General features: G+C 39.4%; 2 protein-coding genes across 6 annotated transcripts; one reads left to right on the top strand and one right to left on the bottom strand.

The window, feature by feature from the left end:
• The first annotated feature begins 76,502 nt into the window (after positions 1 to 76,502).
• Positions 76,503 to 116,889, top strand: SYBU (syntabulin). Of its 3 annotated transcripts, XM_039706160.1 has the most exons (7): positions 76,503 to 76,695; positions 76,875 to 77,061; positions 90,121 to 90,318; positions 109,834 to 109,936; positions 112,394 to 112,597; positions 113,556 to 113,705; positions 114,840 to 116,889. In XM_039706160.1, the coding sequence occupies exons 1-7, from the start codon at positions 76,669 to 76,671 to the stop codon at positions 115,936 to 115,938; spliced, it is 1,968 nt and encodes a 655-aa protein (XP_039562094.1). In that variant the 5' UTR covers positions 76,503 to 76,668; the 3' UTR covers positions 115,939 to 116,889. The 3 variants fall into 3 exon arrangements, with proteins under 3 accessions (XP_039562094.1, XP_039562096.1, XP_039562095.1); XM_039706162.1 differs by lacking the exons at positions 76,503 to 76,695; positions 76,875 to 77,061; positions 90,121 to 90,318 and adding exons at positions 106,385 to 107,066; positions 107,938 to 108,049; XM_039706161.1 differs by lacking the exons at positions 76,503 to 76,695; positions 76,875 to 77,061; positions 90,121 to 90,318 and adding an exon at positions 106,385 to 107,066.
• Positions 116,890 to 121,752: 4,863 nt separating this feature from the next.
• EBAG9 (estrogen receptor binding site associated antigen 9) lies at positions 121,753 to 140,491 on the bottom strand. Of its 3 annotated transcripts, none has more exons than XM_039706166.1 (8): positions 140,323 to 140,463; positions 134,229 to 134,404; positions 133,219 to 133,316; positions 129,786 to 129,910; positions 129,232 to 129,390; positions 127,246 to 127,353; positions 126,141 to 126,232; positions 121,753 to 122,282 (listed from the first exon to the last, which is right to left on the bottom strand). In XM_039706166.1, exons 4-8 carry the CDS (start codon positions 129,903 to 129,905, stop codon positions 122,162 to 122,164), a joined length of 600 nt encoding a protein of 199 aa, XP_039562100.1. In that variant the 5' UTR covers positions 129,906 to 129,910; positions 133,219 to 133,316; positions 134,229 to 134,404; positions 140,323 to 140,463; the 3' UTR covers positions 121,753 to 122,161. The 3 variants fall into 3 exon arrangements, with proteins under 3 accessions (XP_039562100.1, XP_039562098.1, XP_039562097.1); XM_039706164.1 differs by having other exon boundaries at positions 129,786 to 129,864; positions 140,323 to 140,460; XM_039706163.1 differs by lacking the exon at positions 134,229 to 134,404 and having other exon boundaries at positions 129,786 to 129,864; positions 140,323 to 140,491.
• Positions 140,492 to 144,179: the final 3,688 nt, after the last annotated feature.

Genomic DNA, 144,179 nt, shown 5'->3' with positions numbered 1-144,179 from the left:
AATATTTATATTAAGATTTTTATAGGCTGGCAATGAACACCCAGCTTATGCATGTAGGAACTCTGCTGTCACTGCAGCATCTCTGTCTCAGGGTGCTTGAGCAAGTAATGAGCCAGTAACAAACTGCTCTGATTGCCTGGTGCCCTTTTCCATTCTCCTAAACTTTAGTTTGCTTTTAGCTTCAGTAGCTTCACATAGGCACCAGGCCAGTGTTGGATAAAATGTATTTTACTGAATATGGGAAACATTCCATGGTATGATTAGGACACTGATAACCATCCATTCTCCTGTACACCAGGAGTGTGAGAAGGACATGAGTTTAGGGCTCCCAGAAACAGGGAGCACAGAGCAGCCTGGTGAGGTCTGCGGGGACAAAGCAGAGCATGGCCAGGCAGAAGGTTCAGAGCCAGTGCAGGCAACACCAGGGATAAAGCAGTGGAGCCAGGCATGCCAGGCCTTGACAAGCTGAGGAAGAAGAGGCAGTGGTCAAGGGCACAGCTCAAGATAAAGACTGTCTCAGCAGCAGGGACAGAGCTGGGCTGTCTGCAGCTCCTGGGGCTCTTTGCAATGATGGATTTGTGCTGGCAGCAGCCCTTTCCTGTGCTTATACCAGGATGACCTGGCCCTAGCAAGGGCTCATTGCAGATGCCTCTGTGTGCTCTGAAAGCTGCTTTGACAAGGAGTCCTCCACATTCATGAAAATTTATGTAGCTACTGTTATTGTTAATAACAGAGCAGGGAAATTCCGGCAATGAAGAAAGTCCATTGACTTTAGCAGGTTTCCAGTCTGGCTGAAAGTGCTTTCAAACCAGTATGAATATGTAAAAGGAGTGTGTTCAGATCAATCCCAAGGGAATAGGGGACTTTGTGGATCCTCATATTAATAACTATAAGCAAAGAGTCTTTTTTATGATGGAACATGGCAGTGAACATGAGATCAGAGATGAGGTATCTTTATGAAAATATGGCTCCATTTTCAAAATTGCTGAAAACTTCAGCTTTACTAATGTTTGTTTGATTTCACATTATAGTTGCATATGAAAGATGCTTCAGTCCAATAGGCAAACCCTGTTTCCAATCTTCTTAGCAAATCTATAAAATATTAATATATTTTATCTGTGTATTAGGATGAAACTGGTTATTCATATTAATTTAATAGGGCATATGCATTTAACATCTTTATCATGCTTGGAGGGAATGACAGGGAGTCCACCGGATGGATCCAGTCAGTGATTCATGTGTCTTCCCATATAAACGATCTCACTTGCTCATTAAAACAATTTAAACAATTTTTCATACTTGGCTTACGTATAGATATATTTGGGTTTCAGTCTTAATGAAAGAAGTAAAATTCAGTATGAATATCTTTTTCAGCACACCACCTGGCTTTTATTTTCAGGCAGTTTTTACCAAAATGGAAACACAACTCTTTTTTTAGTGAAATCATATTTAAATATTTAGAAGCTAAAATCCTTTAACCATTCTTTCTTTTTTATCTTTTCTTCTCTCTGCTGACATTTTTTAACACTTTCTTGAAGCTAAATAAAAGACCTTTAATTAAAGATATTTTTTAAAAATTTTGAAGTATTCAGATACATAAAAAGCAAAACTGTGGTCAAAAAACCACTAAATATATGTCAGTCTTTGTTTAAGATCAACAGAGTCTTTCCAGGCTATAAATCACAGGAAAGAAACATCATCCTGAAACAGTGATTAGGGCTGAACTTCTGGTTTCAGATGTCCCCCCACTGTCAGCATTCCCAACCAGCTGCTCGCTGCTCATCACACAGGCTGCTCTAGGTCTCTCCTGTCCCCTGGCAGTCAGATCCCAACCAGGGAAGAAAAATCCCTCTTTTTCAGCCAGATCCCTCTGCCAGCCCTGGCAGCTGTGCTGACAGAAATCAGGCAGCAGCATGGGAAAAGGGAAGCAGATGTTAGGGTGAAGGTTAACAAAAATCTCTTGAAACTCCTGAAAATTTTGTGTATGTATAGCTGTACTTTTGTATAGATATCCATATTTTATAGATACCTAAACTTTAGTTTTCTGATAGAATCTTTACACCACTCTGGCCACATAAAAGTGTTGGAAAGAAAGTACACATAATTTTCATGGTATTTTTGTTTTCAATATAAGGACTTTGTTTATGAAAAAAATTTCATGCACATTACTATAATAAAAAGAATGCCAAAGGTTGCTGGAGAACGTTTCACTACAGCCCTCCTTCCATAGGTGTACATAGAACTGTAGTGCATCTTGAAGCTGCAAGAGAGTTTTGGGTACACTGGTAGGCAGGGGACAAAAAATCCGTAAGAAAAACTAAGAAAATATGGGAAATCAGAGAAATCTCTCCTTAAAATGCATTAAAATCTGATATATTTAAAGGAGAAATGTGGTGTTTCCAGGCAGTTCTTACACTAGAGTTATTAGAAACACTCAGATCAAAAGTAAACCTCAGAGCACCTAACTTGGGCAGACCAAGAGGAAACAATAAGCTTCACACAGCCCCTTGAGGGAAAAGCAACTGACACACTCAAAATTTATGTGCAAAATCAAGCTACTTTTTCAAAGTCATCAGGTTTTTATCTCAAGACCATGCTGCCTGGGTGAAATTACACGCATTTCAGGTTTAAAGCAATAAACTTTAAGTCAGGCTGTATTAAATATTTCAGAAGGTCACCTGGCAACATTCTTTACACCTCATTTTAATTTAATTCTGGGCCTTATGGTGGACCAATTTTGTAGCATGGCTGAGGATCTGAAATAACTGATGTATAATTTCTACCACCTAAAAGCCATATCAAAGCCTTTCAATTTTTAATAACCCTGATATAGTTAATAAATCATCAGCCAGTATAGGAACAGGGATATTATAAAATGTAGAGGTTCATGTAGACAGTGATTTGCTCCTTGTATTAGATTTAGGATTTCCTTGTACATATTAAAAGAACAGAAAGATGAGTTTTAGCCAAGTAGGATATTTTATTGGAGTTACCAAAAAACCTTGACTCTGCCCTGCCCTTAACACCTTGAAGGAATTAAGATGAACAAAACAAATTTCTTCTTGAAAATTAGTGTCAGAAGAATACCCTTTTTTCACAGCCTTGCCCCAGAGACTACTGATGCAATTTCTTGAAAAAGTCAGAGAACAAAAGAAAAAAGCATAGCAGAAAGTGGAATTCTAGACAGGCCCATTTCTATTCCAAAGGGAAAATATGTATCACCAGCTCCAGAGCTAGCCTTCCTCCCAACAGCTTCCAAAAGGCTAAATGCACACAATACCCTGCTCCCATCCCCCAATTTCTTCTTTGTCTGAATGATGAAGTTGTTACCTTGGACAGAAAGATCGCTTTGAAGCCAAGAGGAGTCCAACTTCCAAACTGTGTAAGGACACTCCTACTTTGTGAGAAAAAATAGACAACACCACAACAGTATTTGTCCTTTTTTTATTATTATTATTATTGGTTATTGATTTAGAGTTTGCAGGAGTGTTTGTCAGTTTTGTGTTTTGAGGGGCTGAGAAAGAGCCTAGGGGCTGAAAGGGAGATGTCCTGGAGCAAAGACAGAGCAGGGAAGGATGTGCTGTGGGCCCAGGTATTCCCCAGACACTCACTCATGTCTGTTCCTCTTCAGTGATTGTCATTACAGGTTAAACAGACAGTGTGCAACACAGCTCAGACAAGACACAGTCACCTGCTTATTCCCAAATGGTGACTTTGCTTTCTAGACCCCTCAGTCTAGAGAACAGCCTTGTCCCATGAGTTCCTCTACCTTCATCCACAGCAATGAGAACTGCAGAAGATGCCAATGTCCTCTCCCTCACAGGCTCTGGGAGCCATGCACTTCATTTGAGTTGTCCAATCCTCTGCATTCACTGAATCAAAGTGCCTAAACTGGGTTTCTGAATCACCATTCCCAAGCTGGCTTACCAAATTAATCATCAAAGTGAGAGAAGACTGAAGTTTGGGATGAGATTGATTCCTCTAAAGATGATCTAAAGTCTGGGGTTTTCATTCCCTTGAAAATTCTAGAAAAAGGTTATCCTGGCTTTGCATGAAAAGATACCCTGTAATTTATAAGCACTCATGAAGGAAAATCCCCTTCCAACCAGACTCAGATTTGCATCTCTCATCCTGAGGAGTATATAAAACAAAATATAGATCCAGTTGTGTTTTTTTGGTTTCTTGGGGTTTTTTTTCCCTAAAAATAATACATCGCTAGACTAGAGATAGATGCAAGACATGGCAGTTGTAACCCACTAATAATGACTCTTCATGATGATAGTAAAACAATTAAAAGATGTAGACAGTAAAGGCAGCAGGGAAAAGTTGCAGATTTTTTTTCTGTACCCTATTTGGCTTCCTTCCATTTTCCTTGTAATTTTGACTGAAGAAAATTGGGTAGCAAGGCTCTTCTCTTCTCTTCTCTTCTCTTCTCTTCTCTTCTCTTCTCTTCTCTTCTCTTCTCTTCTCTTCTCTTCTCTTCTCTTCTCCTGTCCAGAGAGCTTCCCAAACCACTAATTGCTTTCTTGTGGAAATAAAGTTACAGATTTGGCCTGAAACACCAATGTTAGTTGAGACTTGTGAGTGTATGCCCCATCAAAAGAAGTCTCCAGAATATAGATTTAAAGAGGACTTCTTTTTTAATATTTTTTTCCAGCAGAACTTTAAGAATTGTAAAGATTTTTAGGTTATTCTGTACATTCTGCATCCTACCTGTTTCTTTACATGGCTGCCTTAAAGGAAAACCAGCTGCTCTTTCTCATTAGATTACTCTGCTGAAGCTTAAAGCCAGGTTTACATGTTCAGAAGACATATAATCCATTTATTCCCCCATATTTCATCTCTCTGATATCAAAAAATAGATTATGTATTGGTGTGCCATATCATATCTTATAACTAAAAAGTAATCAATTATTAAAAGCAATCAATCAAATTCTTTCCAGGCTGTGACATACATTATCTCAAATGCAATGTTCTGAAACCTCCTGCTTCCAAAACTTCATGCTGCTGAAAATGGAAATTCAAGTCAGAAAAGTGCTGATTCGTGGTATTTTAGATTAGACTCCAAAAGGAGAATGTTGGGAAAGTGCTTCTTTCAGAACTGGTATTTCAGTTCAGAACTGGTGTGAGGTTTCACAACCTCATAGCAGAGCAGGTCACATCTAGCAATTCATTATTAAAGCATCCATACCTTTTACAAAATGCTTTCTATTTTATGCTGCTTTTGACTTTCAGCATTTTGCTAAAAGGGTAAGAGAAATGGTATTATCAGACCAATTTTCTGCAACAGAACCAGGCTCTTTATATCAAAGCAGGCTTTGGAGCTCTGATTAAAGGATTCTTTAGCTGATGACAGCTCTGAAGGATTTTATTTATAAAGTGCTGTACCAGCTATAGTCATAAAGCAATGGATGTCCCTAAATTATATTTGAATGGAAACAAGTGTTGATAAACACAAAAATAAGAAAAAAATCTCACCTCTTTTCAGTTTACTTTTTCCTTCAGAGATAAGGGAAAGAACTTGTACCCAATAATACCTAATTTGCTGTGGAAGAGACAAACCTAATATTGTGACTGAGGAGTCCAGAGAAGCACACAGGACCCATACAGGAGTAGTCTTGTAATAGGATTATACCCATCTATTTGTTTGTGTGATAGTAAGGGGACAGTCAATTTTTAAATCACAAGATTTTCTTGGTTGACTCAGTGCATGATGAAAGCCTCTATAATTTATATTAGAGATTACAAATTGCAATGAAGATTAGAGCTACTGTAATCCTAACTGCTTCACCACAGACAGACCTTTTCTTCAGGTTGATATTCCTAAACTTATTGGAAAATTGATTTGTAATTGGATTAACACTGCTTTCACAGTGACAGAATACCAGAGGGCTCTCTAAATATGGAAAGGCAATGAATGAACCTGCGAATCTATGATTAAGCAATGGGAATTCAGGTGGAATGTGAATATGTAGTTGACCACTAAAGCACACTGGCAGGGAAAGCAGCAAGCCTCTGAGTTAGCTCTGGAAGCCATTGTAGAGGTTACAGATAAGTAGAAGACAATGCTCAGGTGACTGCCCTGACTCACCTGCAGTTCTGTGCTGATCCAGCAGTCAGGCTCTGCAATCTGGGTATTTTCTTTTTGAGAAGCTGCTAGTTCCACCCCACAACAGCCTCTGGACAGAAGCAGCACCAGTGAAGGGTGCACACTGGAGAGTTGATGTGCAGAAATGGTCCCTGAGCACCTGCTTTAGGCAACATACCAAGAGCCTTCATGCCATATCCAAGAGGGCCATCCCCTTCTGAAACAGACTGAGCAGCCTGGCTTCTCTAGGCCATGCCATTTTGCAGCTGACTTAGGTCAGAGACAAGGGATCAACTAATCCCAAAGTTTCATCTCTCTCTGAAATGTCTGTGTCAATATGAATCAAAGCTCCTACTTATCATTTCATAAGCATGAAACTTCAACTGCAATTCAAATGTGTACATTTCACAAACTTTCACATCTTTACCTTGTAATCTTTAATGTTAAAAAAGGCTTAAAAATAACAGTTAACTTTAATCATAAACAGAAGTCCTTCCAGTTACAGCTGTTTCAATTATTTGTTGCAGTAATATTTATTAGTTAGTATGTACTCCTATGAATATTCATTTTGTTTCTTCATTAAGGAAATTTATTTTAAAAACCATATTTACAAACCTTATTCAGAAGGAAAAAATTATTTCTGTGCCTTCAAAATGTAAATTAATGTTTTAATTGCCCATTAAATTATGAGAATTATTAGCTATTGCAACAAAATCAGCTTTCAGTAACTTGCATCTCAAATTAACTTCCGAAGAAGCTCATAATTTAATAAATGTACATATCCTGCTGCTGAGAAGAATACATTATTTCTTCATCAAGCATTTATTAACATAGGGTTCATAGCATCATAAAACAGCTTGGGCTGGAAGGGGTCTTAAAGATCATCAAGTTCCAAATCCCCACCATCTTTTACTAGACCAGGTTGCTCAAAGTCCCATCCAGCCTGGCCTGGAAAGCTGCCAGGGAGGGGGCATCCACAGCTTCTCTGGTCTAGTAATTCTTTGCCAAAGGATTTTTTATTAACAACAAATTGCTATCTGAAAAAATCTAATCTGATATTTTGACTTGCATTCATACATATTATCTACCCTGTTGTGTGTATACATATGTGCACACGTGCATTTGTACACATACTGGACTATATTAAATTCTCCATCAGTGATAATAATTTCACCATTTATTTCATGTTACTGGATATTTATATATGAAGATATTTATAATAGCATAACTAAGTGAAGCACATAGAGACTTCATATCCATCTGTCTTGCTATCCATCTGTCTTGCAAAAAAACCTGATTTATACTCACTGAGAGATTACAAATGCAGAAGAAATTGCCTTATGTGATTCAGTTCTTTACCAACAACTGCCTGGTTATTTTTCCAAAGAACTAAGAGTGAAATTGTGACTCTTAAAAAGTATTTCCCTCAATTCTTTCTAGCCTCTGAAGCGATTTAAGATAACCTTGTGAATTTTTTAGCACACCAAGCTTCACAGTTTTCTTCTATGTCAAGTAGGGATGTTTAACATTGATTTGTTTGAGGGACTAGTATGGCCAGTGTGCCAGGTCTTGGATGATGCACTCCTGGACTCAAGCAGAACTACTTTTATGTATGCTGTATGCCTCTAGTCCCAAAATTTTAAGCTTGATGCCTGAGGCTAAGCATGGAGGCACTGGTACTCTGCAAGAGGTCTGATGTGAGATATGCTGAGGACCTGTCACTCTGTGTCACTTGTTTAATGAACCTGACTTTGAAAACAGAACCTTTATGGTGCAATTAGTGACAAGTATAGTTTCAGGCTGCAAACTTGCAGACCCAAATGCTCTCTTTAAGAACCTTCTATCAGTTTCATAGGCAATTGTCAAGAAAGATGAGACTAGAGTCCCACTTCTACGTGGCTGCTTGCAGAGGGCTACAGCTTTCATTGTATTCAAAGTGCAAAGGCCTCAGGGGTCTGGACCCTCGAACTGGAATTACAGGGGAGGAATTGTTTTCATATATACATATTAAAGTTTCCACAGAATGCACAGAACATTTAAGAGGATGCATTTTGGTTTGGATATCATCTATAAAGAAGTACAACATTTCTAGAACCTTGCCATATCAGCTCAGCATAAAAATCATTCTGCTACGTATGGTGAGACATCAACCCATCACCACTTGTGCAATTTTTGCAAAGATCTTGCAGTGATCCTATATTCACCAGAAAAAGGTTAATTTTTTAAGTTTTGTGAATGCTTTGTAATACATCTCTGGACAGTCTGTAGGCAGTGGCTTCATCACTTCATTTTTAGTACACTTGTCATAGAAGAGGCTGAAAGGGGATCTGATCTATTTATATTAAAAGTAAAGAAATTGGAGTAATGAAATGGATGATTCTGCCAATAGCACTGTGTATCCCTCTAGTTTTCGATGTTGCCATTAAGGGAAAAAAGGAAATGCAAGATGAAAAGCTACAAGCAGGGAATGTGCACATTTACACCGAGCTGCTCCGTGCCTCTAACATGATGCATCAAGCCATGTCTGCTTCTTTTTATTCTTTCTTTGTATGTTCAAATCTGTATTAACATCTCTGTTTGCTTCTGATTTGATGATGAATTATGACCCTTTTCAAGCACTTTAGATTTTATACTCCAGCTGGTTTTCCATGCCCTAGTTGTAGTTTTCCTATAAACAGATGTCAGTGGTTCAGCTGATTAACCTCACTGACGTCCAGTCACAGCAACATCTGCAGCAACTTTTCAGAAGTTAGACAGATATAATGTCCGTTGCAGGAGATGAACATTTCATTGCAGAAGATGTCCATTTTCAGAGGATGGACAGATATAATGTCCTTTATGCTAGTCTAAAATTGTGTCTACACTGTCCATCATTTAGCCACAAGAAGAATATTATCATCCAAATACAGTAATGTTCTTATCAAAGAGACTGAATTTTATCTCCTGTGCTGAACCAGTAACACTCATTTGAGAATACTCTTGCATTGATTTTTCCCAAAGACTTGAGCAGGCAGAACTCTAGAATACTATCACCTGAATGAAGATCTCAAACACAATCTAGAGACACTGTTCTGGTTTTTTCCAGACAACATCTGCAATCTCAAAAAAAGGCTGGTTGGATACTTTACAGTAGAAAGGTTTTCTGATAGGCAATTGTTGATTTTGTATGAAGCATAATGTTCTTTGGAAATACATTTATTTAAAAGAATGTATGCTGGAAACCTTCCTTCCTCCCCCGCACTGCAGACTCGATAGCTTGATGAGACAGCAGACCCGGGAGCAGGACAACTCCAGCTTAGCCAGCAATGAGTGGTTCCTAGGTCCACAGATCAATGTCAAAGAACTTTTGAGTCAAAACTAATTTATTTCAGCTGTTTCAAAAGTTATTTTTCTTGTTTCTTGTCTTATCGGGTTGTTTATAATTTGAGTTGTTTTAAATGTAAGGACTTTACCATAGTTTGAAAGCAAAATCTTTACCACAGATTGAAAGCAAAATCTCAGCATCTTCAAATCTTGGGTTTATCTTTGAAGCAAAGTTACTCAAAAATGAGCTCTATAGCCATTCTACTCCAGTGATTCTGGAAAGCATTTTACTGTCTTCAGGTGTCTGGAGTAAGGTTCTTAGTTTACAATAAGTCACCATCACTGACTGCAGACAAGAGAAAGTTGTATTTTTTACTGAGGCATCATTGGACATTTTCCTGATGAAATCTGAAATATAGTATCCTAAAATAAAGATAAAGTTACCTACTTGCTCCTCAAAGACCTTGTCAGTTGTCTTTCCATTACTGATTTGAGCTTTTAGACTTCTTTTTTGAGTCACTGGTTCAAAAGTGAAGTGCACTTCTACTGCACTAGGGGTACCAGCAATTGAGATAAATCAGCCTCAGGCATATACGTGGTTAATCAAGCAGAGGAATCTTAGAAGACCTGAGAGAAATTAGGAGCTGGGGATTCAGATAATCAAAGTATTGACCAGAAAACTCAAGAGAAATCAAAAAGTTGAAAAGTGAGGGCAAGAAGTCTAATTTGGTCACACAGAAATGAATGATGAGACTGTCCTAAACTGTGGCAAATGTGTGTTGTTTAGGTTGCACTCCATGTGTGGGGCTGTGGAAGGAAGTGTCATCAAACAGTGGCACATGTTCATATGAGTCTTTTAAGAATTTTTCTAACTCAGTAATACATGTACAGGTAGCTGGATTTTATTTCCCTTTAAAAATGTTTGTGTTTTGTTTAACTAATCACATGTATTGTGCCTCCTTAGCCAAAGTGCATAAAATGTGGGATGTTTTCCTCAGGCTGGCTATGCCTACAACCTTTACAACGGGATGACTAAGGGGTTTTTGACAAGGAATGTCTCTCCAATTGCCTGATGCTGGAATTTTAGTCTTTGTCCTAGTTTTGGCAGGATGGAGTTAATTTTATCACAGTTGCCTTCAGGAGCTGGAGCCTGGAGCTGTGTGGGCATGTGGGGGTTGTTTATTTTATGCCACCCTTTCATCACTGAGGACATGGCTTTGGGTGAAGGAAAAGTGGAACATGACCCTGAAAAGGAAGCCAACCCCATTTTCTTCCTTTTCTTCTGGGTAGCATGACACAAATGGTCCATCTTGGTGGGTTTGTACATTGTTGGTTTTCATTGCCTTGGCCTTGTGGGGAAAGCCACAGTGATGTCAGCCACCTTCTCCTTTGTCGCAGGAAGCCACGTGTCACTGGCTATGGTAACACCAGGTCCATCTTCTGTGAGCAGTTTTTGCATGTAACCACCCTCTTTTATAGACTGTTGTTATTAGTATTGTTGCTGTTACTGTTTGTTTTTTTCATTGCCGTTTTTCTAGCAAACTGTTATCTCAACCCATAATCTCTGCCTTTTTTTCCCTTTCTCACTGGAGGGGACAGGGGAAAAGTAAAGACCCTGCTTGGAGTTTAATTTCCAATGGTTTTTAAAATACAACATTCTCAAAAAATCAATTCAGTTCCTGCTAGTTCAGCTATTGGAATAGATTAAAGAATTCTAGCTGAACACTGTTGATTGCTTGTTTCTCTTATTAGTTAATCCCCAAGATGATTTTATAGCAAACATTAAAAAGCATTGGAATTTACAGGTTTTCCACTTACAATTCAAACTCATACATAGCCATTCAAGGCAAGAGAAACCATTATCTCCTTAATTATTTGTATAGTATTATCAAACAAATAAAACATAGAAGAACTTCTGCTTATGAATAAGATTTTTAGAGTTAATCTAATATTTGTAGAAATACCAGGAACTTTAATGTTCAAAATTAATAGCTTTCATCAGAATATTTCATTTAAAAAGTAATTTAGGAAGTAATTTTTCCCACTGCCCTGCCATTGAAAAAACTTTCTAATATGCTTAGCAAAACCAATCTAAACACAAGAGTCTGATTTTTGACACTTTAAGTCTCCCTAACCATCACTTGTCATAAACTGTGCTCAAAGAGATTGCAATTATCTACTGCTCATTTTCAAGTCTAGATACTAAACAATACACACAAAATGTGGTCAGTTTAAGCAGGATCTGAAAACTGGTTTTTGTATTAGATTTTTATCAGCTTTATTGTAACGTACAAGAGGGATTTAGTCCAAATGCAGTTTGTCAAGGAGGCCTAAGGAACATTTCTCAGATCATAGTGCAGCCTGAGGTGGTGGGGATGCACTGCTGCAATCCATCCCATGACTAAAGTCAGCTTCTCTGGGCCTCTACACACAGTGTTTTTGTTTAGATGTGTTATCAACAATACCTACCTCAGTCTTATGGCAGAAATGCCCACAAATAATTATTTGGGTTTGGTTTTTTTCATTCAGAATGTCCTAGAACAGCAATTCTCACATTGCTTCTCAGTCCTAAGTTGAAATGTGTATTTTTTATTACAGCAAGAGCATCAGCAGTGAAACTTTTTGCTTTGAAATTTATTTATGGACCTTGCTTAGTTTACTGAAAGCAGAATTGTCTGATTCATTTTTTTTCAAGAGGAACTTAGCATTATGAAACATGATTTATACTTTTTGACATACTGACACTTTTGATATACTAAGTTTATAGCTTGAAGTCAGTGCTTGGGAGTTTGCATAGCCATGCATTCTTACCATGGTGAAATACCACATGTTCAACATACACGAGAGCTCAAACTTGCAGCACGTGGTGAAGCACCTTGAAGTGACAAGATGCAAGTGCAGAGCTGCAGAGCCAGATGCACAAGCTCTGAGAGGTACTTGATGACTCCCACATATCTGCACCATGCCTCTGGAGCACAGTGGAATACACCTGCAGAGACAAAACTCAGAGAAAGATAGAGAGCTGCACCAGCAAAGACAGGGCCAGAGCCGTGGCTGAGGTGGAGATGTGATGGAGAAGCGTCCAGGACAGCATGGAGCTCTGCCAGCTTCTGCAGAAAGGTGGTCTGTGCTCATGGAACCATGGCTGAGCAGTGTCGGGGTCAGATGCCAGCCAGAAGGGAAATGGGCAGAACTAAAGGAGTAGCTTTGCTGTTTTGCACTGTGGAGAGGTTAAAACATAGATATCCTTTCATGTTTTTGTTTTCAAAGTTACCACCAAAGGTAGGGATGATTCCAGTGCTCAAATGATACTAATCTCTTCAACTTGCAGGTTTTTTAATGCTCAAAACTTTGTAGTAAGATACCCTAGTGAATACTTTACGTAAAGAGCTAAGAGAAAATATTTTTGTTTTTGCAAGAAAAAATAAAGATATCCCCATCTCTGTATTCTGTAACTATACAGTGTCTCAGGCTTTCAGAGCAGCACTACATTTTTATTTAAACCATAAAAAAGCAAATGTTTCTTTCTCATGGCAAAACTGTTATTTAATGCCATCATGGTTGGCAAAAGTAGCAATATTTTACCTCTGAAGCAGTACTAAGAGCAGGTGCATATGTCCCTGTTTTCTTGCTTCCATAAGTAGAGTTCTTTGTTATTTTGTTGCCATATGGCAAGGACAGCAGGATCTACTAAAAAATACCTCTATTAGTTTAATAAAACATGGTTACCCAGTTACCATTGGCCCACAACCGAACAAGAAATGTATGAAGTATGATTTCTGGACAGGTTTTTCTGAGTTAATAATTTTACATTCTGTCAGTTTTCTTCTGATAGATCTTTTCTCCTAAGGAAATACTATTTCTCCTTTGGTTTATATATTTAAAATAAGGTCTTAAATACTTCAAAAAATTTAGTCAAGACAACTTTTATAACACTGGTGACAACATTTATAGCAGAAAGCAAAGCCAACACAGTGGACTGGTGACAACAGGCAGAGTGATTTACATGGAAGCTACTCCATTGTCTTAAATAAATGAATAATAAATTAGCACTGCTGGCTATGCCAGCTACTGGCCAAAGATGTGAACCTGTCCCAGTTAAAATACTCAACATAGTAACTAGCAAAACAGTGAATTCCTGTATGTCCCATTATTGTATACGTATTCCAATAGCAAAACAACTCCCACAGACTGCTTATAGGGATGGAAGGGAATAGAATTTCATTTTGTGTGCTAGCCCATAACATAGATTAAGACCGTGCAGCCGTGCAGCACCAGCTTTTTAGAATTCCACATTATCTTTTAAGAAGAATACATATGTTCTCATTTATTAAAAAAAAAAATAGTAGAATTATAACTGCAATATGGCATTGAGATTTTGGAAACAGGCTGACCTTGCTCTGAATTATTTCTCCTTGCTGAACTGTACTTACAACAAAATCATAGAGGCATAAAATGGTTCTGGTTGGAAGGAACTTGAAAGTTCCTCCCAGCTCCATCCCCTGTGCCATGAGTCCCTCTGCCATGAACCTCTCTCCCATGGACACCTTCCACTAGACCAAGTTACTCAAAACCACATTCAACCTGGCTTTGGACACAACCAGGGATGGGGCATCCACAACCTCTCTGGAAAACCTAGTCTGGTACCTACCACCCCCACAGTAAAGAATATCTTACTAATATCTAATCCAATAGAATATAATTAACCTTCTTTCAGTTTAAAAACCCTTTGTGCTATCACTACTTGTCCTTGAAAAAAGTACCTCTCCAGCTTTCCTGTTGGTCTCCTTTACTGGAAAGCTGCTCTGAGGTCTCCCCAGATCCTTCACTTCTCAGGCTGAACAATCCCACCTTTTTCAGCCTCTCTTCATAGGAGAACTGTTCCAGCTCTCTGATCATCTTCATGGTCCTCCTCTGGATTGTGCTGACTAGTCCATATCATTCCTGTTATGGGGATCCCACAGGTGTTCACAGAACTCCAGGTAGGGTCTCATCAGAGCAGAGTATAAGAGAATCCCCTCCCTCACTCTGCTGGCCATGCTGCTCTTGAGGCAGCCCAGGATACATTCAGCTTTCTGGGCTCCTATCACACATTGACAGCTCATGTTAAGATTTTTGTCCATCAACACACCCATGTCCTTCTCAGACCTGTCTCAGACCCAGTCTGTATTTTTGCTTGGGACTGCCCCAGTCCAGTTGAAGGACTTTGCATTTGACCTTGCTGAAGTTCACATGGTCTCATCTCTCAAGCCTGTCCAGGTCCCTTTCTTTAGCATCCCTTCCTTCCAGCCTGTCAACTGCAGCATAGAGTTTGGTGTCATCAGCAAAACTTCTGAGGATGAATCTCATTGTCCATGTCACCAAAACAGATGTTAAACACTGCTTGTCCTAGTATTGACCCCTGAGAAACACCACTCATCACCAATCTCCACTTGAACATCGAGCTATTGACTGCAACTCTGCATTTGACCAACCAGCCAGTTCCTTATTCACTGAGTGGTCCATCCATCAAATCCATGTCTCTCCAATTTAGAGACAAGCATGTCAAGAGGGACAATGCCAAATGCTTTGCACAAGTTCAAGCTGATTATGTCAGTCGATCTTCCCTCATCCAGTAAGACCATAACCACATCATAGAAGTCAACCAAATTTGTCAGGCATGATTTGCTCTCAGTGAAGCCATGTTGACCATCACCATCTGTAAGGACTTAAAGAGCACAGTTTCTTGTCTCAAACCCTGTCAAGGCCACAGAAGGGACTTGTCATAAAATAAGCCACCACAGCAGGCTTGAGGTAAGCACAGAAGGGAGGAATTTGCAACAGGAAAGTGCTGATTCTATGCCTGGCAGAAGTGAGAGCTGATTAGCACATCCTGGTTAATACATCTGGACAAAACTTGTCACTGTGGCAAACTGTGGAAAAGGAAGAAACTCTTCACACACATATCATTAGTCAAAGATAACCTGAAGTTATAGGACAGACAGCATCTGCAACCACCAATGACCACTGAAATCCCCCAAAATTTTAGAGGAAGAATACGCAGAAGGAGGACATGCCCATTCTTGCTTTACATGCAAGGCACATCCATTCTAGCTTCACGTAGAAATTAGGAATATGCCTCCATGGATACCTAGAACTTGAACTGTACAAAGGTGGTACCCCCAGAATAATGACTCCAATCCCCACCATTGAGAAGCCCAGGGTGAAGAAGCACTAACAGATTGCCACCAGATTCATGGGTGAGAACTGTCTTCTTCTTGATCTTTCTCTCCCTACCCCCACCCTGCTCTTTTCTTTTCCTTCTATCTCTCTACCTCACATCTATTGTTAAATAAAATCTGTATTGTTGACTTCAGCATATGGTCTTGTTTACACCTTAGTTCAGTCAGAGGCATCTCTCACTTCTCTGATTGCAACACCAATGGCATCCTCATTTTCTACATACCTTAGTGTAATCTCCAGGAGGATCTGCTCCATGGTCTTACGAGGAACAGAGGTTCTCAAATATCACTAATAATGGTTTAGCAATTTTATCTGTTAGATTCCTCAGAACTTGCAGATGCATGTCAGCAGGTCTCATGGACTTATGAACCTTCAGGTTCCTTAGGTTCTCAAATTTGATCTCCTACAGTGTGTGGTTCTTCATTCTCCCAGTTTTCCAGTTCTTTGCCTTCTGCAATTTGGATGGTGAGATTGGAGCACTTGGTGAAAACTGAGGGAAACAAATAATTGATTGCCTCAGCCTTCTTCATATCCCAGGTAATCAGGCTTCCCATTTTCTTCCAGGGAGAATGTACATTTTCCATAGTCTTCTTTTTATCACCAAAGTTCCTCTAGAAGCTTCCCTTGCTGCCTTTGTTGTTCCTGGCCAGGTTTTATTCTATCAGGGTTTTATCTTTCTTGCTTCATCTAGTCCTCAACTTTCTCACAATAAATATATATTTGTTGATGCTCGAAATAAATTTTTTGGTATAAAATACCAGGCATCACTGTTATTCACAAATATCTATACCCATGAAAATCATTTGGCTTTGTAAATTATTAAAATTTAAGATACATTGCAATTCAAACTGACTAAAGTCACATGAGTAAGTCTAAGGAAAATAGAGATGCAAAACAACACCTAAGTCCTGCAATTCATTCACAGAAAATATGGGTTTTTTTCCCTAACTATTTGGATCAGTGTAATCAATAAGATCCAAGTGACAGGAACTGATAAGCAAGAGATGAAAACAGGGTTTGACCTTTTAGTTTCTCTTCAGTATACTTAATTATATTTTCAAGGTAAAATCCCCAAACACTTGCATACTTAATGAACTGCCCATGTGAAAAATGGTGGGTATAGTTAGGAAATTCCCAATAAAGCCACTCCAGTATGAAAAACTTGATAGGTCTTCTAAACACTTCTCCAAAATATTTTCTACAAACTCTTACCAAATACTCTTCCAACTCACCTGGAGGACTAAATGGCTTACAGAATACATTACACCAAGGAGACATGGCAATACCTGCTGCATCATGACATGGATCCTGGCTCCTTGTTGCAAAGGTGGGTGGAAAGCGTGATGTACATGAATGTCCACTTGGAGCTGGGCTCCGGGACTTGGAATATTCCTGCTTCGTCAGAGTACTTAACAGTTTGTCCCTACCCGAGGAAAACTGGAGAACTGGAGGAAGTTGACTTACCCTTCCATTATTGTCTGCATTAGAAGTCCAACAGATTTGTTCCAGGAAAACTATGAAAAAATTACTACCCTGCTACAGGAGTTTTACAAATTATAATCACTTTCTCCAAATGACAACAAAATCTTTCAGCGCATATTATAGAATGGAAATTGCCAGGATAGCCACCTCTAAAATGTATCATTGCTATTCAGAGCAGGACTAACATTGCTTGTAAGAGGATGTAACAGTAGAAGAGCTTGCCTTAGGTCTAGGCTCTCCCTCATAAGAAAGGACAGTGGGCAGTGTTTCATGTTGCTCTAAGTTAATGCTCCTTTGTTGTCAAGGTGACCACAAGAATCCCTAAGTCCCATCAGTTATCCAATGAGATTTTGCTCTTTCTCCTCCCACCATGACATTTTTGCTCCTAGTTTCAGTATCTTTAGGTAGGTTTGACTAGCCCAGAAAGTCCCTTTCCCTCTCCTACTCACCAAAGATCCCCCATTTTCCATAGGCACACTGGAACGGCAATTGCCCTAAAGGCTTTAAGCCTGGAAACATTGCTTTTGGTCTGCTTAATCTCCATCACTACCACTTCTGGCACATGAATAAAAACAGGTATCAAAAGACAGGAAAAGAACCCCCATCAGACTGATAGGAAGGGAAGGTGAGCTCAAGGAGGGTGTAGACCCTCTCCATGGCAATGTCCCTTCTCATTTCAGTATCTAGGCTCAGGTAGCTCCTCAGAGAGCATGTAAAACCTAACATAAAGGACAGAAACCCTGGTTTGTATTCAGTAGGATAAACAACACTTAAATTTACACTGCCCAGAGGTTAAATCATACAGCTATATTGCACAGGATATATTTGCCTGAGAGCTGTGAAATTAAACTATCATATAAAACAGGAAAGAGACATTTATAGATTCTTGAAATACATCATAGATTCTTGAAATACATCTAGTGTTACAAGCTCTAAATACTCATTTTGAGAGTAACACATAATACTATTTATTCAAAAGCTCTCAAATCAGAATGACATTTCTTTGATGCACATATATTGATTGTACTAAAACAAATGAACATACAGACCTCTAAATAATATATTTTGGCTTAAATAATTGAAATAGGGCAGGAATTCATGCATCTTTCTGAAATACATTTGATGTAGCTAACTCAATAAAATATGATTGTATAAATACTGTCTTGAAAGTTACTCTAGGAAGAAAAAAGAAAGTGAGTTTGAGCAGCAGAGCACAACAGACTTGCATGTGGGAGTACAATAGATGATGTCCTTGGCACCAGCCCATGTTTTACAGTACCATTGCCTTCCCTTCTTCTATCTATTGCTCTTATTTCTACTATTTTTCGATTTTTATCCTTTTCCTTTGCTAGTTACCTATTATCAAACAATGTTCATATCACCTGTAGATCTCTTACCTTTTTCAATAATTCTGTTACAGAAGGAAATCTATAATTTAATTACACCTAGGAGTAGCATTTATCAGGTTAGTGACAGCCAGAGCTTTCCATAAAGTTCTTTCATGTGTCTAGGGGTTAGTCATCAGGTTTTTATCTCTTTGCAGCATTTTAGAATAAAATTATGTTCAATAGTAAAAATACCAGTCACATTGCAGCAGCTGAACTCAGTGCCAGAGAACATCCCTGGTACTTTAAGTGTAGCAAGCAATTCTAATAAATCCTTGTGTTAGACTGAAATTTCAGCTATATTAATGCTTGACTAACACTGAACTACTTACTTAGGGCCCCAATGTAACTAAAGAACCCAAGATAATAATCTGCAAAAGCTAACTCACCCCATCTTTCCTACACAATCACCACAGGAAATGACAAATTTAAGGTTAGAAGTGCCTAATCTCCTTCTATTGATGACTGTGTAGATGATTAATTGCATATATCTAATGAACAAATCCTGCTCTTCAGTGGTACACGTAATAGCTACACTATGCCTTGCAAAATTGTCTTTCAGGCTTTATTTTTAAAATCCCAGATTTCCAGAGACTTTTAAAGTTTACTTTTTAATTTATTCATGAATTCATGCTAATCTATACATTAAGGAACATGTTCAGTTACAAAACTGAATCACCTAGATGCTTTGGCAAATGTCTAGCTTTGGGCACAGAATTACTTCCTTAGATTTCATAATGAAGGCTAACTCATCAAAATGCATATGAAAATGACTAAATTTAACCTGGGGTAGTTTAAAGTCGCCAAAGGAATTATTAAAAAATTTAAAGTTAAATGCCATAAGCTGGACCTGGACACTTCTGATTTAATGAAGCATCAAGCTCTCCACGGTGCACGTGAAAGCATTCTGCCAGACAAAAGGGTGTGCAAGAGAGAGCAATCACAGGTTTGGGTATCTGGGGTATGGTATAAATATTGTGGATATTGATCCACAATATGATCACATGCAGAGCAATCATTGCATAACACAGAAATAGAATGGATTTTAAACTGTTATGGCCCAATAACATCTTTATGATCTATTCATTCATAGTTTTTAGGCTTTTTTTCCTGAAATAGTAACAGTTAGATTTAAGGCAAGTAGAGCTTTTCAGATGCTTTCCTCTCTTCTGAAGCAGGTGTGCAAAGGGGAAACAAACCCCACCACACTGGATTTTTGACCAAGTGAAATAGCAGCACTGATGTCTAGAAAATGTATAATGCAGTTAGAGACATGTAATGGTAAAATGTATCGATTTTGCATTATTCAAAAGTACCCTAAATCTGTAAGGTAGATACATAAAAATAAATTTAGATACAATAATGGATCCCTCAAGTAAAGCTCATACTCATTCCAAGTATCATATGTGATATTTTGTTACTCTGCTTTATTTAGTCAGGCAATAAATCTTTGCATTCCCTGTGGCTGGAGCAATCTGAAGTTCTGTGCATTAATATTTTCTGTGTACCTGCAATTATTGTAACAGTACAAATTGAAACAATTCTAATTGCTAAGAATAATTCACCAGCTTCTTTTTATTTCTAAACATTAAATCTTGCCTTCCCTGTTTCCCAGGAATACAATGAAGTGATTTAAATCAATAAAGCAAGTAGGACACACACTGTGAGCCTCAAATAATTTAATCTGTATTTTGAAAACATATTGGAGTGAGAGTACAAAATATTCTCCTTTTTGCTAAGCAAGTGTAGCATTTTATTTGGCATTGTGAGAAATCTGGGGAAAAATGTGAAAAAAAATTCAGGTTGTAAAAATGTAATTCTTATTTTCAAATTTAGTCTGATAGAGGTTAGCTAATGTAGTTCCAAGAAAAAAAAATCGAAAGATTACCCTGAACATGTACTTAAAAGAGTACAAATAGTCCCACAATCACACTGTTTGTACAGTGCTGCCATCCACTGAATTACAAGAAATTCACATTTGTTAATTTTCAACAGTTATGAGTATTTTTCTCCTGATAAAGTTAAAAATCTAAAATTTCTTGAAGGGTCTTATCAATTTTATTTTCAGAACATAAAATTGCTGTCTCAAAGTGCTATATCAAAAAAACATTTGGTGGCATGAATGTTTGATTAGAAGCCTTTGGATGGTACCCTTGGAGATGCAGACTCTCAACAACAGTCATAAAATATACATTCAGTGACCTAAAAGGCTTGAAAGATACAAAATATGCTTTTAGAACTTGGGACTAAATGAAAAAAATCACAGTTTTGCATTCTATCGAGTCACCAATAAGTGGCACAGAGAGGCAGCCATGTATGTGTGAAGACAGAGTGGGGAAAGGAGGAGGACTAATATAAGGAGGAAAAGAGCAGAGAAGGGAATGTGGTGGGGAAATGGTAGCATCTTCCTTTGGGAAAATTTTCTTAAATCCTTTTTTGTCTCTCCACCCTTACAGACATTGTGTAAAGTGACTTTTCCCAGTACTTCTTTTGAGCTTACATTTCTGCCCTTTTTGTAAGCATCATTGAGGTCAGGTACTATTTATCTATAGTAGTTTTTGCTAGCCAGGTGCAACTGCTCTACACTGCCCAAGGAAACCACGCAAGGGCAATGCAGGGCACATCTCCAACAGACTCAAGTCACAGTGCTCACATGGGAAATGCAGCTGTGTAAATGGATAGTGCTTTACCTATGCCAAAAGTAAATGGAAAGAGATTCAAATTTTCAGAGACTCCATTCTATATCACTGATAAATCATCATATCCATTCCAGTGAGTCCAAATGAACTCTTCAGGAATGCTAATGATGAAATTTTTAAACAGCACAGCTAGCAGCCTAACCTCCCTGCATGTGGACTTAGAAGAATTATCAGCAGGAAAAACACAGAAAAAAACTATTAAATCCAGTTGACCAGATGTTCCAAGTTGGCCCCATGAGATTTGCTTTCTGAACTGTGTTTATGATCTTTTCTACGGAGTGTTATTTTTAATGTAATTGCTATGGATTTGTCTCTCTATTCATTAATTTTCATTATCTCTGATGTGTTTAAAATACAAAAAAGTAGTATTACAGAAAACAGTATAGAGTATGATGCTACTTGCCTGTCAGCAAATATACACCTATGAGTCCTGTAAATATTAAGGATCATGCCTGAGAAAACAAACACAATTTGCCCTTTTCAAACCCAAAGTGTGTGTCTGAGCTGTCAGAATCTTCAGGTGGAAGCAGATAGAATTCATCTCTTTTCAGCTATATGAGGGTTAAAAACAGTCTGAGGTAATTTCTTACATTCTTTCAATAACCAAAGAAAAGAGAGAAAATCTTAGGCCAGGATGAACAGTCCTCTGCAGTCTGAGAAGTACTTCCCTAAAAATTACATAGAAGGCCAAGGTAAAGAAAACTGATGGACAGCTGCATTAACTTCAGTAGGCATTTTTAAAATACCCACTTGTTAAAAATGAGTCTTGCAAAACTCTTGTCAAAGTTTAAACTTCTGAGTTCAGAATAAATACTTAAAGCCTCAAACCTTATAGTTACCTGTCTAAAGGAACTATAAGCAAATGGATTTAGGTTTTTCTGTACAAGTGAGTGTTTGCTCTTCATTCTGGATCACAAGACTAAGATTGTGGTAACAAGTAACTGAAATAAACAACAGCTTTTGTACTGATTAGAAGCCTCAGACTCATTGTGCATTATCTTCATACTTGAGAAGAGCTGAAATACTAACATTCCCTACTATTAACTTGATTTTAAAAAAAAAAAATAAATCAGTGTGCTACCTGAAGTGGCCTAAGTCAGGTAATTTGTTCCATGGAAACAGGTTTTTTTATTTTTATCTCTAGATCTGATCTGAAACAGAAATAACTACTTACCTTGAAAACAAAGGAAAAATGTTTTCACAATCCAGATTCCCACCTTAATCCCATCTTGGAATGCAAATTAAAAGGAACAAATTCTGAAAACAGATAATCAGCTGCCAGATGCTGTCACATTCACATTCTCTGGAAAAATCTCTTCACCCAGGATTTTTCTCCTGGGAAGCTGAGAAGCCTCAGAGACAAAGGAAAACAAATATTATCTCATTTGCTTCTCCTCTGTTTTGCTCCTTTGGAATGTGTTTGGAGATTGTTTACCAACAGGTGATTGTCTTATTGGTTTCTGCTTTGAGTTGTTTTCACTCATTGGCCAATTGGTGCCAAACTGTGTCAGGACTCTGGAAAGAGTCACAAGTTTCTGTTATTATCTTTGTAGCATTCTGTAAGTATCCTCTTTCTATTCTTTAGTATAGTTTAGTATAGTAGTCTTTAATATAATATAGTATCATACAGGTGGGCTGATTATTGAGGTACTTAACCATGGGCACTATACCCCAGGTCATCCATGATTGTGAAACGTGCTGCAATGAAGCAGGGCAAGGAGGTAAAGCCCCTGGGGTAGGGGGGGCAATGATTGAAATATAAATATGGGGGGGCCTGGCATATTGATTTAATTTCATCACACTCTCACAAACCTGTCAAGACAAGCACTATGTGCTTACAGTGGTGGAAACAACCATTACAGGGCTGAAGATGCTGCTGTGCCTCAAGCCACTGCCCAGAACACCATCTTGGGTCTTGAAAAGTAAGTCCTGTGACAACATGGCATGCCAGAAAGAACTGAGTTGGACAATGGGACTCATTTCAAAAACAGAATCATAGACACCTGGAACCAGAGAGCATGGCACTGAGAAGTGTGTTATATTGCCATGCACCAGCCTCTGGAAAAATTGAGGGGCCCCATGGACTTTTGAAAACTATATTGAAAACTGTGGGTAGTGGGATCTTCAAACATTGGATGTACAATTAGCAAAGGCCACCTGGTTAGTAAACACTAGAGGCTCTACCAATCAAGCTGACCCTGCTCAATCAAAACCTCCACAGTTTTACAGTAGAAGGGATAAAGTCCCCATGGTGCATATGAGGAATGTTTCAGGGAAGTTTGGATTAGTATTGCCTCAAGCAAGTGCAAACCCATCCATGGGCCTGTTTTTGCTCAAGGACCTCATGCACTTGGTGGACAACGCAGAGGGACGGGGAAGTACAATGTAACCTCAAAGAAGTTTGATTTTTGGGTGAGAACAGTCTGCAGTGCTGAATTGTATATTTAATATTGGTGTCTGAATGGCAATGCCACTGTATGTCGTACCATGGACAGTGAGTATGGACTACTCCAGATACACCAGTTGTGAGCTCCTAATGCAGCAGCTCATGGGTTTTCATTTTAATGTAAGCACTAAGTTAAAAAGCACCATTCCTAAGCCACAGCACTCATGAGCCAAAATATTTTCTGAAGCACCTTAGTGTTCATTGGCAGCAGCACATGATCTCCCAGTCACATGAACAGCTCAGTGTGCTAAGTTCACTTCCACCTCTGCTATCTCCCATAGTCTGTGGTCCATGGACTCAGAAATATCCATGTCTGTACTGTGAACAAAAATATTTTTGCTCATTTTCTTGTTTCTTATTATTTCTTCTGTTATGTAGTCAACTTCTAATTTACCTTTATGAAAATGAGTACATAAGCTTAAAAAATTTAGGAAAGATCTGTGAAAGGTCCCAGCACATGGTCAGTCAGCATCTTCAATTAGGTAAGGTCTTAATTTAGGTATGATCTCACATCATGTTTAGAGCAGAGAGCAAAATCAGTCAACAAATTAAGTCAGGAGGATAGCTGAGGATAATCTTACTCCCAAAACCTCTTCAAAGTTTGAGCATGTCTTTAGGAGACTATGACTCATAGCCCACATGCCCTCTAGAATAGGGGACGAATTCTTTGGCTGCCAATGATGGCTTGACAGTAGTGAAACTGTTGCCTACACTTCAAATAATAGCTATGTCTCAGAATTCTTCATTAGAAAATAAGACAAAATAATTCAGTTTGTACCCTGCCTACAAACCATCATCTTAAACCATTCCTCAATTGCTAAATTGATTTTCCATTTGCATTGGTAAGAACATTTTACCTGGTTACAGCTCTTTTTTTCACCATGAAGTTAATGGGAAAGAAATCCAATTTTTTTTATAGTTGCTGGAGACTTCAGAGAGTACATTAAAAAACACTCTACAAGCCTCTGAACAAAAAGACACCAGAACAGGTCAGACAGACAAAATAAACACTCCTGTTTCATCTTCAGAAATCAGATTTGGAAACAAGAAAATCAAATGTCCATATCAAAGTACCCTTGCTATAGGAAAGCAGAATAGGACAATAACCTGCAGGACCTACTACCTTACATCACAGTATTTATTTTCCCTCTCTATGAAAGATAATGAAATGGTATTAACAAAATGTAGCAAACGTGAATTTCTAAAATGTAGTATTTTCAATGACTCTTCATAGTGATTTAAATTTATTTCCTTTTAAGGGTTTCTCATAAGAAAGGACTTGTAATCAGAAAAGCATCAGTTTTCACTCTCAATTTTATTCCAGTGAAAGTACTTTGCAATGCCATGTATAGATAGCTTTTATAATAATTATTTTACAAGTTAGACTAAATGCAAGCGTATTGTACTTTTTTTTCTTATTTTAGAACACCTGCAACAGAGTTTTGGAGTGAAAAGTTTCGAGTCATTGCATGAAGATGTTCACAATACAGGCAGTGTGGATATTTTAATTTATACTCTGAGTTCTGTGTAGTCCAGGCAGAGGTACAGATATGTGGTGAAACAGGGAGGGTTGGTCTTGAGTCTCCAAAAGTCTAATTTTAAACACTACTATCTTGTTAAAATCCTAGATACCATATTTGCTAAATGTATGTTACTGTGCAAAAATGTGGATGAGTCATTGGGTCACAAGAATTGCAAAAGACTGGCTGCAATTCCCTCATCAGATGATACATTTGTGAGGGGGGTTCTCAATACTATTACCATTACTAATAAAATACATAGGTCTAAATCTACACAATGGTCATAAAGGGCATAAAACTGGTTTTCATAGTTGTCATCCCTTCCACATAATTCCTCTGGACCAAATGGATCTGGTATTTCTGCTTCTGTTCTGGCTCCCTCTGGAGAAGGGAAAAAAGGGGCTCAATTCTTAATAAAAATCTTGTTAGGAAATCAGTCGGAAATTGTCTTCCCATGTCCTAAATGTAAGCCTTAATCACCAGCCTAGATTATAGTTTGCAAGACAGATGTCTGGTTCCTGCTTTTCAAACTGCAGAAATCTACCTTCAGCAGAGATGTCCAGCTGAAACTGAAGAAGGGATCACATCTCTTCCACTCAATGAGGTACATGTGCACCAGAGGCAAACAGGACCTAGAATCATAGGATAGAACCATAGAAGAGAACCACAGAATTGTTTAGGTTAGAAAAAACCTCTAAGACCATCAAGTCCAATTGCAAACCCAGCACTGCCAAGTCCACACTAAACAGTGTCCCTAAGTGCCTCATTCACACATCTTTTATCCACCTCTCCTACCATTTCCTTAGGCAGCCTGTTCCAATCATTAACAATCCTTTCCATGAAGAAATTTTTCCTAATACCCAATCTAAATCTCCCCTCACACAACTTAAGGCCATTTCCTGTTGTCCTACTACTTGTTATTTGGACAAAGAGACTTCGGGATACACTGAACATTATCTATAGACTGGATTTCAGGCAGCTCCCTGATAAACATATGTCCTTTTAGACCACTGAGAGAGAATTATTTCTCCTCATTTGCTGTAAGCAGACCATAAGCAGACCACAACACATGAACCTCCAGTGTATGACAGCGGCATACCTGGGCAACCTTGCATACTTAGGTCCCAGAGTCCTCTGCAGTTCTTGCCTTTGGAAGAAGCAGAGTGCTAGTGCTCACCTTGGATCAAGAGCAGTATGCTCTCATGTTCCTTTATCTACAACTATCACCCAACAGAGAAAGAAAAGAAGAGAAGAGAAGAGAAGAGAAGAGAAGAGAAGAGAAGAGAAGAGAAGAGAAGAGAAGAGAAGAGAAGAGAAGAGAAGAGTTCAGTTGGAAGAAATGTAGGACAATGATCTAGTTCAACTGCCTGACCTCTCCTTCACAGCTGATCAAAGTTGGAAGCATGTCTACATGCCTCATAAATACTTACAGGCTTGGACCATCAACCATTTCTCCAGGAAGCCTGTTCCAACCTTTGACTACCCTTTTAATAAACAAACACTTCCTAACATCTCATCTGAACTTCCCCTGACATGGATTTGAACAATTCTCACATATTTTTCACCTCCCTCTCCATTTCCTTAGGAAGCTGTAGGGAGTGAGTCCTCAGCCACTTCACACAGGCTACACCTTCAAGCCCTTTGACCAGCTGTGTTGCCCTCCTCTGGACACATTCTGGGACCTTCGCATCCTTCTTAAATGGAAGGGCCCAGAACTATGCACAGTGCTCCAGATGAGGTCCCACCAATGCTGAACACATTGGGATAATCCTGTCTTTTACCCCACTGGTCATACTGTGTTTGATGCATTAGAAGTTGTTGAGTGCATGTCACTATTTGAGATATCCATGACAGTTTCCCTCTGACAAAGATTTTTCTGTTGTTCCAAACTTCCAGTGTAATTTACAGTTCCCTGATTAAGACTTTGATCTTAAAGAAGGGACAAGAACTATTCCCCTCACATTGGTTTCAGCAAACCAAAACATGAAATGAGACTGTTGATTTCAGCTTCCAATTTAAAAGCTAATTAGACAAAAGTTCTCTATCAATGGGGAATATCCCAAATTTATACAGGCAGCAGAAGCAGCAGTTACATTAATAATATTCCTCAAGTTGACAACGATGAAATAAAAGCATAGGACAAATACTCCACCCCTGGAGATGTTGAAAAGAACATCGTCTGACAAAGCATCAGAAACAAACTGAACATAAGTGATTTTAACACCTTCACCACTATAACCAAAGAAACAGTTTTACACTGCATGATTTTATTTTGATTTTACCTTTTCTTATTTAAGGAAATTAAAAGCTAGGAATTTCAGAACTGTGACAATAAGGCACTTAAAGAGCGTTGATCTCTAGTGTACTTCCTACTGTAATTGGCTGATTATGTCTATGGCAGGAGTACTAAAGCTATTTCAGGAAGAAAAAAGACCAGGCTATATTAAGGTATTGTTGAATTTATAATTGTTTATTTTTTTAAGTACAAAATGAGAAGAAAAGAAAATTATCATAGAACTATATCAGTTTGGTTTCTTAATGATATTTAATTAAAACAAAGCCAAGATTCTCTCCTAAATAACAAAAAAGGAGATTTTTGTTGAGAAAAATATGTTAAATTCAGAGCTTTCTGAATTTAGTTTCTTTTTACCAAGGGGAAATTAAACTCCTAATAGCTAATGTGAAAATATTTCTGAATGCACACCTGTAGAATTATGCACTTCTTTGTGCCTAGAAGACCTCAGCAATATGCTTAATGGGACATTTGCTCTTAGCAAAGGCTTGCAGATTTTAAATAGCAGTATTCAGTCAGTTGCAGCTAAATATGTTAAGGAAAAGACAGGAAACTAGAGTTTGCTCACAACAAGCAACTTCTCAGTGCAATAACTTGATTTTTTTCTGGGTTTGTTTTTTTTTTTTTTGCCTTTCTGATTCATTTCATAGCTAAATTAAATGGCACTAGTTCATTTTATTTGAGGAGATATGAGGAGATGCTATGTGCCCCATTGAAGGTTAACAGCACTGAGGGCTACCAGAAAAGTAGTTCGCTTACTTTCACTGAGATTTTTTGCATGCTCCTTAGAAACCAGCTTTTAGTTCCTCAAAAAGAGACACTTTCAGTAGATTATTTCTGAAGTCAGTCAAGTAACAATAATTGTTAATATCTGATGAGTAGTATTGCATGCCTATGCTTCTTCTGGTTTTAATTATCAATTTAAATGCTTTAAGATTGGTCTGCAACAAGTTTGCTCATGTGAGGAGTTACAGTCCAGATGTGAAAAAGGAGTATAGGATGAATTTTGCTAAACTTTAATAGTCTCCTTTAATTTCAGCTTGTCAGTTTTGGCAGGATACTCTTATCTGCTCCTTCAGAGAGCAGCTGCTGCATGCTGGAGTTTCCAATTCAGAGGGGATGTTCAGCACCTGGCTGTCCCAGAAGAAGATGAGCTGGCATTCTGCTTCCTACGGAACAGATCTCAGCAACATTACCCAGCAGATCTGGATGAAAATTAACACTGAGCTTCAAGCTAAGGTTTATGGAAAGAGTCCCAGAAAGTGCTGATGAGGCTGCACTGAGGCATAACATCACGGCACTCGCTGCAGAGCATTAAGGTTAATTATCTCCTAAGTGCATGCTAAACCCTATTTGCTTTCTTCAGAAGTTCAGCCATAAATTTATTTTAAATTCTAATGTAAAGATGTTTCTTGATCTCAACCTTGAGACAAATTGTCTTATTCATAAAATCTATTAAGGTCTCAACATCAAAGCAATACAAGCAATAATTTCATGAGATAGTAATGGGAATCATGTGAAGAAATATACTAGAAATGCCCAGCCTAAGACTTCACAAATCTCCATTGTACTATTCCTGAGAAAGAGTGAAAAGACCACAGGTAAAATGGAGTCAGAAGTACATGAGTTTTCCCCCATAAATATTTTTAGTGACTTTCACTACTTTCATATTCTAGCAGGCCTTCATTTCACACTACCCAGTACAGAGAGAAATATTTTGTAAGTGCCACCAGAAGCACTGTCAGTGTGTAGAAACATAGAACATTACAAGAAAGGAAGTTAATTTCTCTTGCATTGGTTCTAGGTTCAGAGGTCCCTTGATTATTCCTTCTCATGTGTATATCCCTACAGACATCATCCAATTAAAGCCAACAGAATGTTTCTTCTGCAAATAAAAGAAGCAACATTCTATCTCTGTGTCTTAGCTGGAAAAAATCACAAATGAGAGGCAATTCAAAGGGGGAAATAATTGTATTCATCAGACAGAATAATCTGTCTCTGGTTTAATACAAATTTGCCATTGGTGTGAGTGTTAGGTATAGAAAGGCTGTCCTGGAAAGAACTACAGACCCCAGCTAGCTTTCAAATATTTAAAGCTGGAAATATTCAGATATTCTTATCCTTTTTCAGTAGAAAAGTCCTGAAAAACCCTTGCATTGTGATGTCCATAATTTGCTTCTTCCCTACAGAAATATAAAGAGCAACAAACATGTGGGAATGCATAGTCTCACTAAGGAGGCTTTGTTTTGTTTTTTTTTGAACCCCAGGTGTTTAATTATCCAACAAAAATCTTACTAAAATTTTTCATGATAATACTTTTCTGATCCAACTTTGTCTGTTTCCTGAATCACACATTTTTGAAATCGTCTTTCAATAATTAATCTTTAAGATATTTTTAGGATCTAAAATATTTTTAGTAAGCAAATTAATTACACATTTACAATAGAAATGTTCTGGAGTTCTGACACGTGTAATTACAGATAGCTGTTGAGCAGTACTTATATCAGGATGTGGCTTTATCTTTGAATTCCTGCAAGGCTGGTTACTAAAAAAAATACTGTACATCTTATTAATGAGTCTCATATTGGGCTAAACTGAAACTTGTACAAAAAATGACATTAATATTTGGAACGTTACCTTCCTGAATCCTTCATGCTTGAAAAATATCTGCTGGCAGTAAATACACTCTATGTAGAGGAACTAGATTTGACCTTGCAGTATCCTGCCAATGTACCAGAGGTGCTTTCTTCTTCTTGCTCAATTAAATAAGGCTCCAAGCACTTGCTGTCACCTCTGTATTTGTTTGTTACCGGTTAAAGTGTTCTTGCTGCATAAAGATTCACATCTGTGACAGCAGCTGGGAAAATGTTTTATTTTTATCTCCCTGTGATCACAATTCCTTCAATTAATACTATGAATTAAACAGGCTCCTCAAACTACCTTTCCCATAACAGTTGTTTCCCCTCAGACCATTGCTGCCTCATCTCTTGCAGAGGGGATTTTTTCTGACTCCAGGGTTGCATCAAACATTTTGCAGTCTTTAAATAAACCTCTCTTTTGTTCTTTGTGTGAAACCTAGATAATGTTGATTTTACTCCTAAACATCAAAATATGAAAGTCTGTCTATCTTGTTTCATTTTCTGCTTATTTGTAATAACTGAAATACATAAAACCCGTTTCTTAGATTAGCCCCTATTTTTTGTGTCGGCATCTTGCAGCCATAGGCACTTTCTGTTCTGTACAAAGCCCAAATTGCCAAGACAAAATGGTGCTAGAAATCCCTCTCTTCAGCAAACTTTGCAGACATTTAATGACACACTTAAAGCTCATATTTAACATATATTCAACATATCCAACTTAATACAGGTCTATGAGATGACTGCATCCATTTCAGCTTTGTGATTATTAGGACATAATTCCACTTCACGTTCCTCTTGCAAATAGCTGGTCTAGGTGTTTCTCAGGACCAGAGAATAGAAGTTCATGCACTTTGCATGTCAGAAATGCCCTCTTCAATTTGCGATCCAGCAGCTGCACAGATGTGCTCATCATGTGACCAGTTGTACACTTGTCATGCAACAAAGACACATTTAAATGTCCTCTGGAAAAATGGTGGGTGTTGACTATAGCTAATACTGGTCTGTGTTTCAGGCTGAAGGTGGTTGATATATGTTGGGTATATGCCTAGCTGAAAGATAGCTTCTATGTGTTTACTATTAGACTTAATAATGTCAAAGTCTCACTAAAACAGTCAAATGTGACTGTATTCTCTAACCATTAAAACGTGCCCTGCATGATTTTGTTTTATCCCACCTGGCAACACTATCAGAAATGAATGTCTGTGCATGTTTCAGGGGATAGCTTGAAACACAAACCCTCATCACTAAGCTGTATAAACCAGGTGATCCTTTTATGAGGGGATATCATTTATATGGAGAGATATGGGCTATGAAATGCTGCTTGCCCTCACAAGCAAAAGATTAAATTTAACCTGCATGATCTGCTTGTATAGAAGAAGCCTGTGATAAATAAACACTCAAATGGGATTTTAATACAAGCAATTGTCCTGATTAATACTTATAAACCTTAATCTTACTCTAAACGAGAGCTGGGACAGTTGTGGCACCACTGCAAGAACATCTTAGCCAGACCTCCACTGACTGTGAACAGTTTCCAATGTCATAGCCTTTTAGTAATATTATATGGAGTTTCTGCTAACAATCCTTCCCATGTAGACTGGTGTTTGTCAGTTGTAAACTCTTTAATCCCCTAAATTTTACCTATATCTGACCCTTACCTTTTTATATCAGAAAAAATTAGCTACTGAAAGATAGTGTGATTGAAACAAGGACTCTTCCATTGTACATTATTAACGTCAGTATTTCAGTGTAATTGACTAAGGAACAACAGTCAAGGGAGTTTAGATTATGCTAAATGCTGTGAAAGGTGACAAAAGTTAGGAGTTTTTTAAAGCCACTGCTGTATGACTTGCCAGAAGCAGCTAACATACTGAACCTGCAAAAGAATGTGAAAATTGCACAAAGGATACTGGCACTTACAGTGGCTAACTACAGCAAGTGGTATGACAGTGTGTCTCATGTTTGGCCTCACAGCCTCCCTGAGTGCTCTCTAATGCTAAAGCTGCATCTCTGTCTAGCTTATGCTGCAAAGGGCACTCATAGGGCTGGTAAGTGATGAAGCAAATCTTTGAGTTAATCACATATAGAAAAAATGTTCCTGGATATTTGTAGTCATTGAAGCCTATCATCCAACAGATGATTTTTAAAATTTAAAAACTGAAAAATTATGTATATTTCCCCCACATCTGAACTCTCACAATTCTCCTTTTCCTCCTAATTCCCAGCTAATTCCAAGTATGCCCATGGTGACTGACTTGCCACATGAAAATGCTGAATGACTAACCTGCAAACCACAAAAGAAATATCAGTTGAGTTCAGACTTAAGCCTTTTTCTCATCAGAGGCACTAATTTTGTCTCTCATTTCCCCGCCATCATTTTTCATTAAAGTTTTGGGAGTAGAATAACTCATTAAATATGATTGAAATTAAACTTTAGATTTAAAATCTACTGCAATGAAGGGAAGTAACAGACAGAGAAATCCCATAATAATCTTTCTTTTAGAAAACAACCTAGAATATTCTTTTTCCTGCATGCCCAGGAGGAATAAATTCCATTTTCTTTTTTTGGCAGGAAATCTGAAGTGCTGGAACACATCGCTGTTGAAAAGCCATGAAATTGATTCTCAATCAGCTCTTCTGCTGGAACATTTTAGTTATAGTCGTGGTATTTAAAAAGTCATCAGGAGGATATGTTTTGGCACTAAGTCATGGTGACATGAAATGGCATTGCCTGGCTTTTTCAGGATTGATACAATTGCACAACTGTTCACACATGAAATGCCTCATTGGCCATCACATTTGTTTAAATTTCAGTAGAATGTAACTACTATCAGCACTAGTCTATTCAAATGGCTCCAAAAATCCTGTTTACAGTACAGTGCTTGGGATGATTACTAGGATTGACATTTTAATATTCAGTATCTGGTATGAAAGTTATGTGGGGTCTCAAAAATCAGGATTTCTGCCTCAGTACTGTGTCTCTCTCTCATAGATGGTCTGAAAGATAGAGATTAAGAGCAGTGTGCTTTCATTCTTGACATCAGTCTCTAGGCAACAAAGTCAAATTATGGCTACTGAATAACATATTATCATAAAAGGCTTAAATTTTAGGAACCACATAAGTACTGCATGTATACATACAGGTAGATCATCTGTACTCACTATATATATATATATATATATATATATATATATATATATATATATAGATATATATGTATATGAGTATGCACCCATGTGTAAAATGTGTGTGAATATATATGGCCAGTTATGTACATATAGGTATAATATATATAATATATGCATAACATGCATACACCAGAACAGATATTTCATGTGGCACATATGCGTACATATAGAGAGAGATTTGGGTGCATGTCTGTGTTCATATGTGTGTGCATATATATGTGTGTGTGTGTGTATACCTATGATTGCATGCAAATATACTTTTAGATGACTATTAAGTGCACCATACTTGGAGTACATAGATTCAGATATCAAAGAAGAAACATTATATAGTCCTGTGTTTTTTTGGCAAAGCCATTGCAGACTGATGTCTAATCTGTTTCAGTATCTTGCAATGTCCATATCATATGACTTCTAAATTACCAGAGAGTGTTTTGAGTCATATTTTCTCTGCTATATGCATGTATACATACAGGTAGATCATCTGTACTCACTATATATATATATATATATATATATATAGATATATATGTATATGAGTATGCACCCATGTGTAAAATGTGTGTGAATATATATGGCCAGTTATGTACATATAGGTATAATATATATAATATATGCATAACATGCATACACCAGAACAGATATTTCATGTGGCACATATGCGTACATATAGAGAGAGATTTGTGTGCATATGTGTGTGCATATATATGTGTGTGTGTGTGTATACCTATGATTGCATGCAAATATACTTTTAGATGACTATTAAGTGCACCATACTTGGAGTACATAGATTCAGATATCAAAGAAGAAACATTATATAGTCCTGTGTTTTTTTGGCAAAGCCATTGCAGACTGATGTCTAATCTGTTTCAGTATCTTGCAATGTCCATATCATATGACTTCTAAATTACCAGAGAGTGTTTTGAGTCATATTTTCTCTGCTATATATGAACACGGTTGTAAATAGGAGCAAAGGCAGGAATCTTGGCACTGGTAGGTGATCATATCCTGGCTTGAAGTCAGAGCATATCCAGCATGGCCTAAAGTTTGGGGTTTTTTGGGGGGTACAAGGGGATCAACTAGGAGATGCCAATCAGCTCATTCAAGATCTCTGAGGGTTCTTTGACTTCTTCTCCACTTGAAAAGGCAAACGTTTCTCCTCCTTGACTGTAATCACCCTATTTATCTAAAGTAAATTTTCCTTCACAAGAGGGTAAGTGGGAGAGTTGGTGGTTTGCATGGACTGAGTCACCGCTCTTGTGGAGAAATCCCACATGAAATATTCAGGGAAATAGGAAACACGAAAGAGAACAGTCAGAAAAGCATGCTCTTTATGGACATCTATAGATGGAAGAAAGCAACACTTTTTTCTACTCCCCAGTATTCAGTGAGGTTATACCTATCTTTAACAAACTGGTTTATTTCCAAATAAAACAGTAACAGTTTCATTCTCAGTTTCCATAAAATCATTTATCCTTCCATATTCTTGCCCTTTCACTATAGCACAGGAAGATAAGGCAGTAAAGCCTGTACTGAGGACCAAGAAATTACATCTGTTTCAAGCTAAATATTAAAATGGTTCCAAGACAGCCTAATAGACAAGAGGGATAATTCTGCTATCACTCTCCAACTCTTAATCTGAAGGGTATTCTGTCAAAACATCCTTAAAATATTTTTAACTTGCTTTACAGAAAGGTAGACCATCTTTCATTACTTCCATCAAAACTTTCATATTCCTTAAGAATGCATCCAGCTTTTGAGAAGCATCTCTGCATGGGCTCCTTAAATATGTTCAGATTTCAGATGAGAGGCCAAGCCCAGAGAACCAGTGCACTGTGCACCGGTTATTAAAATTATCAGAGCGATGACTCTGTCCAAATTAAGGTTCAAATGAAACCATATGCTGAAGTCAATAATGTGGATTTTTATTTTACCATAAATGTGACATAGACCGAAAGAGATAGAAAAAATAGGAAAAGAGAGTGGGAGGAGAAAATGAGAGCGACAGAGAGACAGATTAAATAGAAAAAATATCACCACCAGATAAATCCTGACAACATCCCATTGGTCCTCTTCTTCTGGTCATCTTGGTGATGAGGGTCTTGGTCGTGATCTGTTGGGAGAGCCAGAAGCCCATGAAACAGAGTCCACTGGATTTATATTTGCTTAGGTACAGGTGGGAATGCCCAGGTACTTCTCCTAGTCTCGGGATCTCCTCTGGTCAAGATGACCCCAAGGTGTGTTAAAAGTCTCTTTCCCCAACCCAGCTTTTGAAGAAGGAGTCAGAAGTCTTCGGCTCATGTTCTCAAGGTTGTTTATTATTTCTTATCTAAACCATTTTCTGTCTGGCCTGCCGAGGTCTGTTCAGTAGGTCAGTCCGAAGCACACTGCTGGCCCATGGGGCTGGTGTTGTCTTTTATACTATAAACTACATATTCTGTTCCAATACCTATCACCTATGTTAGACAGTGACTTTCTACTCTAAACCAATCCCAAAGTGCCACCATCACCAAGAAGATGGAGGCAAAGAAGAAGGGAGAAGAAGGGAGAAGAACAGGACAACACCCAAATCCCTCCATCTTGCCTCCTAGACCCCTATAGTAAAAACCCCCCAAATTTTTCTTTTTACCCTGAAACTACTACTATTATTCTATCTAAACTTTTGTGACTTGTAATTCTTCATATAATGTTGGTAATTTGCTCCATGGGTTGAGATTGAATTCCCAGGTGTCTTTGGCTCTCTGCCAGGGTCTCCAAGCTCCTGCCAGCCAGGATTTTGAGCCATCCAGGACACCAGAGGGATGTCTTGGGTTCTGACATTCTAGGACAGGAAGTTTTCTACTGGATACTGTAATACTTTGGATCATGGGACACTTTGGGAGTCTTTGACATCTTCTAAGACGCCTCTTACATCAGCGAAGTGCAGTCAGTTCTGGACCATTATGGCCCATCAGCAGAGATGAATACTGTCAGACTACATGTGAATGTGCCAATACTTTTCCAGAGGTGAGATTTCATGGCTGAGCCACTTGTATAAGGACCTTGTCATGATAAAAAGCACTATCCAACTTCATTGAATTTGCCTCTTATCAGCCTGTTCCCTTATCTTGCTCAACATTCAACTGTAGCCTCTGGTGATGGGCGATTAAGTGGTCGATTTTTGAGCAATTAACCAGTGACAGTCCAGTCTCTCACTCAGTGAAGATACAAAATGGGCAACAGGAAAGTGCTACAGAGCCAAGGGTAAAACAAGTATGTAATTATTTACAGAGAGCAGATCAGCCCAATTAGACAAGCCAAAGGGATCTCTCCAGCCTGGAGCTTTGATCATTCTGCTGGGAAATAAAAGACTACTCTAACTTACACTCTGCCTGGAAACAAGTGTGAAGCCTCCATATGTGAAGGTGGGATCCATTTTCCCAGCCAGACTACATGTGCCAATACAGTTCATCCCTCAAACTGTCATCAACTGACTATTTAGGGCTTACTAGTTAAAATCAAAAGCTTAAAGTGCTACCTGAAAGCCAGGAGGCAGCAATCCCAACCAAGAAACAATAGGACTAAAATAGCAATATGAATATCAAGTTTTGTTACAGTGGTAAGGACAAGAGGGCTGTCTTCAGGACTCAGGGCCAGCTCAGAGCTGGAGCAGCTGAGGCAGCCCCCATCCCATAGGGAATGCTTGGCCATAACCCAGCCTGGCCTATGGCAGCTGCTTTTCAGCTGGGGCTCTAATGGCTGATCTACAGCCCCCAGAGCACCACAGCCTTGCCCTGGCCAGCCACAGGGCCTACCTGCAAGCCTATGGCCTGCCTTCAGCCCATCCCAAATATGCCTCTTTAACTAAAAAACAAGCCATGACACCATTACACCCACTTCCCTCACTTCTACAGGGCAGGGGCATGGGGGACACAAAGACAGGCCCTCAGGCAGGGCTGCTTCAGATGGTGGGCAATGGCTAAAAGCTGCTCTATTTCATTTTCACTTGTAATTCAGTGGGCCTGTGCCCTGAAGAGCTGCCAGGCTGGTATAGCTCCTTGCTAAGGCACAGTGTATTTGTGTCATTTGTACACGACTTATGGTGCAAGGTGACAAATCTGCAGAGAACCACTACCCTCCCTCAAATAAACAATCAAAGAAGCAATGGTAAATCATGAGGCCAGATCCACTGGATGCAAAAGTGACTTGTTAATTGCTTCCAGGACTGTTAGCAAGAGTCACAGCCACTTAGCAGAGCTAAGCATCTCCCGGTGAGTGCTGCTTGTGGCAGTGTGTATGGCAGGGACAGCCACCCTCAGGGCGTGAGCTCTCAGGGTGCCCAGAGCTGCTCAGAGCAGCAAAGTCTCAGCTTTGTTGGGAGCATTATCTGCCCCAAACAGGGCAGAGCCCAGGAGCAGGAAAAGATTCCTCAAGTTTTTTGGCCACCTAAGGAGACATAGTTATTTGCATTAAATTAGGGAAAAGGGAATGGCCTGTGATAAACACACACTGCATCAGGACAGAGATTGCATCTGATAGGTACATTTTGTTGAGACAATAATGAAAAAAATGAAAAGCACAAAATTGGGGGGGGGAAGTTTTTTTATTATTATCATATTCTTACTTGATATTCTAAAATTCATACCTATGAAATATACTTCTTTTAAAGACCATCATTATAAAAGCAAGAATGTTCCTTGTCTCTTGACGTCTTTAGTCTCTATTATTATGCTGGTTTTTCAGTGTCAACTGTGTCCTGAGTGTCACCTGCTTCCCTTTAGCATCAATGAAGACATTTCCTTTGTTTGCTATGGAGATCCCATTGTGGCCCAGAAGGTAAATGAATCACTGTTCATAACTATTCTTTGGCTGAAAGGTGAGGAAAACCTAGAGCTGCGTAAATCTCCTCCCTGCAGTCTTGCCTTGTTCCCTTCTGCCATCTTGTGGCCCTAAATGTTTAATTCTACTCTAGTTAAAGCCATTGTCCAAGTCTGACATGAAGCGAAGCACCAAGTCATTCCCTATCCCACATTTATGAGCTTTTGTCACTGCCCTGGGAAGTGTGGAATCACCATCTGTGAAGGTATTTAAAAGACATGTAGATGTAGTACTTAGTGACATGGCTTAGTGGTGAACTTGGCAGTGTTAAGTTAATGGTTGAACTGGGGATCTTAAAAGGTTTTTTCTAACCTAAATGATTCTATAATTATATGTTAGAATACAGTAACAGGTGCTCCATCCATTTCCAGTATTTGGTGGTAAGTCTGAAATAAAATGTTCCTGTCAACAGGTTGGAAGATGTTCAGACTGACAACAGAAAACTAGATTGGATTAGAAATATCTTTTATGGGCAATGTACCAAACTAGAATTAAAACTTGTCTAGAATAACTGATTTTTTCTTTCTGTAATTTTTTTCTGAAGGGAATGATAAATGATATAGAGGTAGAAGAGATAATGTCTAGCAAGGAGAAACCAGGAGTACCCACAGGCAGACTTGGAAACACTGAATAAGGATCAGCAGTGACAGAAAAGAGCTGTGGTGCATGATAGGAACAGAGTCTACCCAAGGCTTCACAGCAAGTAGGAAAAAAATTGAATTTCTTATTTCCAATATGGGAACAGGACATAGCTGTCATGGAGAACAAAAAGGCAGATGGTGGAGCAGCAACAAGAGCTCTGTCCCACTTCCAGAGGAGAGACTTTCAAGTACACCAGACATCAGAGTGATGGCTGGGACTGTACAATAATGTACAACCATGCAGAGAGGCTGCCTCTCCTCAAACACACCACAGCTACGACTCCATGTGCTGGTTCCAGCTCAGCCACAAGAAGTATTTAACATCAGCAGAAGATATATCTCTACAAACAGTTTATTGCATCCAGCAGTGTGCAATCTCACACACCAGTCTGCTTTTTCCCAGCTAGAGACATTTCAGATCCCTGGAGATCTTTCGACATCAGATCCACACATCTTGCTTACCTGTTAGCAGTGGGAGCTTGCACCAGCCACACAGGCCAGTGTCAGCAAAAGTTATTGAAGAAATCCTTTTCCTTTAGAGGGCAGGCAAAGACTGAGTACAACTCATGTCTTCAGCGTCTAGATTCATGCACACAGTGCACTGAAACCAGCAATATATAAGTTGAATGCTTTTAAGATTACCATTCTGGTAAGAAAAAGGCAGGGAAGAGAAAATCCCTAAATTCTTTGCAGTGAATTTAATAACTCCAACATTTACACTCATCCTATGTGATAGCATGTCTATCAGAAGAAAATATTGCTAATATGATAAAATAAGGCACCTGGAAATTAGGAAAAGGCAACACTAAGTTATGAGTTGTGTGATGGCATATGTACTTCTGAGCAATGTCCAAGGCCCCCTATGACAATAGGAAGCTGTCCCTTAGATCAGTCTTCCCTTGTTTTTTTCTGTAAGGCAAGGACTGTTCAATATTTAGAAATATTTATACAGACCAACAAGCCCACAGCAGTTTTAGTTTATAAAAGCAATTGTCATTAGATATTTTATTTTTAGCCTTGTTTCTGTGGACAGATGCATTTTTTAATAAATTGTCTTAATGGATTATGACCTAATATTTTCTCATATTTTACAGCCTTCCAGACTGATTGAATTTCAGGCTAAAAGGCTAGCTTTGTAGATTACTCTTACCTCATACTACAGAATGAGGTAAAATGATGTGATGATGTAAGTCGATGGTCTTCCTTTATCTCTGTCCCGAAGTGACGCTAAGCTAATTAATTAAATGAAGTTTTCTGCAAGTAAATAGTCCCCAGTCCCACACTCTTCTTAACATGTAATGTTCTGTGAGTTCAGTCACAGAATCACAGAGCAATTCAGGCTGAAAGGCACTTCATGAAGTCTCTAGTCTGACCTCCTGCTCAAAGCTGGTTTATACAAGTATTAACCTGAACTACAGCTGTAAGTATGTGAAAAGGTTCCCCAGAAGCCATTCTTGAAGCTCCTTCTGATGTGCAGTGTTCACATTTGCATGAGCTACTGTGAAGTGTTACATTATCCTGCCTCTGGGTGTCAGCATTTGCCCTCATTTGGAGAGGCAAATCACTTGTCTCTAAAGAACCATGAAGCCAGACAGATTCCAGTTATCATTCTGAATTTGCCTGAAGTTTGATCTGGCTTATAAGAACTTTCAAGAAAGCTAGAATAATCAAGCTAAATCAGAAAATTACATTCTCTGTGCGATTGAGAAGGGTTGTTTTTTTTCAGGATTTCACTTCTAAGATGAAAGGGAGATTCAATTCTGAATTCACCTTTTCCCCTAGCATTAATATAGCAAGACTTGAGCAAGAAAAAAGAAAAGAGAAGAAATAGAACAGATTTGAGCAGCTGCTGTGCTAGCCACTTACAGATGATAAACAATCAGATAAGCAAAAGTTATACACAGCTTTTCATTTTAAGCTAAAGCTTACCTCTGGAGACAAGATTTGCATGAGGCTGCATTATTCCAGGTGTCATTATGGCCAGGCGGTGGAGACAAAGCTATAGAAAGACCATTTAGCTCTTCACCAGTGTAGTCAGAGTCAAGGCCATCATGGGGAAGAAGAGCAGCAGAGTAAAGAAGGAAGAGAACAGTGACTATTTAAATGGAAGGACCATAATTTCTATCTAATGCAGCAAACCTTCAGCCTCTCTCCTGGTGCACACAGTAAGGTCTCAAACCCTTCAGGGCCACAGTGTGGCTTCTGTAGGCTCAGTCACAGAGGGCTCCTCATGACATCCAAATCTCAGAGACACCCAAAAGATTTGAAGGAGCTCAACACCCCATGGGACCAGTTCTCTGCTTTCCTGGAGCTCCTGATATGTGAGCTTGGAGGCATTGTCAAAATTTCTCCAGATCCCAGGAACCGGGTATAAGCATATCCTGTGGAAATCTGTCTGCCTAGATTTTGCTTATTATTTAGACACATTCTGACACAGAATAATAAAATATTTTGGGTTGGAAGTCCTGCTCATTTCAGGACTAGGTAAAATTTAAAACTATGACTAAGAGCACCCTCCAGACAGTTCTTGAACTCCAGCCAGCTTGGTGCCAAGAGTAGGCTCTTCCAGTGATTGGCCACTTCCTTAGGGGAGAAACTTTTCCTAATATCCAATCTGAACCTGCCGGGACACAGCTTCCCTCCATTTCCTTGTGTCCTATTGCTGGTCACCAGAGAGAGATTGGCACCTCTCCCTCCACTGCGTTCCCTGAGGAAGTTGCAGGCTGTGATAAGATCACTCCTCAGCCTTCCTTTCTTCAAGCTGTGCCAACTAAGACACTTCAGCCACTGCTTGTAAGTCTTGCCCTTGGGGACTTTCACCACCTTGGTGGCCCTTCTCTGGACACTCTCTAAAACTTTGTACTGTGGAGCCCCAAACTGCAAACAGCACTCAAGGTGGGGACACACCAGAGGGACAATCACCTCCCTTGACCAGATGGCAGTACTGTACTTGAATCCAACAGTACAATGTATAATCCAATAATCTCCAATGTAAAAAACAAACAAACAAACAAACAGCTCACCAAAAAATCTCTGCAAGGAAATTATTTAGTTAAGATTGAATTTCCTTACAAAATAGAAGTGATAATTCATTCATGCAAACCAGAATGGTCCTGTCCCATGTGGATTTATATTCATACCACCATACATTAACAAGTTCAATCTGACAAACACAGTATGTGTTTAGAATGCTGCCTCCTGAAGCATGACATCCAGTTTTATGCTGGAATTAATGAAAATTTCTTCAATTTTTATTCATTGCATTCAGATGTGTGCTAAGAAAATAAATGCCTTAGAAAGAGTGAACATTCAAAAGCCCCTGTTATCTTATGTATTGAAAGACACTTCTTTTCAGATCAGATTTAATGCATGGCATTTACTGAGCAACTCTGTCAGGCATTGTTGTTTTGTCTACATAATTCTGCCAGAAAGATTCAAATTAAAAAAAAAAAAAACCAAAACAAACTAACAAACTAACAAAACAAAAAAAAAAAAAAACCAAAACAAAACAAAGTAACAAACTAACAAAACAAAAAAAAACAACAAAACAAACAAAAAAAAAAAAAAAGAAAACAAGCAAACAAAAAAACCCCAAAATGCCAAAACCCTGACATTTATGTAAGAGGAAATCCATACCAGACTAAATGTAGTCTGATTTAAATTAAAGATTGTGGAGCAGTATTATTATAGCCCAATTTACCTCCTTTCAATCCTTCATTAAGCTGGTTTGGATTTACAGGTGCTTTTATAACTTCCAAATATAATGAAAATGGCGTAAATGTTCCCATATTAAGATCAACTGCGAAGATACTTTCCCACTATGCAGCTGTCTCTGACTTTTTGAACAAAATTAGAGATCACTTAAGAAAAGTGGGTGTAAACAAGCCTATAGAACTGGATGAGAAGTGTTTCTGGGTACCAGATCTGCCATTTGCTGTTGTAAGGCCAGTCTAAGTCATCATTGTAAGGACACAGAAGTTAGGTGAAATCCCCTGTGATTGTAATAAAGGCAAATGTAGCACCCATCTTCAAAGGGCAAGAAAAGAAGCAGCCTGTTGGCTTAATATCTGTCCACAGGGAAATTGGGAGGAAAACTTTCCTGGAGGACATTTCCAGGCACAAAAATTTGACTGGGAGCAGCCAGCACAGATATATGAAGGGTACCTCACACTTGAAAAGCCTGATGACTCTCTATTATGAGATGAATGGGTCATCGGATAGCTGAAAACCTGTATAAGTGCCTTTAGCAAGGCATAAGTAATCTATAATAACCTCACAGCCAAATAAAAGAGATAGACTGGAAAGTCAACGTTGCTTTGAACAGCTCTCAGGATCTGCCTGTAGTCATGAATTTATTATAATTTTCTGCAGCAGCAAAGGAGCATTTAGCAAATGCTTAATTTCAGTGAGAAAATTAAAGTGAGGTACTGAGTTCTGATGTTCCTCAGTGCATCACAGTGCATGAAAGTACAGTCTCTACTGAAAAGCAGCCCCTACGAAAAGCTTGAGGAAAGCCAGACTGCCTGAACAAATGGAATGTGATTTAGTGATTGTGACCTTTTCTTACTATCAGCTACTTCTGTCTTCCATTAAGACTTTTTAGATTACAGGGTGAGGGTTGGGGTAGGAGTTTATAGATAAATTTATGGTCTGATAACTGCTACCCTACTTTTCTCATATTAACTGTGAATGTAAGAGCAGAAGAACTCAGCACTCAATTCAGAACAACCCTATATCAAGAATGGCCATCCCATTATAATTTAAAATAAATGCTGTCAAATATTTTTAAATACACTTTAGTCTAAAGGCAAAATATCTGGGATATATCATTATAATATCTATAATATATTATAGATATAATATAATATCATGCAATTAATAAAATTGCAGACAATATACAGAAGTGATATGCTTACAAGTAAAAACAGAAGTGCTGCTGAAACAAATTTGCTGCAGACAAAACCAGCTCAGAAGAGTCAGTAAGAAGATGCTCTGGGTGAAGTTATCTTCAGATCAGCTTACACAGCAGAACCCACATCAAGAGTTATCAGGTTCAGAGGTCTCTGTGTTACACAGCACCTGAACAAAAGGGTTTATTGAGAAGAAAGAGCGATACTATCCACACACCTAAGATTTTTTTATTTTTCAGTTATGAATACAATAGAGGTTGCATGAGGGTGGACCTAGAGATTTTCTTCACAGAACCTAGACACTTTGGAGGATGATGAGAAGATAAAAAGAAAACACTTGAAGGGTTCCTGTTTCCTGTCAGTAGAGAAGGGATGATGAAATCCTACGGAAACACTGGAAAAAACAGCAAGAAATTCTATGGCTTTGTTTTCACTGTGGTGTTAGAAATGGTTTTGATTACTGAGATGGACTACAGTTTTTGCACATAAATAACATCTTTGATCTAAAATGCAACTGCTGACAGGTAGAAAGTCTGATCAGTGTTCAACTTTTCTCACTTGCTTTTCTCTGTTTGCCTGGTTTCTTTGAAGTTTAGTAACATACTCCTAGCATGCCATCACCATCACTTCATATAAAAAGCACAGGAATCCAGACTAGTCATGATAAATTATAGATAAGCTAAGCAATATTTCTTTCAAACAGACTGTAACTTGGAGTAAGGTGTATCCATCCACCTGCCTGGCAAAAAGTACATTTATTCAGCTTTGTATTTTTCTAATCTACTTATAAAATATGAGGGGAAATTTATTTCTGGACAATACTCACCAAGTCTCACTAGGACTTCACAGCACTATTTGGCATCAGAGGAAAACATACACCACATTTCCCTTAATTCTAAAGGGACTGGGAAAGTAAAAAGTTAAGTAAACTCAATATTTCATTGAAGAAAGGAAGACCTTTTTTCTCATTACTTTGGTTCTTAACTTTACAGTAAATACCTACCATCTTTGTATGCATGCACCTTCATTACACTCTTAATATTTTCACATATTGTTTTACAGTTTGTTCTTTATGGGAATTTAGAACATTTTATCTCTCATTTATCTGATTTTAAGTGTTTGGTTACAGTAGCACCAAAGTTCACTTTGACTGATTCAAAGAAGTGCACAACTTCTAAATTTGGTTACAAGAAGATTCCCAGCTTTCTTAACAGCAAGTGATTGAAGTCTCCAGAAAATAGGGTTTTCTTTTTTTTCTTTAGTGTGTAAACAGTATCAATCTGCTCTGATGCTGAGACTGACAACTGGAAACTGATAGGAGCAGCTAAGGGAGCTGGGGGTATTTAGGCTGGAGAAAATGAGGCTCAGGGTGACGTTATCACTCTCTACAGCTCCCTGAAAGGAGCTTCCAGTAAGTTGGGATTTGGGACGTTATCACTCTCTACAACTCCCTGAAAGGAGCTTCCAGTAAGTTGGGATTTGGTCTCTTCTGCAAAATAACAAGTGATACGACAAGAGGAAATTACCTCAAATTGTGTCCAGGAAAGTTTGGGTTTGATATTAGGAAACATTTCTTCCCTGGAAGCATTGTAAAGCATTGGAACAGACTGCCCAAGGAAGTGGTTGAGTCACCATCCCTGGAGATAATTAACAGATGTGTGGCACATAGGATCATGGTTTAGTGGTGGACTTGGCAGTGCTGGGTAACTGGCTGGACTTGATGATCTTACAGGTATTTTACAAATTCAACAATTCTATTATTCCCTTTCAAATGAAATGAGCTCACGGAGCAGAAGGTCATATTGTAAAGATCTCATTTGTTGTCAGTAACATCATTTTGATCTGAGTCAAACTGCAACGTGAAAGCTCTTTATGGCTACTACTGTCAGGAGGTATGAGACATCGAAACACATATCAGACTGACAGCTGTGGAAACTGAAATCCTTGCTCTTCCACTGAAGTATAAGATAAGCCATTACTGGGGAAGCTTCTCACAAGTATGGTTCACTTATCCAAACAAGTGATCCGCTTTGGTGACAAAAGGCAGTTGTTTATGTCACCTCCACTGAGATTATCAGTAAGTGTGTGGGATGAATGGTGGTTTAGCCTCAGTGGCATATACAGGAGGCATCAACATGAGACCATGGAAAATGGGATACTGAAAGGGAGATATCTGGTCAGGTTATGGTGAGAAGAGTGTGATCATGGGAGTTAGTATGTTAATGGAGTTATTCTATAATAGGTCATGTTTCTGTTTCTTGCTCTCAGTTGGTTCAGGACCTGTCACATATAAGGTCCTGTCCAAAGTTCACGTTTCTGATTGGAGCCCTGCCCTCAGAATACCCCTATATATATGCTCCCTGATCTTTAGATATTGCCCCTCAGATCATGCGGTTTCTATGTTTGTTATTTTGCTATTAAAGTACTTTATTTTTAGGGCAAGTCCATCGTTCCCATCCCTCTATTTTTGCCACATTCCCACCGGCTGGACTGGACTCAGGGTTTCAGAAAGCCAGACTGCAACAAGTGCATCAGTATTTTTTATCCTTTTTCTCTCTGTCATAATACAAGCTCTTCTGGTAGTGTATTAACCATAGGTGATTCACTTGCTTCACTTGCTTGGTCCTTTATCTTCAGTCATTGTGCTCAACCTAGAAAATTAAATTGCTTTTTAGACTCTTTGAACCCAAGTGTTTTAGTAGTTTGAAAACAAGAGACAAATGTTTTAAACTTGGTGTGATTTTCTGTGGGAAGTCAGCACTCAGCTGAAACTTCTTGGATGAGTTTGTAAAGCCCATTGCCACTAATTCTGTGATGGTAGGTACCAGCTTGAGCTTCCCAGGCTTTGGGAGCTTCAGATCCATTGAGTGGATCATGGGACTACATCAGAGCTGCAGAGACAGCAGAAAAATGTGAAAAATAGAAGTAATCTGGAAATGGTTGACAATGTCAGTGAAGAATCCAGCAGTGATCTTCACTAGGGACCAAATTAGGCAGTCACAGGTATAATGCTTCTAACTAAAAATATTGCACCAAACTGTCCAGAATTGCTCAGTTTCTGCCTGTTCATTCACTGGCAGGATGTATGCTAATAATTACAATTTTTCTGACAGTTCTGTTGCCATATGTGGTAAAACTCAAATAACTCCATATCACCTGTTAAAATATATCATCCTAATCTGTCTGCAGGTAGGTGTTAAACTGGTTTATAAAGAAACAGCTAATTCTTGTATTATTCTGTAAGTCAAACTTCCAATCACTATCTGGTTTATTGTTGCCTCATGGGAGTATTCATACAAAATTATTAAATTATTCTGAATTACTACTAACTCCCTTAAACAAGGCTGCAATATCACGATACAGAGGAGTTAAGGAGGAAGAGAATGGATGTCTTTCCTCTGCCCTTCAAAATAAAACCATCCTCTTTTTGCACTACTGATGAAGTTTGAATTCCATGTTCTGGTCTGAAGCCAGCTCCTCAGCTTCCAGGGAATGGATACATGTTTATCATCGATCAGTTTTTCTGTGAACCTGTTGCAGAAGGAGAAGCCTTGGGCAACAGCTAAATGTATCATAGAATGGTTTTCCTTGGAAGGAACCTTGAAGATCATCTATTTCCAATTCCCCTGTCATCTCATTTCTGAGTTTCTGAGACAGGGCTAAAACTTGTGGTACACAGCTTGAGAATGTGAACCCCTTTTCAGTGGGGCATGAAAAGACCTGCAGATGATGAGAGCTAGACCAAAGGTATTCCAAAGAACAAAAAGCCTCTGCAACCTATGAATACCTGTTACTTTTTTAAAGCTCATTAAAAATGTTAACTCCCAAAAAGAGGTAAACGGAACTTTCTAGTGTGAAATGTGTTTGTTCAAATTGAAGCAATATCTGGCTGGTCACCAGATACCCAGCAAGTCATTCCATGACTCTCTCCTCAGCAGGATGCAGGGAGAAGAAACAATGAAAGCTCATAAACTGAGCTAAGGACAGGGAGACGATTCACAAACTAGCATCCTGGGCAAAAGAGACATGATTTCAGTAAAAATAATTTTATTTCTTGTCAGTTAATAACAGTAGGAAAGTGAGAAATATAAAAACAAAATTAAAAACACCTTCCCCTCCACCATCCTTTCTTCCCAGCCTTAGCTTCACTCCTGACTCTTTTACTTTCTCTGCCCCAAGTAGATCAGGTTGTTGGGGCATGCAGGTTGAAGACAGTTCACAGTTCATAACTTTGTCTCTGCTGCTCCTTCCTCTTCATCATTTGCACTGCTCCATCATGGGGCACATCCTACAGGAAACAGTCCTTCAGAAACTTCTCCAGTGTTGATCCTTCCCACAGAGAACAGTTCTTTGAGAACAAACTGCTCCTGGGTGGGCACTCCACACATCCTGCCAGTGCTGCCTTCTCCTGCATGGATCCTCTCCCACAGGCCACAGCCTCTGCCAGGAAACTGCTCCACTGTAGGGTTTCCATGGGCCAGGGCTGCCCTCAGGGCACATCCCCCTCCTCTCCTGAGCTGCAGGGGGACAACATGCAGCACCACAGTCTTTTCCATGGGCTGCAAGTGCCTGGGGCCCATCCTCCCCCTCCTTCTTCACTGACCTGTTTTTCTCACATTTTCTCACTCGTCTCTCACAACAGCTGTGCAGCACTTTTAACCTGTCTTAAACATGTTATCACAGAGGTGCTACCAACAAAGGTTAAAGGGCTCAGCTCTGGCCAGTGGCTGTTTTGGAGCTGTCTGGAACTGTGTCAGTCTGACATGGGGGAAGCTTCTGGTATCTTCTCACAGAAGCCACCCCTTCAGCCCCCCTGCTCCCAAAACCTTGGCACATAAACAAACATACCACTGCTAATAACATCTGGCTTAGAGATTTATTCTCAAATGCCTTATTCATTGAATTCTCAAGCAAAATTGCTGCCTATCTCTCCTGGTTATAATCCAGCACAGTGCTTTGAATAGTAGCAGATATTTTCTTACAAGAGAAAACTACCCTATTATTGTTAATATTATTGTTATTCCTTTAAAGTCATCACAAGATGTGTTTGCTTGAGTGAGCATTGTGAACATTTTGTATTTTATAAAAATAGGCTACTCTCTTTTCCCATTGCTGCATGGAGGCTTCCTGAAGATGAGACTGGCATAATAAGGTCAGCACTGCTGGGTAGTGTAACAAACTTGTCAGTAAATGTTAGTTTCAAAAACAGCATCTCAGAAACCTTTTCTTTATTCTCCTCACTTCTTAAGACATGCAGTTTCATGTGTCACCACTTGGTACGTTCATCAAAAAAAAAAATACACACAGTTTAAAAAAGAAATGTAATTAAAACATTTCATTTAAAGCCATGAAAATACTCAGAATCTAGTCATTAGAAGAAACAAGTACAGGCAGCTCTACGTACTTAATTTTCTGTGCATATTAGCAATAATGTCTTTGGGGGTGAATTTCTGGCATATTTATCACCATCATATCTAGGAACTATGGGTTAAATCCTTGACCATGTATAAATCCTCTTTTTGATGCTTCAGTGGAAGATTCACCATTACAGAAAAATACTATGCAAATCAGATTACATTTTCTTGCCTTAGGGATTCCAATCCTTCTGCCCATTGGCCATGCCAGCATTCTCTATACAGACATAGTAGAAAATCCCAGAAAAAGAAGCAATGAAAATAGTAAAATAATGAAAACCTTACAGTACACACAGAGAGAAAAGAGATTAATTTGCTGGGGGAAAGAAATGAGAAAGGTGCCAATAGAAGGACAAAATCTGGAAAAAATGTGGAAATGAATGAGTCACACTTCCTTATATTCTAAATATAATCATTATATTCAGAAACATAAGCAAAGATAAAGGTCATAGCTCGAGTTGTGGGGTTTTGCATTATGTTCAGCCCTTGGTGTGTGCAAACTTGAATCTCAAGCATGTGTTATGTGAAATGTGGTGCCTGCATACAAATTTACTGCACTAATCATGGAACGGAATGTATGAAACTCTTTGTGGTATATCAGCTCAACTGTCCATGGTAATGCTGATCTCGCATTGTCCGCACCCCAGAAGTCATGGTGAGCATGATGGTAAGTCTGTGCTATAAAACATTGAGAGGTACATCATAGTATACCTACACACTACTAGTTATCTGGGTACTGCTTGGCTTGGAGAAAAGTGGACAAATCTGGTGTGTGCACAGAGCAGGCTCAGTCTGCTGTCAAGGAGCTACACAGATGTACCCACCAATAACCGGGTTCCAAACCACTGGAGGCTTTTAAAATATTGTTTAGAAAATACCTTTTCCCCATTGATATTTTTAGGTAACTTAATTTGAACCCATTTCTGCTTTCCTCTCTGATGAAAAAACAACAGATTTTTCCAAATGATTCACAGAGGTAGCTGTGGGTAACATACTGTCTAATCCACGTCCTTTCACTGAGCAACAGGAAAATTTACAGCTGAGCTTCCTGAGTGGGGAGGGAACAGAAGGAATCTAAAAGTATGCAATGTCACCTAACTCTTTATTCAATAATAATAAATTCAGAATTCATTCCACAGTCTCTTCAACAGGTAGATTTATGGCTTTTACATTAGTGGTGACTTCGCATTCTGACATAAAATTTGCCTTTATTTATTCAGTCTTGTCTAGCAGTACAGGACTGCTCTGCAATCTCTGTATTTCCAGATGGTTGAGGGAAAAAGCAAGGTTCTGTTTGGAGACAGCAGAGAAGAATTCCTGAGGCAAGAGGCTGCATAGCAATAGGAAGAGTGCCTGCTCAATACCGAGCCCTCATCCCTGCCGCTCCGTTACCATGGAGATGGCACGGCTGCTGCACGGCCCACTCTGCTATCTCCACAGCTGCAACAGGAGTTCTGGTGGGGTGCATCTGCACTGCTCCTCGTACCTTCGCTGTCCGTCACAAACACTACAGGACAAACTGATTGTTGTTCAGTTTGTGCTCAGATCACGGTCTGTGAAAGATCACTGCTGTGATTAAGAATATCTGTGTCAGTGCATCCTAGGACTGTGTGAAGCTCAAGGGAAAAAAACTACAATCTTTAAACACATGAACCTCTAAAAATACTACTGTGAATTATCTCATTTCTGCCCAAAAGCCTACAGACAGGATATCTTATCCACCCGTTTTTGAGAACTTCATATATGCATTCAATTTAACATTGGGACATGAAAACCATTATAATTAATGTACAAGCAAATGTACATTTATTGAGTATTTTGTGTTCTAGGGCTACAGTGAGGAAGAAAGGGAGGAGACTCAAGAAGCTGATGACTCCAGGTATGAAAAAGGTGCATATGGCAAGGAGCCAAGGAGCCATCTCTCTTGTTGTGCTAAAAACATTTTAGCTAACACATTGAACAGAAAAGCAGGTCATAGGATGATTTCTTTTTATGCACAGAACTTGACAGGCTGCACTTGCTCAGAAGTATGTCTGCTTTTTTGAAAGCCATTTAGTATCTCAAGATTGGAGAAGCAGCTACAACCCTATCTATAAAAAACCAATTTAATGTGCATGTGAATACTTCAACAATAATATCAAGTACTGCTTTAAACAGAAATAATCAAGACCATTTATTCTTAACCAGGACTACTATGTATTCAGGTTTTTACACTGAAAAAAAATCACTTTTTCTTTCCACTGAACTATCTTGCCTGCATGGAATTTTAATATTTGCCTTTTTGTTTTAAGTTTTGCCTGAATAATACTTGAGTTCAGATGAAAGGGCTCAAATTACTCTGCATGCACTATATGACAGAAATGAGCTCTGATCTTTCATCAAGAGCCAAAATCTAGCAAGCAGGAAAATCAGGAGATTTTCTCATGGATGTGCTCCACAGCCAGAGGTTCATGTGCAAAAAAGGCAGAGCTTTTTGAGAAAACAGCAGTCCTTCTACCCATCTGCAAAGCAACAGAGCAGCACTGGAATCATCCAAGAAACTTTAGAAAGACTATCTGATCAGCTTACATGTTATTTTGTTGGCACTGTTGAATTGTGTTATTTGCCATCAGAGCTGCTGGCATTTGTTATATAGACTCAACCCTTTAAACAACATAAGATGTAAATAATATTTTGCTTATACCTTTTCATTTCTGCAATTCACATCATCTACCCTGGAGCACAAGTGTTTTGAAGCACATTCTCTGACTCATCTAAGTGAAATACTCAGGTTTTGCCACAGATAAAATTTATCTAATGTAACACTGAGTGGACCTCAGTGTATATACAAGACACTTTGCTACGTTATGTGTCTTCTGCTGTTCAAAGCCCTCTCGACGTTACATTCAGAGAGGTGCAAATCACTCAGCTCTTCTATTCAGGATGTCCGAGGGTGAGTCTATTTCCCATTATCATCAATCATGCTCCTTGCGTACGCTCGGTTCCCGTAAGACTGCAGTCTGGTTTGCATCCATTAAGGCTAATGGCCGTGGCAGGCATACCTCCTGCTCGCTCCCCAGCGCTTTGGCCCCGCGCTGCCCCGCGGAAGGGACGCCGGGCGCGCTCCGCCGGGCGCTGTCCGCGGTGCTGGAGACGGAGCGCGGCCGCGGCCGCTCTGCCCCGCGGCGTCATCAGGGAAACCTTTTTGGCAGTCTCTCCCGCACTGGTTAAAAAAAAAATAAAATATCCTGTCAGAATATTAATTCGTATATAAACATCTTGATATGATATTGCCTCACACGGGGTGGACTAGATGATCTTTCAAGGTCCTTTCCAAACCAAACCATTCTATGAATATTAAAGAGATTAAAACAGTGCTAATCCCTTTCCAAAACAGACCCCTTTTGATATCAATGTCACTAGAATAAACTAGCTTTCTCCAGCGTAAGTGCAGGCACCCACTGCCATGATTTTTCCCTGTGATTTTTCAAAATCTAATGTAGGTTTAAACTAAATAATCATATTTACGTTGTGGAAGGGTTCTTGTGATCAAGTGTCAGCAATTAGCTGGTTTTAACAGTGCACTTCAAGAGATTCCATGCTCCTTCTTGAAAACAGGACAACATCAAGGCTGAACTGAAGAAGAAACCTGGATTTCAGGTGATATTCTTTTCCCTCTGGAATTAATAAAGTATTTCAAAGAGATGTGAGAAAGACAAGATCAAACACCTGAGTCAATGAAGCACTTAAGACAGCAGCTACTTCCACGGGGGGATTGTGACTCATTTATATGGGGACCCTAGGAATTTCAAGAAGAGACTTATTAGGAAGATAAATGGATATGAGAAGCTGTTCTCTGGCTGGCAAGTGGCCAGAAAAGAAGGACATGAATGAGACTCATATAAAAAAAGGGCAATAAAGCAGTCACACACATAAGCAGTGTAGGAAAGCACTCCTGAGACAAAGAAAACAAGATGGAAATCCCTCAAAACAGAAAGGGCTACCTAGACTGTAGACATGGAAAATCCCCAAGCAACTGGGGGTAGATAAGTGTCTCTAGAGAGTAGGATAGCAATTAAATCCACTGCTATCCTATGATTTAACTGCTCCTTTTCATATCTTTTTACCCATTACTTACGAGTTTGTGAATATTTACTAATGAGTGAAAAAGCTGAATGTCAATGTAATCAACTTTCTTTCTACTTACAATCTTCAAAGCATGGGAGTAAATTCATTAAAAGTATGGATATTTTTTCCCAATCCCAGCTGTGACACTTGCCATGGGACAGATGGCACTGTCCAAACCAGAATTCACTGATTTATGCCTCATAGAATTAAATTACTCAAATACTAGCATGGACTTAATGAATAAAAGAAAAAGGGAAAAAATGTTCCTAATTTTACATTGTATTTGCCTTGATTCACATCATCTCCTTACACCTGTTTTTACCTCTTTCTCATTTTAAACAATCTGTGTTCTTCACAAAGGGGGTATAGTACTCCAGGAAAGGACTGACATGTCTGATTCACACTGTCTTTGAGACAGCCTCAATGGAGTTGATAGAAGCATGTTAAGAAATTGATAGAATTAGTCAACAATCAAATCTTATTTTCATTACTTGAATATGCTTGCACAAGAATTTCTTGGAAGGGCAACAAACACTACCATGCACTACCATGGCCAAGGCTTTTATATCCTTCAGCTTCACTTATTGATGCCCTGAACTGCTGCTGGTTTCTGCCCACGTTCACTCTGAAAGGGTGCAGCACAGCAGTTCTGATTTTATTAACAACATATTTTTTGCTAGAAGCTCTTTGTCAGATCAAATCATTGCTTTCCAAAGTAGCAGGAGCAGTGTAAGTAGCAGGCTTTCCATTAGCATTCTGCCTAGAACAAAGGTGCAGTTCAGCAAATAAGGACTTAGTGCATGTCTCTTTGTTTTCTGTTTGGAAAGGGTGCAACAGCCGCATGTTAAGTGTATTTAAACAGCTTTATTTTTTGGATCCAGATCAAAAAGGAAAATATATTTTACCAGTGTGTCCAAGACAGGGTTCTCTAAGAAGAACACAGCTGTTGCTGTGCTATCTCATCTCTTCTCAAAAGGCAAGTATTCTCTTGTTTAAATTGTGAAGGCAATTTATTGTTCCTATTGCACTGACACTGCTGGTTGCAGCTCTGCTTGCTTTCCTGAATCAAATCAGCAGGACTTGTTCCAGGCAGCAGCACTAAAACGATTAAGAAAATAATGCTTGTGGGAGGGAACTAATTTTGGAAATTCTTCATGTTCCTAGCTCAAAATAAATCAGTAATCAAGAAATCAGCATGTTTCATCTCAAAAAGTAACACATAAATCTTAATCTCTGTTACAATAATCCTTAAAATATTACTTTTGACACCTTTTACCCTTTAGAGATCATTTCATGCTAGCTGATTTTAGTAGTCTTTATCAACATAGGCAGCATTTTGAGATGGTGAAAAACAGCCCAGATATCTTGTACAATCCAGTATAACTATACAGTGTCTGACAGACAAACAACAGTTATTAATTTGATTGCAGATCCCACATACATATATTTATATATTTTAAGGATTTCTATTATTTTTCCAGAAGTGATAATTTTATTGGAAAGGTCTGACATAAAAAAATGGGTGAAAAATTTCCTTAGTTTTGAAGTGTATAAAGAAAATATTTCTTTGCCAAGAGGGTATTCAGACACTGAAACAGGGTTCCTAGAGATGTTGTGATACCTGCCAATGCTCAAGAGGCATTTGGACAAGACCTTTAATATCCTTTAGCATTTTGTCAGCTCTGAAGTTGTCAGGCAATTGGATAAATTACTGTTGTAGATGCCCTTCAACTGAACAACTTTAGTCTGGCCTAGTCTGGTCTAGTCTATATAACTATTTTATTTGATGTAAAATTTTTCTTATCCTTTTCTTTTTATAAAATCTTGATATTTAACATCAAAGAGTTAAATCCAAAGTATATCAGGACCTCAAAATGTGTAAGTGGGAACGTTAACTGTGCTCAACTCATGAGGCCCAACTTTGCCTAAGTGCCAAGGCAGCACATTCTCCTTTGGAGGCGTGGGCTCACAAGCAGAGCACATCATTCTGTGTTTGATTCTGAGCTCTTCGTGGTGCTCAGCATGCACTTCAGAAGAGCAGCACGTACATGGTGCTCTCTCTGACTTGATCTGTTGAGGGTGTACACTGAAGCTCATTACTGTTACTTTATTCCTTGATGTTAAGTAGTAAATGTGCTACAGGGTGGAAAGGAATAGCAACGAATTTTTACGGGAAGAGCCTATGATCTTGAATAAAATGTAGGCAGCGCCACCCCAGACAGGTGCCCTAGTTTTTGCTGTCATAAACTTGCACACAGGAATAGCCAGGCTTCCTTTTCTGTGCTATCTTCACAGGAAAATGAAAGCTGAATTTCCGATTTTTATTTTAAGTTCCCTATGTTAAGGATGCCCACAGCCATGTGCTTCTCAGAGCCACACTCACATTCTGCTGCACTCCAGTTAGCCCTGCTTAAGTCAGCATAAATCAAATACATGACATTGAATGCCAGCTTTTACTCCAATATAGATACACATGGTCTCATTTGAAATTTACTGGAATTAGCTGACTCATATAAAGAGTTCATATGGAGTTTCTCTATAATCAGGTTTTTGGTTCTGGATGCTGTAAGGAATGGATACCTAAATATAGCTGACATCTGTGAAATAAAATATTCTCTCAATTCTTTATTATTTTCAGTTTTGTCACAAAGCCACAAATAAACTTTGTATTCAGAAGAGCTAAGGAAAGGTTCTCTGTACATTATTTTTACCTACATTGAAATTACATAAAATGAGTTCATTCCATCTCCAGTTTAATTGATAAAACTTGTGATTCTCAGAATCAGTTCAGAAAAAATTGCTTCTAGCAATATCTAGGCTAGGAATTAAGAAGGAAAAGGTGCTCCATCTGATCTGCCATGCTTATTTGCTTTAAATTCTCCTAATAATTCACAGTAATTTTCACAGTCAACAGTCCACAGGGAAGGCTGTGATACTGTTTAACTCTACCATCAATTCCACGCTTGGAGTTTGAGTGCACAGAATAAGAAACCATACAGCATTTTTTCCACAGTAATTTTCCATGTGCCCTCTTATCTCCTAAGAAGTATGAAGTAATTTAAGAAAGCTTACTCTTTGTAGATTGAAAGGCTCTTCTTCATTCATTTGAGAGAAGCAACCAATTCCAAAGCCAATTGCTGGAAAGCTACAGATGTACAGTAGATGGTTGATGTGTTAGTTCACCTTCTGCATGGAAAGGCTCATGACAAATTCTATCATCTGGGATACACTGAATCACTGGTTATATTTATCAAATTTTATAAGTATCAAAATATTCTTAGACACTCAAGATTATTATTAGATTTTAAATCTCTAGAGACATGAAGTAAATAAAACAGCATGCGTGTTTAAGCATAAATTATCCTTACTCTTCAGAAAGGTTAAATTTAATGCAGAGATTCTAAAGTATCTGAATTTATTCAAGGAAAATGCAAGCAAAATATTCCATTAAAAAGGCAATTGAAACAAGTGTTCAAATGAATCAGCTGAATTACAGGTTGAACTGGCAGAAGGGTGATGTAATTCAAAGAATTTTGAATTTGCATCTATAATAAAAATAAGCATAGAGCTCATCACTATAGCTCAATTAATGAAATTTAGCTTGATACATTATAGAAGATTTGTGCCTGACTCCTTTCTTTTATTAGGATCATTCAAGGACCAATTTTAGTATATGGATTATTTGCTTCATCACCTGTGAAAAAGGAACATGACAGTAATTTTGCACAGCTGTGCACACACACACAGGTTTGACAGTAAGAAGACTCTATTCTCTGATTTTTCAGCCTGTGCTGACTGTAGAAGAGAATATGTCAGGCTATGAAATTATAGCTTAGAACTGAACATTGAAGTCAGTTTTTTTTTTGTTTGTTTGTTGGGTTTTTTTGTTTTTTTGTTTTTTTTTTTTTACTTTCCATTGCACCTGGAGCAACTTCAGAAAACATGCTTAGAACTGAACATTGAAGTCAGTCTTTTTTTTTTTTTTCTTTTACAAGTAAATACAGTGTTATGTTTGAGACTTATGGAGTTTTTGAGAAATTCACTAATTTTTGATCTCTCCATAACAAATGCATTAGCCTGTAATAAAAACTAATTATAAGGGTTGCAAAACAATGGTGAGAGACATTTTATTTTACACATTTGTCTTTATTAAAGGTTATATATTGTAAAAATAAATTAATTGCATTTTTCACATAAACTGTGCAAGAGAAGAGAGGTGGAATTTATTATGAACTTAATTAAATTGCTTTGTATAATGACAAAGAAGATCAAAAGCAGCATAATAGATCCTCCTGGACCAAAGGTGGTTAAAGAGATAATTCACCTGACGATAATGGGCTTTGAGATTACAAATGTTGGTTATTTGCTTCAGAGCTTGCTATTACTCATAGAATTACCATACTAAAGTTATCAATTTTATGAAAGAATTAATTATAATTGCTTTTCTCTAAGATGTGCTGAATACATGTAAAGCTGAACAATTAATAAATATCATGTCTCATTTGTGTATGCCGTAGATTCAGAAAATGGCAAAAGAAATTCTTTCATTTGTGTGTATGAAGATTTCGAGTATTCAGAAAAAAATGCTGAAAAAATGCATCAATAAACATTATCACAGAAGATGTAAATTGACTCAAATTCCACTAACAGCCCATTAGGAGACCATGAGCATCCCTGTGAAAAGTTGTCAGATAATGGGACAAATTTGTTCCGTTCTCTACTTACGGAAAGAATATGACCTTAATTTTTAATCTTCTTCAAGACAATAAATAGCTTGGAAACTAATTTTGGAAATTAATGTTGAGTTGTTCAGACAGGTAACTCTTTCTGGCTCTAATTAATTATAATTATTTAAAATATAATTATTAAACTATAATTATTTAAATATAACTAATTATTAAATTAATTTGCAACTGATTGAATGGCAATGGCAAATAGTCTTGGAGACCTCCACCTGAGAATAATCAAAGGCCTCAGGTGTTGTCCTTTTCTTGGCTGTGAGTCAAATTCTCAGCTGAGGTAAAGGAGGTACTACCACATCCAAGACAATGTTCTCCATCTCCAAATAGGCAATTACCCAAGAGGCTCTCCATAGTGGTGTCAGTAACACACTTGTGTGAGAAAATCTAAATTTGAAGCATAGACAAAGAAGCAGGAGACATCATATTTTTATATTCATGAGTTCATTTTCCATACTTCCACTGCCCCTTCCCCCATTCATACAGGCTAACCATTCTCTTACATTAGATACTGAAGAAGCATTCAATCAGACACATGGATATGAAACACTACGTCTCTTATCAAATCCTCTCTTTCTAAACTAAATAATTTAAAACATTTTGGATCCCAATTTCACTTTTATTTTTATATAAATACTACTAATAATTGATTAGCAATTGCAAATTATGTTCATATATAACCACTATCTAATTGTTAGCAGAGCACCACTCCTAGTACATATTCAGAAAAGCCTTGAGTCTATGCTTTCCTCAAAAAAGAAACAAATTCTTTTATGTGCATTTCAAAGGTTGCATGACTCATGTTGCCTAAAAGAAGAGCAGCAGAATGGTAAACTAGTTTAACATTCTTTAAAAGCATTTATACAATAAAAGAATTTAGCATTCTGATATGATAAATATAAATTGATATTTTACTACAGATCTGCAGAATACTAAGGTTTGGAAGATAACATCATTAAGTCTCATTAAAAACAGAATTAAAAATATTATTCATAAGACTGTTTCCAAGCCTAAATAGTAATAGTTAATTCAAATTATATCAGCTGCAGTGGTGCTATGCTGACTGGGTCACTCAAATAGTGCCACTTCAGTGAATTGGTATAAAAAGTGGGTCTGGAAACTTCTGTAATACCATAAAATTCTGTGAAGTTGAGTGTAGCACTGCATTTTTTCATGACCTAGTTCTCTGCAGTATTTCTAGAAGGTGTTAGTGCATTAGGATTGAATGCAGATGTAGGATTTAAAAGGGAAGCACAAATGATCTGATCCCTACGTTTTAAAAAACTCAAAATATAATCTGATAGTTACAATTATATTGATTCAATTATAGCACTACAATTTTTTACTTAAATTTCATTTGGGTTGAAACTAGATTCTCTATCTCAAAACTGAATGTTTTGGCAAATGGATATTAAATATTGCAGGAATTTTTGCAGCAGTCTAGACTATCAACATGACTGCCATTATCTATACTTTGTTCTTTGTGAAAAAGTAATTATTACATTCATTTTAATCAGCAAAAAATTCTAGCACAATTCATAGGATATTTCAGAGTCTATTAAAAGAATCAAAACTGCTTTTACCCACTAAAAACCACCAGTTCAAACAGGCCAGATGAAGCCCACGAAGGCAGAGATGTTGGGTGCCAAGGTTCTTATGCAGAGGTCACTGCTACTGGTTTTGTCCCTTGAGACCCCTCTGTGATTCACAGGTTGGACAGTTGCATTTGTCTGTCTAACACTGGAGAAAGTAAATCTTTTAGGGACTTTGTCTTCCCCTGCACAATTGCCAAAAATGTAGTTTCTCTAAAATCCTAAAAATAGCTGGCAAATGAGATGAATATTAATAAATGAGTTCCAACCAATTTTTGTTCTTATTCAGATAGTTTCTCTAGATAATTTCTCTAACAGTAGAAATAAATGCATTAGGGAAAAAGAAATCTTCTCTCCCATTGTTCATACAGCACAAGGGGTGTGATTTTATATCAAATTCATGTTGATGGAGACATTGGTGCATGACCATTTTTACTCTGAGAGGAAGATTGATTTAATAAATCTGAAAAAATGTTGTTAAAATGAGTTGGGTGTCAGTCTCTTCTCCTCAGTAACAAGTGGCAGGATGAGAGCAAATGGCCTCAAGTTGCACCAGGGGAGGTTTAGATCAAATATCAGGAAAATTTTCTTCATGAAAAGGGTTGCCAAGCATTGCAGCCAGCTGCCTAGGGAAGCGGTGGGGTCACCATCCCTGAAAATGTTCCAAAAGCATGTGGCTATGGCACTTGAGCACATGGTTTAATGGTGAAAATGGTGGCAGTGCAGGGCTGGTGACTGGACTTGGTGATCGATCTAAGATGTCTTTTACCACCCTTGGCGATTCCATGATTCTTTGGTTCTAATATCCTTGACTGGTAACTGGCACCAATCCTGTAACCTGTGAATTATCACTAGGGCGTCGCTGTGCTTACCCTGTTGTGAGTTAGTTCGTGTGTGAGTTTTGGCCTTTGGCCGTGGCTGAGTTTGTTATCAACGTGAAGTTGTTTTTGTGAACCTTCATGACATACTGCTGATTAAATATAGCAAATCTCTAATAAACTACCACCTTGCATTTGGCTTATTCTCACTTTTTTGAGAAAATGGCTATCAAAAGCCTTAAAAATCGCTCACATCTTCATAATAATTTAGAAATATATTTTCTTTTAGATGCAGTCTTTTCTACATGTATTTGTTTATATATATATATATTAAAATATTAATTTTCTCTTATGTACTGCATACATCTTTAAGTATAAACATCCTTACCAAAATCCCTTAAAGGCATGAAAAATGTTTAAGTTTCATTTATCTGAGACATTCTTACAATAGAGAATATTAACATTTTCATAAAACAGTCTGATACTAAAAACTCTGCCTTTAATTTCATAACATCTTACATTCATATGCATCAAGTGAAATTTAAGACTTATGCAATTCTGCATTTTAGGACTACATCTGCAACTGAAGTAAGTAGTGACCTGGTTAGAAAGTGTTCTTCCTCTCTCTGTTTTGCATGCTTGGAAGAAATTATTCATGTTAGGCATGAAACCAATTTTGACAGAACACGGATTTTGTTTTACTGCTCTCCTTCTTCCAGAACTACAGCTAAAAGCCCCGTGCTGTGTTCCCTGGGTTACATTGTGCTGTGACTGGAAGCAGTGGATGCACTGTTTGGGAAAGCAAGGGGAGGTGGGGGTGCTTGTACCCACTGGAGTGACCTTTCTGCAGCACCAGCACTGTGGCTTCACCACACATTGCAGGTGGCTGCTCTGGGTCTGTGTCCAAGCATGGGAGAATGCAAATGCATGATTTCATTTCCCGAATGAATACTACTTTATGACAAACACAACCCCTCTTCAATCCTGCAGATAGGCTCATGGTACCTACAGAAAATAGAAAACTAATTTTGTTTCTCTCATCCACTTAATTTCCACTTTAACTTTCCATTGAAAATGTAGGTGTAGTCTGTCATCTTCTGCTTCCCCAGAAGACCTGGCACTTTCCAGGGCTGTATTGCCACTCTTGAGCCAGCCAGGAGAGGGTGCCGGAGAACACAGTCTGCAAACAGCTCCCTGGGCAGTTTCGTTCCTCAAAATGCAAACCAAAGTCCATTACAGTTATTATGTTTTCTGTTATCTCACCTCTTTAATTCGTTCCCTTGCTAATTGAAGCTTCTTAGTATCCGCTCTGTCCCTTTCAAATGGCATATTACAAGTGCAGACAAATTATACCCAGATCTTTTCCAGTCTGGAATTTTGTTTAGATGGATTTGCCTGTTATTTGAAAAAGATTTAACATCCTCTAATGCTGAATCTGAATTCATGTCTCTCTTATGCACCACTTTAAAGTTTATAAAATCATAGAATGATAGAATCAATTTGTTTGTAAAATCGATTATCATTTGGATAGATGATCTTTAAAGATCATCTATCCGTCCTACCATGGGCAGGGACACTGTCCACTAGACTAGATTGCTCTCTAGATTGTGGATGCCCCATCCAGCCTGGCCTTGAGGGGATGGGGCATCCACAGCTTCACTGTGCAACCTGCTCCAGTGCCTCACCACCCTCACAGTAAAGAACTTCTTCCATATGTCCAATCTACCCGTACTCTCTTTTAGTTTAAAACTGTGGCCATCCAACAAGCAGTTTATCCATCAAATAGTTTGTCCACGTTGCCAAAAACAAACTTATTAATTTTCTTAACCTGCAGCCCAGAATTAGGAAACAGAAGTCTCCTGGAATGGGAAGCATCTAGATAAAATACTGCGCTATATCACCTTTTAAATTAGGAGGTTTCCGATACTTTTAGATGCATGTACACTAGTACATGGTGTTCCTACTTTTATAAATGTTGCTATGATCCCCTAACCTCATAAATTGACAAACAGCAGCAATAATTAAAGAATAAAAGCAAGAAAGATAGCATTACATTCAGGCAGACAAAAGATCCAGGTTAATAACTATTTATGACAAGCATAGAGAGCCTATGAGCTCCCCTCTCCCATGCTTTAATTATTTGCAGAAGCTCCCACATTTACAAGTTGCATGTGTCCTCCAATATTAATAGCAGAAACACCTCTGTGTGATATCCATGAAAACAAACAAGAGAATTCTTTGCCATATTGCTAATGCTAAATGCATAATGATTTTTTTCTGGAATTAATAATTTACTCTATCAATTATGGAAAACTGTTTTCCAAAGTTCACCTGACTTTTGTTTTGGTTTCATTTTGCTTTTGGAATTATCCTCGCTTATTTTTAAACATGTGTGAGTTTTCAAATGGAGGAACTTGGGCCACCTGGTCTGCATCAAGCTGGCAGAGCAAACTCCTAACTGGAGGAACGAGTATAAATCATTGGTTCAGACACAAAAGAGAAGAAAAATGACAGCAAGGCCACCTTATTAGTGTACAGCTCTGGGAAAGGAACAACCACCTTCCTAAGGCACCTTTTTCTACCCATCACGCCTGAGGCTACAGGACATGCAAATATCCTTCCCCAGAATGCCCTGCCTGGCAGTGCTGCAACTGGCTTGCAGGAGCATGCAGGGAATGTGCCAGCAACATCCTGAGACTGTCTCATTTTTCCTGTGCTAGAGGTACGGGATAATTAAGTAAATTAATTAAATTGATTTTTATTATTATTTCATTTTTAAAAGGCACACATATGACATTTATTCCCAGATAAATATATTTATTATGTTATATATAATGCATGTAAATATAGTTTATGTTATTTGTTCTCATGTTTGATGTGTTCACTTTCTGGGAAAAAAAACACAAGACAAAATTTTAAAATGTAGTGAAATTAATACAGCTATTAAGCTGTCACATTTTAATGAAAATAAGCACTTGAGCCAACACTTCAATAAAATTCACTCTAAAAGGGCTATCAGATAACAGATTTTAACTTCAAGACAAAATTATTACTCTCATACAAGGGAAAAAGAAAACTGATGCAATAGACATTTGGAGGACTTCAATCATAAGGGAAAAACTTCAACTGTTAGTCTACCATTCAGTGAGTATGAGCAAATCATGCTGCCAAGTTCCCTTTCACTAAAAAGATCACTTGCCAGTCAAATGCTTACCACTGAGAACTGTGATAGATTTCAGTTTTGAAAAGGGATGCAAGAGGTTAAGAAGAATGAAGTTGCATCCCAAGGAGTGCAATGAATGTGCCAGGAACCAGTCCCTGGCAAAAGGGCTGGCTGGCACAGACACAGCCTGTTACTAACTCCCAGGCAGCAAGGATCCTTGCTGCAGTCTGGAGGGCAACTAGGGTGAAGAGTCTGAAGAGGAAGGATTTATTCTGGTGCTATCCACTGACATTCAGCTGACAGCCACCCATCGCGATGGTCTCATGTCAATTCCTCCCTGCTGCCAGTCTGAACCAAAATGACCATTTTTCTACAAACTATCTGTAAGCACCTGGCAGAGAAAGAGATGACTAAGAATCAGTGTGGATTAGTTAAGAATAAATTATGTCAAGCCAATATAAATTTCTTTGTGACAGGGTCACAGGCATGTGGGAAAGAGACAAACAGCTGAAGTCATATATTTTGATTTTAGTACTTGTGACATGGTACTGATAGTGCATTCTCAAAGCAAACTAGGGACACGTGATAGAGGTGGAACTATATTTTACTAGATGTGAAACCAGTTACAAAATAATACCAGGAGTACAATTATCAATGGCTCACTGTAAAAATGGCCATGTATTTCAGTAGGGTCTTCAGGGATCCGTCCTGGGTCTGGCAAACAGTTCCATTAGTGGCCTGCATAATGAAATAAGGACTACATTGTTAATGTGCCGACAACTCCAAGCTGAATGGGACTGTCAGAGCTTTAAAGAATGGTTAGAATTTATAATAATCCTAACAAGTTATATCATCTGAGTATAATATGATGATTGTTTCAAACAGAATAAATGAAAATAAATGAAGGGATCATGCACTGAACAGAATAAGGAGGAACTGAGATAAGCAGGGGGCAATATTCATGTGCATAAAAAGTTGCTAAAAAACAGCACACTCTGTTCTTCATGGCTGTGGAGGACAGGACAAGTAATGACTTCAACACTTTAGCACAGAAAGTTCAAACACCAAGTAAAGATAACTAGGAGTGGAAGAGTAATGTAGCTGGGGAGATTATGGAAACCATTGCTGGAGACTTCTAAGAGCAAGTTAGACATGCATAGACATGCAAGTTAGACATGAATAGAATCAATATAGGTATAGCTGAAATTCTTACTCCTAGAATAATTTCTATTACCATCTAGAGAACATATGTATTATTTGATATAGTCAACAGGTGAGAGAACCAAACCACATCCAGACTGGATAGGAAGGAACCTGATTTGTTACATTCGGCAACAAAAAATCTGAGTGTCACCAGATAAGCACATGCCTGAGCCTCTACACAGCCTGGGGGAGGCACATGCACACCATGGCCTCTGCAGAATCAAGGCTTCCCTCATACTGCTCCAGCACTCCCATAAGAAGCAACAGAATAAGATGCCATTTTACCACTTAAAACACTTCAAATGCATTTATAATTATTACAAAGACAATTATATTTTCCAAGATCCAGCACCTGCCAGATGGATTAAAAAAATCTGTTATTTGAATCACTAAACCAACTTCCATGCAAGCTTCCTAATTACTCTAAGGAGTAAGGTTAACTTCTTCACTCCATAGGACAGAATTCAGGTTTATCTAGTATTTCCATTATTTTAAATATTGAATGAGGTTGCACTCTTAACCTAAAGCACTTTCTGAGTGGGAACAATTCCAAGTATGACTTCATACTGTTCATATTTTTTCTAGTCCTATTTGGAACTGAATAGTGGCTTCTAACAAGAAGCCACAATGTCCTCAATACCCACAATGTCCTCAATAAAAGCAAGGAAGTGATCATTTAAAAAAATTAGACAAAGCATCCCATCATATAAGAACTGTGAAAAAGCCAGGAGTATGAACAGCATTTGCGACAGATTACTATACAAAACCAGTAAGAGATGTAATTGCTCTCCCTATGTCTACAGAATATGAGATTCTAATTGAAAAAGAAAGAAGTAACACCACCTCCGCTGATGTTATTAGTTGCCTCTCATTGAAAGAGGGCCTGTCAGTGAATGTTTCCACCTTACAAAGCACAAAAAATCTAGTAACTTCTGAAATTCCCTAGATGTTCTTATCTTAGATTAAAACAAACTTCAGACTTCTAAACTATTATTTCTTACATATTGAAGTACACAGAAGATGGAAGGAAAAATTGTGCAGTACTTGGGAGAAGATTAATTAGGGAACCCTGAAAATGTACTGAATGATTTGCCAAATGATACAAAAAATATAGCTGAATACAGTAATTTTGGTGAGATTAGCCTGTGTAGGACTAGTGATATGTAGATAATTTTGATTCATGATAGACTGAAAAGGAAGTTTTGTGACGTCCAAGGGAAAGGTGCCTTCCAATACATATTTGGGGCAACAAATAAAGCAATAAACAAACTTTTGAAAAATATAGATATAAAACATTAAAGTACCTGTATTTCTGTTGAAACATTGCTAAACCTATTTGTGAAGATTCCTAGTTGGCAAAAACAACGGATTCTTTAAAAAAAAAAGTTGAACTCAGCTCTGAAATCAAAATTGTTAGCATGTTCTGGCAACCTCTAAAGATAAAGTGCCCTTTCATTACAAAGCCCTGTATTCTCCAGCCACATCCAGTTTCATCTGCTGCAGTGTTCTCGAGAAGGGAGTTCCTCAGGAGGTCAAGGTTGGGTCACAGATACAGAATGTTTGCAAAAGCATTGGAGGATCTGATGAGAAATTGTATCATGTCCCTGAGGCAGGAGCATGAGATCCCACACCAATCAACAGCATACAAATGTTTGTATCTTTGGACAGGAATACACCACAAGTTGTTGAATTTGACACAAGTCCTTCACCTGATGTTTTAAGTAGATATAATCTCACCACTTCAGTGGTGTCCACCAAAATCCGTTTATAAACTCAAAAGTGTTGTCATGTACCAGGCATGAACTGAACACTAATCCTCTACTTGCTGCTTTGTTGCAAAGAGCAGATATTACACAATAACTTCCCACAATGAAAAGTAAAAAATAGTCTGTATGTATACGGGACCAGAGGAGCCAACCCGTATTTAAACTGCAATGAAAACTAAATTCTTAAATAACAACAGTGTTTCTAATATTCCTGAATAGTATTAGAAGGAAGTTCTGATACTCAAATCCATTTCTTCCTTATTAAAAATCAAGTCTTTAAAACTCATTTCTGTCTTGGATATTTGTATAAACAGTTTATGGTTTAATGGCCTTTTCTGCCAGATGATTGCTAGCCTTATTCATGGGAGTACCACTTAAAAACAGTGGTGACATGAATATGTAAGCCCTCTCCTTCTATTTGGTATTAATTTTAATGTGAAACTAACATAATTGTTTGGCTCAGCCTGTGGTATTTGCTTACAGTAGGTTTCAGCAGGCTATATTTCATTTTGTCACAAGTTCTCTCTTGAGTCCAGGCTCAAAGTATGTTTCTTTTAACTCTACTCATACCATAAAAAGTAACACTGGGTGTTATTTAAATGTTGTTTATGAAGATTTTAAGTTATTTTACAGCCGTTGTACAATTTTAATAGTGACCTGAGGGCAAATCCTACAGACTTGCCATGAGCAGAACTTCAGTCCTTGCATCCAAGTCCCACATTTCTGGCATAGTGCATTGATGTGGGTTAAATCTGCCTTCCATGAAAACTCAAAATTAATGTTCTCAGTGTGTTGAGTGGGTGCTCTTGACTGCTTAAACTCAACTGAAACCCACAGTTGACAATCATGTTAGTCTTTCATAATGATTTATAAAATATCTATATTAAAATGAAAATTATAAGAAAAAATCAGAGGTGTATGGAATAATTAAAAGGAATCTACAATTTACCATACTTAAATACATTCTATACACTATTCAAAGGAAAAATTAACGCTTTTGGAAGTCTGAATCTGCATTGGTTACCCCTCAAATAGTTTAAAAGGCCCACTGACCACTTGACATCTAGATTAAGAGAGCAAAATTCAAGGAAAACAGGATAACTAATGTGTACAACAGGTAAATTTTAATAACATATGTTTTTACTAACAAGGATTTTGAATCTTCTGAAATTCCTATCACCAATGAGTGTGCAATAATTGTATTAATTCAAGTCCCTCTTAGTATCAACAGCAATTCCTCAGTAGGTGATTTCAAAGCTTAGGCCTTAACTTTTGGTAGGAACTACAGGGCAGAATATAACCTTTCAGCTGTGCTGGTAATTATGAGTATACAGGGACTGTGGGTTTGAATCACATTTCAGAAATATTTGAGCCCAATCCCTTATCTTTCCTGAACTAAAGCTTGCCCAACACCATTTTGTGCTGCAGCAGGACATGCTGAAATCCATTGGTGCCAGCTGGCACAGTACCCAGGGCAGCTCCCAGGGGGAATGGGATATGAAATCAGCTCTGGCGTGATCCCTTCCTGTCCCTACACTTACACAGATGCCCCTGCTCTCGAATTCTGGGAGGCATTTGTTGCAATTAGCAATTAAATGGGGCCGAGGGACTGGGTGTCAGACATGTGCAGCTGGGGATTACTGGCTGGGCGCCTCCAGCCAGTTTGGAACAACACAGAGAGAGCCAACACATATCTCACCAGGAGTTCTGCCATCTCACCCACTGCAGCCAAGGGCCTTCTAAAGAGAAGGGCACTGCCTGCAAAACACAGCTGAGTCTCAATAAATAGGTAAGGGGGGCTGATGTAGTCTTGCACTGTCACCCATAATTCATGGCTCAAACTGCATTCAGTTCTTTCAGCTCAATAACCACACTATAAATCAACAGTATATTTGACACGGTCAGCAATTCCTTATCAGTAGGAAATATTTTCATGTTTATCTTGTCTTCTTTTAGAGAAACATGAAACAAAATTACAAACTTAGAGTGTAAATAAAATTATCAAAACAGATGCAAAATTAAGATTAAAATTCTCATTTCCTTTTTTTGACATTTATAAACATTAAAAATCTTCAGCAGTCCCACAAACATACATGTTTTCTTTAAAGCAAGGCATACTTATTTATGCCCTTCATGTATTCAATGTTCTCAGAAACTTTACAAGGCTTTGAATCAAAGCAGTCTCACTGTTATTTATTGAAAATTGTGGGAAATGCGATACTGCCATTGTCTAAAGTAGATGTCTAGATTAAAAAAAAAAAAAAAGGCATGGCATTTGCTTTTCAAACATCCCAGATGGCAGGCTTATCTTATTGAAAGGGAGTGAGAGGATGGTAACAACACACCTTATTCACATGTTATGTGGGCAGATGTTATCAAGCAGAAATTACCTGTCATGAACCATACACAGGTTAAGTGTAATTTGTGAACTACAAACACACTGCTCTAAAACCCTTACACCAGTGATTTTGAATCCATTTAGTAATAATTCCATTGGACTATTTAAGAATTTGTATCCCAGCTAGCATCCCCATAATCTTTCTGATGTTGAAGTCATTAAGATTAGCCATTTACCCATATTAATATTACCATCTACAGTTTATATGAAGTAGCATTTCAGGGCCCTATTCAAGATCACATTGAAATAGATACTGAAAAATAGATAAAAAAGACCTGTTCAGAATTCAACCTCCAAACCTCAGAGGACAACACTGCTGGGTAGTTGTCTAGCCAAGAATGTCAGTGAAGACAGAAAGGAACAAGGGCAAGAGGAGGACAGCAACTGTGTTATGCTCCTTGGCTTATATACATCAATACTGTGAAGGTGATAGAAGAAAAACCAGGCTCTAAGAATAAGTTCAAAATAAAAATACTATAATATCAGTTGAGTAAATAAAAAAACATATTTCTGGCTCTTCTTCTGAGCTATTCAAGTTTTCATAAATTAGTTTACAGATGAATACACAGATAAGTTACTACTTGTTCAATACTGAATATCAGTACTGAAAAATTCACACATATCCCAAATCTTATTTTTAAACCAACCCCAGAAGGACTAATAGGGTGCTTAATAAGAAGATAAAAGACTTTGCAAGATTCTTAGCTTTCAGTCTACTTGGTGGTGGTGGAAGGGGGGAAGAATTGTTCATATCTTTGCCATTTAAAAGGACCAAGGTAAAAAGCTTCTGCTTTGACCATTCTCCTACTGTTACCTTTGAAATATGATTAAATTCAATTTAGTTATCCTGAGCTCAAATTACAGCGCTCTGCTAATACAGTTTCTGCTCTTCCCTGAAGCTGGACAGCTACTGACATTGGCAATTATATACAGTTTATGCTGGTTTTCTTACCTCAGCTGCAGTTGAAATGGATCCGTGCTTCATTTATGGAGCATGGGAAATCATATCATCATTTGACCAGCAGTGTCTCAGATCACACGTGCACCCTTGACATCATTTCCCCATTGCCTTGTGTTTGCCTCCCAAGGACTTAGAACTGATTTTCACCTCCTGTATCACATCTCACTTGGATACAGCACATGCAGCACTCTCTGGCTCATACAAGGAGCCTGTGGGGACATTCTAGATGCCATCTCCTTCTACACCATCATGGTATCTCATTTTCCCTTTCATTCCTGGGTGAGTGTTTTTATAAACTAATGAAATTCCTACTGGTTCCAATCATTGCATTTTGGCAGAAGCATGTGGTAATTGGCAAGGCATTACTTTGATTCAAAGGAGAGAGCTCTTAAGGAACATGTTAGACACCCAGTCAATGAGAGTTCATACTTTTAAACATACTAAATATCTTCAACTAATTTTGAGCTCACCTTAAGAGCTCTGCAAAAGTGTGCTTCAGTTCCTGGGAGACTTTCTGATATGCACATTTCACTGCATCCTTTGCCTTTCCCACAGCGAAGAGGATTCAAAATCAGACTCTTCTCTACCTGCATACTAAGAACAGAATAAAAGTAGATCAGAAACAAAATTTTTACTCATCAGAACATAGAAATCCAGTTAGGTCTGCAAGTTAAAAGCTGAAGTTAGAAGCACACACTTCTCAGACACTCATTTTTGGGTCATAAAAATCCTTTCACAAATGACACTTGTTTCCAAATAGAACTAAAAATATCCAAGTTGGACTTCAGATTCCCAATCAAATCCTTTTTCTCTCCACTCTGTGATGCAGGTGCTATATACTATAAGCATCTCTATTTCTCATAATTTCATACATAAGGTACTGAGGAAAATAAAGCAAGATACTAAAATAATTTCCTTGATAACCCTAAGAGATGCAGCACTCAGAAATAATTAACTGCTGAATACTACCACTACCTACTTCCTCACTTATTCTGTTAATACAAAAAATGTCTCTCAGATCCACCATGCCTGTATCCTCAGCTTAAATAATGCTTGGCTGATACCACTGAGCCAAGATAAAAGTGAACACTTGTCCCCAAGCAGAAAAGCTTTCAAAATGAGGTAAAAGCCATTGTGCATGTCTGTCTCTGACCAATCTGTTTCCTCTGAGTATTCAGGTTTCAGCAATATCACACCAAAACCTAAACCAATTAAGGTTGAAGATTACACCACGACTCATCTACCAGGAATAGCTGCACACCATCATCTTTTTCAGGACCTCACTACAGCTGCATCCCAAGCTCTATTGCAAATCTGTATAGAATTTACATTATATAAAAAAGCCATATGTTGCAGTGGGATACCATTATTGAGCTTAGATGGTTGGATTTTAGGAATCATAACAAGGCCACTCCTAATCTTTTACACTGGACCATGCAGTAATCTTCTCAGAGATTATCGAAATACGTGTCCTGCTATGTACAACCATTTTATGAATCAGAAAAAATTGGACCTATATAGCAATACCAGATTTTGTTCTGTTACAGCTCAGGTACAGCTGAAGTCTAAAACACAGAAAATTTATGTGCCACTTAGACCACACATCTGCAAACTGACTTTGGTGGGAGTGCCTGTCACGATAAGTAACGGTAATCCTTTCTAGATAGATTTTTTTAAAATTGGTTTATACTATTTCAAAAGCAGATCAAATCTTCACTTTAACCCAAATTTTACATATTTACCAAACTGTTTGGATGAAGATCTGAGTCATGAGTTTTGGCAGAGCTCTGGGACCACTGGGGAGAGAAGCTTAAATCCAGGGAGTTGCTGGCCACAGATCCTTCTTTGCACCTCCACCTCCATTGTGGGCACAGGCACACATGCCTGCTTGCCATGCCTCTGCCTCTCTATATCTCATAATTTCACACAGTAACTTCAGATGCCTGAAGTCAGACAAGTCAACCCAAGTCCTTTCTACATATATAGGCTGCTTCACAAACATCTGAGAGAGCACAGTGCTTTAGGTTGCCTTCTGGCTTGCATTTCACTGAGCAGTACTGACAGAGATCCGTCTAGTACAAAAAGATCACACAGCTCTTATCAGAAGTCAGATTAAATAAATGTCTTGCAGTAAGTAGTATTTCCCTTGAACTCTTTCCCAATAGCACTGAACACAGTGTTCCAGCAGACATCTTACACTGTGTACACAGGCAAGATCCCTCCCCTATTTCAGCTAAATATTCCACTTCTTCTGCATTAGCTCTCTTAACCACAGTCTAAGTCTAAGAACTCATATTGAGATTTTGGCTACTAAGGGCTCAAAGTAATTTTCTCAAATTTGCTTTCCAAAACAGTTTCCCCTCCTCTTGGCAGAGCTTTATTATTTGTCCCAGATGTTTCTTCTTTGAATTTGGCTGTAAGTTTTAAAATGTCACTCTTCTCTCCAATGAGCCTTTCTTACAATAAATGTTTCCTATAAAGATGTCCTCATATCTGTTACTTTAACATTTAATATTTAATAATTCAATATTTTAAATTATTTGTTTTGTCAGAGTCCCAAATTAATTATTCTATTATTTTGCCCAAGACCAATGTGAAGCAATCCTTCCCATTTTCTGTTTTCTCTGTCTTATAATGATACTCATAGCCTTCTCATCTTTCTCTTATTTTCTAGTATTTCTGAAAGAAGATGAAAGAATTTTTCCAGGTAATTCTCTGCTGAACTCCAATGTAAACTATTGCTATGAAAATGGTTAGCTCCAGCTGGTTTTCTTTTTAGCATTTGGGAAGCATTTGAGTGAGATCTGCTGGTATTATACAACCCATCTGAATAGAAAAACAGGATCGACACATTTGATAAGCAAACTACTCTCAGCTGGCAAAGTACAGATGTTAAGTCACCAACAGAAGCATTATCAGCTATGTGCCTGCATTAATGAAATCATATTGTCTTGGGATTACAGGGCCCAGCTCTGCCCTCTGCCTCATTCATCACTGACCTCAGAGGGTGATGTAATTCAAAACCAAAACATGGCCTATGGCCAGTACAGGTATTGCCTGCACTTTGTCAACCTGTGAAAGCCCAGTGCCAAAACATAAAAGAAAAACTCAGACTCATGAAATTGAATCTAGAGAGATTTAGGCACCAAAACTCTCCAATTCAAAACAACTTTGCGAGAAAGCCATCTAACCCTAATGAACATAAGATCACAAAATGTATCTTTGGTTTCCATCCCAAATGTCCACAAGTACTTTCAGTACTGTAAAAATTTGAAAGAGTCCTGATCTGAGCAATGAGCCAGCCTGGTTTTGGACCAGCATTCTTTGGGTAATAATCCTAGTGTGGAAGCATTCACTTCTCCACAGAGGCAAATTTTGCAAGTGTATGAAACTACCAAATGGTGACAACAAAAAAAATAGCAAAGGTGCGTGAGGTGACTGTTGAATAAGAATTCACATAACACAGGAATCCTTGTTCAGCCTCTTAATTATTTTAATTATTACACAGATACACACACCCACAAAAGAAAATTCCACTCCTTTTGCCATCTGGGATGACTGCTGTCTCTGACTTCCTACAAGTCCTGCTTGCTTCCATTCTGAAGCACGGGTCACAAGAAAAGTGAGGAGTTGAAGCCTTCTTGCTGAAGCTGAGTTTCTACACAGAAAAGGAAAATTCATGGAAACAGGAAGAAACATTAAAGGCTATACCACAGAGAAGGCTACAGTTGAGACTTGGTCTCTGTTGGCAGCATGAATAAACCACTTGTGTGGAATGGTGCAAAGGTACTCTTGTACATACTGCTGAGCTCTAGGCAATTCTCTCTTGAGTATCTTAAGGTTTCTGCTTATTCTTCTGAAGTGTCTAACTCTGAACTGAGGTATTTGGGCACTTAATTAGGATATTGAGACTTTTACTGTACTGCTTTCCTGCTGTTGTTCTGGCAGCTCATGAGCAAAACTACTACACTGCAAGAAAGCAAACTGGAAAACATTTGTGGATGTCTCAAAACAATGTGCCATCAGATGGAACAAATAAACTTAGAAAAACAAATTTCACAGAAAGCTCTGCAAAAACATCAGGTGAAGCTTTTTTCTCAGCAGTTCAGAAGTGGAAGTGTCAATGCAATGAGCTCCTTGTGACTGTGCTAATGGACACAGCTAACTGCTGGCCAGCAAAACTCTGCTGAATTAGAATCCCATTCCCCCTCCCACTCAGAAAATTCAGAGGCAGCAGCAGAACGTACTCTGTGATCCTCTGTATTTCACCACATCTCCTCTCCCCCACAACTTACCTCCGGAAGACCACTCTACCAGAATGAAGAACTTGGTAGAAAAGCCTGGAATAAAAACTGCTTCATGTACCTTGTTCCCCACTCAGGAACGCATAAGGTCTAACCCCAGGGCCTGGCACAGCGCCCAGCTTCCCCTGGCAGCTCCTGGAGTCCAGGAGCTTCTGCTGAATCTGCAGCCCTCTGCAGCTTCCTGGAGAGCTGTTATTTTTCAGGAGGGAGTAAAGCAAGAAAAGGCTAAGAAGACACTGTGTTCTGTAGGTTTTCTGAGGCCCTTTTGAATGCATAACATTTTTTCTTTCCAACAAACACAGATATATTCAGTTACACACTGGTTATAAAATTAGTTTTATAGGTCGTGCAGAGATCTTGACAGTTTGTAAAAGACATGAGAGGAATAAGAGTGATATCACATGTTCATATCAAATATGTGTTTCTCCCAGTACTGATGATTAACTAGTCCAAAGTAAAAATATTTTAATAAGTGACTTAAAAGTTAATTAATTCATCAATTACTGAAAACTGACTTAATTCCTCAATATTTATAAGATACACATGACTGTAAGGGATAAAAAATGTTTGCTTGAAGGTTAATGATTGTTTTATGATTTATGGTAAGGCCATAAATCTCTCTGCCAAGAGGAGAGAAGATCAAAAGGAATCACATCCCATTATGAATCCTGAGGCAGCCTGAAGACTTAATTTCTTATATCTTGTTTCTTAGCAAGGCAAAAATTTGAGCTTGAAATGGAAAAAGATAAAACAGGCTCTGACAATTGAATCAGCAGCACCAGCAGCTCTGGAGCTGAGTTACTATGGCAATGGCAGTGCTGCTGCACAGCTTCTTCTTACTCTTACTACTGGTACAGCAGCTTTGCAAATGTATGTGAGAAATGTCCACCCCAATGTGCCACGGGTGCCCACGGCCTCAGGAGAAGCCCATGGTCTCAGGTGCCCTGATCTCTACTGAACAGAAGAGCAAATTTGTGTGATTAAAATATTTGATTTGCGATTTTCCATGGAAACAGCCTTGGAGCAGTAGAGAATGGTCCAGAATTCTTCCTGATTTTTTGTGGCAGGAAGGTAGGTGCCAGTGCTTAGAAGATATTTTATAAGCACAGAATTTTAATTACAGGAATTTTAGGCTTTTTTTTCAGCTGCAACTACCTCACATCTCTGAATTATAGATGTCTTGTCACTGCCAGGGAAGGATGGTATCATCTTTTTGGCAAAGCACAGCTTGGAGCTCTACATAAGTAATGGATCTAATTCTGATGCCAGGTTAATAAATTAGTAATTGTGACTCTCTGGATATACAACAATCAGTGCGTCAGTACTTACCAGTGTCCTCTTTCCTCTTTGAGGTCTAGATGAATGCATCACCTTTCCTGTTACTGATGCTATGCTTTCTGCACTACACATTAAAGGCACATTTGCTCCAAATTATTTTTGAGACAGTATTTAATATTTATGGTCTAATAGCAAACAGAAGTTCCAATGAAAAACAGGGGCCCTGCATAGGTGTCACTGGAAAATTAACTATATCTCAGCTGAAACCAGAACAGCAGGAAGCATAAATGTAAAGGGAATCTTTGCCCAAAAATATGATTGCTGAAAGTACAACTTCTGCAAGCTCATTAAGTCCTATAAGCAGCCATATATGTGGAACCTCCAATGAGTTTCATATTGAGAATTTCATCATCCTTCTTGTGGGAAAGCAGTCCTTTTCACCATTGTGTGCATATGCTTATAGCCCAGAATATAGTCCTGCTAATGCTTGTTTTTTAAATAGATCCTCTCTAGAGAGCAGATGAACAAGGTTACCACATGTGCATTAATCAATACGAGGGTCAACGACAATTACCACAATGAACGGTAAGAGAGAAAATACAACAATTAAATACATTGCAATGTATCATCTGAGAATTAAGTATGTTTTTTATGCCAGAATCAAGTAAGTTTTTGTCTCTCTACATGTTCCATAAACAGGTTACTGAAAAATAATGGGAAGAAAATCTTTACTGTGAGGATGGTGAGACGCTGGAACAGGTTGCTCAGGGAAATTGTGGATGCCCCCGCAGTGGCAGTCTTCAAGATCTGCTTGATAAGGACTTGGGCAACCTGGTCTAGTGGGAAGTTCCCTGCCTATGGCCGGGGAGTTAGGACTAGATAGTTGTTAGGGCCCCTCCCAAATGCCTAACAGTCTATGATCCTACACTAAGAAGCAGAGAAGTCTGACGCTGCACTTGGCGAAGTGCGTGGCCACACATCCATCGTGTCTGCACCGCCATCACCTGCCTTACGCCCGCGTTCCTTTCCCCTTCCCGCGGCGGGGGCTGGCGGGCAGCGGTGCCCAGGGGCTGCAGCCCAGCCGCACCTGCCGGCCCGGGGCGGGCGCTGCGGCGGCACCACGTGCGCCGCCGGGGCGGGGAGCGCCCGCAACGCCAGCCCAGCGCCGCAGCGGCAGCGGCAGCGCAGCCCGCTCAGCGCATCCTCCCGCCCATGCCAGGTGCCTGCTCCGGGCTACGCCGTGACTGAGCAGCGATGGGACCTCTGCGGGAGAGCAGCAAGGTGAGCAGCCGGGGGTGGACGGCGCGGCGGGGAGCGGGGAGAAGCAGGGGCAGGCAAATCGCGTTCTGCCCCCGCCCTGGGGGGGGCGGAGGGGCCGGGATTTGCCTGCCCCTGCCTCGATGATGGAAGGAGGAGGGTACATCCGAGAGGTTCCTGACGGGGTGTCCCTTCCCGAGCAGGAGCAGAGGACGCAGCTGGAGAAGGAGGTGTCCCGCAGCCGCATCCCCCGCTTGGTCCTTCGGCCGCAGCAGAAGGTGTCTCCCGCTTCCGAATCGCCCTTTTCGGAAGAGGAAAGCCGGGAATTCAACCCGCCCAGTTCCTCCGCGGGCTCCGGCAGGACTATCAGCAGCAACAGCTTCTGCTCAGGTACCGCAGAGCGATCCCCCCAGCCTCGGGGTCTCTGGGGAGCACGGTGTGCCCCACACGGCCACCCCCGGGGCTTCGCTGTCATCCCAGCCGCAGCATCTGTGTGTGTCGGGCTCCCATCGAGCCCGCATCAACAAGCCGTTTTACCGATGAAGAAGGGCAACCATTGATTTTTCCAGGGAAATCCAGTATCTGTTCTTTTAATATGTGTCCGTAAGTGACACCAGATGTTTCCATTCCCAGTTCTGCTATCCACTGCTAAAAAAGTTGGCGGTTTTATTGCGGCAGAAGCATTGCTTTAAAGAGAAATATTTGCCTTAACAACTGCAGCGTGGTATTAAGGCATTTTGAAAAGCCCCTAAATCAAAAGTCGGTAAAACAGGGGAGGTGCTATCAGACTGCAATTCTTTTTGGTTTTTTGACAATGATCTCCATGAACTGGAGCAGAATATGTAGGTGAAGTCTTCACTGCCATATTGAAATAAGTTTTGTTTATTTCAGAATTCAGGCTTCTGCTGATGAGCATGTCACCAGATATGAGCTGGCCGTGATGGCTTCTCTACAGGGAGGGCAATGGATGCATGGTTGATCAGAAGTAAATTATTACTCTCCAACTGTAGACCAAAAAAAATGTCATTTGCTTTTCAAAATATCATATGAGGGGCAATTCGCAAACAGATTTTTTAATATTGAATATTTGCCCTGTGTAGAGTTTAGCGCAATTTAAAGGCCTCAACTGGCAGTGAAAGATGCCTACTAGTGGTGAGTAATTTTTTAATTCAGTGAAACTCTTCACTGTAAATGACATTAATGTACAACGCATAACAAAGGGGGTGTCAATTGAGGGTCACATCATGAACACCTCGGACTCTATATGCCTGTGTTAATTCAAAAGGTATTTTTGGTGTGGAGAAATTAGTTTTCAATCATCAGTTTTTTGGAAAGTGTAACATTTTCGGTGGTGGAATTGGAAGTGCTAGGTTAGTGGTTGGACTCAATGACTTTAGAGGTCTTTACAACCCATATGTTTCTATGCTTTTGTGATTCTCTATTTAAAAATCTGAATTTTAAGAAGTCTTTGCAATAGTTAGTATCAGAGCAACTTCTTAAGCCTCCTTTTTTTAGAAAAGTATTTCCAATTACCAGAGGTGTTCCTGGGAATAGACAGGAATGCTCTTATTTATCTTGTTCTTCACTACAGTGGATTAGATTACTGTTCTTGCTTTTTTAACTCCTTTCATGAAAAACAGTGTATTGAACACAGAGTACAAGTTTTCTTAGATGAGAAACACAATATCCATGTTTGAGTCTAGCTCTGCCAGATTTTGCAATTCAGGCTCAGTGGAATGATCTATTTGGTTATTGTTTAATGAACAATGCAGAGCGTTAAACAAACATCATAGGATTGTAAGAATGCTGGAGTCTTTTTCCCATGCCTTTTCAATCCCTCCACCTTACCTGCTTGAGTTTGCGTGTTCCAAAGAAATAAAATCTTTTGAAGCTTTCTAGAGATATGTTACTTTTATGATCTCTCCCAAATGGCTGATTTTCATCCTGATTTTTTTCCTTCTGTGTTGACGAGTCTTTCATCTTGATCACGGACAATTTTTTCATCTTTTGCATTTGTACCCTGCTCTTCAGATCTACTCAACAAGTAGCTGCCACTGTCATATACCTTTGCTGTCCCACTGCACTGCATAGGCTGTCTTGAGTCCCGGTAGTGCATTGTTTTTATTCTGGGTGTGTCTGATCTCATGGCTTGACAGTTGTATGGCACCTTTCACAGAGGGATTGCAGCATGCAATGCTGGTCTCTTAACCTGTATCTTAAGCATAACCACTCATCTATTTTATTTATTTTATTCATCTTTTATTATTTCATGCATACTGCAATAATTTAGTTTGATTTTTTTTCTCCATGTGAGAGTTTTGTGTTCCTAAAGCTGCCTGCCACACCCATACAGGTACACACTACATGGTTTGCTATTGCTGATCCTTCAGACCTTACACAGCCATGGACCAGCCAAGGCACTGTCCTCCATCCTAGGCCCCAGTTCAGTTGTTGCTAGGTTTGATGGATTTTTCACTGGGATGTAGGTGTGGCAACAGTCACAGACTTGATTTCCTCATTATCTCCCATCTCTTTCCTGTCTTCCACTTATGATCCTTCTTTATCAGCATTTGTCTGATTTAACTGAAATCCCCCAGGGGCATCAGGTGGCTGCTGATTCCTATTTCTGGGGAGGGGATGGTGAACAGATGTATGGAGAGGTGAGTGGAGGGGCCACAGCCCTAACCTGCCTCTCCTGGTGCCTCTTCTTAATTTAGAAGTAGCATGTGCAAAAAAGGGTATTTTAAATTAGCAAGTGGTACCTTTGGAAGACGAGAGCAGATGGGAACACTAATGTAGCAGTATGAGAAAGTTCATGAGCATTTGGATAAACAGGTTATTTTAAATCAGCAAGTGGTACCTTTGGAAGATGGGAACACTAATGTAGCAGTATGAGAAAGTTCATGAGCATTTGGATAAACGTCTCTTTTGTAATTTCTTTTGAGCATGAAGCTCCAAAATGTTTTTGATAAGCAGCAGGTAGTATGAATTGATCCCTGGAATAATTAATTTCCTCTTTTTCCTCCTCTTGTCCAATTGTTCTCTACTTTTCTTCCATTATTATTGAAACCAAGTAATGATCTCTAGATTTCTTTTTACCCCAAAAGAAATTACTATTTTCCCCTCATCCATTAAATATGTATTCTTTGCTTCACTCTGTAGAGCTTCTGATGTTGTCCATTTTCCTTGTGTGCTTACACTGGTCTCAGGCTTGGATTTCTTTCTTTTTAAACGAGGGTAAATCTTGTAGGTATTAATAATGTTGGTTTTGGGAGCCATGGCAGTGCTGCAAGCATGGTGGTAAGAGCAAAAAATATCTCTTGGCAACAGAAAAGAGACAGCTTTTGTAATGCTTAGTTTCTTTTGAAGAAGTTGTTAGTTCTGGCTGTGATAGGTTTAAATTTGCATGATCAGCTCCCTCTTTGTCTTGTTTGAGTGAATCAAAGCCTCACTTGATCATGTTGGTCAATTATTTGTAGTTGACTTTATGTCAGTTTTGCTTTGTAAGTCCATATGAAACACAGTGAGAGTGTTAGTCAGATCTGTGATATTCCTGACAAAATTTTGGTTTTGTATGTGTTTTTAATATTCTTTGTTTCTGCCAAGTGAATGTGGATACTGTCTGGATGTTGTGTAGGCGAGCTGACCTTCTGTGTCTGAATTCACCATGCACAACCCTTAAAACCTTAGAGCATCTGGGGTCCTCCTGGTTGTCATTTGATATGGGAGCACTTCTCTTCTTCAGCTCGGCTGTTAGCCACAGAACTCATACAATGTCAAAAGATGGGAAAACACTCTCCCAGCAGCTTTGTGTGGCTCACCTGCTACTGAGCATTTGCCTGTGTCATGCGTGTTTCTCTCCTGAGTTGTGCTTGGCTTTCAGGTGGCTGTGTGTGCTTACCTTGTCAGTTGTGCAGAGAATGTGATCCAGAGCATCTCAAACAAGGCTCCTACTGAGGGATCCATGGAGGAGCAGCTGCTGGGCCTTTGGTCATTCCAGTTAGTGGTTGCTTTGTAAGAAATATGATATTTTCGGCAGAGCACTGTCCTTGGTTTTGATGTGCATGTCCTTGGTTTGAAGTCAGCCTGTGCTAAGCTCAGTAAGTGTATTCAGCTTTTCTTTTAAAAAAAAAATTTAGTCTGGGATATACTTTCTTTTCTACTTTTGGTTTTTGAATAACTCAGCTTTTAAATTTCTCTGTATGAAGATGACTTGTTACACGGTACCTTTACAACAGTGCCCAAGTTCCTTTTAAAGCCTTTTCTAAGATGCCAGCTGCCAGAATATTGCCAGGGAATGCAGTGAAGCAGTGAAGCATTGGTAACCAAGATGTAGCTTTGTAGGAAGCTCTTGTATATTTAACAATTAGTTCAGCAAAGGAATTTTTAAGCCAGAGGACTTGGTTTACATCTGTAGCAAACAGTTCCTCTTTTCTTGTGCTTACCTGTAAATCACCTTTTTAATTAGTGTGAATAGTCCTGCAAGCTATTGAAAACCAGCATCTCTGTACATCAGTGACTGTGACTCACTCCAACGCAGTCTTCAAAAATAGGAGGTGAAGCTTCGTTCTTGCTTTTTCTTTAAAATTTCAAGATCTGGTTCAACACTTACTCAAATTCAATCCTTGTTTCATAACTTGTTCTTTTCTGGGGTGGAGATTTTATGTAAATCTTGTCCTTTGCTTGTGTGGCACAATAAATGTGCACGTGTATGTGGGTGCTGCAGTAGGAATCTCAGTGTTGCCATTCCTTGCTCACTTGCTCCTGTGCCCTTGATCTCAGAGATTATTTGCCAGTTGGCCCAGGTATTGGTGGATGCTGCGGCTGAATTCACAGTGTGTGCCCAAAAAAGCATGTAGGCTTTAGGCAGGCTTATTAAGTCCATGTGAATGCACAACCCATTTTGCTTGCCGTAGACAAGAAGAAGAGGTTGTACAACTGTTACTGAAGAAAAAAGCTGTACCTTCTTGCACTCCAGTAAATAATTTCTCTGTTAGAGCATTGAAGCAGATTGCATTATAAAGCAGCTAGCCTTGGAGACTATACAAAATAAGTATGTGTACTGAAATATATATTCCTGAATAGAAATAGATACAGAAAACTAATTTTTTTAGTATTTTAAAAAGTCAATAGATTGAGGCCAGACAGTTAGTTTAAATTACTAAAAGTAATCGCCCCTATTATTTGTTTGTATATATGTATATAATCCTATGGAAACAGTGAGCTCTCTCATTCTTCTTGTTTATTGTTATAAGAAAAAATATTTTGTCTAAATAGTTTCTTACTGGTTTATGTGTTTCATTTTTTTCTCTGAGTTACTGATTCAAAGAAACATGCTTAAAAGTTCTCAAGTATGTGATACTGAAAGTTAGATTCTCTTTCCTGCAATCCTTTATGCTATGCTTTCCCACAGTCATTTTGCTTTTTTTTCAGACCTGGAGCTCTTTTCTAGCACTTTCGTTTGCAGCACTTTGTAAGGCAGTTCAGTGATGACTGTGATATTAATTTACAAAAACATTGAAACAAAATCTGTTTTCAAAAATACACATATGGCCTTTTTTCATGAGAATGCCAGTGGTGACATGCTTCCTTTTCTCACTACTGCTTCCCTAGAGAATTTCCTGCTGGACCAGCTTACATGCAATAATTTATTACTGGTTCATATTATGAGCCACCAGTTCTGTCTCTGTGGCACAGAGATCTGTTCCAAACCTGGAAACAAGAACAGTGTCTAGGTACTAAAGAGCAAAGTCTGCTTGTTCCCCAGTTTCTGGCCTTTCCCTGCTTTCCTTTTAACTTCAGTATTTATCCCCCCTGACTAAGTAACAATCCTTTTGTTCTTTTTGCCACACAACAACATCTGGAAGCCAAAATATTTGACCTTTTGGATGTTTTTTGTCACCTTTTTATGTGTCTGTCAGTACTGTGAACCTTTAAAACCCAACCCAGAGCTCCTGGGGTCAGTAGGACAGTTCCTGTTCTCCCTGGAACATTTTGCATGGTGCCCTGAGAACAGTCACCCTTTCTACTACACCTCAGCCTTTCTACTGGCCTTTTAGTTGTAGCTCGTTGTGTACTATGGGCTGAATTCTAGACTCTATCTGCTATTTTCTTCACCAAAAATATATAATCCAATACTTTTTTTTGCAGTGCTTTTCATGCAACTTTCTCTTGAGTTGAATATTGTCATACACTCTGAAGAAAATCACAACTTGTAGCAGGAATGAAACTTGAATCAGAAGTCTTGTATTTACTTTGTGTTAAAAGAGAATCTTGATGTTTTAAGAGAAATTCAACATTACATATTTTAGCCCTACATTTACAGGATTAGTATATATCCATTACATTTTCAAACTGTATTTTGAAGTGTATGTGACTAGATTCTTTGGTGCTGCTGAGTGCCACTCTGGGCTTGAGGATAGTTAAAAGAGAAAAGAAAAATATGCATAAAATAACAATGGATACAATATATATTATATCCTTCCATGAGAAGGTAAGCAAAGCAACCTTATGAAGTGATGTTGAATCTGTGAGGATCACAGTTATATGCTGTTAGCCATGGAGGCAGAGCTATATGAGACCAAATGAGTATAACATATTGCACTATTTGAGGAATAGGTACAAAATTCTTAAATTCTTTGTGGTCTGTTGAAGATTTTTATTTCCCAAAATGGTGCCTTCAAAACTGGAAATAATATTTCTCATTTCTTTCTGTGCTGAAAAATGAAATTAACTACACAAAACCCCACAGAAACAAAGCTATATATGCACATATATTTTACTTAATGTTAATATTAAATGCATAGTATTTTTTACACTGGATATAGTCAATGCTTTCCCACCAGAAGTAGCAGCACTACTACAGTGGTTCCACTTCCAGCTGTTGTCCTCAGAAAAGATTAATGAGGTCTACAAAATTGCTTAAACCCATACCAAACAGAAAATACTCTTCTTCGTCTTTTTTTTTTTTTTTAGATTCTTTCCTGTCCTTACATTTAGTTTTAAAATTTCTATAAAATTTTCAAATAGATTTTTCAGTCCTTTATAATCTTAAACCCTTTATCCAGATGTTTTCTGTGATGTGATAATGAAATTCAGGAAGCTGTGCTATTCCTGACCACAGCTCTCCTAGTAACAGTACTATTTTTATTGATATTTTTACTAGTAAGCCCTCATGCTTCTCTTCTGTAATACACCATTAGTAGGGCTATAAATGTAATGACAAAGCCAGTAAACCACAATTATATAGTCCTCTTTCTTTTCATATGTTTTGACAGAGCTCATGTCAGTCCTGTTTGTTAGTGAAATGTTCAAGTAGAAGGAACATTAGTAGATTTGCTGCCAAAATCAGTTAAAATTAAAATTAGCTACTTCAGTATGACTTAGAAATTGCACAGTCAGACATCAAGAGCAGATTGCTTTAAAGATATGTTTATGTGAAATCCTGCGTTGCAAAAGATGCCCAAGCTTAGGAGCAGGTCAGCCCATCGTTTTTCACTTTCCTCTCTCCTCTTCTATATAATGTCAGCCTGTCAGCATTCCTGCCATGCTGTGACTGAACAGAGAGGGCCTCTTACTAAAGTCAGTGAGCAGCTCTCATACTAAATTTTCAGCAGTTGGTGGTCAGTCTGTGGGTGTGACAGAAGCCAGCTCAAAGGGGCTGGTGAGCAACAAGTATAAAAGCTGTCTGTACATTGATGATCCTCAGCAACCACTTGAAGATGTTCAGTTGTGATGTTGCTGGGTTAGATTTTATGACTAGAACATTACAGTCAAAAGATCTAGCTTGAAAGATGGACTGTGAATAGCAGGTTGTTTTCCAGATGTGCAATATCTGACAAAAAGAAAAACATGTAGGTTGTAGGGACCTGTGGACAGCATTTCATCCAGCCTTTTTTTTGAAGCTGGACTGTTCCCAGCACATCCCAGCAGCCATGTATTTTGTCTGTTGGAGTCTAGAAACCCTTCAAGGACAGGAATTTGCACAGCCTCTGTAGGTGACCTCAGGGAGTGGTGCAGCTTCTAGCCAGCCTTTGTTCACAAGCAAAATGGAGCATAGTTAATTCAAGTTTTGCCTGCAGAGACACTGAGATTAAATGTGGAAATTATTTGCATGGCAGGATTTTGCATAAGTAGGCCTCCTCTCTTTTCCTGACACTACTGTAGTTGTCCTTGTGCTTCAGCTCTACTTTACTTTGGTATTTGACTTTTGGTAAGAGACTTGCCTCACAAGTATGTCACATTCTGAGAAATCTTCTTAAATACCAAACCAAACAGGTCTTCAAAATAGCTAAGAAATTACTTCTAAATTGATCAGAAGGACCAAAACTAGTAGCATTTTTAAGACTCTACCTTTAGTGAAGTTAATAAATAACTTTTTTTTCTAAAGTCTGTGTGATTTTGTAAGTGACAAATTGTTATTAGCAAATTACTAAACTTACAGTGTACATACAATCACATACTGGAATGGCCACTACACCTCAGTAAAAAAGAAAGGTTTTAGTACAATCAGGAGCTGAGGAGAATATTCCCACTTTTTACCTTAGGCTGTGCTCCCTCAGTGCTTGCTGGAAGGTGAGGGTGCCTCCAGAGGTATGAGGTAGGATTTTTCCTGTTGAGACCCTCCTGGTGTGAATGTGAGTGTGCTCCTACCTCTGCCTTTCTATGTGTACTACTAATTTGTACTCTGATATTTCGTCTGCTGCTTTTACTGTGCTTCCCAGTTGTTGCAGAATGACGCTGTGCCTCTCCCATTTGCAGTTTTCTCTGCCTGGGCACTGAGCCCTTACATTCCTGGGTTAGCTGCCCAGGTCAGAGCAGTGGTTGTGTTGGTCCTTGGAGAGAGCTGTGACCCTGCAGGCAGTGACTCAGATACTGGGATGATTTAGCCTGAATGGGGCTGTCCTGACTCACCCTGCAGAGGAGCCTCTTTCTCTGTGTTTAATACAGAAAGAGACTCACAAGTGGAAGGTAGGTGATGTATTCCCTTTGGTATCTGCTAGCAACTTTCGTAATTGCATAAACACCTCTGTGCTACCCCCTGTAGCTACCCCTGTGCTTCATAAACACGTGCTACAGCCATGAAGAGAAGACCAAAATAGTTCAAAAAATTAGGGTCAAAAAAGGTGAGGCAGACAAGCAGACTGGGAGATTATCCTGAAAAATTACCCTTTGTGGTACCCTCACTGCCAATAGCCAGTTTGCAGTGTACCTGCCTGGCAGAACTGTGGCTACCCAGACGAACAGATCCTGAATGCAAACATAACCATCAGGTAAAAGCCAGGAAATGGTTTTTGTCTTGGTACACTGAATATTCAGAATTTTGTTAGAGCATATGTTTAATTCCAGAACCCACATTACTTGGTGGAAATTCAGACTATGTACAGCCTGAACACTGGCCAGGGGACCCTTAGGAGGAGACCAGTGTTGGACAGTGAAATAGGTATCAGGCAGGAACTGGATGATTCAGTATCACAGGAGTGCCTAACTCAAGCTGGCAGCTAGGAGTGAAAGTAAAAAGTCAGTGCTTCCTCAGCAAGAACATCATTAATTATTTACATGTGTTGTATAAGGAGGCTGTATATTCAAAGCTTCTTGAAGCCTTTTGGGAAAGGCAGTATTTTTTTTTAAGAAGGTTCTAAGGCATATTCTAGTGAACCTTCTAGGATATCTGTGCTGAAAAAAATCATCACATCTTAACATATAGCCTAAAAGTCTACAAGAACAGTATTTTTGTCAATTGTTCAGAGTATTGTTATCTTTAATTCTGTTGTTTATATTTTGACTTTACTGTTTAAAGGTTAGTCAGGGCATGCAAATGTCAGAGTGCTCTGAGCAACTTTCCTGATGGTTTGTTTGAGGAGACACTATCCCGTGCTTGGCTTTGAAATTTGGCAGTCATGTCTGATCTGGGAGAGGGCTTGGACATAGAATTTCAAGTGATGAAATCCAGCTGATGTTCAAAGGAAAAGTCTACTCCCAGAATGCTCCTAGGAGGCCCCTGTGGGAAAAAAAGACACTGTGAAAGAAAGCAATGGAAATCATGTGTTACAAATTCATGTGATTTCACCTCTTGTGCAAGTAAATTCGGGCAAGATAAGAAGTACAGGCTTTCACAGCACTATTTACCAGCTTTCTCTGTTTTGTCTTCCTGATGCTGATGTACCTGAGAAGGTAAATCAGGTCTGCCTCTGATCCTGAGGAGTCTAAGGTGTGATATCCTTACTGGGGCAAAACTCCTGTTGAGTTACAGGGTTGAATCCTTAACTGACCTTGCTGGAAACTATATGCACATCATGTCAGTCAATCCCATTGTGGACTCATGTGCTCCTTACCCACTTTTTTGAGAGAGATTCCTTATCTTGGCCCATTTCTGGGCAGGTGGAGGTCTTCACTTCCTTCCATCAGAGTTTCCAGTAGGATTTAGGAGGAGCCTGCAGGTCTGGGGGAAACACTGAACGCACCATGCTGCAATCACATTCTGCTTGCAGGTGAGGAGCAGTGAGCAGAGAGGGTGGTCAGGCTGTCTGGAGATGGAGGGGGAATCAGCTCCACATCAGGGTCCACAGGGAGGTCTGCTGCTCCTGTGGAGAGTTCACCTACACTATTAAATACAAATCAATAGCCTGTTAAGGTTTCAATAGCAGGAAAGATGAAGGTAAGCAAGCAACTGGCTAGCAATAAACAGCTGGAGAGCATCTCACTCTTCACCAGGACTTTTCCTTGTGCCAGGAGGGTGAGCTGTGGGTCAGGTGGCCAGGCTCATTTGTTGTTTTTTAAAATGCTCTGTTGCACTGAAAGCTCTAGTTCTTAACAGTAAAACAAGGATATGTAGATATGACATAATCTAATGGTGCAGTGTCACCAGTGTGATATCACAGGCAATGTTGGGGGGTGGTAAATAAAACATTTTTGTGCTATTTTAGTATGTATTCTTTAGCTACCTTTTTCCTAATTGTAGTTAGTTTTGCACATTTGAGGGTTTTAGTGCCCCAATTTTTAACACTGTAGTTTAGTTCTTTCATTGGGTGAAGTTTTATCAGCTCCTGTTGGTCTTCCAGGCTGCATCTCTATAGCTTTTGGAGTTACTTGTACATAAATTCTCCCATATAAAACAGATCTGTGAGGTTTGCAGAACCTGTGTGGGTATTGCAGTAGCTGTATTGGTGGAGAGATGAGGTAGATGGTTTCTTGTGGGTTTGGGTGGAAGGTTTTGGGAGGGGACTTTGCTTGGGTTTTGGTTTTTTGTTTTGAGGGGGTTTTTGTTTGTGTGGGGATTTTTTGTTGTTTTTGTTGTAACAGAAAGTTTGGAAACTAATGCCACATACAGAAACATCTGAGTAGAAGAGTCATAATTAAAACAAACTGTGCAAGCTGTCATTTATTTCTGAATATATTTGATTATAAATGTTTGTGTGCTTCTAAAGAGAGGCTGCTTTGGACACAGCTGAAGCAGCTGCTTAAATGCAATTCAGGAGCTCACTCAGTGGTGCTGATCCACCATCCTGCAGGTAATATTCACTCATCCTGCAGAAGAGACTCCAAATGGTGGAGAAAGGGAAACAGAGGCTGATCTGGGAGGAAATTGCCACCTTCTCTCTTCTTTGTGTTGAATTATATTCTGATGTTGATAGGAATGGAAAGGATAAAAAAGTAAACTAAAGTCATGTGGGCTGCAATCTTGTGTTAGTCAGGATGAATACAGGGACAGGCCGAAAAACTTATTAGCAGTTTTCTCTTTTCCATTATTTTGCTAGGAACGAATTCTGAGTTACAGAAGGCAGCAGCAAGATGGCAAAAAGAGATGCTTTTTGGCTTAATTGGGATTATGTGAGAGAATTAAATTTGATTAAGCTGGAGTGGGTGCTTTGCACTGTTACTGCCCTTTGTGCCCTGGGAAGTGTTTCTGGCAGTAGGCTGGATTGTCCCTTGGCTTGGCATCATGCCTGGCACTTGGCAGAGGTCTGGGATGCAACACCTCAGGCTGCTGGATGCTCCTGCAGCCTAATGCATGCAGCTTGCTCTGGACAGTCACAGCTGTGGGTACCTTGCTCAGACTGAAGGCAGGACGTGGAGAAATGAGAAGCAGAACCTTGGAACAGATGAGTGAGGGTAGAACAAGTGCCCCGGCATGAAGGGAAACTGGATCACATGGAAGAATGAAGTTTTTCTACTGTATTGAAGGAGAAATAGCTAAAAAAAGGCAAAAGCTGTTTTTCCTGCTGAGGGGAGGTAGGCAGAAAGATGTTAGATAGATGTGGGGTGTCCCTTCTGACTCATAAACATGCAGTTATGCACTGACTTTAAAATCAATATGCCCATGCAAAGCTCAGTACAAAATGACCCTTAACCTACATTATGAACAGGGTGGAAGCGGTAAGTGCAAAACAGTCATGCAAATTGTTTGGCTCAGTTGCAGGTACTTCTTCGGGTTTCATGTTGGCTAAAGATAATGCATCAGGAGAAGATTGCAATTGCATAATCCAAATGGCAGCTTTTGTTCTGTCCTGGGAAAAAACAGATTTCTCCAGGAGAGTCAACATAGCGTGTTTGGTTTTGTTGTGCATCAATTAAACCACCGTGACTTCTAGGGGAACTACAATTACTCCAGATTACATGGAACATGATTAGATTAAGTTGGGGCTTGATATGTGGATTTCTTTCAAAATCGGACTGCTTACTTTGCAGTCAGTTGTTAAGAGCTGGAGTGTTTGTATCCCTGGAGGTCAGGAACCTGGGTCTGTTCCCAGGGTGGCTGTTGATGCCCTGGAGTGCTGGTGTGCCCTCAGAGGAATTCAGCTTTAAACAAAAGCAATCTGTGTGTAACCCACTCCCTTCTAAACCAGCTACCTCACAGCCACTTGTCAAGAATGGAAGAGTTCTATGATCATGGTTTCTTTTAAAGGAAAGACAATTTTGAGGAATCTCAAAATTAATACCAGTTACATGAAATTCCTGACTTTGTGCATGTGGGCTGTAGGTTGTTGTCTTGTTGTTCAGATACAGGAACATTTCTTGAAGGAGAGCGTATGGCCCATGCTTGCTCTGCAGCCAGTGTGCACAACTACATAATGAAAATCCCTATAATAAATATCCTATGTAAGAAACATGAAGATATCTTCATGCTGCAATATTCCCTAACCTTGCTAAAGGAATTCGTCTTAGATAGGAATTTCCATTATGTAGCCTGTGATTTTGTATTTTGTCAGACCGAGTAAAGAAAGTACTTGCCCTTGTAGCTTGCCATAAGGTATTCAAGATTCTTCACAAAATGCATGAAACAAATAGCTTCTCACCAGGTTTCAGAGCCAAGGTTGTACATATCACTTACTGTAAAGAGTTGTAGTTCAAACACTCCTTCGTTTATTCTGCTAACACTCTTTCTTTTATTCTGCTAAATTTCATGTACTTATTAGTTAGAAATGTTGATGTTTTCCCTTTTCTCTTCAGATGACACTGGCTGTCCTAGTAGCCAGTCAGTATCTCCAGTTAAGACTCCTTCTGATGCTGGAAACAGTCCAATCAGTTTTTGCACTGGTAGTGATGGAGATTTTTCCAGGAAGAAATTCAGTCCAGGGTCAATGAGTGAAGGGAACACGCAGCTGGCTCGATACAAGAAGGAGACAAAGACAAGCCTTGTAAAGCCCGGTGAGTATAATTCCTTTCATTTCCTTAATTACACTTTCTAATTGACTGGTATATTTACAGGTGTCTACATACATAGACACCTGTGTTGTGCCACCTGTCATATCACTAATGCTGATAGTAAATAAAATAGGTGGCTTCTTTCTGTGGAGCCACCTGAAAGATATGAAAACACTATTGTTATTGTCCTTTTCATGGAAATATAACCAACTGACATCTTCACTTTTTTATGGTGAGGCTCGATGGTGATATCAAATAGCTGAAATGGATTTCATTCTGTTTCACAGTAATTGCACTCATATTTCAGTGCCCAAAGATAAATTACTCTTAAAATAAAAAAGTCTTGTAATGTCCTTAAATTTATTGTTGGATCCTGCCTAAACTTTGTGCTGCCAGGCTCTGACAGCTCTGGGGATATGAGATGTCTGACAGGCAGCCTGTGTGTGGGAGTTGGCCAGATTTGGACCTGTAGTGCAATGGCTGAATCAAGAGTGTATCTCCCAGAGCCTTGGGCTAATGGGCCACCTCAGACCACCAGCTAAATCAGCAGCTGCTTGTTGCACATCCAAGACTAAATACCCAGATGTGCCATTGGTTCCTGTAATTTTAGTCAGTTGATATAAAATACTTTATATAATTTGATTCATGTACAGGCAGCTATTGATTACAAATGGTCAGGATATTTCTGCTGCTATTTAATTAATCATGGAGACAGAGTTGGCCTTGTACATAGCCAGCTGCAGAACTGACATGGTTTATGAGCTCAGGTACCTCCTGACTATATTGTTTCCAGAGTCATTTTACCGCTGGAAGCAATTTAGATACTTCCATGAAAAAACAGCTCAGATTTGCCAGCATCATGTTTAATCCAGAAACAGTAGAAAATCTGTTGCAAAACCTCTTCACTGGCTTGGTCATTGGAAGGGTTGATTAAACCTGTTTTACCACTATCCCTGCAAGTTCTTTGGCTCATTTCATAGCACCATGTTACTTGAGTGTTCCCAGTCTCCCACTGCTGTGCATAATGGCTGATAGGTAATATTTTTTACAAGGTTTGCAGTGAATATGTAATATGACAGTCAAATCTGCAGCTGTGGCTACCACAATGATTTTGTTTGTGAATATGAATGTTGCTTAGCAAAATGTGAAGAATGAATGCAAAAGTTTTTTTCTAATGAAGAGTCCTATACTCATGGAGAAGAGTTATGCACCTTTTTCAATAAATTAATTCACTGTTTTCAGTTTTACACTTTAATTGCCTTATAGGATGAAGTTATTAGCCTTTTGCAATATTCAGCAACCGGATCTGTTTTACAGAATACTTCTAAGTTCCTCCTGCCAAATATCTCACAATTTTTTAGTGAAAAACTGTTCAAAATCATGTCACAGTGTGAGAGCTGACATAAGTGTGACATGTCAGACATGGATGACAGGGGACAGCTATGGTTCATTTTCCTCAGTGTTGGCCACAGGGGTTAAAGTGATTTTCTTCCACTGCTATCTCATTCCATAGCTTCAGATGGACCCAGTCTCTTCCTCATTACCTACTTGCACATGAATTTCTCATTACTCAGTTAAGAAGATGTAGCCATTGTGCAAAGAGGAGGCATCACCATGTAGCAAAACACTCAGAGAGTAACCAAGATCAATAGAAGGGAAGTGGGATATGGAGGAGAATAACAGCAACATGTCCTTGTCATATATAAAAGAAATTGTGTGTAATTTTCTCTTTACCAAAAGCCCTTCTTGATTTATAGAGATCATATCTACTTCATATTAATCTAAAATGGCTTGTGACAGTAACTACATAGCAGGAGTCATGTCCTGCACTACAGTTTTACACAGCTACATCCATCACTATGGACCTTCAAAATTCCTGTCATTTTGCTGAAATCTGTCTGTTTCCAGTATTGTTTTCTTGGAACATGCTGAATCTCAGAAGAAACACTTACACAAATATTTAGATAATTCAGGAAATGTCAGAAAGGGATAGCACTGAGAATGAACTCTGGGATGTTTTTGGGCTGTTCCCAAGCTCTTATACTTTTCTGCTTCTCTAGTAACATCACTTCATCTTTCTTTTCTGTACTTCAAAATGCAAAATACACATAGCCTTTTTTTCCTCTCAGACAGCCTAAGGCCTTGTTATATGAGTCTAAGCCATCTTCACCTCTTGAAGTATTAACAAAATAGATTAGGCTATCATTCATATTTTATGTAGTTTGCATAGAGAACCATACATAATCCTGAAGTGCTCTTGCTAAACCTATAAAGTATTTATAATAATGAAGAAATTATTCATTCAAGAGAGATGGAAGTGGTTTATATTGTGCATTAAATCTGAATCACAGCAGTGTAGAAGTGAATTTGGCTTAAAACCTGTGCCTCCTTTCCCAGGGAGGGATGGAGAGAACAGGAACATTAAGGAAAATAATAGAACATCCACTCTCAGATATAGCTACAAGCCTTTTAATTTCTGGATTTTAGAAGTTGGTTCTTCTTTTAGATGTGATTCATTTACATAATATTAAAAACAATACAAAATGTGTTGCAGAACATGTCCTCACAAAAAGGCACAAAAAGTCTTAACATTGGTCTTAGTTTTGTATCAAGATGCTGTATTGAATCCTACACTTCTTGTAATTGTATAAACAGAACCATAAGCACTTCTACATGCTCACATTCTTGTGTAGTCCTCCCAGAAAGATCCCTCCTGAATTCCTTTAGTCTATGTCCACATCCTGTTGAGAGCTGTGGGAATTGCTTTGCTTCTTTTCACAGTCTTTCTCATCTGGTTTTTCAACTTTCATTAGAACGCTTAGTTAAAGGATTCATAATCTGCCTCTTTCAAAGACATGGATAAAGAAAAGAATCTTTAGCAGAAATTGGGTCAATAACTTGTAAAAGTCTTGCATGTTTTAACTAACACAGACATATTTAAATCTCTGTGAGCATCAGAATTTGAGAAGGACATCTGATCAGCTGTTTTCAGCATTTCTGTAAAGTTTGAGTCTTCTTGCTTTTGGTATTACAGGCACACTTGGGACAGTTTACTGAATGTTTGCTGTTGGAGCTGTTTCTTAAATCCCATGGAATTGCTGAAGTTTCACATGAAATTATTAAGATCTAAGAAAAAAAAACATTAAGGCTGTCCCAGACCTTTTGGCACCATCAGAACCCTGCAGAATAGATGTGTAAATGCCATGGCACAAAAGGAGCCCTAGGTGAGACCAAATTAGGGCCAGCTCCCAAACCTTGTAAGGACTGTCATTCACATCTTGGTACAATAATAAACATTCCAGGTAGCAGAGGGCTATGCAAGAAGGGTTTGGTTTTTTTCACTGCTGATAAAACATCTAGCCATTAATTACTGAATCTGGCTAAAATAGCAATATTTTGGATTGCAGTGTCATTGAACTGCTATGGATTATATTTCAAGAAGGGTGGGAGTTTGGACATTAAAACTTTTTTCTGTGTAAATTAATGGGAAAATGTCAGAGGCTTCCACCACACAGAACACCTACATTTGCTGGACAATAGGCAATAAGCACAAACTGAAAAACAAGAAATTCTATCTGGACACCAGAAAACACTTTTTTGTTTGTGGTCAGACACTGGCACGTATTGCCTGGAGAAGCTGTGGAGTTCCATCCATGGATGTAGTCAAAACTCAACTGGATATGGTCCTGGACAGCCTGTTCCAGCTAGACTTGCTTGAGTGGAGAATTAGGCTGGGTGGCTTCAAAAGGTCCCTTTTACTTCCCAGCGATTCTCTAATGCTGTGTTGCTGGACTTTGTTTTGTCCTTTAAATATGCGTCAGCCAGATTTATAGTTAAGTAGTTGCAAGGCACAATTCATGTTTTTCCTGCCCTTGCTTGCCACTTAAGTTCATAAAAATGAAGGTATATTGGGAAAAAAATGATCTTTTAACAATCACTATTCAACTAAAAATGTTATTTAGCAAAGAGTAAGTGCAAGACAAAGTAATCTTGTACTCAACATGTGTTTCCTTCTTCTTCCTGGTGAATTTATTAAGCCACCGCAAATGAGCCTTGGGATAGGGTGTCCCAGTCTGAACAGATTAATCTTTGAAGGCTTTGGGACAATTAGGAGTTTCAGGAGAGACAGGTGGAGCAGAATGTGTTGCCCTTACTTGGTTGTGAGTATTCAGTAGGTGCAGGTACATCCAACATTTTTAGTCAGTGTTGGAGCTGATAGTGACCAAAAGGGAGGCAAGGAAAATTACCCTAGACAACTGAAAATATAAAGACTAGAATTTAAATAAGCCAAACAGATTAGAGAAGAAATGGAAGTGTTAGCTGCAAAGCATGTTTTATCTGTTAACAATGTCTGGCTGTTAAAATATAATGCTTTTCCTGAAGTTTGGGGTTTTTTCATTATTTTTTAATTGTCTAGTATGTGAGGATTAGATTCCCAGGACACTAAATTTCCAAGAACTTATTTCTGGGAGTCCCCTGTGAAAGCAAGGAGTAGGGACTAGTTAATCCATTAGTATAGAATTAGCAAATAAATTAATCCATATTGCTATTTTACTTCTGTATCTGTCTGTATTCTAAAGGTAGTTGCTTTGGTTATTTTAAAAACAAAATATAATTTTAATTTAGGTTATATTCCTGACATCTGGCTGTATTATTTTACAGGTATTTTGTCAACTCATTCCCTCATTTCAGTCTGACAGTGTGGGGAATAGCAGTGTCTGACTCTGATGTATGTGTGTGTATGTGCTTCACTTGAAAAACATGAGTTGGTGTGTAAGTTTTGTGAGAGTATTGTCTTACAGGTAATTATGGAAATTTATTTCACTGTCAAGAACTTCCTTGTGAGTGCATCATTTGCAATGATAGGACTTTGTTTTATCTTGGAAAGTTCCATAAAATATTAGAAAGACATGTTTTACCAGCACATTTATCCAAGAACATTGTATCTGGTATTTGCATGACTTTTCTTTATTCTCTGTACCAAATCTGCAAGCAGTTGGAAAATAATAGATCTGTTGTCCCTGTTATTCAGGAGCAGCAGAACAGAATACAAAAAACCAAGTTACAGAATGTGCTAACTTGTACAATTCCTATGGCATGCGAAAAAATTAATGAATCTTTTTAACTGCTTGCTAGGACGTCTACCTATTATGTTGAAACCCTTCTTAAAATGCTGCTAGTGTACTGTGTATTGTAACACAAAATCACACTGTTTGGTTGTTTGAAAAAAAAAACCCACCCCAAAACCAATGGAAAACCTCTGTTTGGAGATAGCAAAGTGCATTGACTGATAGTTAAAACAAATTGGCATTCTTCATTCCATCCCACAAAGGTATGAGCAATAAGAAGACTGGTGTCTGTCTTTTTGCTGTAATTTATTTAACAGGACCTCATAACCCACATTCCAAGACTTCCCCTTTTCTTGCAGGAGGGATAATTAGAGCAAGGGTATGGCAAAGAACATTTAACCTGGTTACAAATGCAGTATTTAATCAGTGAACACCATGTTCCCATTCTGCAACCAGTGATAACCATACTTGAGTGGTGAAATTGGGAAATTCATGCTTCCAATCCTAGAAATATTCAATTACTTAGATATGTGGCTGCTGTCACATGCATAAGAATGCTGAAATTAGGAAATGGGCTACTTCAGGTTCAGTGTACTATAAATAATTGGTCATAGAACAGAAAAGGTTCTGAAGATTGACCAAGTGAATTGAGTTGATAGCAAATAATGGAACGTTTTGCCTATTACTGACCATTAGTTCTTCCCTTAAATTACTTGAATTAACACCAAGAAATCTCCTGATCTGACAATGTTTATTGATAAGTGTAGAGCATAGATTCTCTGACAGGTACAGAGGAGTTGCAATTGAAAAGAGAAAGAGCAAAAATCCAGGTTCCCTGAGTAACTTAAACCAGATGTGGAGGGCTTTACCTTGGGCATTATATCTTTAAGCCACTTGATATTTGGCAAAGAGCAGATACACAGTGGTCAAGTACTTGTGCTTCTGGAAGGCTTTTGATCTGTTTTTTAAAACATCACCTTGGCATAAAAAGGGAGGAAGCATCTTTCTCAGATGTAAGCACATGCTTTGAATGCTTCACTTCTGTCCCTCACCTGATAGCAGCCATTATAACCATCCTGACATTCAAATCCAACCATATGCATCATTTGTTCCCTGTACAGTTTCAGCCACACTCTTCTCCCTTTCTATTATCTGTATTTCATAATTTCATTTGTGACACTAAAGTTTCTGAGACCTTTTCTAATACAGAATCGAGCAAATACAGTTGTGGAAGTTTTTGACGCTATTCATTTTCCTCAGTTACTTTTGCTTTTCTTCTTTCCCTTAGTTACTTTTGCTTTTCTTCTTTCCCTTCACCTTTCATTTTGCACCCACACAAAATAGCTACTGCTGATTTTCTAAATAAAAAAATGTTTCTGGATAATAATTCTGTATGTGCTGGGTCCTCCTGCATATTTTACTGCTTTAATTTCATGTCTGTTGCTATGGAGCAGTGCAGATTTGCTTGCCTCACTTGCCAGCACAGGGAGTTATTAAGGCCTCAGTTCTGTGGGTCCCAGAGGATCAGGGTGTGCTCTGGGGGGGATGCACATGCACATCTCACCCTCCAGAAGTGAGGACACCCTGTCTGGGTTCCAGCCCATGCCATCCTCAGAGCTTGTGCTGTGGAGTTGAGCCCAGAGGGACATCACCCTGCAGAAGTTTGGTGGTTGTAGCAGTCAGTAAGGGCTGGAAGGTGGCCAGCCTGCGAGGTTTGGGGGATGGTGGTGGGGGTGATACTGCTGAGGGTCTGGCATTTGCAAAGCCCAGCCTCCCCCACAAACACCTGGACATCCAGATTCTTATGGCCCCTTCAAATATTTCCTTCTAGTTCTAGACCCAGCACAGCAAGTAGATGCCGTTGGTTGGACCTTCTCTGTCTGGCATAAATCCCTCACCTTTTGTGATTCAGAGGAAGTGAAATTGGACTCTAATTGTCTCCTTAGACAGCCTTCAGTAGCACATGGTTTCTGACTGTCTCTGGTCCTTGTGATTGGTTCCACTGCTTAAAGGACACAAAACAGCTTTAACAGGTGAACCTGCCATTTCCCTTCTGGGGGTTACAGGAGCTGTTTTGGAGGTGAGGGACATGTGAATTCATGGTCTTCATCCAAGATGAATAGAGCAGAGATGGCCCCAATTTATCTGACCTCCCAATCTGCAGTGTAGGGATTAATTATCTTTGCCTGCATGAGTGCACTAAGGTCCTATTTTATTTTAAAGGTGATAGAATGAATGAATCCATTGTATCTAGTGTGTGACCTTTCTGACCAAATATTAAAGCATTTACTTGAGAAGTCACTTGTTAATGTTGACTGAGAATGGGACTGAGGTTGGCTCAGACATGGAAGACTTCCATGTTTAGTCAGATGAATCCTACCCGCCTCTCCTGTGTCCTCATCAGGTTTCTGACATCTCTGCTGTTGGCTCTTACTGAAGTCAACCACAGTCTCTGTGACTTTTCTTTCTCTTTTTTGGCTTCTTTCTTTTTTTAATGGAAAGGGAATTTCTTAGACATTCAATTGTGGAAGAAAGTTTGTGCTTGAAGAGCACACATGGATCTTCAAGTAGCTCTAATTAGATGCTTTTTCCTCTTCCATTCATCCCTGATAAGCTCAGGTACTCTCCATTTGTCCATTTGGTGAGGACTACTGCTCAAGCTGCCTAGCATTGCAAAGGGAGATTCTGAATCCCATTTTGTGCTATGGATTCACAGAAATCAAGTGTTTTTAGTTAACTAAAGTCTAAAAGTTAACTAAAGTCCTAAAGTTAACAAAATATACTGAAGTAAGTGCTAGAGTTAACTAAATACACTGAAGTGAAATAAGTGCTCTGTAGCTTCTGAAAAATAATACTGGAATATAACCAGAATGTAAATATTTTAAGCAAAAGATGCTTAGAAAGGTAGGTAAAAATTATTAGCATAGCAGTAGGTTTTTAATTTAGATTTATAGGTATTTTAGATTTAAACTTTTAATTTAAACAAATTTGTTTGAATTGCTGGGAAGAACATGTTCAAATACCCAAACATTTCTTACAAACATGAATAAGCAAAATATAAGCTACAAGTAGTGCTTCAGCTTCAAAGCATTTCATAGTATTTAACACAGGTCTACAAATTCCTGATAAAGTGGCATAGAAAAACCATCTTTTAATTCTGTGTCACGAATTTTATAGTACAGCCCTTTCTAAAACATTATTTTAGATGTTGCTTAGTAGAGGCATAGGCAATTAGTGGGTAGGCTGTGGCCTCTCAAAATATATTTCTTTGTTCAGAAGGCTCAGGCTGCAGCAAGTGCCCAGATGTCACAGCAAAAAAGGAGGATCTAAAAAAGAAACCAGCAAGATGTAAAGGAGCAATTGGCAAGTAGAAGCTGAAAGCCTGAGTCCCACCTGTTCTACACAGTGACCTGCCCAGCTCTGCGCTGGTGGCACAGGCCGCCTGCAATTCAGGGCATTGGGCAAAAATCTGCAGTTACATACCTCCTTCCTTACAATGAACAAATAAATAAATAAAAGGATGTCCTTGTTGCTTAGTTCAGGAAATGGAAAAGGAACTTCGATTTAGATGTCTGTGTGTGCCTTTTGGGGGATGGACACTATGGCACAAAGCAGAGGAGTGCCCTAATACAGAGCCGCTGGGCGGGCTGAGGGGATGCGGGGTGGCTGCTCCCAGGGAAGCTGCTCCACTTTCGTTCAGTTCCTCTTTTACTGGGCGTTCAGAGCTGAACTCCCAGCAGGCACACGGTAACTCCTTTGTCTCTCTCTCCCTGGCCCATTAATTGCACTGCTGTTGCTCCAGACACACAGAAAGTGGGACAGCCACTGTCACAGGCGGATCGTGGCCCCAGGATGCCCGCGGCCTCCAGCTTAACCTTGCTCCTGGTCCAGGAGAGAGCCACTGCTCTGACTGCAGGTCACAGGCAGGAGGGGACCTGGGTGTGGGGCTTCTGCAGGGACTGCCTGGGATGCTGCACAGGATGACATCCCTGCCACACAATACATCTTTTAGACCCAAATGCCTTTTGATAGAAATGAAGGTCTCCTGGGGCTTGCAGGGATGTGCTCCTGCATCAGGGAAAGGCAGCTGAGGGCCTGGCATAAGAAGGGCCCTGGGGTTTAGAGGTAGGTATTGAAGATGGCAATAGCTGTGATCTTTAGTAAAAACAATAAAATTCTTTTTGTATATTCAAGCAGGTTTGTTTGGGTTTTTTTCTCCTCTGCTAATCCAGAGCGGAATTTGAGCCAGAAAGGAGAAACCGATGTTATACACACTGCACACTCTTAAGTACTTGTTTTAAAATCTATGTGAGGTCAACATAGAACATGCCTTGAAATGTGTGTATTTACTGCAGTGAGTTTTCTGTGCCTTGTGTTTGTTTTCTGTGGGTTTCAGCCCACTTGTGCATGAGAAAGAGTCCATTATGAATCTTCCCTTAGGAATTTTTTTTTGTCCTCTGCTTTTAAATTACAATCTGTATTATTTATGCCAATGTTTAAAATAGCTTCCTAACTTTCCCCGGTTAAAGTACTCTGAACCTATTCCAGATACATTTTCCTATGCACAACTCCCACTCACCATGAGTTTTTATTTCAAGTAATTTTTCAAGAAATAACATGCATCACAGCCAGAACCCTGTGTTGCTGTTACATAGTTTTCTTTACACTTTTCCAGCTATATTCCCCCTCCCATGATAAACTGTGTTGTCAGTATGCATTTTTATCTTAGAATAAACAAATTGCTTTCCCTTAATCTCCCTTCATAAACAGTACCCTGTCATGCTGTTATCATTACTGTTGACCTTTTTTGGAATTTCTCCAGGTTATTAATGCATTTTTAATGAGATTCATGGGATTTAAAGTGTTTTCTGAGCAGTGTTTACTCGGGAATTGATAGATTATTTCCTTTTCTGGTTTCTTTTTCATCCCCTATTGCTTTTTTGTTTGACATCTTACTATGTTAAAAGCAGAGCTGTGCAAACAATTGATTTGGGGGTTGCTGCCAAATCAAAACATTAAAGAAAATCTTTGTTTCAAACTGAACAAAGGCCTTATTCAGTCTAAAATCTTTTGAATTTTTGGGGATTTATTTTTATGTTTTACCCCATTTTTAAAAGAAGAAAGGCATTTATTAGCTTTCATAATTAAAGCATAATTTCAAACAGAAAGTAGAAAAATCTGATTTTATATTTTTCTGGCCATGTTTGACTTAAATATCAAGACTTAAAAATTAGTTTGACTTAAAGATCAGTTTTCTCTGATCTTGTTTTTTTTTCTGGTGACCAAATTACTACCTAAAAGATTTGTTTCTGTCAGAGTTATTATTTCAAATACTTTTGAGCAGTATTGAGTGGATAAATCAATACATTCCTTGTGTTTATATATCTGTATTTATTTATAGGGATGGAAAGCTAAATTAATGAATTATTTTAGTCATGCCAGTCTCACTTACTTGATTTCACTGTCGTTTAAAGGCATTGGTGAGTGGGTGGTGCCTGGGCTCAGAAAGGGAAGGTCAAGCATAAACAACTTATCAGATCTTTGCAGATAGTGGTGCCATTTTAAACATCTGGCCTATTTAAGCAGTGGTATTTTACTTGCTTTTATGTATGTAGATATCTAAATCCCAATGACGCTGTGCTTTAGATGTCTTCACTCTGTTTTGGTTGCCCCTTGAAGTTAAAAATTCTGAGCTTGGGAAGAGCCTAGGAGAAAGGAAAAATGCATGTCCAGTCCCTGTTTCAGTAAAGAAACTGCAATAATCACAAAACAAAACCCAGCAGCCAGAACAACTAGATAGAAGTTTCTCAACTTTGCTAAAAGTCTAGATTGCAGAGAGCAGTTTTCTCGGCTGTGTTGTGTGCAGGGTGGAGTCTTCTGATGGAGGTGGGAGCAGTGGGAAATTCGGGCCTGTATGGATTTCACCCATGTAGCAGGAGCTAATGAAGACAGGCATTCCAAACTACTAGGTGGTTTTATGGAGGAGCTGGAGAAGGGCATGACAAGCTGCAAGGATGGGGCCTCATCTCTTTATCAAGTTCTTATTGCTGCATGCTGTGTTCCTGGGGGTGTAATGGGGACATCATGTGCAGCATCCTCCCAGTTCAAAGCTAAGCCTGGCTCTAAGAATCCAGGTGGAGCCTTTCTTTCCCAAGAAAAGCAGACAGCATAAAAGCTGTCATTGGGTTTGTTTTGTGTGGATCCTGATTTATGTGGTGTAGTGTGAAACACCCACCCAGGTCTTTCGAAAGAGCCATCAAACTGTTCACCACTTTTGAAGCTGACCTGCTTCTAGACATGCACAGAAATGAGTTTGGCAGAGCTGAGAAGTTTTGTTGAGTGTGACTGGTGGGAGGTGGTTCCCAGCTGAGATGGCAGTTAGGGAGAGCACCAGTTCCAAAACAGACATAACTCCCCCCAGGAGCTGGAGACCCAGCCTCGTTTTGTACATTCAGCCTCCAGCTACTGCAAAGTGGACATGGCTTTCCCAAGGACTCTGAAATGTACTGCCTTTAATATGGCATAAAAAAAAGCAAACCTGCTTTATAATAGTGTATTTTATATACACCATTACATAAAATGTATTTTAAAGAAATGAAAATTCTGCCAGGCTTGTTTCATATTTTATTAGTATTACCATGTCTTGCTTCCATGCTGAGGCACTTCATTACAGGTCTGTGTTCCACCTTTCTTAGATTCTGTAAATAATAGGAAGCTGTTGGCTTTTGAAGGCTCTGTCTGTTTGCTAGAGCTGGTGGAATACAGCTTGACCACAAACCTGCAAGGATGAATAAGCTGAAAAAGCACAGGCTTCTTGTCTGTCATTTTTGCTTCTAACAGTAAGAGTGGGAAAAAAAAAAGGAGCAAATGATGACAGTCGTAACTTGAAATGCATTGGCCTCAGACCCATCTTGGATTTGTTACTGTAAAAAATATAGCTTATGCAACCAATTGCGTAAGGTTTTGCTGTTCTTTTCAACAGATGGCACTTGAACTTCATTATTTTTTTGTAATAATTTCAACATGTGTGTTACAGTAAATATTTTATTAGCTTACAACAAATTTTGCTTTTCATCCTGGAATTGCAGGGTTGTTTCATCAGTTACCCCCCAGATATGTTTCTCCGTCCAGTGTTTTTCCCTTGCCTGTTGAAAACATGTCAAACTGATTTAAAATGTTTTATGCACATTAAAATGAAAACCATATGTCTTATATTAAGGGTGACTGTGCAGAAGCTTTCACTTGAATCAGGTTTTGCATGCAGTTTCACGCACTTGCAGATACACTGTGCCCTCCTCCTCCTTGCACACAGGGACCAGATTTGGGAGAATCTGTTGTTGAAGGGGCCTCTGAAAGCCCTTTGTTAAACCTCTGCCACCAATGTGACAGGAGGGCTGGGATCTTTTCCCAGTCTCTGATGAAGTTTGCTGCCTCTCTGTGTACTGCTAGGTTATCCCTGCCAAAGATGACATTTTCCAGTTCCTAAAAATACTTCTGACCAGCCTATCCATTTCCCTTCAAACAGACCAAATAGTACTGCCTGGTACATAAAAAAATCCCCTGAGGTGATACTGCATGCTTGCTTATAAAACATACTTGTCCATAGGTTATAAATAATAACAATTTATAATTTAAAATAATTTATAAAACTGTCAAATGCAAGTTTAGCATTGCTTATAAAACTCCCAGTGTCGTTTTTGAATCTCCAGTCTCAATGTTTGCATTGAGGTTGGTGTAGGAAAGCAGCATCCTTCTGTCTCTGATAACAAAGAGCCTTTTTGTTTGAACATGAAGATAAGTTCCCCCGACTGTTCCCTTCTGCTCCATGAGCATATGTTCCCCCTGACAAAGGTCACTTCAGGTTCAGAAGAGTGAAACTGTGGGAGTAGTTTTTAAGGTGTTAGAATGGCTCAAGCTCCATACAGAAGCACAAAAAAATAATTAGGTCAGGCTGACTTCTGTATGAAAAATAGCCTTAACAATACATATAACAGCAAAAAACTCCAACTTGTAATGCTCTTTGTCTGTTCCAACATCCACTTTTGGCTTCTCTACAAATCAGTGAATTAGAAACAATTAAGAAAAACACAAGCCCAGATCATAGTGATATGCAGAATATGCATGATGGCTCTCAGCCAATGTCAGTAATTATTTTGTAGTGACTGTGTTTTGAGAGAAGAGCTTGATTGATTGTGGCTTCACAGAATACATAAGTCACATTATGTATTCATGTTGAGATCTGCAATGCTTATAATTTGCATTAGTGTGGTTCAGATTACTACTAAAACTATAGTACTTAGATCAGAAAACTGCTTAATGAGATTAATTATTTGATAACAATCCTTCTTTCAAAGTAAAAAAATAAGCAAGAAAAATGAGCCAAAATCAAGATAAATAATAATTTGTAAAATTGCATTTTGATCCAAACACAGGGAAGCAAGATCTGTGTTGCAGTCCTTCCCAAAAGTCTGTCTGGTTTTGAGCTGCAAGTCTTCTTGCCCAACGCATTTGAACAATTTATGGAGACACACACCCAAAGTTTTTCTCTACATCCCCTCTGACTGCATCTCTGCCAGCTGCCCAAGATGCCAGCTGTCACTGGGCCAAGCGCTCAACTGAAGTGTGACCATGGACCTGTCTGCTGAGGGAGCACTGTTGAGCAGTTGGGTGGATGTCCACCAAAGAGTGGGAGTGATGGCTTCATCCATTGGCTAGTGCAGTGGGATAGGGAAGGGATGCCTGTTGCCTTAGGATTGAGGACGCCAGACATTGCTGTACCCAGTTTCTTGCCATTATTTGTGGAGCACAACTCACAAATGTGAGTTCAATGACTAAACCTCGTATAAAACCGGAGGGGTGATTCAGTACTAAAATCCAAGATTCACAGCAGAGAGAATGCCAGATGTGCCCACAGGAGATGCCAGGGAGAAGGGCCCGTCTCCCAGACTTAGTCACTTGCCTGTAGTCCTGGCTGTGCCCACATGCATGCCTTGGATTCACTGTGAACCTCCATCCCAGAGCCAGACCACCTTTGTGAGTGCAGGCACCCAGCAGGTTTCATTCCTCTAAAATATGGGCAGTGCTAGTGCTACCAGTCTGTGCTGTGTCACATCTGAGCAGTTAGAGTTTGAGGAAAAGATCTGAGTCCAGTGCCCTTTTTAGACCAAAGTAGCCCAATTCTACACTAATCCTAAGAGTTCCTGAACCAGTGCAATGTACTGGGCACCCTCAGCTTCCTCCCCTCTCATTGTAGTGGAGAGAGTGACACCAGCAGAGGCAGAGCATGTGAGAGCAGCTTTTGTCACCTAAAGATTACAGCAGTCCACATGGGGGAAAGCTGTGACCTGTTCCTTGCTCTCAAGGTTACATCTGCTTTTACCCAGTTGCTGTTCAGTGAGAAATGTAATAGTTAAGTCCAAAATAGGAGTCTCCCATACAATAATCCTAAGTCAAATAAATAATAAGTCAAAAGCCAGGGACTGGCACCAAAACCCACTGTCGTCTAAGGTCTTTACACTTTGAATTCAGCACATTTCCCACTAGGAGACTTTGCTTCAAAATGGGTTATTTTTAAGGGTGTTATCTGAAGAAAAGGCTGAAATATTAAAGCAAAATTTCATTGCTTCTTTGCATTTTTTTTTTTACATTTGTCCGTGCATGTAAACAGTGTGGTTTTCTTTCCTAGGTCGTTTGTGGTGTACAAAATCTTGCAGGAACAACCCCATATGAAATAGAAAAATAAAAGCAGCATTAGTGCTTCCTGGAAATATACTGCTTATGCTATTAAATATTGGAGCTAGAGATGTAGCTGGGAATTAAAGCTCTCAAGATAAATTGAGCCAAATCTCTTAAAAATACAGGTCCTTTCATTAGTGGACATTACAGCTGAATTCTCTCTACTTTTGTGGCTGCTTCTAGTGACCTTGCTGGATATTTTTCCACACAGTCAGGCCCAAGCTCTGGGCGTCTCAAAATCAAGCTATCTAGAGAGACAGCATGCCACTTATTCCTCAAGTAACTGCACCAAAGTGGTTAATATGTATGCATATTTTGGTCATTTTGCTGTATCACAAAGTGTTTTTGAAGGCAAGAAAGCTCAGCAAATTTAAACACTTCACAATTTGAGGACAAGCTGTTTCTGTCAGCACTGGGGGGTTTTGTTGTTGTTTTTTTTTTTTGTTTTTTTTTTTTGTTTTTTTTTTTTGTTTTTTTTTTTTGTTTTTTTTTTTTGTTTTTTTTTTACAGCTCTATTTTACTGGCTATATGCAAAACCTATTTCAAGACTGATATACATATAAAGATACGCCATTTTAAAGGGTGTTATTTGAAGAAAAGCCTGAAATGTTAAAGCAAGATTTCATTGCTTCTCTGCAGCTTTGTCGTTGTTGTTGTTGTTTTGGGGTTTTTTTACACTTTTCAGTGCATGTGAGCAGTGTGGTTTTCTTTCCTAGGTCATTTCTGAATGCCATTTTAAAGGGTGTTATTTGAAGAAAAGCCTGAAATGTTAAAGCAAGATTTCATTGCTTCTCTGCAGCTTTTTTGTTGTTATTTTGGGGTTTTTTTACACTTTTCAGTGCATGTGAGCAGTGTGGTTTTCTTTCCTAGGTCGTTTCTGATGTATGAAATATATCTTTTGACTCCATAAACATGAGTATATGTATATGTATATGTATATGTATATGTATATGTATATGTATATGTATATGTATATGTATATGTATATGTATATGTATATGTATATGTATGAACTCCAAGTGACATACTGCTGAAGCTGGTGACTCAACGTGTAGCATCTTTTGCAGGAAGGGGTAAAACCCTTTATAAGAGGGAGCTGTAGCGCTGTTGTGCTTGCCCTGTGGCCGGGGCGGGGCAGAGGACGCAGTTGAAGGTGAGGCTGTGCCCTGCGCCGCTGGGATAAACACGCGGCCGTGCCAGCCGGAGGCGTAGCGGCCCGCGCACAGGCGGCTCCTTCTCCCGCTCCTCAATCCCGCCCCCAAATCTCCCCCTGCAGCAGATGCAGGATGGGAAGCCTGCCCTTGAGACGTTCGTAAGGGTCTCCCAGCCGATTCCCGTGTGCGACAGGAGAGCGGGAGCCCCCGAGCAGCGGTGGCAGGCGCCACAGGCGTGCGGACCGCGGGCTCCCTGTGCGCCCCTGCCCGGGCGGAGCTGTCAGCGGCAGCCCCGCAGCTGGCACGGGCTCCCTGCTCCTCCCTCGGTGTCAGCCGAGCCCGGTGGCTGTCGCGGTGCTGTCAGGGCAGCAAGGAGGCGAAAAGGCAGCGCAGAGCGCGATGCTGCCTGCAGAGCGCTCTCGGCTCGGTGCCGCAGCCCACCGGGCGGTAAAGAGCGCTGGGCTCTGCAGGATTGCTCTCTTGCTTCTCAGATACCCACACCCAGCAAAGAGCAACCCTGGAAAATGTGACGGTGCTTGGTTGGCCATCCCTGTGCCGTTCCTCCCATTGCTCAGAGCAGGGCAGAGCTCTGCTCCCGTAGCGTGGGCGTGCTGCTCGCAGCCCGCTGCCGGGCGGGGGAGGCCGGAGCACGGGATGCCCGGCAGGGACACCGGGCTGTCTCCATGGGCTGGGACACTGAGGGCTGCAGCCTGGAAGAACATGAATCAGTGAACTCCGAATGACAGACTGCTGGAGCTGGTGACTCAACGTGTAGCATCTTTTGCAGGAAGGGGTAAAAGTCATTTTAAGTGAAAAGTCTCTGATTGGAACTAAACAAGTGTTACGGCCATTTAGGACAAAGGTTTGTGGGGTTGAGAAATGTCAGTCTCTTTCATTGTTAGCACTAAATTAATGGGCTGTTCTGGAGCTTACATATGTGAGGTTTTGCCATTACGTAGTCACAGTGACAAAAATAATCAAGAAGTCATCCTTTGGAAGCTGTCAGCCTGGAGAATGGCATTAGGAGAACAAGAAACCGTGTTCAGCTCTTGCCTGAACTGCTGCTAGACAGAGAGTTTCATGTTTTGTTAGATATTTGTAAGAGAGAAGTCACGCCTACCCAGGAGAATATGTTGCAATGGATATTTTATGGATAGATGCCATGTTATTTTGCTCAGAGATGTCTACCAAATGGGAAAAGATGTTTTTTAGTCTCCTAATAACATTGCTGTCAAGCTCTGCTACAGACAAAATTGACTTGAACATCATTTGTACACTTGGAACCATTACTAGCAGTGACCCCTTTAACTTATAAAATGTTCTCAAAGATCCTATAAATAGCCACATGCCTAATTTTAAACATAAGTAGTCTCCTCTGTGAAGTGTTAAGCTTGTGTGTAGCTGTTATTAGAACTGGGGCCAGAAAGGTAAGTTCATGCTTTGCAGACACAGTTCCTGGTCTCAGATGCAGTTCAGTCTTTCAGAAAGCTCTGCTGATGGTGTGGTTCTGTTTTCAGGCTCTGTTGGCTCTTACCAGCAGTGCCCAGCCCTGCAGCTCTTGGTGCTGCAAGCCAGGCAGGTCAGGGAGAGGCGGTTGTTAAGCCTTGCTACTCGGCAATGCTTTCGATAGCAAGATCTGATTATGATGTGATCTGCTTACCCAGAGATGAACCTTGGCTAGGGCTCCTGCTCTCTGTGCCACAGCCAGGACTTGCCTTGGGAAAGCTGCTGGTGTCCTGCAAGCACAGGAATGTTTTGGGGACTGGAACACCAGAGGTATGGCATCTGTGTGACATGTTTACCTGTTTGGGTCTTGTTTAGAAAAGTAGTTTTAGGTATAATGTGATACCAAGAGATTATTTGGAGTGTACGTTAGTCTTGTAGATGGCGATATTTTGTTTATCAGGAAAACTCTGTTGCTTCTTGGAATGTCATGTCCCATGATAATTTTGCTTCCCAAGGAGAGGGTCACTCACATTTACATCTGTAAACATGATATAAATACTCTGTGAAACCAAGTGGCTTTGCTGCTTTCCTTCCTCCCCTTGCAAATTTGCACACAGCTCTGATCTGGTTATGGGTGTGTTGGCTTGGGTCTGATTATCAGGAGCATTGTACTGGGTATGGAGCTGGTTAGAGGTGCAAGAACTGGGTCCCTGGGATCCCCTTTTGAAGAGCTAAACTTTGTATCTGAGTACTTGGAAATTGGGCTGAGGAATATCCTGGGATGGGCTGATGCAGAGACACAGAGAAATAGAGGCTGATCTCAGATGTCATGAGGCAGAGAAAGTACTGGGTTAAATCCATTCACACTTTATCCTAAGGCCAGTTGTTAAGTGTTGCCCTATGGTAAGAATGGTTACTGGCTGTCTCAGCCTCTTTAAGGCTGTGAAGCCAGGCTCTGACAAAGCCTTTTCCCAGTCTCAGGTGTTCAGGGTGAAAGATGCACCTTTCACCATCAGCTCTGTGTAGAATTTAAGAGAGATTGAGGACTAGAAGGTCTAGCTGCAACAGATGATGGTGGCTCCAGCTGCATCTCTCCTGTGTGGAAAAGATAGCAAAAATGGCAAGTTTGCAGCTGCTGGCTTGGGGATGTCTATCCATGGGATGACATCCAGAAATTCCCAAGTGAGAATTGCTGTGCTTGGTCAGCTGCTTAAAGGATGTTGGAGAGTTATTTGCATACCCTCAGCTAAAGTCACCAATCATTACTGTGGCTCAACAGCATGAGACCTGCGTATGGCATAGAATGTTTCCCATTAGACTGAAAGATTGGAAAAAAAAATACAGCTTTGGTGTGTTTTCTTTGGTGTGTTTTTCTTCCGGACTTTCTTAGTACATCTATCTACCTTAGCAAAATGAAAGCAGTTTTCCTTGTATATGCCAGAGCTTGTGAAATAAAAGGTGTGATCCGTAGAAAATCAGTAATCAGATGACTTGGTACCTGAGAAGCACCTGAGACCTACATGTGATTACTGGATTATTTGAAGGTTATTAGAACTGCCTCACTATGCTTCTGTACTATATGAAAATCTCCATACATGTGTAGATAAATATATAGATATACCATTAGCCTGTACAGATTTATACCTACATATATGTACATTTATGTTATCTGAGAAAACAAAACAGAAGCAGTGAGCAGTGTTTCTGCATGGTTTAAAGCATAAGAAATACCCAGTTACAGTGGTGTGTTCCTAATCACTGTGCTCCTGAAGGAGCCACGTGAGCAGCCTCATTCGTCTGTCGATGTCTGTGAGAGAGCAAACAGGTTGTCACAACAAGTGTTCCTGTCTGAGACCTAAAATGGCTTCTGTAGTGTGAGGGTTTTATGTCCAAATAGCTTTTTTCTGCTCTTGCTGAAGTGCCAGTTATGAAGAAATGTGGAAAATCTGGAACAAACCCAGCTCCTGTCCCCAGGGATGTTTGAAAATCCAAGCAACTTCTGAAATTCACCCAGAACAGACAAAGGAAGGATGCTTGTGATTCACTGTTATTTTGAAAACAATCTTTGAGTTATAATTTCCATCATGTTTTCACTCTTTCCTTTTCCTTTCCAGGCAGTGAAGCCGATTTTAGCTCTTCAAGCAGCACGGGCAGTATTTCAGCACCTGAAGTCCATATGTCGGCTGCTGGAAGCAAGAGATCTTCTTTTTCTCGCAAGTAAGCAAAGCAATATTTTCCTGAATATGGCTAATGCAAAGATAGACTACTGTGTAAGGTCTTGCATTTTAAAACAATCAGGTTAACACTTGGCTCTTGGGTAGCACACTGGTGCACACAGCACTGCAATATAAGAAAGAAAAAAATGCTGTATTCAATGCCCAAAAATTGTGAGTATACCAGATCAGCCAGGTATTGGGTTTTTTTTTTTGTTTATTCATTGCAAGTGTGAGAAATAGAATCAGGTAAGGCAGAAAAGGCATTGGCTGGAGTGGAGAGAGAGCTGGGTGTGTTAGTTAACAGAAGTATTTCTAACCAGTTTACCTAAACCTTTTGGTCTTAACAATTTGTTTTATCTCTGTCATAAATTGCCAGCTGAGCTTGCACCTTTCCAGATCATGATCTTTCTTTTGTTGTTGTAAGAAGCAGACAGTATTGCCTTGGATGTTGGATTTTTTTTTTTTTTTATGAAATACCCTTGCCCAGCCTATAGGCAGGGTTTTTTAAAAAAATGATATCATACTCATCTGTCTAAGTGACCCTTTCATGAATGATTTCTGTAAGATTTCTCCCTGTCATCTGTGAATTGCCAATTCAGGCAGCTTGAGAACACAGGGGCATTGGGATGGAGCAGCGCACGTTGTGTTCTGCCCACGCAATCCCTGCTGGTTACATTTTGTGGAGCAGGAGGAAGGAGTTCCCAGGGACAGGACAGGTTTCCTGCCTGTGGTGGAAGAGCTGGCAGGCAGGCTGGACAGCAGCAGGGTATCCGTGTGCCTGAGTCACACCAGAGTCATGAGGGTCACGATGTGCCCCGGCACACTGAGGCTGTCAGAATGGGGCTTTGAGAGCACTTTCCTATCTGTATCATGAGGCTCTTAGAAAAATAAACACTACTTGATTACATTCAACAAGTAAAGTTACTGGCTGTGGGAAAAAATGTTAGAAAAATAAACACTACTTGAGTTCCCTCTAGATTACATTCAACAAGTAAAGTTACTGGCTGTGGGAAAAAATTGTACTAAGTATAATATGAAGCCCTAAAATCACCTTAATTTCAGTAAGATTCTGTGTCATTTCATACAGTACTGGACATTTTAAGTTAAGTTTAAACTAGAGCATACTGACATCCTGTATTGGACAGAAGTCCTCTGTAATAAGGCTCCTTCAGATGCCCTGCTATGTTAAGCACAGTCTCTGCAAGTTCTGCCACACACCAGATTTGATGATACACTGTATGAAGTGGAAAGAGATATCTCCTTTGCAATATGTTCTTTTTTAACTGTTCTTGCTATGAAACACTTCAGTGTTGTCACAAACCACAGTCCTGTACTTCATTGTAAAATAATTACAAAATCACTCAAACCACAGCAATGTGATGAAGGTTCACAGCAGCCACTCAACCATCTGTTCCTTATAAACTGTTCCATTTGCTGAGAAGGGAAAAAACCAAGTGAAACAATTTAAAGAAGAGATGTTGCTTCATAATTCTGTGGTATTTGATTTTTTATATTCAAGCCTTCTCTTTTGCTGGCTGGGTTTGCCTTTTTATGGTATTTTTTGTTTGGATTTCTTTATGTTATTTTTTTAAACCTGCCCTTTCATTACCATTTAGAAGAACAACTTCAATGGAAGAGTCAAGGTAGCAGTGTAGTAGTGTAGGCTGACAAACCAAGTGAGCAGGAAAGGGACACATCCCGGGAAGCTGGCCTCAGAGCACTCCAGCCCTTGGGCAGCTGTCAGGCAGGGAGGATACCAATTGCCTTCAAGCACACACAGTTAACAGATTCTTTAATAAAGAACAGAAAGAGAAAGGTAAATATGTATGATAAAAACTGGAAGAAAAAAAGAAAATACGGTGCTTTCCTTTGTCTCTTTTAATACTATTTCAGCCTGTTCTCCATGGGGCTCAAACTATATCGAAGTGAATGAATAGCTGACCATGACAGATGAAGCACCCAGTATGCCAAAGGCAGAAAAGAAGAGTGGTCCAAACAAAATCTGTTTTCATTGCACACTGTGATTCCTCAGGCTACTTGCCGAGGAGCATGAAAGCAGTCTTACAGCAACCCTCCATGCACAGGCACCACTCTGCAGGCCTGGCCAGGGAGAGCTGGAGTGTGGTTCTTTTGGCATTAGTCCAGACCACAAGCCTCTCCTTACTTAACAGAGTCCAAGATTCAGGGAACGTGGATGATCTGGTGCAGTCACTGGGAACTGTGCTGTCCACAGAGAGATGTAAAATGGCTGAGATTTCCTTAGAACACGTAATTCAGACTGAGAGCCCCCTGCCAGTGGAAGAACATGCAGTGCCTGATCATGTCAGAACTTCATTTCTTTCCAGCCACTCAAAGTTATCTCTCTGGTTTATTGTTTAGGAAACTTTGTGTGTAAAATAAGACATATAATGGATTGTGTGATGAGAATAATGCTTTCACTGTATTGGTTCTTCTCCAGTCGTGGTCCTTATGGTCGGAATAATGGATCCTTATCCTACAAGTCTGGAGCCAGTCCACCTGCTTCACATGGAAAGGATGCTTCATCAACACTGTGCAAAAACCATCTGAGTCCTGCTAACATCCATCAGAATTACAGGGCTTCTTCAGCCAGCAGCAGCAACTCAGGCTCATACAAAGGAAGTGACAGCAGTCCAGTGATGAGGCAAGTCTGTGTTTCAGCCTCCTCGTGTTGGGTACATTGACAGTCTCTCTGCACTGTAGTGTGGGATGAGCTGTAGGAGTTGCCATGCAGGTCATCTTGCTCCTCACCATAGTTATGATGCTTCATATAGGTAACTTAACAGTCAGCAAGGTTCTCCATACCATGTAAAAGCTTTATTGTTTCAGCACTGTAAAATTCAAGTTTACTTTAAGTCAGAGTCCTTTGCATTTGGTTTTCACTCCAAGGCAGGCTATTTCATGCCATCAGTTCTCATGAGGATTTACTGGTTTCACTTCAAAGAGAATTGGGTGGGGTAGTGTAGGAAACATGATACACTTGGGCGAAAATTCACCCTGCCTAGCCTTAGACACCTCCCTAAGGAGAGCAATTTCCTGTATAGGAAAGAACACAGATACCTGCCAGAGCATGTGACAAATGTTGCAGAGAAGAAATGGCCACCCTGCTGCTACTGTTGCCCTCTGTCCCAGACAACTGAGCAGCCACGCATGTAAGATACACACCCAGAGCTAGACAGGATGAGTGTAAATGTCAGTGTGCTCAGCTTTATAGATCCTGGGTGGAGCTGAACTTAGTCCTTGGGCTGCATTCCCTGGCTGGCTGTAGGTGAATACCCTTGCCCTGCCTGTTCTTGGGCACACCACCTGTTTGGGGTGAGGGGATGTCCAGGTGTTTTAAAGTAAAAATAAAGTTAAAAGCCTCATTTGATGTAATGACACTGAAGCCAAGTACAATAAATAGTAAATCTTGCACTGTAGCTACAAATCATATGTTTCCTCAAGTACTTTGGTTTGCAAGGTGAAGTAACTTGTGTGGACACTGAGGAGCCCCAGCTGAGTCAAGTTTTGCATTTTTCAGTCAATGGGATGTTTTTCATTCTGCCAGGACTTAAGAACTGTAAGAGTAATGTTATGTGATGGTTTGTTTTGCATTTTTTCAGGCGATCAGGGAGATACAATTCTTGTAGTGACAATCACAGTATTAAGACACAAAATCCAGAGCAGTATTTGACTCCTCTGCAGCAGAAAGAAGTGGCAGTACGACATTTGAAAACCAAGCTGAAGGAATCTGAAAGCAAGCTCAAAGAAAGGTAAACCTCACTTTAGAAATCAGTCAGAAAGATTTATTTGGGAACATTTAGGAGTGGGAATCTTGAGTGTTTTTACTCATTTCTTGATCAATGAAGTTTCCATTAAGAAATTTGAAATACGATTAGTCTGGTTATGTTGTTTTCAGTATTTCAGGTTTCAGAGTGTACTAAGGGGATGCAAAACAATGAATTTATTTAGAAATATAGTTGTCGCTTTTTCCTTCTTGGAACTTTCACAGTAAAATACTTTTAAAGGACAACTTTTTACAAGTCTGATTTACATTGAGACCTTTTATACATAGAACAGTTTCTACCTGCCAGCATGTATTACCTTAGTGTCCTGTTCTACCTCTCTCAGTGAAGTAGAACTGCAAATGTCCCCCTTTTCCCCAGTGAAAGAAATTCATACCCAAACCACTGTGCCTATTTGTGTTTTTGTCACTTACATACTGAGTTTTTCACAATAGCCCTTTGTGTGGATGCTGAGCAAAGAAGTGATAACATGCATTACGCAGCAGCAGATGTCTCTTACTAAAACTGCACTCTGAGAGCTGGCTCTCCAGCACAGACAGCCCAAGGGGGCACAAAGGGCTGTTTGAATTGAGCCCAAGACAGAGTTCCAGGGACCCTGTGCGCTTGCTCTGCATCAGCAAGGCCTGGAACTGACATAGGAGTCCCCTGTCCTCCACTTGCTCCCCATGTGCCTGCAGACCTGAGCTCCCTGGCTGTCCGAGGCCAGCATTGGCTCTGGCTGTATGTGACAAGCTGCTGGCAGGCACTAGGGATGCATCCAGGCAGCTGTTTCCTATTTGCTCCAGGGTGAGGCAGTAGGGGAGATTTTAAGCACTACAGTTGGTTAGATGTGACCTAGAGGTCACCACTTGTGCCTCAGATTGCCCAGGATCATGGCACAGCCCATAAGGCTGCTGGTTTTGTGGGGAGGTCAGTGACTCCCATTAGTCATCAGCTGGCATATCTTGGCTCTCTCAGAGGTGGTCACAAATGGTACCTGGAGAAATTTGCTTCCTTCTTGGAGCATCTCAGCAGCAGAGCCATCACTGTGTGGTGGGAGGCCTCATGTTGATTTTAACTGAGCAGTCAGCAGAATGTTACATCATTTTTATTTTGCTACAGGGAAACAGAAATAGAAGAGCTTAAAGCTCAGCTGGGACGGATGAGGGAAGACTGGATTGAGGAAGAATGCAATCGTGTGGAGGCAGAACTGGCCTTAAAGGAAGCAAGAAGCGAAATTAAACAACTCAAGCAGGTTATTGAAAGCATGAAAAACAGCTTGGCTGAGAAAGATAAAAAAATTCAGAAATACTTCACAGATATAAACATTCAAAACAAGAAACTGGAATCTTTGCTGCAGAGCATGGAGATGGCTCAGAATCACTCTGTGAGGGATGAGCAGTGCCTGGAGTACACGAGCGACTCAGAGGGGAAGCTGTTATCATTGTGTGCCACCCTGCCAGACAGCCCCATCACAGAGGACCAAGGTCTGGAGGAGGTGGCAGACAGTGATCTGCTTCTTGGTGAGGACAGAGCTAATGGGACTGACTCATCTGGAGAGAGTCTGCCCACCACAACCTCTGAGTTGAGTGATCCAGCTCCATTCAGTGCTGCTGTAAATGAAGAGATGCTTGAAATCATTCTGGATGGAAAACTAACTTATTGCCAGGAAAAAGAAAAAAGCAACATGATGGTGGAACAGGCCATCCAGACTGACGTGGTGCCATATAGCTTGGATGTGGAGCAGCTCATTCAAAACATCTTCAGAGCTCAAGACACCAGTCCTCTAAGCCCACCTTCTTCACTGAAGGAACTGGGTGAATTTTCTCTTGGAAGCTTCAGTGATTCTGGTATCTTAGTGGACTTAACTCCAAGTGATCCCAATTCTGCCATCCTTTTGTCTCCTATGGAGTCTCCATGCAGGAAGGTGGAGCACAGAGTTAATGAAAACCGTTTCATGAAAGAACTTGATTTTACAGAACCTCATGATGATGAAGCCTTTGAGTATGGTAATACAGGAATAATGAGGAGATACTGGAGCAGCAGTCTCCTTGGGGATCTTCTGGCTGTAGCAGCCCCTGTTGTACCAACTATTGTGTGGGCTTTGAGTACTCAGAGAGGAGGAACAGATCCTATTTACAATATTGGAGCATTGCTTCGTGGTTGCTGCCTGGTGGCCCTGCACTCTTTACGCCGAACACCCTTCAATATCAAAACCTAAAGTCTACTCTGTCCCTGGGCACCAACTGGCTGAGGCAGAGAGAAAGAGGGTTGAGATGGATCATAAAAGTTTACTGTATATTCTGGCAGAGTCCATAATTTGCTTTTGACTATTTGATTTGCACTATAAATCAGTTAAAAACATGTTCCTTGTTTCAAAATAAAAAAAATAAGCTGAATATCATACTTCCACAAGATGTTTTTAACAGTACTGCTGCTTACAGAAATAGTCCTCCTGCTCCCAGGCATCATGTCCCTCCCCTGTGTTGGTAGCTTTCTGGTGCCAGCACATCTGCACAGTGAACATAACCAGAGAAATAGGAATTCAAGCCTAGTGCTCTTTCATGTTCCACTGCTGAGCTAGGATTAAGCTCAGTCACTCTCTCTGGATGGTTCACTGAGCAAATGAACAAGCACTGGCTTTGCACTGGCTCAAGGGTAGTGTGAGATGCACAAGGGAACAAGTGTCTGGAGAAGGGTGGGGTATTTCTCTAGACAGCACTAACCTTCCCTTAGGGTATCACACCTGTGCTCCAGAAAGCATGCTAGCGCTTTCCATTTGTTGTCCCAAGTGTCAATTCAATTTAGAGGTAAAACCCGTATTCCCCAGGCAGCTTCCAGCACATCGTTTGTGCCTGTCTCTTGTAGTGCTCTTCTCAATTGTGCAATTGCTTGAGCATTTCACTGGTCTTGTGCGTATACAGGGACTGTAACCAAAAATGTACATCGCTGGGAGTCTTAACACTTGTTACAATGATAAGTATAGGCGTGGATACACTTTGATTCTTAATGTTGTTTTAAAGTCTTTATGTATTGGAACCCGATAGTCTTTTGAGCCCTTGGAAATACTATGTATAAATGTATTGTGTTTTAACTTATTGTTTATTTAATTGCTTTATTGTAAATTACCTTTATAATCACAAGTTCAGTAAAGCATGATAGATATGTCAAACGCATGAGTGTTTTACTGTAGAAAGGTATAAAAAAGTACCCCAGTCTAGCTGAGCTGTCAGCTACAGGCTGAGCTAGGGGAGGTACTTTACCAGGTACTGTTCCAGGAGATCAGAATTAGAATGAGAAAACCCGAATCCAGTTCCAAGTGTAAGCACTCACTGATTAAAGGCTCCAGCTGGGCTGCAGTTGCACACACAGCCCACTCTGCTGCCTCACGCTGCCTTCACAGATGCAAGTGACCTAATCTTTAACCCAGTGCAATCATCTGGAAACCTTTAACTCCTCAGCACTGCAATTCCAGAATACCAATCTTTCTGGCATTTAACCCATCTGACAGTCATGTGGTCTCAGTGTGCATGCACACTGTGACCATCAAAACACGAATTCTCCACATCCAAAACCCAAGATATGGGGATAGATCAGAGGACAGCAATGCTACCCAACAGGCAAAACAGTGGGGTTTGTCTGGCTCTACCCAAGCTTTCAACCCCACCTCTGGCCATTTAAACCTCACTGGCCTCCTGTTTTCCCCTTCAGCAAAATAAGTGTAGTATTTCCTTGTGTGACCCGGAGAAGAAAGGATCCAGGGAAGCCTGACAGTGCCATGTATTGCTCTGCAGCTTTTGGGAAGGAAGTTATGAGTACTTCACAAATGAGTATAATTGGCCATGTGTGGGGAGCATTTGCAACACTCAACAGGATGATAGTGATGCTTACAGAGGTGACTTGCAAACTTTTCATGTCTCTGTGGTGCCCGAGTGGTGAATCATTTTGTGTTTGCAGTAGATATGCTGGAAGCTTCATTAAGCATTACATTAGGGAAGAGAACTCTAACAGATCATTTGAAGTAAATATAATCCCCATCTAACAGAGATGGACATGAGAGCATCTTGCTCATATTGCCATAACCTTGTCTTCCATGTTCTCCTACCTTCTTGGGTGCCTGCAGCCATCTGGCTTCCCTTGTGACACTGCTGCACTGCATATTGCTCAAACATCACTTTCAATAGCTTTTACATTATAGGAATGCTAGGGGCAAAATTACCAGTTGGAGATATTATCAATATAAACTTTACACAACCATGGACTTTCATAATTCCTGAATATCTCTTCTTGGGACTGAAACAGATTACAGAAAATTGTATTCTTAATGTCAGAATATGTCTGTGCTGGGCCAGGAGAGCAGTATTTTATACCTGGTGTTACAAACTTCATTACAATGTTGGATTTTTCTTTCACAGCCATTATTGTTTAAATGATCTTTGAGTGACACTGAAATGCACCATAATTTAGAAGAAAACGTGATCTTCAGTTCTAGATGCATTCACTGTTGACTTTGTGGGGAGTTTTTGCAGGAGGAGGCAACAAAGCAGTAAAAAACTACACTTACGTTTAATATGCCAATAGGCTGATCTCATAACCAGAGCAATGTCAAAGTTTCTTTCTGCTCTTTCTGCCCTTAAGATTCTTCAGTCAGTTCAACTCTCATAAGACTGTTATGTTCAATTCTCATAAGACTCTATGTTCAACTCTCATAACTACTATGCTCAGCGAGAGGTGACAGCATTCCGACAACATTCCTGATAAAAGCCTCCACCTTTCCTCCTCCACACTGCAAGGACATAGACAGCTCAAGACACCCTTTGTTAGACCACACCTGAATTACTATAATGCACTAGTCCCAGACTTTGGTCTTTGTTCCACTATCCATTGAGGATAAGCCAGCTGTTGTTCCAAACATACCAACTTTGCTTTATTCCCCCTCTAATATTACACTTAAGTCTTAGTCATGTCTCACCTGAATCTCGCTGGTGCTGTACTAGGAGCTGTACTAGGGGAGGATCACCAGCCTCCAAACAGTTCAATAAAAATTCCCATCTTTTTTTCTGAGTTTAGAAATTGCTCATACCCACTCCCCTACCCCACTGGAAAGTCTTAACTTCTCAAAACATGCAGGTGAGGACATGCAGCTCATACACTATAGGTAAAATAGCGAACACTTGAATTCGGGCTTAGGGCATAGGAACAAAATCAGCTTCTTCCTGGGATGAAGAAGGGATGCATGTTCATAATCCCACTACACATTTTATTTATAATCCAGGGACTAAAAAGCCCTTCTTTCATATTCATCTTAAGAGGGACCCAACATCTCTGTTGCTGAAAATGTTGAGGCTCAGGCATTTGACCCCCTTCCCACTAGAGAGTCATCTCTATCCTTCACAAAATCACAGAACGCATCAGGTTGGAAGGTACCACAGTTGGTCATCTGGTCATCTGGTCCAACCTCCCTTCTCAAGCAGGGAGCACATGGTACAGAATTGCATCCAGGAATTCCTTGAGTACCTTTAGGGGTGGGGAGACTACAAACTCTCTGGGCAATCTGTTCCAGTGCACACTCAACTCAAGTAAGGAAGTTCTTCCTCATGTTGAGGTGGAACTTGCTGTGCATCAATTTCTGCTTGTTGACTCTTTTCACCCTTCCCTGTGTCCCTCTTGCAAGGCTGTTCCCAACTTGTAATTACACATTTCTCCTTCCTTTCCCTGCACATCAACTCCCTCTTAATCCCAAACTCCTGAAACATATTTATCACTGTTTTACATATACCCTATATAACCGAGTATTTCACTCCAAATCCCTTCAGACAAATGAACACAGGACCTGGCAAGCACAAACAACTACAGCACAGTCAAGGAAAGGATTTTTCAGTCATCCTGGCAGGTCAATCCTTCACAGTCAAGAATATCAGTGAAAGCAATCAAGTCCAGCTTTCAGCCAAGAAAAAAAGAAAGAAAAAAAAAAAACAAACAAAAAAAAAACCCCAAAACCACATGGCCAACAACTAAAATATGAATGAGAAAAGGAGGAGCATATGGCAATAGAAGGGAAAGACAAGAAATGCACACAGGGGTGTACAGGATCTTCAAGAAACTCAAACCAATGGAAAAAATAGTATCAGAGCAGCAGCCTCAGTAAGTTTAGCAAAAGTGTTTTCATATTTATCAAGGAAAAAAAATCAAGATATAGGAAGGAGGAGAGACCACAGGAGAAAGATGGAACTGGTACTGATGCATGGGTTATCACCATTCAAGAGACTTCCTCCAAAAGCAGCATCCTCCCTACTGGCACCACATCAACACAGGGCAGACGGGAGGAATCTCTAGAGCAGCTGCGCTCAAATTTGGCAGGCAGAAGGAAGAACAGCAAAGCAGTACACAGCAGGAGGAAAAAGCAATGCAGGAGGAGTCCCAAGCAGAAGGTAGCAGAACTCAAGGGTTTTTAAAATGGCCGAAGGCTCAATGATCAAATGTGCTTTTATGACATATTTAAGGGGCTTTATTTGCAACTTAGTAAATCGCTTACCTGTTGTTATTTTTAATAAATAGTATTGATTTACATCTATTCTATATTGCCTCAAAAATAGCAACAGTAATCACTAATTTTTTAAAAAAATGAGACATAGCTTCCAACGGATTTCACTTTAAAGAGGCAGTAGATAGCCAGTTTCTTTGCCCTGTGTCAGCAATAGTTAAAGAATTGTGACTGGTAACCTCCTTGCTTCTTGAGTGCTGTTAAAAGGACAGAGATTGTTATTAAAGCTTATTCATAAACCTTCTCATCTCCCATCCCTTGTCAGATACTTCGGAGGTGTGTACTAGAAGATTTACTTGCCATACTGCTGCAGTGAAGTCTGCACTTGAAATAATGTGTTCTATTCCAGCCAGAAGACTTGTGCAGAAAACATGCATGGCAGTTGGCTTCAAAATATATTTCAAAATTTAACATCTGAAAATTGCTGTCACATCAGTTACTTGTGCAAGATTTGAACCTATATGGCAAGTATACTTAACATTTTTTTAAAACTTTTCTCTGTGATTAAAGCCATTAAAATTCTTACCTTCTTGTTTTCTCAATTACTTATACTCTAAGCAAAACTTGTGCCAGACCTTACGAGAACTTAATTACAAATTCTATTTTTGTAGGCAGGAAAGCTCTAGTCACATGCCCTCTCCTCCCCTTCCCATTCTCTTACAACTGACACTTCCTGTGCCGTCCCTGGATGAACAGGAAACAAGTCTCATGTGCAAAATGTGCCGACGTCACTCATCTGTCATAAGGTAAGAAACCCAAACAACCCACAAATCAGGGATAATAGCACCCATGCAACAGAACCTGGAAAAAGCATTCACTAAGCACTGGGCTGGATGAAGCGCACAGACTTCAACCCCATGCCATCTACCTCTTTCCAGCAGACATTGAACTTTAATTTTCATTAAAGCACTGTTGCCTTCTACTGCACATATACCATTCATGCTTCACCAGGGGAATTACAGAGGAAACACATACAGAAAGTGTGCAAAAAATGCAGTTTGAAAAGTGCTTGTAACTGAACTGAGAATTTTCACACTAGCTTTATTAGCAGGAAGACATCATTTTTCTTCTCAGTTATGCTAACTATGCAACGACTGTAAGGTGTGAGGATTCCTATCTGTAGGAAGTATAAGAATTTCTGCTAGAAATACAGATTTACCAATACAAATAAATTACTAAAATGCTCCCTTACATTCACATCAACCCTTTGTAGGCTGCACCACTCCTGTGTAGTGATGCCACTGCTGGTAGTCAATGCAGTGTCAAGTGTAAATGGGAGCACAGGAAGCTGCAAGTGACAAAGTGACAAGAAATCCACTTTCAGTATTCAGGTGCATAACCCACCAGGATCACATTTTTAGTTGCAGGTCATCCATAGTAAGTTATTTTCTTCTACACAGTATGATGTCCCATGGAGAACATTCAAGTGTTTACAAATACTTTCATAAAAGAGCAAAAGCAGACTTTTTTTATCAGGCAGGAAACAAAAGGTTCTTTAAAACTGTTTAATTACATGTTTCAGGTAAGCACAGACAATACAGGTAGATTTCCCACCACGCAATATTTACATTCTTTTCTCTAGGCTTGAGCTGTTCATTTAGAGTGTTTTTCGATCAACATCCTTGTCAATCGCTTGCTGCAAAGAAGGGTGCTGGAAAAGAACTATTGCAAGAAACATTCCATCAAGGCATGATTTTCTGTGGGGCTTTTCTTCTTTAAGAACTACATACTAGTAGTTCAAGATATTTTGGGAAAATTCTGGCTTCCAAGATGACCTGAAGAATGCACTGAAACCAAGCAGTGTGTTGAAGTCCTATAAATAGTTAAATCAATACCAATATGTATCTTGTGGACCTGAAATTCTCTTTTCACTGGCACTCCCATTGCTGTGTGGCTTCTGTTAGGACAGTTTTACACCAATTTTGTTTTGTTCCTTTTTCATTAGCCTTTGTGCCTCTTTCTCCATTTTCTTTCGCTGTTGTTCTGCTGCTCTTTTTTCCCTTTCTGCTATCTTCTGTTGTCTGTAATTAAAGAAAACATGAATTGCTAAATAACACACACTCAATTTTCAGCATGGTCATACCTGAAGTTCCTGTCAATACACAGGTTAATATAACTGATAAAAACAGAGCAGTCTATTGCCATTAGGATCAGAACAGTCCTTATTTTACTGTGCTGGAGTCCTTTTTTCAGATTAATCTAGAATTGTAGAATATTCTGAGTTGGAACCCACAAGGATCATCGAAGTCCAATTCCTGGCCTACACAGGACCATCCCCATGAATCACACCATATACCTGAGAGCATTCTTCAAACAATGCTGGCAGGCTTGGTGCTGTGACCCCTTCCCTGACAAGCCTGTTCCAGTGATCACACTCCAGGTGAAGAACTTTTTCATAATATCCAACTCAATCCAATTTAGTCTTAGGTAGTAATATTTGTTCAATTATTCAGCAATTTAAAAGCCACTAGCTTCTCAAAGATTCAGAGTAATGAATCAGTGAGAGTACAGGACAGTTGTAAGGCCTAGACCAAAAACTAAAAATCTAATACTTTCAGCAGCAGCAGCAGCTCAAAAGTTTTGAGTTTTTGCTGCTTTAGGGATTTTTTTGAGATTGTCACCCATTACTGTACATTCTACCTGACAGCTGACAGAGCAGTCAGTCTAGCAATATGCAGAGTAATAATATTTGCCACATTACAGTGGCAGATTTTTGTATTTCCCACATATCTGAACTCATGCAGAAGGGAAGAAGCACTATGCTTCTTCACCAGCCAATATACAGAGACAGAAAAGTTCCAAAAAGCCACATAGTGTTAATGCTGCTGTTCACGTGCAGTTCTGAAGGGTGGGATCATGGCAGCTCCTGTTCCTTTTCCCGGGATGACTTGCAGGACATGGAGCTCCTGCACACAGCAGTGGTTCCACGCCCTCTACAGTCTGGGAACCTGCACTCAGTTCTGCCCAGAGAGAGACCTTCACCTTGCCTCAGACACAGCAACTGGCCAACAAAAATACAAACAACTAACTGTTATAAACTAAAAATGTGTGAGCTTAACTTCTTCCACTGGGAAGAAAACTTTGTTGGCAATATAAAGTCTGAAGTTGTAGATGGGTATCTAAAATTTGCAGAAGAAACTAAGTTCCAACTAACTCAAGTTAACTGAAAATGCAGTTTGTCATCCACTACACCAATTCACCACTGACTGGAATATTTCAGGGTATTCCAGCTTACAACCTGTGGAAAATGGGGAAAAAAGAGACTACAGAACTTCTCAGGCTCTGACAGCCTACTCTTCAGCACTTTCTTCATGCCTTAATTCCAGGGAGCATTTGACTTACTATATGTGCTCATTTCAGCTGTTATGCTTATACATAAACTCACCAGAGAGGCCACAGGATAGAGTCGCCACTGCTAATTAGCAGGACACGGCCCACTTCTGCATAACTGATCAGTACTCCATTACTACACAAAAATTATTCTGGTCTTACTGAGCACCCACAGATACCAGACACAGCAGGCCAAGGGACACCCTTACTTTTTCTACACAGTCATTTCATTCTCAAAAAGCACCACTGGAGTATAGTCAGCATTAACACTCTGGAACATTAGGGGGACTCTGTCCACTATTTGGCAGTCAGAAATATTATACAAGTGTTACACTGACACATTAAGTCACCAGAGTGGCCACAGGATCTTCAGATGATTTTGCAGACGAAAATGCAAACTTCTGTCATTAAGAGACTCTGTACACTTCCTTACTACACTCAGTTGAAAACAGAGTCAGACCTGACCAGCCTTAACTACACTTAAGTTTTATGTTAAATGTCAGATGTTAAAGACACCAGTGATGTCTACTGCACGAGAAACTAAACCCAGTCGGGATCTTTTTTATCAGTCTTGATAAAAATCAGCCAAGACTTGACTCATTTACAGATAAACATTGTTATTTCTGTGTCATGAATAAAACAAAGGTTTTACTTCACCCAGCTGGGATACAGCTTACATAATGACCAGCTGTATAGAGGTAGCCAGCCATAGCTGGACAAGTGGTAAGCCATGGACATCTGGAGTTCTAATCATGTTTTATCTGCTGGAAGTATTTAGACACATGTCCCTTCTACAACAACTGCAGTTCAATATTTTTTAGTGAGGCCAAAAAGAAATCCCATGAGAAGTAACCATTTGAGTTGAACCCTTTCAACAGTAAAGATGGTAGGCTGAAATCTTTAGGATAGGTTCAACCAAATATCAATTTGAAAAATTAAAGCTTTTGGGAAACCCCACTGCTATCACCATGCAAAAGATCACTCTTCCTAAGTATTCTAGAGCGTGAACCTGACAGCTGGCACACAATATAACTCTGCCCACCCTCGAAATACTCACTGCACAAATTTTACAATCCAAAAATAAACTGGAATATACATACACCAGGTGATTTTTTAATAGCTAATTCATGTATGACAAACCCCTGCTTCAGAAAGTCTGAGTACTACTTTTGATAGTCCTAAGACCATCTGTAATGGAATGTGGCAAGGGTTAAGTAAATACAATGCAGCCTCTGCAGTAGCAAAAGTAGCTGTTTCATTTCTCCATAAAAACAAACAAACAAACAAAAAAGAGTATTTTCACTGTCTTTCATTTAAGTCTCAGCAGACTGCACTCTAGCTATTAAAGATCTTACTGAGTCTATTGATATTCTTTACAGGAAAAAGTACTATCCGTGAAACAAAAACAGCCCAAAAGCACATCTTTCATATCACAAAGCTTGTACTTCAGTACAAAACCTGAAACAGTAATGAAGTTTAAAAAAAAAAGACAACAAAAAGATAAACAAGGTATTGACCAGAATGTACACATAGATACCAAATAAAGTTTACGAAAATATTTGCATTACAACCCTATTCTCACATGTTAAGCTGCTGCAAAGCCAGACTGACAGAGATAATACACTGAATAAATTCTAATTATGATTAGCACATTGAATGAGCTGGTAACTTCCCTCATCTTATTCCACAGATTGAAAATGTAAGTTTCTCAAAACCTTAAAATAAATACTTGTTTAGATTCCTCTTTCCTTTTCCCCACAATACCTATTTTCCTTAGAATGATTTTTGACTATATCATGTCTTTATTTCTTATATTATCACTAGTGGACCACAGAAACAATGTACTTGTGATTAAGTGAGTAGAATTACAACAGCCTAGGAAGCTAAAGCTATCTGAGGCTGGCTACCTGATGATGTAGCAAGCAATAAATTTTGATACAACTGTAAGTCACTACCAGTTCAAATCATTGCGCATGATAAACTTAATTTGCATCTCTTTACCCTCCATACCCCTTAAAGGAAAGGAAAAAAGAACACAAACTGAACGGCTGAAGTATTCACACTGACTTTGTGCAAGACTTTGATTTTACATTCAGCCTTATCAGCTAGTTTCGTTAAGTTAGAAAAGCCTAGCTCCTACAGGGATTCCAAGAACAGACTTATCACTTCACCTTCTATCCTGAACTCTTTTTACCTTAAGCACATGGTTGTGATACTTTATATTAAGGACATTAAGTGGTATTTTACCTAATCAAATAACGTGATCTGAACATAATAAATTCATGTCGTTTTTTTAGCACCTGCGTGTGTGTGTGTTAATGTGGTGTTCCAGTGATTTTCAGATTTCCTCTACTACCTCATTTATTAAATTAATTAAATCCAAAATGTCTTCTGGTTAGTACCAGTTACACAGAGATTAGATGCATAAAAATAATTTGTCTTAAGAGATGTTTAAGAATTCTTGGCACTTATCAAAAATGTGTCAAATAAACAAATGTGATTTTTTTATATGTAAAACCTTTACATAGTGTTATATTAACTTCAGTTACCTAAGAACTTCTTCTGCCTGCCAAGCAGCATCTTCCTCTTCTTCCCAGGCATTTGTATTTTCTTGCCAAGTATCCAGGTCTCCTAGTTCAGGCTGAAACAAAGGAAAAGTTCTAAACACATGGAAAAATTAAATAAAACACTGGTGTGTGACTGCCAGAGTGGCTCCTGGATGACCAGCAAAGTTTCCTTAACATTTATTTTTAACCTTAATGTTTCAGACTTACAGAAATATTTGAGGTATGGCAGTGCTTCTCATCTTATTGCCATGCTTTTTTTTCTGCTATAATACTGAGTTTTTTCAGTCGTCAAATGGTTTTTTGGACAAAGGCAGGAAGGAAGTAATGGAGTGCATTTTTAGCAAGAGGAAGACAGATTGAGCAGATTATATGAGTAGATAGTGTAGAAGATTTCTGGCAGTTGCATGGACAAACCAACATGTACATCCACATGTTTTTATGTCCAATATCAGTTGAGTAACACTTTTACTCACTGAAAGTCCTTTCCTGAACTATTTTCATAAAGGACAGTGCAAGGAGGTGGAATGACCATTCTGTACTGCTTCCTGCCTGTACCCTTTTGTGCACAATGTTTATCAAAAGAGAAACACTGTTAAAAAAGGCAAAGGGCAAGGGAGGGAGAGCATCTCCTGCTAACTGGCCAGGCTGTTAGGCAACCAGTCAATTTTTTCAAAGGCTGAAGAGCAAAAATTAGGGGACTGCTACATTACAATCCCTACATAAAAAGGAAGGCAGAAGCAGAAGGTTAAAAATGGGTCCAAAACAATAAAGCAAAGGTAACTTAGAGGCTTTCAAAAAAGCCTTCTACTTTTTTTAGTAACTTACTGTGTAAAATGCAAAACTTATGGTTCATTGCTTTACCTGATTTGCAGGCCTGTAAGTATATGGAAGCTTCTTACCTTTTTATCACTGATCTGTCAAGTTTCTCAGCAGAACATATTGGCTACTTCATTCTTCACTCAATTTTAAAACAATTTACATCCCCAACTATTCCAATTACTCCCCACAATGCACACCTTAGGCAGACTATTCCTTCCCTTAGAGAATATCATTTAACTGGCAAGATCAATACTTAAAGCATACTTACAGATTGGTGAATAAAAGGAATATCTTGTGTGGCTGCTAATCTGCTAGAGAATCCTGTGTTTCCCTCTGGAATCCCAAAATTTAAAGGCTCTCGTTTTTTAATAACTATCTGAAAATATTCAAAAAAAGAAACAAAAAAGTGGTAGATTAAAGTACTGCAGAGACTCCTTGGTGATCATATAATTCTGTGCCTGTGAAGGTTCAGCTACACAACACCTCAAACCTGGCCAGGTTCTTCAAGCTGCACAGCCAAATGAACTTGTAAGTGAAGGAAAGACAAATGCAACAGACAAGGACTCCGCCTCCCCCAACTAGCTTTTTCTTTTGTCACATAGAAAGCTGTGACTGTATCAAGACAGAGAATGGGCACAAAGAGTCACAGATCAAACAGTCACATCTCCCAGTACTCATAAAAGCTACCAATTATGTAATATACTGCTTGGAGAAACCCTGCTTCTGTGACAGGTCACTTTAAGGTACTACTTTTGTGGACAGTGCTGTCTGAACAATTGTACTGCACTGTAATGTCAGCTCTCTCAATTATTCCAATATCAATAGCTGCAAATTCTCTGTCAACATTAACTAGTAAAGCTCTTTACTGGTTTGGCTGAAAAGCAGTACTTTCCCCAATACAGTTGCCAAGATCACTTGTCTTGACCTCAAGTCACACACTTTGTTTAGCCTACTTCGAGCCTCTTCTGCTTCCCAACAAGGCAGATCCACAGTTCCACTGCCTGTACACTTGTACCAATCCAAGAAAGGAAACAGGACTAGACAACCTCATTGAGCAATGACAGACTGTTATGTGACTGAGGTTCTATTTTCAAATAGATCAGTATAAATGAGTGACAACATGAGTAGACTGTACATCAAATCTCAGGGTTTATGTTGAGACATTCAGTGAAAAAAAACACAAATTCATATTGAGTGGTGTTAATTTGGCCCAGTTAAGAGGGGTGTTCTTTACAGTGCCTGCAGTCATCCCTAGAGATATATTTAATATAAACCCAATGTTTAGCATGGACTCTTCCCCAGTTTTGTTCTGAATCTGAAGCTCACTCTATGAGGCAAAAAAACGTCAGTAGATATAAAGAAGAAATCTACCTCTCCCTAGCCCTCTTCTACTCATCATATTTTGGGAGATCAAAATCCTTAGAAGAATTTAGTCCATAGGATACTGCAGATCCTGAATGTACAGAAAGCTGACACCAGTATCACCTCCAGTTCACAGGACCACAGGAAGATTCAGGTTGGAAGAGCCTCAGGAGGTTTGTAATCCAATCTCCTCCTCAAACCACTGTCACTCTAGGCTGATGAAAGTACTTAGGTCTTTTACACATGGAGCTTAAAAACTTTCAGAGATGGAGGCTGCACAACTTCTCTGGTAACCTGTTCCAGTACTTGTGAGGTTTTTCCAATTGACTCAAAGACCTGCAAGGACCCAGCTAAAAGATTTGCAAATAGAAACAAAACCTGCAATCACCAGATTTTAATCAGTATTTATTTACAACCTTGATGCTCCTGTAGAGATGCCCTCCTGTCTTGTCTCCACAGTAAAAATGGATATTTGAAGAACAAGCTATTTTGAAATATTAGCTCCCTAATTCCAGCCTCCCCAATATAAGTTGGTGAAACAATTAACCATTGTTTTCTGAAACAGGGAAAGCAGGGCTGCTCCCTCAGACTTCAACGGAGCAAGACATTGAATGTCTTTGTTCAAATGACTAGAGGATTCTCACATTATACTTCCCAGAACTTTTAGAGTATGAAACTATTCATAAGTTTCCAATAACATGAAGACTAAATATGTAAACATGTGATAGCACCACAATTGTTAAGATCTCAAAGGTCTTCATATTAAACATGATAACTACATACCATCTATTCTCATTTACCAATAGCACCTTCTGTAAGTTGCCAATTTACTTGCTTTTATTTTAAAGCAAGGAAAACCCTCCATAAGTACAGTTGAAAATGTAATACTTACTTTTTGAGTCTTTCTTATAGTTGGTGCCATATCTTTGAAATAATCAGGTTCCATTTGTTCCAAAGAATTTTGCTGAGCAGCCACATTACCATTGCCACCTTCAATCTTCACACTTGTAGGTGCATCTTCATCCCATGAAGACCAGTCTTCTACTTCAGGCTGAATATAAGAATATGGTACAAATTAATATTATCTGCAGGTAAAAACTTGTCTTTTTTGATCTTGCTAAGATATATACTTAATACTGTACCACATATTATTATATCTTTCACATATATCACATTATATTACATATTTCTTGCATATACACCAATTCAATATTGGTTCTACTTCAGGCTGAATATAAGAATATGGTACAATATTATCTGCAGGTAAAAACTTGTCTTTTTTGATCTTGCTAAGATATATACTTAATACTGTACCACATATTATTATATCTTTCACATATATCACATTATATTACATATTTCTTGCATATACACCAATTCAATATTGTAGGACTTTCTATAATCACCCTGTTAAGGGATTAAGTCACCTACCACTTTAACAATTACCTGCTTAGGAACAGATGAATAATCCACTGTGGTTGGCAAAGTTATTTGGTCTCCACTTAACTTTCGCCCTCTTCCAGACCTGAAAAAAAAATGTAGGATTCCTCCAAGCTCTGAAAACATGAGCACTAAGTTTAAAAAAAAACAAAAAAGGAAGTCTGAGAACAGCACTACTGAAAGCAGTCACGGCTAAAACATTTAGTGCTTCAATTACCTTTGTAATAACTACTGTCACTAAAAGTCCACTAAGCAAAGGAATTTCATCATGAATTGAAAGTTGGGTTCACAAGAATATCAAAGTGCAATTTACTTTTCTAATTGCAGTGAAATAGAGGAGAAATACTTCTAAGAAATATTAAAATGGACTAACTCATCTGCATAATTCAGTCACAATTTTTAGATTGTCAGTGCTTATGAAGCAAGCACTAGCAATCTATATTTGCCAAAGTACCATTTCTACTGTAAAATGAGAAATTTTTCTATTTGTCTTAAATTTTAAGCTGTGTCTAACAAATAGCTTTCTGAGCTGCTTGATTTGAAAGCCCCTCTGAAGCTCTTTTGTCTTCAGTCTAAACAGAGGCAATACAAGATTATGCAAGTTAATAGCTTTAATTTAATTAATGCTTCTACTTAAAGAATAATGTTCCAATGCATTTCAGTAACCATATAAAATAATTTTAATTGAAAATAATACTAATGCATTGCAAATAAACCATCCGGATATCTACTTCATGATATTCAAAGATCAGAATAATTAAAATATTCTTAGCTGGCATTCACTGTATTTTAACACCTTACAACACAACAGAATGCAATTCAGACTCACATTTATGTTTTCCACAAAGAATGTAAGCTTCTACAGCAAAGTAGTCATGTAACTGACATGCAGCTTGGAAAATTTAATGTTTTTTTCTTACTAGAATGAGAATAAACTAGGAAAATTGAATTTCTAGTTTCTGTCCATTAGTTTTAGTATTAGAGAACTTACTACCAACTGACTAGGTGAATTGCTTGTAATATGACCTCTACTGTATGCTGGTGAGTGACTAGATATATTTTTTCTACTCTAGACCAACATTCCTCCTTAGACAAGGCCAGGTGCTATAATCAAATTTTCAAGTTTTATATAATTACTCCCTTTATAAACGGTTCCTTCTTGTTTGAAAGCAACAGATTTTATGGGTAAAGGAAGGTGAAAACACTGTTCCCTCAAACACATTAGAGATTCTGGTTGACAAGATTTACTTGACATCTCTAAAGGAAATCCAAGCTTGGAAACATCCTCCTTCAGACCTCTACAACATATGCAGCCTTAATACTATTGACATTTAATACTATTACAAGCCATCACTTCTGCACTGACTTTCTCTGTATGATCTATGAGACAAGCAAGTGGCTTGTAACAAACATTAATCAAGTCAAAATGGTTACAGTAACAGGGCTGGAGGCAGGAGGAAAGAGCTTTTGTCACACAACATCAGAAAGAATATAATACACAGAGCAGCACCAAGGAAGGCTACAGATCTCCACTTCCTCTAGGAAGGGAACAAGACACTTACAGGAACAGCTGCTCCACAGCCACCATTACATACTGATCACTGCTCTGAATGCCAAATGCCTCAAGAATTATTGGATTTGTTTCTCCTTACTAATAAGCAGCATTCAGATTTCTCAGTTGAGAGATAATTAGAGATTTTAAATGGAAGGAAGTTTCATCTTTTCTTATACTTACACATTTTATTTCCTGACAACTGGATTCAGGCAGTCTGTTGTTTATCAAGAGATTTAACTAAAGAAAGGACTAGTACTATGTGCAACTTTCTAGGCAGCATAGAGCTTACATAATCTCTACAGGCACTTGTTTAAATGAAAACCTAATGTAAACTATGTAATCTAAGTAAGTACTAGCTCATGTCCACTGAATTAAAATGCACGTTTAATTAAATCACATTTGCTGACAATTATGCATAGTTATATGGAGGGGTGCCTTATAGGAAAACAAAATTTATCAAACTACACTTTGCAGATGACAGTGAACAGAAGAAACATCTGTAGTTAGGGGTCTGAATTAATGTGATCCAGTGACTTGCTTATGTGAAAGACTTAATTTTCATTTCTTCAACTAATTGTTATTAAGCAAGTAAAGGGTTTTCTACTTTATGTACTCTGAAGCAGTTTCTCAGCTGTTCATTTCAAAATAGGTCATTCAGATGTTGGAAAAAAATGAAAATACTGTCACTACACTTAGAAAACAATTATCTGCTCATAAAAAATATCATTAGAGAAATGAAGGAGTCACACAATACAGAAGTTATGATCAACTCAGTGTTTTGACTTCTTTCAGAACTTGAACAGAAAGTATTCTTAATTTAATTTGGAATTCAAATCACAGAACTAAGGCTGACATCTATATAATTGTATGCAGCATTAAAATGTATCTTTCTATGGCTTCATTAGATCTATAAATGAATTTACCAACACGTCAAGAGCCTCCTCTTATTCTTGGAATAAGTAAAGGTGAAGAGGAAATAAACAGTTATTTTGTGTCTACCACATATTCTGCGTACACTTTAATCCTTACTGGGAAGTAGTTGTCATCTTACACAAAAAGAGAATACATTTCTCTAGATTGGTATTTGTTTCTGTAACCAACATGCTGCAAAAGTGGCAGTAGGAAGTGCAGTAGTTCATGACAGCACAGCGCCAAGAATTGCCCCAGGTACTCTACTACTGTATTATTAAACTCTACTACTCTTGAGGGTTTTTAGATTGCTTCTAAGTAGTACACTGCAGCATTTATGAGTCTACAACTCAAAAGAACACCACATATGACTTGAAAGAGTGTAAAAAAGAAACCATTCTTCATCATTAAAAAAAAAGAAAAAAGCCGTTCCCTTGAACTTCAATCACTGTCTTCCAAACTTCTGAAAGAATCTTCAATAGGCAGAAAGAAGATTCTGAAGTCTCAGGCAACTGTTTTTTGACAAACAGGATGAGAATTGCCTACATTTGTAATGACAGCCTACTGACTGATGACAGAGTGGATGCTCCCATTAACTGAAACTCTTAAAACACAAAGTATCACTTGCTAGTTACTTTTCAAAAATGTGCAGCACAGCTTTTCTTCACATTTGACATGGAATAGTTTCAAAAGCTATTTTAAAACCCTGTCATAGCTGTTTACAAAACCTCATTCAGCTATCACACAACAAAATACACTCACAAACACACTACACAGACCTTTGGAACTCTGAATAAATAGCAAATTAAAGAATTCACTTGATTTAGTTTTCATCTGTGTTGATTGTTTTGCAATTAGTAAAATCAGAGCTTGTAGAAGTGGTGGCTGGGTGCTGGGAGAAAGGCAGAAGTGCAAGAACCTGCAATTGAAAAATCAAAAAAAAAAAGGTAATCAAATTAAGTAAGACTTGTTTACCTGCATATTAACTTTTTAATGAAAGAAAGCACTGCTGCCAGGCAAGTACAGACTTTAAAGAGTCGAAACTGTGTTATGGCCATGGTAAGAAACCCTTCCTGCAAAAGAAAAAAGATAGATGCAGAGGATTATACAACTTTATAAAGTACTTAAAGCCAATTGCCTTAGTTGCTACTAAGCTAGGAGCATTCCATGAAACTGTATTAACGCAAGGAAAGAGAGCAGGTAGCTGGAAAAAAGATGCTACCTGCCTACTGTCAGGATATTTCACTGATTTAATACATAATAATAATAATAGATCTAATATATATGACCTTTAAAGAAACAGCACAAAATCACAGCTAGAGTCAAAGACACATTTAAAAGGGAACCATAATCAACCATCCGCAGTGCCTGTGCAGCTGATCTGTTTCAGACGCTACCAGTGATACTGAACACTGGCAGTGCAAAACAGAACAATCATCAGAGAGAAGCTCTTGCTTGAGTATGTCATGCATATACAAATCATAGATTTAGTCATTAAGTGAAATCCCAAAATTAGCTGTTTAAATTTACCTTCCATTTTGATGGAAATGCATGATGAGAACACTGCTTATTTTAGAACTAGTCTCATTGAAAAATCATCATCAAAGAAAGCGTGTTCATCCTGTGTGAACTACTGCACCAGCTAACCCAAAGAGCTACTGATATTTCTGTGCCTGACTGGAGCATGAAAGCAAACACAGAAAAGAAAAAAATTCATCTTTGGCTGAAGCCACTCCTGTTTGTAGCTATTTTTTCAGTGACAATTTAATCTAGAGAATTTATATTTATCATATCGCATCATTCCAACATACCACCTTGAATAGCTACAGACTGACTCAGAAAAATCTGCTGGAATTCAAGGATCCCTTTTCTCTTCTAGAGGTGAACATTTCAGAGTAAAGAATAAGAGGTTAGGCTTCCCAAATAGCTTTGCATTATGAACATCTATACTTGTAACAACATTTTCTGCTGCAAGTTTAACATACCTTCTGGTGAGAAGAGAAGGCAGCCCTGTGACATTTTCCTCAGGCCATGAGTATTCCATGGAAGGACAGCTTGGTTTCAAATATGCTATGGCATTTAAATCACTTTTTATATTCCAGGCTTTAAGTTAGGAAGAGTCAGGAAGGTGGATCATTAGGTAGGCTGCTCCAATACTGTCCTGAGGATTTTATTAAAAAGGTACACAATGGGATTTGTGAGCTTCATGGAGCATAGATGTATTTTTATTGGTGCTCATTCGCTAGATAATGTAACTACTATTAAACACTGTTGTAATACAGTACTGGAAATAATGCTTTACATGTAATTCAGGACAGGACTTTCTGCTACTGAAAAATCATCTAGGAGCTAATAAACAGGTCCTTTCACTACAAAATGGAAGGCTAAGTTAGTAGTAACCGCCAAATTACCGACTGCACTACCAAACTATAGCTCAAGAGAAGGGCTTCATAGGACACGTATCACCCTTTCTGCTACTGAAAAATCATATAGGAGCTAATAAACAGGTCCTTTTACTACAAAATGGAAGGCTTAAGTTAGTAGTAACTGCCAAATTACAGACTGCACTACCGAGCTGTAGCTCAGGAGAAGGGCTTCATAGGACACGTATCACCTCTACTTCAACATTTGTGTTATCATATTTTATTTCATGGGAGACTTAAAAAAGTAGAGAACTTTATACAAGGTTGGATTGGCTCTTTATATATCAGAATTAGAAAGCAGTCAGCTCCCACAAAGAAGCAAGAACAGACATTGTCCGACATATTTAGCTTTTAGTTTAAAAGACTGGACCATTATTTCATATTATGCTCAAGCACTTCCCTACCTTTTAGAATGAGCAATGTTAACAATATCTAGATTACAGAAGAATGCATCAGTCAAGAATTTGAATGATTAGGAAATAATGGAAGTTAGTGAAAGAGTGAATAGTAATAAGATGGAAAGTTCTCTATCCTAAAGGTAGAAATTATTGCTAACTAACACTGAATTGGTGAAAGAAAATGTTAATTTTAGGAAAGGCAGCTAGAAATTATCTGCTTGGGATGTGAGGCATGTGACCTGCTGAAATTATTATAAAGGTACATATTTCTGAAAGGAAGCCTGTTTAGAAGCTCACTCAACTCTACCAGAATTCACTCTTTTATCAGCTTGGGGGGCAGGAGGGAAGGAGCAGAACAGTACTGAATATTAGCAAGAGTAAAGCTCTTTTCTCTCATTCGGGTTATGCTACACTGGACAGTATAGACAGACACTAAATTTTAAAAACTCCTAACTACTGACTGAGAAGGTTGTTTCAGGAAGCCACCAAAAACCTTTGCAGACTCAAATATTATTTATTCCTGAAGTCAAGGAACTAGGAAGATTACTAAGTGCAAAACTAAAACCAGAACAATGTTCAAATGTGTCAGTTACCAATATATATATGTGTGCATATAAATGAGCCCAGTTTTCAACTCATCACCATTTTTTCATGTATCGAATTGTATACTGTATTAAGTTTTCAATATAAAGTTAAAACAATTAAAAAAAACCATAATCCACAAGAACTCTGACTTGTAGAGTCAGTGTACTTGTGAAGTCCACAAGAACTAATCACCAAAAGTTAATCCATTTCCCAGGTCATTCCCATATAAGAGTGACTATATTTCCAGTATCACCAGTATGCCCATTTGGCAGAATTCAACAGCTATCAATATACCCATGACAATCAGATAACTTGCACCTCTCCACTTTCCATGCATCAGGCAAAGATTTCAGAGTTACAATGAGACATATGGCCAACAATGAGACATATGGCCAGTTAACATATTTGTGATAGAGCTACATTTCATCTCAGCTGAGCTAGAACTAGGCCCTTCAAAGGCTGGACTTGATGACCTTGGAGGTCTCTTCCAACCTTACTGACTCTGCGATTTAAGATAGTAAATACTGTTTTGCCCACCTCTTTTCTGAGCATTGATTGCAGTCTTCCCACTTAAGCTCCCTACAACATAAACTATCAGATGCACAACCAGAGTTTTGTCAACAATATGCTATCAGCCAGCCATAGTAGTGTTAGCAATCATTTACCTTTAAAAAGAACTTTCCTCAATGTACCTGCTTTTTATACTGCTATTTATGATATGAAACAGTATATATGTATTCATTTAATTAATACTATTTTTTATAAATTAATTTAAAACAGCCTTGAAACAATTATTGTCTCAAGGTAAGGAGAAGTAAAGCATTTTCCCCTTTGTCTGAAACAGCACTTGAAACACGCGCATTTTGCTCTAAGAACAGCACTACCTGAAAAGTTAAAGGTTTGCTAAAAGTTTTGAGTTTCATTTGGTGCCTTTGGGGGTTGGGTTCTTTTGTGCTTGGGAGTTTTTTATGTTAATTAAATTTCTCAAGGTAAACCATTCTATATTCGGAAGTAGTTGTATAAATACAGATGTACACAGAATCCAAATTTTCCTCAGTTCACTGCAAACTTAATTCACATGATACCATTATACTAAACTTGTGAAGTGAAACAACCTTTTCATCCTTTTCCTGTCCATCTTTCTCAGACATTGGAAAGAAGTACAGCCATGTACCTTCTCTTTGTCCTGGGAAAAATACTGAACAGTGTAAAGATAAATGGCAGGCCACAACATTCATTCTTTTCTTAAGCCTTTCCTTGATAAACAATCCCAAGAGGAACCACAACTGTATCAGCAGTCAATTATAACACAGGATGACAGAAACATAATGCAAAGTTGTAGTACTACATCAAGAATCCTAAAACATTTCTTAACAGATAGAGGAAAATGTGAAATACTGGACTAAAATTCAGAAAATCTCGTAAGGGTTGTCTGCCAGCCTGACACATCTTTGTGTGTTTCACACCTCATGCCTCAGCTTTCCATTTATAAAACAGGATAGATTTCCTTCTCCCACTACTGGAATTGCATTGTTACATTTATGAGACTTAGGGTCAAATGAACTTCCACTACAACAGATATAAACAAGCAAATAAATCAAGACATGAATCCTAATCAATTTAATACTCATGGTCAACTCAGCAATTCTGTAACAGACACCAAATTTAGCTGGAGTTTGACTTGCGCATCTCACACTGTGTTCCACTGGTAAAAAGTCACAACAGGTGTTCACATAGAGTATGAGCCCAGAAAGGACTAAAAGACAACAGCCACAAGATGTTATACAATTTAGAACCAAGTCAGAAGAATGAGGAAACTCAAACATTTTAGGGACCCATAAAGGAAATAGAATGGCGGGAGGCAAAGTTCAGAATTTTATTGAACATTTTTACTTTGCTTACAACAGTGGCCTCATTAGAACTCCTGGCACCTCTGACTTCACTGACTGTAGCCAGCACAGTCCAGCATAGGTGGATTGGTTAATCAACTACGGTGCAATGAGCAAGATCCTCACTGTTTATCACTGTACAATAAGCACATTTGCACCTGGAGAAACACTTCCTCTTTCATATCTAACTGTACACACAAATACCACTTAAACAGGATTTCTACAGACAGAGTCAATTCTAAAATAAAGTCACTTTGGGGCACTAAAATTATTTTAGAAACTTGTCTCCTGCTAGTGAACTCATCTTTTACTGCCACATCAGCTTTCTTTCACATCAGCTCACTTGTAACTCTGGAATGTAAACACGAACACACCTTGGAATCAGTGATTTTAGCCCACATTAAACACAGCTAGATAAATAACCAGACGATGATACTTAAAATAACTTGTCTGAAACTGAAAGGCTCCCCTCCAATTTACATACAGAGACACCAAAAATGCTTCACCCTCCTTAAGCAGAACAAGAAATTCATTTCCTTGTACTAAAGACTAACACGGCCTTGAGTGTTTACATTTGCCAGCACCAAAAATCCATACTGGTTCAGTAGTGCTTTTGTGTTGTCACTAGAACAGCAGACAATACCCTCGCAAATTTTCAGTGACAAGGATAGAATTTCTTAAAAGTGGATCCGGTATGAAGTTCTAGTAGAATGGCCACATCAAAGATTAGAAGTAGGTTTATAGGGAGATGGAATTTTTTTAAGATTAGTAGATAGAGATAAAAAACCTGTTTTCAAGCACATTAACCCTCCTCCAAATCATGTATGTTACAAGATGTATAAAGACACTTTGAATTTTAAAAAAGACAATGTAATGATTCAAGAACAGCTTTCAATCAGGTACTGAAAGACAAAACCAGCACTTCCTGCATTTCAAAGACAGAGCCATGACCCTGGAGCCTACTGAGAGGTTCCACTGCCCTCCTCCTGGTTGATTTTTTGGTCTCTTGATTGGGAACACACGTGTGGAGGGAAAAATCCTTGTCTTGACCACTGAGTTTGATAAATAGATACATTAAGTGGCAGACTGAACCCTAAAGCCATACTACTATGGCATTAGGGAGAGAAGCAGAGTGAAAAGGGAAGATCAGGAGGCATCTCCTCTATCTAATTGTAGGTAAGTGATTGTGGGATGTTTGTAAAGGTACTGTAGTTTCAACACTGATGTTCCAACTATCAGTGCACACAGCTTAACTATGCAGTTCAAGTAGCTGGGACAGCTACAGTAGCTGGACAGTTCACTCACATTAAACAAAGGCAGAGTAAAGTCATCCAAGGCACTCAACTCCAGAAAGAGATACTAATGAAAGCTGCAGAAGATACTGAAAGTCAAGACAGAATGTCTTTCTCTCTAAATAAAGGCAGCAAAAATTGGTGACTGCTGGCAATTCCTGAATTATTTCTAGACACTAAATACTCTGATATATAACATAGAGTTTCAACTCTTTTTTAAACATCTTTCTCCCAGAGTCATAAAAATTCTGCAGTAATATCACCACATCTGACCCCTTCCTCTCCAAGAAACTGAACAGAGCTACAACCTCACTAATGTGAATTTCTGAAGCTTTCTGTCTTGAATTACAATAAATTCTACTCTTCAAGGCAATATTCGTTAAGATAGAAAGTTTACATCTACTGAATGATCAGTTATTCTTTGACAATTCCTTACCTATATGTCACTGTCTTGTGAAAAACAGCATACAAAACACAGCTTGAAGTAACGCAATCTTGTGAGACCACACTGTAACTTCATTCACTTCATAACTTTGCAACAAGTCTCTTACATAATGCACTAATTCACGTAACTCACTTCACAAAACTGAAGTTCTCAGACACAGAACCAGAGTTTGAGAGACCCCAGCTCTGTTCCGCTCCTTATTTGCTATCCTGGACCTAAGTTTTCTGAAACTACATGGAATACCAGAGACAACAAATTAACACACTCATTGTTACTACTACAAAATCTTCTTGCAATGCCTGTGTTGATGAGAAGGAGTCATTTACAAACAATGACACTACAAGACGGCCTAAAGAAGTCTCTGCAGTGCACATGTGTACTTCCGCAGGTACACAGGACAAGGCTATAAAGCATCAAGCTATGCCATTTTTTCATTAGAGATGCAACTCAGGCACTTACACTGTGAATTTATGACCAAAAAGCAGTGCCCTACCACTCTACTGACCAGCCACGTCTTGAATATTATTAGAGGCAGCAGCGAAGCCAAATAGTAGCACTCAATTTTTCTGTGAGCTGTTAGAGATTCTGAAGTATTTAAAAGCGTGCTAAGAAATTTTCATTCTATACATTATTAAATTTGCCCGTCAGCGTAAACAGTAGGAAACCCCAACAATGCGGTCCCACCATGAGTTCTGACAGGCCCTCGCCCTTTCCCACAGAGTGCGAAGCCCCTCGGTACCCAAACGCTGCCTGTCTACCGGTCCGCCACATCATGTTCCTCGCAACCCACGAGATCCCCCCCACATCGCCCGGGAAGAGGCCCCGACCGGTCGGGCAGAGGCCGCGGGCTTGGCGCTCCCGGCCCGGCCAAGCAGCCCCGGCGCTGGGGGAGGGCCGCGGGCCCGGAGCGCCCCGAGCACGGCGGCGCTGCTGCGGGAGAGCCGCGCGGGCAGCCCTGCCCCGGGAGGGAAGGCGCCGAGACCGGGCCCCTGCAGGGCAAGGCGGAAGCGGCAGCCGGCGGCGTAGGAACAGACCCTTCCCGCTCACCTGCCCCGGGGGGGAGGCCTCGCCGGGAGTCGCGGGGCTCCAGGGGCCGAGGCGGCCGCTCCCACAGCCTGCGGCCGCCCCTCATCCGGAGCCGGGCCCGCGCCGCTCCGCCGCCGCCTCGCGCACCGCCATCTCGGCCCCGTCACCCGGGAGACACGCCCGCCCCTTCCGGCCGCGCCGCCTCCCGTGCGCTCCGCTCCGCTCCGCTCCGCCCGCCTGGCGCGCTCGGGGCCGTCCGAGAGCCCGGGGCTGGGGCACGGCCGTGCCGGGCTGCCCGCGGCCCGCCCCGGCAGCGACCCGCGACCTCCCCCGCCCGCCTTCCTCCCGCCCCACAGTGGCCTGGGGGGTCTGAGCCGGCTCTTTGGCCTTCCGGGGAACTGTGAGAAAAAGGCTGGACTTCGACCGTGTCGGGTTGCTGCACACGTGGCAGTAAAGGTGTTCCTCTGTGGTCGAGAGGATGCTGAGCTGTAAATTTGGGTGTTACTAAAAAACAAACATTGCTTGAAGTCGCTTCTGACAGGTGCTGCCCCAGTGTCCCAGTTTATTCACCAACTGCTTGTCCATTTTAATGGCTGGTTAAGTGATGTTAATGTTGAGGCATTCCAGAGCTGTGTGTAAACCTCCAGTTGTGTTACACTCTGTAGGTTGAGGTAAAGGGGGTGTTTGTCTCTTTCTCCCATGGAAATCTAGTCAGTTTTAGAGCAGCACTAATATGGCACTCCTTTCAACTCAACTCCACTCAGTTCTTTTTGTGGTCTTTAAATATCTTCCAATAAAGACTTATTGTTCTGCCATGGGATTTACTCAGCTGCTGTGTTCCCTGTGTGTGTTGGGCAGTGAGGAAATGGATGAAGGATGATGGCTCTTGTGAGGAGGCACTGGTATCAGATAGGGTTCCTTCATTTCCCTTTTCCCATGCCCTAACAGACACCATGACTGCATTTCCACAACTCTTCATCAGGAAACAGGCCCCAAAGGGACAAGGAGCCAAACGTGATATATCTGACCGTGGGGCAAGAACCCTGCCAGCCAGCACATGAGCACGGTGATCCGGGGATAGCTCTGAGTCCAGACTTCAGGCAGGTCTCAGGTGATGAGGCACAGCAAAGAACAAGCCAGTGAGTCTGCACTGCTCCAAGATCAGTAGAGAGCATAGCAAGTCAGGAGACGGTTGTGCCAAGCTTACAGACAGCACTCCTGTCATGCTGAGTTGGGGATTGACATCCTTATGTCCACAGAACCCACCTTCAATAAGAGAAACACATATGCAATGCTTGTTTTAATGTTAAAACCATTTCAAAACCATTTGTGTAGCAGAGGTATACCTTTCAGTATAACTTTTGTAATAAATAGGTGTGATTTGGGCTGATAAAATTGAAACAGTAATCAATATTGATACAGTAATTAATATTTGGAAATAATAAAACAAGTTAAAGTGTAATGCCAAGAAAGAAAGGGAGAGGAGGGGCTCCCCCCCCCTTCTCCTGCAGATGTTCAGAACAGGAAGAAGCAAGCGATAACTATTACTAAATTAGTTGGAAGAGAAAAAAATTTGGTTGGACATCCAAAAACATGTTAATTTTATGAGATTTATTGCTTTGATACTAGAACATAATATTGGCTTATATTATATTAGCTTTGGCTCACATTATACCAGCTTGGTGCTCATGTGTAATCCAAAAGGTGAATCAAAGGACATCGAGGAAGAAGAGAGGCCTTCATCAGGGATGACCCCCAAAGTGTTGTATGACCACCTAAAAATTGGTGGAGCATGCGTGGTAAAGGTGATAATGAGGGCAGAGATACAAGTGTGATGAATCGAAAATGGGAGGGGGTGGTGATGACACACAGTATAAAAAGGGGAATTTTGGGCTTGGCAAGCTTGTACATGAGGTGACAGGGGTCAAGCCCTGCCCGTGCTACCCCACACGGTTATTTTTGCTTATGAGCTATTATCAGAACCAAAATTATATCTTATTTTAACCAAATTATATTGTCACCATTTTGAGTGTATTGAATTTTATATATTTTAAGCTACTTCATTAAAATTGCGGCTACATTTAATTTTGTTTGGTTTTCTTTTATGATGGGATAATTGGGCAAATATAACACTTTCTACCTGAAGCAGAAACTCGAAGATAATCTTCCTCTGCATTCACACAGAAAAACAAAATTACAAGCATGACACACTAGGAAAGGTCAGGTTACGAAGATAGCCAGTTACATTTCTTTTGAAAACACATTCAGGTTTTGCATTACAATATATAAATATATTCACTGGCGACTATGCCACAGTGAGAAGGAAGGATTTTAACATTAAATTTTGTTTCAGGAAAGGAAAGGAAAGGAAATTTGATTGACTATCAGGAAATGAAACAAAATCTTGCAAAATAAAAAAGAAAGATTTACACTCAGGAAAGGAGATATGATGAAATTAAATGCAATTGAAAAACAAAAATAAAATTGAGAAATTTAGGGAATACAAGTGGCTCTCAGCCAGTCTCAAAGGCTCAGAATATAATATCCAGCACAAACAGGAGGCACAACTGGGGATACAAGCATCATAAAAACACACTAGTACAGGAGAAAAAATCAATGAGGAGGACAGAACACTGAGGGGAAGATATGAGAGACATGGCATGGATACTGAAAAGAAAAAAATCTTCACAGGGGAAAAAAATCAATGAGGACTTCCAAATTTTATTTTTTAATTTTCTTCATCAACCATGCCATGGCTCTCATATCGAAAAAAATCTTCGCTGAAGTAAAAAAACATCAAAAGGCGTGGGATGGCATGAACTGCAGGATATGCACAAAAGCTTGTCCAAATTGATCCCCACTGAAATCACAATATTTTGTTTAGTATGTCTAAGTCCTTGTTTCTGTTTCCAAGATTTCAATAGGCATCAGTTCTGACAAGCTTTTGTCCATGTCCCTACACTTCATGGCATCCTATTCCATTTCACGGCTTACATTTTGGCGAAGACTTTTTTTTTATTTTTCCCCAGTATCCATGCCATGGCTCTCATATCTTCCCCTAAAAGTTGTGTCTTCCTCCTTGACCTTTTCCCCTGCTTCTGCAGCATCTGTGAGGTTACTTTTGGCATGTTTTGTTCCTTTGCACTGCACCTCATATAATCCCAGTCCGTTTTCTTGTAGTCACCAAATTTCCCAATTTTCTGCTTTTTTGGGGGTTTTTTTCAGTCATAATGCATTTGATCCTCTCTCCTTTCCAGAGTTTTTACAAGTCTTTATTTTCTGGGTCGCAAGATTTTGCTTCCTGAAAGGAAATTAAATTTCCTTTTGGGAAGGGAAATGAAATCTTGTGAAATCATTTCAATTGGGCAACCTCTGGTCCATGAGGACAAGATGTGAGACACGTGGCATGGATACTGAGGGGAATAAAAAAAAAACCAAACTCTATACAAACACAAAGCTAGGAAAAGATGTGGGATGCCATGAACTGTAGGGGCATGGACCAAACCTTGCCAAAACCGATGCCCGCTGAAATCCTGGAAACAGAAATCAAGGACTTACAACACTATGGAATGGAGACACAATCAAAGGAAATGCAATTGACAAACAAAAAAAGCCCAGAAAATTGGAACATTCAGTAACTACAACAACATGCTCTGGGAGGAAATAAGGTACAGTGCAAAGGACCCTAACATGCCAAAAATAACTGCACAGATGCTGCAAAAACATGGGAGAAAATCACAGAGAAAGACACAACATTCAGAGGAAGATATGAAAGCCATGGCATGGATACTGAAAAAAAAAATCTTCACCAAAGTCAAAGACCCAGAAAATTGGAACATTTAGTAACTACAAGAAAATGCTCTGGAAGGAAATAAGGT

The sequence above is a fragment of the Passer montanus genome, unplaced genomic scaffold (assembly GCF_014805655.1).
Source record: "Passer montanus isolate IOZ18808 unplaced genomic scaffold, ASM1480565v1 scaffold19, whole genome shotgun sequence".
Lineage (NCBI taxonomy): Eukaryota > Metazoa > Chordata > Aves > Passeriformes > Passeridae > Passer > Passer montanus.
Note: the sequence above shows the minus strand (reverse complement) of the source record. Positions and strands in the feature narration are given on the sequence as shown.

Coding starts and splice junctions, on each gene's coding strand:
- EBAG9 (XM_039706163.1), bottom strand. CDS start 133,301: ATGGCCATAACACAGTTTCGACTCTTTAAAGTCTGTACTTGCCTGGCA. Junction 129,865..133,218: donor ATTAAAAAGTTAATATGCAG/GTAAACAAGTCT, acceptor TTTTTTTTTCAG/GTCTGGAAGAGGGCGAAAGT. Junction 127,354..129,231: donor CTATAAGAAAGACTCAAAAA/GTAAGTATTACA, acceptor GAATATTTTCAG/ATAGTTATTAAAAAACGAGA.
- SYBU (XM_039706160.1), top strand. CDS start 76,669: ATGGGACCTCTGCGGGAGAGCAGCAAG. Junction 90,319..109,833: donor GACAAGCCTTGTAAAGCCCG/GTGAGTATAATT, acceptor TTTCCTTTCCAG/GCAGTGAAGCCGATTTTAGC. Junction 113,706..114,839: donor GAAAGCAAGCTCAAAGAAAG/GTAAACCTCACT, acceptor ATTTTGCTACAG/GGAAACAGAAATAGAAGAGC.